This window comes from Syngnathus typhle, linkage group LG2 (assembly GCF_033458585.1).
Source record: "Syngnathus typhle isolate RoL2023-S1 ecotype Sweden linkage group LG2, RoL_Styp_1.0, whole genome shotgun sequence".
In the NCBI taxonomy this organism is placed as follows: domain Eukaryota; kingdom Metazoa; phylum Chordata; class Actinopteri; order Syngnathiformes; family Syngnathidae; genus Syngnathus; species Syngnathus typhle.
In genome coordinates, this window is record NC_083739.1 from 974,881 (window position 1) to 1,099,247 (window position 124,367).

At 42.6% G+C, this 124,367-nt stretch overlaps 9 protein-coding genes and 1 long non-coding RNA gene across 18 annotated transcripts; 5 read left to right on the forward strand and 5 right to left on the reverse strand.

The window, feature by feature from the left end:
• The first annotated feature begins 20,802 nt into the window (after positions 1 to 20,802).
• runx1 (RUNX family transcription factor 1) lies at positions 20,803 to 29,206 on the forward strand. Of its 2 annotated transcripts, none has more exons than XM_061272965.1 (8): positions 20,803 to 21,145; positions 21,942 to 22,081; positions 22,140 to 22,250; positions 24,389 to 24,545; positions 26,102 to 26,206; positions 26,891 to 27,145; positions 27,628 to 27,774; positions 27,844 to 29,206. In XM_061272965.1, exons 1-8 carry the CDS (start codon positions 21,118 to 21,120, stop codon positions 28,377 to 28,379), a joined length of 1,479 nt encoding a protein of 492 aa, XP_061128949.1. In that variant the 5' UTR covers positions 20,803 to 21,117; the 3' UTR covers positions 28,380 to 29,206. The 2 variants fall into 2 exon arrangements, with proteins under 2 accessions (XP_061128949.1, XP_061128951.1); XM_061272967.1 differs by having other exon boundaries at positions 21,942 to 22,048.
• A 415-nt stretch (positions 29,207 to 29,621) lies between these two features.
• On the forward strand, positions 29,622 to 35,096 carry LOC133169370 (protein downstream neighbor of son homolog). 2 transcript variants are annotated; one of them, XM_061301517.1, is made up of 12 exons: positions 29,622 to 30,142; positions 31,126 to 31,200; positions 31,366 to 31,566; positions 31,633 to 31,811; positions 32,240 to 32,315; positions 32,569 to 32,671; positions 32,731 to 32,818; positions 32,986 to 33,129; positions 33,333 to 33,531; positions 33,745 to 33,814; positions 33,890 to 34,020; positions 34,087 to 35,096. In XM_061301517.1, exons 1-12 carry the CDS (start codon positions 29,726 to 29,728, stop codon positions 34,225 to 34,227), a joined length of 1,824 nt encoding a protein of 607 aa, XP_061157501.1. In that variant the 5' UTR covers positions 29,622 to 29,725; the 3' UTR covers positions 34,228 to 35,096. The 2 variants fall into 2 exon arrangements, with proteins under 2 accessions (XP_061157501.1, XP_061157510.1); XM_061301526.1 differs by having other exon boundaries at positions 32,989 to 33,129.
• LOC133169383 (serine/threonine-protein kinase 24-like) lies at positions 34,649 to 38,992 on the reverse strand. Of its 2 annotated transcripts, none has more exons than XM_061301545.1 (11): positions 38,850 to 38,992; positions 38,411 to 38,641; positions 38,256 to 38,312; positions 38,008 to 38,116; positions 37,600 to 37,757; positions 37,260 to 37,445; positions 37,040 to 37,191; positions 36,802 to 36,925; positions 36,493 to 36,561; positions 36,283 to 36,419; positions 34,649 to 36,214 (listed from the first exon to the last, which is right to left on the reverse strand). In XM_061301545.1, the coding sequence occupies exons 1-11, from the start codon at positions 38,886 to 38,888 to the stop codon at positions 36,181 to 36,183; spliced, it is 1,296 nt and encodes a 431-aa protein (XP_061157529.1). In that variant the 5' UTR covers positions 38,889 to 38,992; the 3' UTR covers positions 34,649 to 36,180. The 2 variants fall into 2 exon arrangements, with proteins under 2 accessions (XP_061157529.1, XP_061157519.1); XM_061301535.1 differs by having other exon boundaries at positions 36,790 to 36,925.
• Positions 38,993 to 39,415: 423 nt separating this feature from the next.
• LOC133169347 (sodium-driven chloride bicarbonate exchanger-like) lies at positions 39,416 to 57,694 on the forward strand. Of its 5 annotated transcripts, XM_061301493.1 has the most exons (27): positions 39,544 to 41,342; positions 43,156 to 43,185; positions 48,057 to 48,138; positions 49,106 to 49,249; positions 49,326 to 49,467; positions 49,757 to 49,917; positions 50,071 to 50,259; positions 50,353 to 50,441; positions 51,057 to 51,214; positions 51,282 to 51,369; positions 51,554 to 51,700; positions 52,238 to 52,338; positions 52,459 to 52,633; positions 52,752 to 52,885; positions 52,955 to 53,200; positions 53,314 to 53,419; positions 53,575 to 53,736; positions 53,804 to 53,917; positions 54,048 to 54,209; positions 54,271 to 54,522; positions 54,596 to 54,664; positions 54,986 to 55,159; positions 55,253 to 55,375; positions 55,459 to 55,523; positions 55,607 to 55,711; positions 56,105 to 56,142; positions 56,536 to 57,694. In XM_061301493.1, exons 1-26 carry the CDS (start codon positions 41,295 to 41,297, stop codon positions 56,115 to 56,117), a joined length of 3,279 nt encoding a protein of 1,092 aa, XP_061157477.1. In that variant the 5' UTR covers positions 39,544 to 41,294; the 3' UTR covers positions 56,118 to 56,142; positions 56,536 to 57,694. The 5 variants fall into 5 exon arrangements, 4 of the variants coding, with proteins under 4 accessions (XP_061157485.1, XP_061157477.1, XP_061157458.1 ...); XM_061301501.1 differs by lacking the exons at positions 39,544 to 41,342; positions 56,105 to 56,142 and adding an exon at positions 39,416 to 39,527; XM_061301474.1 differs by lacking the exon at positions 56,105 to 56,142.
• Positions 57,695 to 57,900: 206 nt separating this feature from the next.
• Positions 57,901 to 60,145, reverse strand: LOC133149231 (pro-glucagon-like). Of its 2 annotated transcripts, none has more exons than XM_061271852.1 (6): positions 60,019 to 60,145; positions 59,850 to 59,947; positions 59,651 to 59,779; positions 59,070 to 59,183; positions 58,145 to 58,291; positions 57,901 to 58,076 (listed from the first exon to the last, which is right to left on the reverse strand). In XM_061271852.1, exons 2-6 carry the CDS (start codon positions 59,936 to 59,938, stop codon positions 58,052 to 58,054), a joined length of 504 nt encoding a protein of 167 aa, XP_061127836.1. In that variant the 5' UTR covers positions 59,939 to 59,947; positions 60,019 to 60,145; the 3' UTR covers positions 57,901 to 58,051. The 2 variants fall into 2 exon arrangements, with proteins under 2 accessions (XP_061127836.1, XP_061127835.1); XM_061271851.1 differs by having other exon boundaries at positions 59,070 to 59,186.
• LOC133149257 (uncharacterized) lies at positions 58,236 to 60,156 on the forward strand. The gene is made up of 4 exons (XR_009713218.1): positions 58,236 to 58,364; positions 58,599 to 58,689; positions 58,967 to 59,971; positions 60,038 to 60,156. It is a non-coding gene; the product is annotated as an uncharacterized LOC133149257 (long non-coding RNA).
• A 1,414-nt stretch (positions 60,157 to 61,570) lies between these two features.
• LOC133150528 (dipeptidyl peptidase 4-like) lies at positions 61,571 to 67,546 on the reverse strand. Its single transcript, XM_061273101.1, has 26 exons — positions 67,286 to 67,546; positions 67,123 to 67,210; positions 66,473 to 66,571; positions 66,291 to 66,382; positions 66,093 to 66,167; positions 65,866 to 65,918; positions 65,726 to 65,798; positions 65,479 to 65,599; positions 65,111 to 65,265; positions 64,939 to 65,036; positions 64,730 to 64,859; positions 64,601 to 64,639; positions 64,416 to 64,511; positions 64,269 to 64,339; positions 63,861 to 63,914; positions 63,693 to 63,805; positions 63,575 to 63,622; positions 63,415 to 63,513; positions 63,277 to 63,346; positions 62,997 to 63,191; positions 62,873 to 62,927; positions 62,698 to 62,797; positions 62,416 to 62,474; positions 62,236 to 62,308; positions 62,033 to 62,106; positions 61,571 to 61,959 (listed from the first exon to the last, which is right to left on the reverse strand). Exons 1-26 carry the CDS (start codon positions 67,286 to 67,288, stop codon positions 61,867 to 61,869), a joined length of 2,226 nt encoding a protein of 741 aa, XP_061129085.1. The 5' UTR covers positions 67,289 to 67,546; the 3' UTR covers positions 61,571 to 61,866.
• Positions 67,547 to 70,149: 2,603 nt separating this feature from the next.
• gca (grancalcin) lies at positions 70,150 to 73,614 on the forward strand. The gene is made up of 8 exons (XM_061272036.1): positions 70,150 to 70,309; positions 71,607 to 71,828; positions 71,910 to 71,979; positions 72,060 to 72,103; positions 72,187 to 72,334; positions 72,849 to 72,962; positions 73,024 to 73,082; positions 73,197 to 73,614. Exons 1-8 carry the CDS (start codon positions 70,286 to 70,288, stop codon positions 73,221 to 73,223), a joined length of 708 nt encoding a protein of 235 aa, XP_061128020.1. The 5' UTR covers positions 70,150 to 70,285; the 3' UTR covers positions 73,224 to 73,614.
• A 1,877-nt stretch (positions 73,615 to 75,491) lies between these two features.
• Positions 75,492 to 89,698, reverse strand: kcnh7 (potassium channel, voltage gated eag related subfamily H, member 7). The gene is made up of 16 exons (XM_061272035.1): positions 89,448 to 89,698; positions 88,160 to 88,390; positions 85,474 to 85,629; positions 84,693 to 85,145; positions 82,419 to 82,633; positions 81,924 to 82,349; positions 81,145 to 81,376; positions 80,915 to 81,082; positions 79,426 to 79,625; positions 77,745 to 77,997; positions 77,475 to 77,680; positions 77,158 to 77,230; positions 76,834 to 76,989; positions 76,614 to 76,764; positions 76,352 to 76,523; positions 75,492 to 76,279 (listed from the first exon to the last, which is right to left on the reverse strand). The coding sequence occupies exons 1-16, from the start codon at positions 89,521 to 89,523 to the stop codon at positions 76,193 to 76,195; spliced, it is 3,255 nt and encodes a 1,084-aa protein (XP_061128019.1). The 5' UTR covers positions 89,524 to 89,698; the 3' UTR covers positions 75,492 to 76,192.
• A 13,256-nt stretch (positions 89,699 to 102,954) lies between these two features.
• On the reverse strand, positions 102,955 to 120,987 carry LOC133150377 (fidgetin-like). The gene is made up of 3 exons (XM_061272861.1): positions 120,855 to 120,987; positions 120,346 to 120,388; positions 102,955 to 108,595 (listed from the first exon to the last, which is right to left on the reverse strand). The coding sequence occupies exons 2-3, from the start codon at positions 120,380 to 120,382 to the stop codon at positions 106,359 to 106,361; spliced, it is 2,274 nt and encodes a 757-aa protein (XP_061128845.1). The 5' UTR covers positions 120,383 to 120,388; positions 120,855 to 120,987; the 3' UTR covers positions 102,955 to 106,358.
• Between the last annotated feature and the right edge of the window lie 3,380 nt (positions 120,988 to 124,367).

The window sequence follows — 124,367 nt, forward strand, 5'->3', positions numbered from 1 at the left end:
ATCCAACTTCAAATCCAACTTCATTCTTTGAGTACAAACAAAATCTGTAAAAGCTTCAAGAAGATTGCTTGAACAAGAAACTGCTTTTCTTGTGTCATGACAAGGTCAAAGCTTGGAAACCACACATTTGGATTTGGAAAAAAGCCCATCTCACTCATTACATGTCTCCATGGCTTTGTCATGTCTGAAACGCGTAAGCGGACGTCTCTGTTTGACAGATGTGACATCAGACCATCTCGCACACGCACACACACACACACACACACGATGTCTATAACAATAATACATCTGATCCACCTTCATTGGAGCAGAGCTAAAATCAAAAAGCACCCAGGCAGCATCCAAAGGCCCGTCCAAATCCAATCCCTGCTCGATAGCTGATTGATTTGCTTCCACTCCAATTGCATGTCTCGGGGGTGGGGCGGGGCGGGGCGGGGCGGGGCGCTAGCCCAGACAAAAGAGAGATGGCAGCAGAAGAGAAGTAATTGAGAGCGATGGAGAATTTGCAGGGAGGACCAAAAATGGACATTGTTTGTGTACATGTGTGGGCGGCAACTTTCCATTGGTCGTTGAAATCGTATTTTCTCAGCTATCGTTCTGCAATTGAATATTTTCTGGTGATGGCGACATGTTTGACTAAGCTTACGTCAAAGTCGAACTCGTTTACGTCATTATTGACACAATTTGAATTCCTCTTGGAAAAGGCCTTTTTCTCTGCATGTTAATATTGTGAATAATTCATTGACGCCATTTAATTTTTATTGGTGGCATCTCAAGAGCACATAAATATGCGGATTGGTAACATGTAGCAAATGTTTGCTATGCTTGGATGCAAAGAAACAGTTTGCGTTTGTCAAACGGGACAAACACGTTAATCGCAATATCAAATGCTAATCACGCAAAGCACACTCGTTAAAAATCCGACATAAAAATATGTCCTGATTACTAGCCCAACCAGGTTTCTTATTTTAATATGAATTATGCAACCAACAATTGAAAAAAAAACCCCACTGGCAACATCTCTGATATCATTGTTACCAACCACAAATGTGAGTTTTGAATGATTTTTAAATAGTTCACCATTAAGATCTGATGACTACAGATAACGGATGATGTTATCATTGAGAGTAAAGTATCAAGTTTGGTCCATGAAACAGACACGGCTCGTCTTTTGGAGCTTGCCGGAGCTGTCATTGCAAGACTGGACATTAGCCATGTGGAAATGTGCTGTTGATTCCCACCCACAATTCCCTCTGACCACAACTGCCCGCCTGCCTGCCTGCCTGCCTGCCTGACAAACCAAGTGAGACACATAGACCTGAAAGGAGGAGAACCCCGCCGTCCCCGCAACACCCCACCTCAAAAAAAAAAAAAAAAAATAGAGGAGAGGAAAGAGAGAGCAACCCACAGACCACATTATGGTTGTGGCATTACGTGTATGGTTAATGCTTGAACAGTGAGTAGCTTCCAATCAAGCAAAGAAAAAAGCCAACCCAAATTTAAAAGCCTTCATTCAATTCAATTGCGTAGAACGACTAATATTAGTGTTGTACCGATGAGCTGAGAAAGGAATAGAGGTGTGAGTTGGAGGCAGGACACGCCCTGCTGCGATGTGATTGGCTGCTGCAGCCACATCTGCCAGCTTCCAAAAACATTTGCCAAACAATTAAACAAACAACTGTGGATATGACATATTATTATGATCATATCAATCTAGATCATCATTTTCATTGACTTCATGCCCTGTTTCATCCAAAAGCTGCCCTTGAGACAACAGCATGGGATAATAACAATAAAGTGTTCCAATCTATTATCATTAAATGTAGACAAATGAAAATAAATGTTATTTAAAAATCACATAAAAGACACTTGGAGGCATGTAAACCATAAATGGGGTTGAAATTGAAAAGGTCCAGGAATGAACATATTTAATGAGAATTGAAGTCGCATATTGAGCGTGCATGTTCAATCTAAAATAGTAAATGCTTCTTTATTGCTTTCAGGACTAGTAGTACATGTGCTCATTTGGGATATTGATATTGTCTTTTTTTTTCTGTGTTGTTATTTTTGTCACGTTTGAAATGAACTTCAAAATGTCAATGTGAACTCACTTTGAATAACCTCCTATCTCCTACTCCTATCCTTCATCTCTCAGGCTCGGTCCTCCTCCAGCCATAAAGATTAGATACGTACGTCCGCACGTTGGTCTGAAGTCCAAAGGTGGCAAGCGCCTTGTTAACAAGAGCCGCACGACATGCTAAGCCTCACTCCTGTGCAACCGCAGAAGGTGAGTGATCCACACTTTGCTTTTGGGGAGGGCGCTTTCTTAACCACTGCACATCGAAAACAATCTTATAGCATCTACTGCTGTTTTTTTTATTCACAACAGTGGACCTTTTGCAACCAGGTGGATTATCTGGCATTTATTTCTAATTATTTGACCCAGCCATTCCGAAATTATAGTAAAATGAGATCATGTAGGAAAAAAAAAATCTATAACAAAATAAATATGAAATGAACACACCCAGATTTCCTAATAAACACATTCCATTCATATTTGGCTAGATGGAGAGCCTGAATATCCCGGCGGGTGAAGCTCTCCTTTTCAAGAAGCAATCAAGCACTGATGGAATGTTTTGCTTGCACAAAGATGTTAGCAGATGTTAATGCAGTCAACATGATCTCAATCCAATAGTGCACTGCTACTGCTAAAAGGCCCGCCCGGTCGCTCGGTCGGTGGGTCGGTCGGCCGGCCGGCGTGCAATGACTGCAATCTCCGCCCAATTAACAAGATTGTGTCCGGGACACTCGATACACTGAAAATGTGATGCGAGAGAAACACTCCATAGCCTTCATCTAAAAAAAAAAAAAAAACCCCAAACAAATCTTTAGCATTGTCACAGATGATGTCATGGCACAGTTTATTGGAAAGCAAATGTTTTATCGGCGTGAGATTTCTCTCGTCGTTTCACAAGCTGCTCTCTATTTTCCAGGTGTTATCTGCGCCTCTTAAACAAATGACAATTAGGCCCTTGGCCTCATTAATAATTCATGACTCGGCTGGTGAATTATTCACTTCAATTGATGCTTCTCCTGCATCCCTGGATACAAACAACAACAAGGTGACAAAAAGGTTGATTTTTGTTTTTGTTTTTTGCCGTTTGATTTGAATATCTCTTTGGTTAGTTCTGTAAACCTTAGGCATTTGAGACAGTTCTCTGACGAAGGGCTAATAAATAAATGTAACTTGACTCTTTCATTTGCATTGTACCATCGAATCCTAATCGATCGATCCGAAATTCACTGATCTCTGATTTCGTTTGAATGCAGCAACTCGCATGTGTTAATTCCTCTAATGCGGTAAGCGAAAACAAATGAAAAGTAAAAGACCATGAGGTATTGTGACCGGACATTTTCAGTAACACGGATTCATCCTGTTTTACTACTCAGGCTGACAGGAAGTCACTGTTACTGGACATGAGCGTCACACAAGCCCACGCACACCTTTGCTCGATAAATAGGAAATCGATTTCATTCGATAAATTCATTCATGTCTTTGATTGTTGCTGAAAAGACGGTAGGGTGGCTGGTGTTCTGTTTTTATTCTTCAAAATAAAACTGGTTGCAATGCTTTGTGTGTGTGTGTGTACCTGTCCTATTTATTTGAGCAAGAAACACAGTTTCATCTGAACCCGGGACTCCATTTCCCATGACCACGGCAAAGTTACGTTCATCATTTCGAGAGCAGAACAGAAATTTTGCGTCTATTATTTGGAGCATTATTAGCTTGAGGTACTTTTTCCGCCATAATTAGTTGACTTGTCTGTTTTGGTTCCTCGACCACGAGTTGCCACGGCTTTGCTATTCTGACTAATGCCGTTTTATTTATTGGTGGCATACCACGACCGTTTAAAATGGCTGTCGTCAAAACAAACCACACTATAGTGTCTTGATTTCACTCATTATAAAAAAATGTACTCCGGCTAATGATAAAATAATATACCGTTTTTTTCCGTGTATAATACGCACCCTAAAAATGGCATGTTGATGCTGGAAAAAAGCCTGTACCCATGTATAATACGCACCCAAATTTTGACTCCTTCTTAAGTCCGTAAACGTAAAATGATTTCAGAAAAAAGATCATCTTTGGGAACAAGCGGATGTTATTCTGCCGGTCAGTATCACTGCGCATGCGCTAGCAAATTCGATAGCGAAGAAATGTTTCGGATTTGTGTAGGGTACATTGTGACAGCAAACAAGCAGATGATCGAGCAAGCGTCTGATACCAGAGCATTGTGTTCGTATGGAGTGTGTTTGACGTGAACAGCAGAGAAGAAAGCGCATCTGTAATGGCGGCCTCCGTATCATACCCGGATTTAAAATATATATATATATATATATATTTTGCGCACCCCAGATTTTAGGACAATAAATTAGTTAAATTTTGCGCATTATACATGGAAAAAAACGGTAATATAAAAAAAAAACCTCCTCTGACTGAGCTTTACAGAGTAACAAACATTGAAGAAAAGACAATCCCATTCAAAGATGATTTCTATTGCGCGTTCACAACACGGCCGACCAAAGAGCGCTTCATTTTCAACGCACACATCATAAAAGTACATCAAGATTACAGAAGATAAAAACAACAACGCATCATATAAACCCATAAAAAGCAGAGTTTAAAAAGTTACAGATTGATATTTGCGTAAATATACCCTGACTTAAAAATTTCGCTATCATATCTAATCTTATTTATTAGGAGGCCTTTGGGCAACAAAACACAGACACACCAACACGCTAACGCGCACACACACACACTCTCCTTTGCCCTCATCGTTTTGTTTTCACACTGGTAGTTTGTAGACAGGTCCTTGTGTGTATGTGTGTGCGTTTACCTGCCACGCAGTGTTTCCACACAACCAAACACTTCACTCCGACCCAGGGGAACCTGCGCTTACACATACGCCGAAACAAACACGCACACACGGAAAAACAGAAAGTCTCACACGCCGACCCTGCGAGGCCTCCCGTTACTGCCGGCTTCGACATCCCACAGTGACACTCGGGAGGAAAGGCAGCCCAGCGGAACCGAGCAGAAGCAAACACAAACAAAATAAGGCAAGCCAGATGCCAAAACAAGAGCAAAAGAGCAAAGCCATTACCAATGCTAACTCTTGCCGCTCGCTCTTAGCATCGGAAGATCAAAACCAAATGCGGGAGTTGACCATTTTCACCGTCAATTCAGTGATGGACGTCTGCAGCTTGAAGTCACACCGAAGCTTTACATTTCATTTTCCGACCCCGGGAGGTCCTTGAAGTAATTATGACGGCGTCGATTGTTTTTAAATTTGAAACAAGTGCTTACGAAGTCATACCGTACGTGAAACGAAAGCTCCGATACTACGACGCTAATACCTACACGTATACCTTCCACTTGTTTCACCTTTGTGGTTTTGGACAATTTTTGATGACGACGAAACACATTTTCATGACAATTGCAAGACATTTGCATTATCAAGCGTCTTACTGGGTTGGTGGTAAATCCAACCCGGCGGTCAAGTCATGGCCATGCGTCACAAAACTACTATTACTGTCACTCACAATCTTGCACGATGCAAAAAAAGAAATCAAGGGCAGACGCTTCCATGCCAATCCGCGGATCGTCCTGGCCAGAACTATTTTACAAGTGACCCTGGAGATCTATGTGGACCCTCTCTGTCTCTTAAAGATTTGCGCTCATGTTTCCCACCATAAGAAAGTGATATTATCACACAGCAGCCAGTGCACCATCGTGCTCCCCATAGAGCCTTTTCCCTTAAACAACCCCCAATAACAATCATCGAGTTACCGGGCGGGCAACAAGGTGTACCTGACAATTGGCCATTTTCATTTTGGGAGATTTTTTTGTTTGTTTTTTGTGTGTGTGTCCGTGTTCTACAGTGCCTGGAATTCAAACGTTCCAAACGAAACAAGAACCTTCGAGGAGCCAACACACGACGAAAGTTATTATTAACCTTTCGATGAAGCATTATGAGTAAGTCGTGGGAAAATGGAGCCATGAAAGATTTGTCTGTCATGCCGAAAAGGATGGTAACTTCTTAGGAAGCGTCTTCTGGTAATTGATTACTAAAAAGGATAGAAATGAGATTTCCAGTATGTCTTTCTGAAAAAGGCTTACTGTAAGACTTAATTGTATAAAAGAGGACGCTCGTCTCTGCCCTTCATCTTTTTTTTTTTTTTTTTCTTCCTTCCATTTGTCCAAAATGGACAAGCTCTACGTTTGTGCACGTGCGGTCTGGATTTATTCTAGCAGCTCCTTAAGGCAATGTTAGGAAATCATTTCATTGTGGAATTTGCATCCACAAAAATGAGCAAATTCAAAAGTCCCCATTGATTTCCACTTAAAAAGCCGGTAGGATTTGAAGATGATCAAGCGGCTCGGTTGGCAAAAATGTATCTCCGTGCAAACGATACTTCCTGGCTATCGTATCGCTGTGGCGACCTGCTATAATTAGACATATCGGAGGCCTTCGCTGGCTGCCGGCAGATCTATAATCACAATTGCACAGATTAGTCATTTTATAGGCACACTGCAACATGAGAGTGGAATCAACTTTACCTTGTAGATGATGTGATGTACAATTGTGAAGACGACAAGTCTAATTTGCTGTCCACATTTGAGACGTGACCTCAGAGTGCTGTCTGCAGGAATGTGCCCCCCACCCCCCCTCAAAAAAAAAAAAACTTTAAGGGGGCAACATGGTAAAAAGGAAAAAGCCATACAATGTCAGATGAAAGAATAATAAAAACGTTATTTTGGTTCATGAAAACAAATGATTCATTCCTCCCCAAATTGTGTGTGAATCGGGAGCATTGCTTTGGTAATCTAAATTTCATCATATGTTGACTCAAAAAATAGTCGCTCTGGCGGAGCTAGAAAGGGGGGCTACGAGGGCACTGCCCCCCCCCCCCTCCCCCTCTGAAATATGCTTGGATCCTCCTGGTGCCAGGCCAGATATTTTCTTTTTTAATTATTCTGGGATTTTTATCAACATTTCTACATGAAGGGAGCATATCATAAATCTTTCTCAGATTTTTTTGGGTTGTGAAAACGAAACAAACAACAACAACAAAACGGTCACTCTTAGATGTCCTTGGCCACCCCAAAAAAAAAAAAAAAATCCTAGCGTCACCAGTATCCAGTTGTGGAAATTCAGACATACCATAAATCAATGGTGGATTTACTAATGATATGCATATTTGCTCATTTTCCCGTTGCCTGGATTATCGGATGCACAGTCATGTGAGAGTTTTATTCTCATTTTGCTAAAGATGATAGGCATTGTAATGTCCCAATTTTTCTCCGTATATTTATTGTCCTACTTCTAAATCCATCCCTTTTTTTCCCCCATCTGGGTCTCACTTGCCCTCAGCCTCTCACCCTGTGTTTGCGTCCTTTGCCCACTGCGGTGGTCTCGGGTTTCCTTAATGGTTCCCAAGATGCATTGTGGCTTTGTGGGAACGTGAAGGCGTGAGCGACTGTGGGTGTGTGTGACCAGCGAGAGGTGATGCGGTCATTTCTGACACATGAGAGGCTTTTTTTTCCCTTTTCTTCATCGCCGGCCAGAAGCGGAGGGAACCAGCTCAAAGGCACTTTCCAATCAAAAAGACAAAAATTCATTCTCTTGTAAAAGTCTCATTGTTTGTATTTTAGTTCCTGAGATTTAAAGCAGGAAAACAATATTTGTGATGCCAAACTAAGCTAGCTAGTTTAAGAAGTGAATGAGCAAAGTTTACACTCTCAGCTTTTTTTTTTTTTTTTTTAAATATATATTACTCATGCAGATTCAGCAAAATCCCGTTTCGGTGCATCTGCTTGATGCGGTTCAATATATTTACTGGAACTAATCAAAGGCCGTTTGGCAGCGGTGACATCGACGGATGCCTTTTTAATGATATGAGTGGCAGGCCATATGCAAAACACCACCGGAACACCATATGCATTGTGAAAACTTGATTACCCAATTGATTTAAAAAAAAAAAAAAAAGAAGAAATCCAAAGTGGCATCAAATATGAATAAATATTCCAATATCAGCACGTGATCGGCCAAAGTTGTATGTGTTAATGGAAGGCTCACATTTACATAGTCCTCTCACCTTTTGACATGATAAGTGATTGCAGTTCCCTCCAAAATTGTTGACGTTACAAATCTGAAGAAGATGAATTATTCGAAGACTATAATGGCGATGAATGCATCACAACATATCATTGCGATCCTTGGATTCCATACAAATGAGCCCTGAGAGTATTTTAGGGGCAATACAAAAGCAATCTGATTGGGTGCTAAATTGCCTTTCACTGACCACTCCCACAGTGACGCAGCCCTCCCTCTTAGAGATACAGATTAGCTTTTTACAATTTTTTTTTTTTACCATCGTTACTAAAAATGACTTGGGCAATTGTGCCTTTGAACTAAGGATTTGTGTGAACATGAAATGTTTTTTTTTCTGATCGCAGTTGATCTATCACTTATCGTTAATGTTCCAGTGTTCTTGATAGAAAAAGAGATGATTCAAGGGGAAAAAGAGACAAGCCTTGAAAGGGTCTCATTTGTCCCTCGGGGAGGACAATGTGATGCCATCCTTCTCACTCCCAAAGACAGATAGCGATGCTGTTGAAACAAAAGTCCCAAATAGGGCAGACGTTTCGTCAGCAAAAAAAAAAAAGACTGATGACTGGTGATTTTGAATGACTTCAACTTCTTGAATTATGTCAGATTTAAAGCGTACATCATGAAAATGTAACTTAGCTATTTCGTGGCGTAGGAACATGAGAACACGATTAGTTCGAATAGTCTATTCTATATTATATACCAAAAGTCATGTCATAGTTTGATCATAAAAATTAATAAAGTAGAAATGACTTAAAAATCGTATTCATAATCCTAAAGGGTCGATTTTTAGTTGTTTTATATTGTGTACTTTTGTTGTACTGTTGAAAATAATGTTTGCAATGAATCAGGAAATACATATAATCATTTAGTTGAATCATTTGACTTGAGTAAAGTCTGGATACCGACTGATTCTTTTTTTCTTTTTCAGGATTTGAGGAACCGATCCCCCTTCAACCCACCCGAGGATGAATGGTCCGCAAAAAGCACATACTAACAGGTTGGAGACCACTTAGTATAATCAAATTGCATAAATATATACGTATACAATTAAATAAATAGTATTAATTCATATTAAATGTTATTTCATAATGATATGAATAGATGTAATAATTCAATATTATATAAATAATATTAAATGTTATTCTTTTAAATAATAAAATTGTGTCTATAGATGTATAAACATTGTGACCACTCAACAACATTGGCCTTGAATTATGTGCCTACTCTTTTTTCTCCCACAATTCTTTCGGACTGTACCATATACATAAACTCAGATTGCTTCGTATGAAACAGACAGGTCGATAATGTGACACAGACAAGAAACAAAACGCATCCATTTCTTATCAGTCATCAATTGAAACCTTGGTGGCACCAAACATGAGATCAATAGACCGAGACCAACCAGTTTAGTCCACTGAGGAGTCGCTATTGAAGGAAGCATATAATGTTGCATATTGGACCCGTTGTACAGAACCCCAGCCGATGCACTCGTGTGTGTGTGTGTCTGGTCAATATATTTGATGGTTTGTGAAGCTCATAATTTATTTGAGGGATGGGGGACAAAGAGACGTGACCCTCATAATCATAGAACAGATGCATGTTTAGAAAAAAAAGAAAGGTCAAAATGATTCAACTCCTTTACGTGAGTTACTCTTATGTTAATGTCCAAAATTTAAAACCATTTGTTTCCTGTCAACGATAGAACTGAAGTCATTTTACAGGTGATGTCAGCGCTAGCTAGCATTGGCTCACGCATTTAGACTTTCAAAACATGTTTCCAAACTTTTGCTGACATTAACGGAGTAAAAATATTTAGAGAGCAAATCAAATAGTTTTTGGTTCAAAGAACTCGCAAGCTAGCTCAACTTTAAAACTTTGCCTGCTGCAGTGAATCGACCAATAAAAAGCTTAGCAAGAAAAAAGGGGCTGCATTCGAAAAAAGGCAGTCTCCATAATTTTGCTGAATTTTCTTAGCTAACGAACAAAATTACCGTTTTTTTCCATGTATAATACGCAAAATTTAACTACCTAATTTATTGTCCTAAAATCTGGGGTGCGCATTATACATGGGTACAAAAAATATATATATATATTTTTTTTAATCCGGATATGATACGGAGGCCGCCATTACAGATGCGCTTTCTTCTCTGCTGTTCACTTCAAAAGAACACAATGCTCTTGTATCAGACGCTTGCTCGATCACCTGCTCGTTTGCTGTCACAATGTACCCTACACAAATCCGAAACATTTCTTCGCTATTGAGTTTGCTAGCGCATGCGCAGTGATACTGACCGGCAGAATAACATCCGGTGGTTCCCAAAGATGATCTTTTTTCTAAAATAATTGTACGTTAACCGACTTAAGGTAGAGTCCAAATTTGGGTGCGTATGGGTACAGGCTTTTTTCCAGCATCGACATGCCATTTTTAGGGTGCGCATTATACATGGGGGCGCATTATACATGGAAAAAAACGGTATACCGGATTAGCATCACTTTATCTGTTTGGCCATATTCATTTTTCCTTTTTTTTTTTCTTTCTTTTTTGACGGAAGCAGGTTGTTCTTAGAGAAAAGATTCTAAATAAGATCATTGCGAAAATTGTGATTTGGAGTAAAGAGCGCCAAATGTGTCCGTCTGTTGTGTGCGGTGAAAGCCATCTCAAAATAGGATATGGTGGCCATCTGCCGCTCTCTTCAGCTTCCCTTACCTTTAATTACATATGCACGTTGGCAATAATGATGCTGCTGGAGGAGGCGTAGCGATCTTGTGTCAGAAAACAGCCCACAATTTACACGCCAGGGTTGCACGTGTGTGTGTGTGTGCGTGCGCGAGCTTAATAATTAGTTGGAAGTGCGAGACGTGACAGATGCAAGGAGGCTTGTCCACGCCTAACTTGACGCATTAAGCTTACCGCGAACGTGCGCTGCATTGTTGTTTTGAAAACAGGTGTGCGCTCCTTTCATTCGGAAATTGGACATTTACAACCACAAGTCCATAACAATAGAAGATGATTTACAAGCTCAGAAGAATGAGTCAAAAAGAGACAAAACATTTATATAAAATACTTTTTAGCAGGATTCAAAATCATACCAAGGCTAAAGTCCTGTTGTACTGTCCTTTGTAATTCGCAGATGCTACGCTTGGATATTTTATTACTACCCTTTTTTTCCATGTATAATGCGCCCCCATGTATAATACGCACCCTAAAAATGGCATGTTAGTGCTGGAAAAAAGCCTGTACCCATGTATAATACGCACCCAAATTTTGACTCCTACTTAAGTCGATTAATGTAAAATTATTTCAGAAAAAAGATCATCTTTGGGAACAAGCAGATGTTATTCTGCCGGTCAGTATCACTGCGCATGCGCTAGCAAACTCGATAGCGAAGAAATGTTTCGGATTTGTGTAGGGCACATTGTGACGGCAAACAAGCAGATGATCGAGCAAGCCTTGTCTGATACGAGAGCATTGTGTTCGTATGGAGCGTGTTTGACGTGAACAGCGGAGAAGAAAGCGCATCTGTAATGGCGGCCTCCGTATCATATCCGGATTTAAATAAAAATAATAATAATATTTTTTTTTGTACCCATGTATAATGCGCACCCCAGATTTTAGGACAATAAATTCGTTAAATTTTGCGCATTATACATGGAAAAAAACGGTAATTTGTCTTTTCTTTTTCCCAACCAGAACTCTCGCCAATCACGTTTCCAAGAGTTGTAGAGACTTTACTTCCTATAGATTGACTAATGTCAAATTCAGAGTATTTTCTCCTTTTAAATGGTTTTGAGATATTATTATAATTTGCTTTGGCCATAAACATGGAAGAAAAATAGATTCATCCACAAAGGTACCTCACACAGTATCAAAATAGTCATGGCTGAATTGTCATCATTTTATTTCTATTTTCTTTCTTGCAAAGATGCCATCAAATGAATCCATCTGTCTGGATACTCCTCCGTAGCACTTTTTATTTGTTTTGCTCATAAAGTGCATTTGATATCACCTTTATTCTCTTTTAAATGTGCATTTCCCTCCATTATTTCTTCTTTTTGACTTGAGTTTTGCGTGTCTCTGTGTGCGTGCTTTACCCGAGGCGATTTGTGACATTAGCAACGTAGTCTACACCTCCATCAGATCGTAATAGCGTCAGTTCATTTAGCCCTGACGTGACCCTAAAGAAGGTTGGCTCCGAGTGGGCAATATAAAGTATTTCGTTCCCGCCCACTCATTGTCTAATTCTCCGTGAAATTTCCGGGGCCGTAAAACTGCCCGGAGAACAAAACGTAACGCTCATGAAGTTTCGGCGTTAGCTCATAAATACATCATCCGAAACGGGCGTTAAGTCGTCATTAGCTGCAAGAGGCGCTCGTAAAATCCGAGAGTTGGTCGGAAGTCACATACGTTAGTCTGGCGACAAACTGGCTATTGCAAGAGACGAACTGGACTTTCAATTCAAGCACTTTTTAAAAGAAGCCCGTAAGAAAAAGTCGAGAGGCCGAGCGAGGCCAATAAAGAGCAACTGCACACCGAATTCCGCACTCTTAAAAAATCTCGTGGGACCAATTATTTCATTTGCTGACACCCCAAACTAACTGACAGAGACGGCACTGAACAGATACAGTAAACACACCTCATTAGCCGGAGATGACATTCTTTTTTTTCTCTCTGTGTGTTGTCTTGTGAATGATGCAAATTTTTTAGTGCACACCATAACTACTCTTTAAGTTTTAAAAAGATGAGGATGTACTTGCATGGGTCGGAGGATCTTCCTTCAGTCATTGCTGACTTATTTTTTGTGTAATCAAGTGAGCTGAGTTTACTGTCAACCACCGTTTGAGTCAAAAGCATGCCAACGACGTTGACCATATTTGATTTCAATTGAATTCCGCTTCCAATCGAAATCAAGTTGACATCATTTTGGATTGACGTCACCCTGAGAACGTCTCATTTCTCCGTGGGAGCTCGAATAAAGAAATGAGATGTACCCGAGGAGACAATGGTCTTGATTTGACAGCAAAACTGCCCCTTCCCCACAGACTTGATGTTGCCTTTTGTTTGTTGATTCTTTCTGTTGTATTTTAGCAGCTGCTAAGAATACACACAGAGTGACTTGGCACAAAGATGTGAGGCGGATTCAGTCGGATTTATTTGGATGTCGTGGGAGCTCAGTGGGGGGTTGCGGGGGCCGGGCCGGACCAAAGGAACACGGGCTAGTGCGATTTGAATTCTCTTACCTTTGAAAGAAGTCAAGCGAGTATAACAAGAGAATTTCTGTATTCGTAATGATTCCATTATTCTTGATTTGTTGTTTGACCTCAGTGAGCGTGATGGCCACGTGATCTTCTGTCTTCAGCAGGCGCTCGTTCGGCCTTGTACGTACGTCTGATTCGATCCAGGAAGTCGCAGCTGGGGGTCATGTTTTGTCTGGGAGGGGTCAACACTCAGCCTTCTCCCACTGCGCGCTCCCAGAACACACGCAGTAGGATGTCTACTGGGCTGGCTAAGGAATGAACATTCGGAAATACTCATAGAAATGTACAATTTTCCTTTCGATTACAAATCCAAATGGGAAATGTGTATATATTATTTCACCACTGCAAATTCAACAGCTACTATGTCGCATGTTTTTCCCAATGTGGTGCAGCCATCCCATTTCTTCTATTTATTTGTCCTGTTTTTATTGAAATCCATCCTGTCGCTAATCATGGTTAGTTCCCATTCCATTCATCTCGGCTGCTCGGATGGGACTTAAAGCCTCAATGCGTCGTGTTCTCGTTTTGGATTTGTTTTGCTGGGTGCTGGCGGCTGGCTGCTCATATATCAAGGTGCATTGCTGGTTGTTTTGTTCCATTTCCGTCATGAATTTACACCTCTGGCCAGTGGCTACGGAGCGCTGCGCAATCTCGTTTCCACTTGCCGACATTCTTTGCCTTTCTCAGCCTGGTCGTATTGTGGTTATCTGGAGGCTACACTTGTGTTGTGCGCGTGCGCGTCAGGTAACGGCAGCAGAGGAAACTCAACAGGTCTGTTGGTGGCTGATTTGAAGACGAGGTGATGCAAACCGTACCCTTTCGTAGCCCATAATTCAACTTGAAGGCAGTTGTAAGTTGTTTTGCTCTTGGTTGTCAAGTGGTGCAGACTTCTCACCATTTTGCTATTTTGCCTCTGTCGCTCTTATATTTTGTGGATTGTCTGCAACGTGACACGTCTAAGTGACCTGTAAGCCATAAATTCCCAGTCTTGCCAAAGTTCCTTTTTAAAAATTCAACCGATGACGAAACGTAAGACGATTTAACTCGGTTAATATCTTTGACGTCTATACCCGTCAATGGCACTGAAGGTTGTTTTTTTTTTTTTTGGAAACGATAGCAAAATTGGAACATTCATGAACAGACTAAACATTTAGCTGCAGGGAGACAAGAATTGCCGTGTTATCTCCAAGTGTTTTATGCGCTGCTGCCTTGTTCCGTTGCACTTCCCTGCTGATTTGAACTGGCGTCCAAGTTTGGTCGCGCCGACAGTAGAAAACCGCCAACAGCGAAGAGCCATCTGACGATCGATGAAGTCTACCAACATCCGAAGCTCTACGGATGCTTCCAACGTCTCCTGACCGCACGGGGGGTGGTCCCTTCGACCCTTAATGGGCGAGATGGCGGCTTTGTGTTTGTCAAAGTCTGGTCGGGACGGATGTCCCGTGCAGGGCGAGGCCAGGCGAGGCGAGGCAGGGTCCCATCAGTCCTGCGGTTAACGAAGAAGTCATGCAAAGAGTCGCCTCACCCTTTTCACACTCTGGCTCACTCGCTCCGCCTGGCATGCACCCCATTTGTCCCCACTTTGTGGTTAAAAAAATGAAGGCAAAGTCTTGTCTCCATGTGTACGTGTACATACAGTATGGGGCTGGCAGCCATTAGCATCCTTCTATTCTTGTAAATTCCACACATTGACTGCACCTTCTGATTTATTCATTGGCTCGTTTGGGATTTGATGCGTATGCGTGCCGTGGCTCATCTGCTGATTGGCTCATTTGGTGAGCTCCTTCCACTTTAATGATTCTCTTCTGGGCGACTTACCATGCAAAAGCTCAATCGGCAAATGCTAACAAACGCTTGCGGATATTAATGGAGAATGTGTTGTTGAACATTTCAAAATTGTTACTTATTTTGACGTGAGGGACAAATGATGATAACTTTGGGGAACTGCATCATTGCATGCCCCTAAAAGCGGCAAGGTTGGCGGGCATGAGCTTGATGTTAAAAAACAAACAAACAAACAAAATAAGTCTCAATGTATAGTATATCACTTTTGAGCATTCAAAAATATGTTTTATCATGAACGCACGCACTCACACACTGTGCTAGCTCACGTATACCTAGCTAGCTAACCACTTTGATAGCTAGCTAGCTAACTATCTAGCTGTTGGTCGAACAAACAGTAAGTCAATAGAAAGGTGGCTGTTCTCGGAGTTTGTTAGCTGCTCAATCATTAGATATGATGAATTGAAGAAAAAAAATACAAAAGCACCAATACAAGTCTTTAAAATAGAAATCAAAGTAGGTCATAGTCACTGGATTAAAGTGCAAGTGATCAGTGTCAAAAAGTGTGGAAGCATAAAAAAAGATGAACGAATGAAAAACCAAAGACATCTGATGTGTCCGTTATCACGATGACGGCCTAAAATGTCGCCAGGTTTTGCTGTCAAATGTTGTTTGTGTGTGCAAGAAAGCCCAAATTGCCAATCAACTTCAGCACATCCAAATTCAGCCGACACGGAAAGAGTTCATGTTTGGACGCTGGAGAGTTTCTCGGACTAATGCACCTGCTCAGCTATTCAAACTGCACTAAACACTGCCGGAGGCTCTCGCTTCTTCCTGCCTCCCATCTCCTGGGCCCTCTCACTCCGTCCGCCCCGGTGTCACTCGACACGTGCGCTCTCACTTTTGACTCCCCCTGTCCCTCCCCATCTTCCTCCCACCTTCGACCCCTTCCCGAGCCAGCCACGTACAGCCGGCCGCTGTTCACCGTTCTCTGTCCTTCATTTCTTGTGTCAGAAAATCAATCGTTAGTTTAGCAAGAATTAGCCGCTCGTCTGGCTGAATAATTCAATATGCACACGCTCGCGGACGCGCGTGGGATGAATGATGCATTATTTTCAAAATCATTTTGACAAACTATGAAATAGCTGATAGGATGAAGTCAGAGAGGAGCGTGTGGTGCAGATCTAAAGTGAAGCTCTTGCTTTTATGCATTCCATTTTTCTTGTAAAAAGTCCAAAAAAAATAGGTAGGTACGTTTAGATAATGAGATGCTTGGCGCCGATTTGGTCTCGGGGGAGCGGGTAAGGAAATAAATATTGATTTTCATCATTTTACTTACTTTATAAAGACGTTTGCATTTTTTTCAGTAAAAGAATAATACACACATCACGAGCATGTTTCATTCAAAAGGAGTTTGAACTGAATTTGGTGAGAGAATATTCAAGAAAAAAAAGAATAAAAATGCAAAAAAAGTGACCACAACGCTGGAGGAGCTTTATCAGGGCTACACAGATTTCTGCATCGGCAATTCCTGCTCATGAAAAGTTTCAAACAAGTCCCAATTTACTGTGGAAATTTTCAATTATGTCAAGTTGCACATAATTAAACATGTTTTGGGTTTTTTTACCCCAAAAATACGGTAATACATTCCTCATTTATTTCTTGTATTTTTATGTGTTTGTGTGTCACTCGCCGGCCCCGCTAACGGCACTGTCAGAAAATCAATTAATTACTTTGAAGCGGCAGTTAACTGCATCCCCACAATACAGCCACTGAATTATAGAAAAGGTGTGCGACTTTGTCTACTGTATACTTTCTCATCTTTGATGAGAGCAGTTGAAAGCCGGCGTTTATCCGGCGCACAAATCAACAGCCAACCACCTTGCACTTTGCCAGGCCGGGCCGTTTCCCATTATTGGTCCTCGCCTCATGGCCACTTGCTACACCCAGCGCCGCCTCCCGATCAATCTCTTGTTCGGCTTGGCCAAGTTGTGTCGAGTAAAGCCGTTTTGGGACCGTCGCACACCAATATTGATTGGAGTCTTGCCATTGTCGCTGCCCTCGGGCTGGTGCAGCAGAAGGGGACACATAGCTGCTGGCATGCGTTCAAGAAAAATCCATCCATCCATTTTCTTTACAGCCTGTCTTCATGAAAGGTCAACTGGGGCTGGGTAGACCACACCCTGGATTGGTCGCCAGTCACTCAGAGGGCCGAACGCGCACACGGCCTGGAAGCCAAGCAAATGTTGTGACGTAGGTGCAAAATATCAAAGTACAAATACTTTGTTATTGTACTGTTTGCCCATATTCATAATAATCAAATCAGCGTAATGTAATTTAACATTGTTTGATGTTGTCGGTCACAAGAATGATTCGCATTGTTGCCATGTTCTGTTGAATCTAAAAAATAAAAAACCCTTGGCTAATTTAGCCTTTTTCTGACTAGCATAAAAGTTGCAGCAACATATAACCTCGTTCTATTTTCTTCTAATTAAGAGACAAACTATTTTGTGAGCGACCAAGTTTTTTTTGTCATTGCAGCAAGTTATCCAAACTGGGATTGCATATATTTTCTCGTCATATTTCTCAAATACATTTCGATCGCTACTTTTTTTTTTTACTCAACTTAAAGTTGAACCAATACTTCTACTTGTCTGCTGTGCTCGTAAAAGCACAATCAAATTCTTAAATCAAATTTTGACTCTTCCAACAAGAGCATCAATACTCGATACTAAAACTACGATACATTGTGGTATCGATGAAATGCCCAAGTCCAAGGCAACAGGGCAAACTGTTCATTCAGCACCATGGACAGCACCACGCGAACCCAAAGCTGACATTCAGGATTTGGTGCTGAGTTTAGGTGATCTCCTTGTGCTTGCACAGGCTCAAAACGTGGATGTTAACTTTCCATTGAGTCCAGATGACAAATTTCTGATCCAGAAATGTTGGTTCCCCTAAAAAAAAAAAGAAAACACATTCATTTGGAATCAGACTTTGACCTGGAGGAAGTTTCAAGTGATTAAAGTGTGAAGCCAGTAGTTTTAAATATTGAATTGTTTCACAATATTCAAATTTCTCAAAATATATATATATATTTTTATTTTGAAAGGAGCTTGCAGCGCTTCTCAAACTTTTTCCACCACCTTAAGGACTAACATGATTATAGTGAAGTGGACCTACATCAAAAATATGACGCAGGTTTTACTCCAATAGTACATTAAATATTATTGCAAACCTAAAAAAAAAAAGACTAAAAAATGGACTGGTACTTTCAAATAGGATGAAAATGGAAGGGAAGTGCTTGGAAATGACGGGAGTGACCCTAAAAAATGGAAAATACGGCACTGAGCGGCAAAGTGAAAAGGAAATTAGTAGCTGCGAAAGCGCCTGAGGGCAAAGTGGACTCATGTCCCCTGTGGCTACGAGCTTTAGAGGCCAAGATGAATTCAGCTTGACTGACTGCTCTTCCTTCACATTTTGATGTTTTTTTTTTTTTTTACATGCTCGAGGGGGAAGGATGAGTATAAAAACTGCCGGTGAAGGTGAGTGACTTCTTCTTCGGGGTTGATCATCACCCTAAGTTTCCATTCATCTGATTTCTTTTCAATATTTTGTTATCATTTCTCCTTTTCGTTCTACTTGGCTTGGAAATCGGACAAGCGGTCGTCACCCGTCGAGGATCCCAGCATGAACCCGGGAACTTTCTCCGGTTCCGGTCCACTGTCCTTGGCGATGTTCTTGATGAGGAAAGGCCGATCGGGCAGCGAACTTTTTGGTAAAGCCACAACGTCTTTCATTGATTAAATTCTCTCTTGCTAAAAATGTTCACGTTGACCTTTTTTTCAGACAAAGCCTTGAACTATTTTATCTGATCAATCTAGAATTGAAAAAAAGTTATGCAATTGATGTTTGTTGTTTTCGAAAACATAAAGACGCCATTATGACTTTATTTTGTTCTCTCTTTTTTTGAGAGTACACATGGCTGTTGACTATAAATATTTCCCAGGGCAAATCACATCCCGTCCGTCCGTCCGTCCGGCCGGCTCTGGGCCAGACAAGAAAAGAGGCGTTTACATTTTTTATCATTCCCCTTTGGCCATAGGGCCAGACTGGCGTTTTCTTAAAACTCTTCCGACAGCAGCTGTAAGGCAATAAAAGGTTGACTTGACTTAAATCATACGCACTCAATTCCGTGATAGAAAGTTTGGCATACCAAATATTTAGTGGACAAGTCGGGTCAACTATCTGTTCAACAAAAGTTGAAAGAAAAAAGAACCACATTTTGTAAATGCAATCAGCCTGTATTATATGTCTATATTTGTAATATTTAGATTATTTTCATGTTGTGTGTACAATGGGGGAACCTCGTGCCCTCCCAATTTTACATTCAAACTTATGCATGATAAAAATGATTTTCTGATCATTCTATTTGATGGCAAATGTGCTTTTTCCACCTCCCCAACATATGCGTGCATAAAATAGATAGGACTGGAAGTACTTTGAGTCCAATCTATTGGCGATGCCGTCGATCCCTCACTGTCCCCTATTGGCCGTAAAGCGGTACTGCTCTGCTTTAACTGCAGGATGGAGGCATTCAAAGCTGACCTGGACTATTTCTACAGGTGGACGCAAATTCCTTGAGGTTATGTCACATCATTGTGAGCACCCTTCAAAAATGGTATGACATCATTATAGGGAATGAGATTTTTTGAAAACGGAACTGAGAGAACCTATTATTAAATGTTGAACGTGATCAATTAATAATAGTAGGTGTATGATGAGAGTTCTTCAATTCAGGGAGATTGGTGAGGAATTTAACACATTTTCCAAAGTCAAGGAAGAATTTGAGGTTGTGAATATGTGAAATGTCTCTTCATTTGGACATTTTAAAGGGGAGTTGTTGCAAAGTCTCCACTAGTAGGCTAGTAGATCATTGCAAAGTTGGAATTTGGTTGGAATCAAATGAGAACTGTGAAAGGATTAGCTTCATTTGTAAAATGTCTCCATTCATTTGGATTTTTGTGTTTTTCTTGGGAAAATATCGAACACTGAAAATGGGGAAAGTTGGGAAATAGGATCTTTTGAAAAAGCTATTGTTTGGAATGTCTGGAACCGTTTGAAGGTGGAATTGTTTGGAAATATGGAAGGATCAGGTAAAAACATTTAAAACTGGTCTCCTAATTGTTTTAATTTTCTCGGAAAATGTTGAATATTGAAAATGTGGGAATTTCTGAATATCTCTTCAGATATCTTGATTAAGCCAAAAGGCTTGAAGTAGCTGAATTGTGAGGAAAGGAGGGATTTTAGGAATATAAAAAAAGCTTTCCTCAACGAGCTGTTTTTGAAGGACAAAAGTGGAGTTTTGTTGATGCTCTTCAATGTAGGAAACACACACACACACACACACATCCACACGCGCGCACACCCCTCCCCAACGTCCAAGCCACACCCACCTTCGCGGACGGACAAGAAGCTGATTGGCCCGTTCCACCTTCCATCATCGCTCTTGGCAGCTCAACAACCAATCAGCTGGCAGCATGAGCACCCGTCGCACTTTCCCGGATGAAAGCCAAACGTGGGCTATTCCGGTGAAAATGCAGTCGCTGCGAGCGTCTATGATCATTTACGCACGCACCAATGTGTCGGTGTGCTATTACGAGCACTTCTCCGCGTTCAAACAAGCTTGACATGTCTTTTTTTTCGTCTGCGGTTTTAAACGCTCAGCTGTTTTGAAGATTGTGACAACTATTTTTTTTTCTTTTTTTGTTTTTTTTAATCCTCGCGGAGTGCAGGGGGAACAAACTAAAGGAAGTAGTTATTCAAGACGGCAGTAACGGATTTACATCATCCAGAAAAGGGAGACTTGTCTGGGCGTTTATTGACTGAAAGAGTCGCACAAATGGTCTTCCTTTGGGACGCCAAATACGGTAGAGCCGTCATTATCTTTATTGATTATCATTTGTATTATTACATTATACAGGGTCGAAGAAAAATGCACTCACTCTACGACTCATATTGCGTTTCGTATTTTTAACATAGATACGAGTCTGATGAGATCAATTAATGAATGTCTTTTTTAATTGTAACGCATAGAAATCAACTGTAAAACAATATGGGTCGTCTATTTATTTAGCATACATTTCATGTATTACTTGGGGGGGGGGAGTAAAAAAATGTTGTTGACATCATACTTGAAAGTCATTCAATCTCTTAACACTAATGTCAAAATATTAGTAAATATTAGTCCAGGGAAAGCAATATAGGTTATAATGCAAAAGTGAATCAAAATTTACATACGACTCCTATCATTGACAACTAGATACTTTATTTGTCCTGTGAAATCAATGAAGTCTTTTATATTTATAATAATGACTTTGCCGGTCTCATGTCATTGTCACCATTGGCTACACTGACAATTCAAACCATATTGCAAATGTCATTGAAAAGTGAGCAATATTCTTTTTGTAAATGCAGGAGGTTTTGATGCCAACTTCTTGTATTAGTTTTGTGCATGCAATACTAAGGATGGGGTACAATGTGTGCCAAATCATTTTTGCTCGGCGGCATGAGCACATGTTGTTGTCAAATGACTTGAAACTCTTGGGAAAATGTCCCAAATGTTCATATGCCCGCCCGCTGTTTGTGTTTCCAACTATTTGTAATTATTTAGGAGCAAAAGCGTTTTTTTTTTCATTGTGACGTGTCAATCCATGGTTCTTCCAGACCCCTGCCCCGGCCGGCGCTACACTCCCCCGTCCACCACGCTCGCCTCGGGGGGAAAGATGGCCGAGGCTCTGGGTGCCCAGGAGGCCGGGGGCGGAGCATCCCTGGTGGGCAAGCTGCGCATGGCCGACCGCGACATGGTAGGTGGAATGCGAGTGGCTCTCATGTTTTTATTCTACTTGTTTGTTTCTTCGGCAGGTGCTTTCGGATCATCCGGGCGAGCTCGTGAAGACGGACAGTCCCAACTTCCTGTGTTCAGTGCTGCCCACGCACTGGAGGTGCAACAAAACCCTGCCTATTGCTTTTAAGGTCAGAAAGCCTTTGTTCTAGCATTTTTGTCTGTTGGAACAATTCCTTACATCAAGGTTTGATGACAGAGAAACGCTCAGTAGCATTAAAAGTGAAGATTATTTGCAATTCATTCCAGCAAGAAACATGAGGAAGCAGATGATTTGGTTTAGTGGGCCATGTGATGGGCCTGATCTGGTCCCGATCTGGCCCCGGAGCCCTCGGTTTGACACCGGTGCTTTAGATCCCTCGCATGCCACCCACCGTATGGGTGTGCTGGTAGAGCTGCTCACTTGTGAAATCATCCGATTGATCTCATTGATCTTTGTCCACCTGTCTTTGCCGGCGACGTATATTGACAGGCAGGACACAAGGTACATTTAACCTCTTGTCACATAATAGCTTAGTGTTGAACTAAACAATTTTCTTTTCCATGACCTTTTCAATGTCTCAAGCCAAGATTTCATTTCCGGATATCGAGACTGTTTTCTTTGCCATCAGATGTTCCTAATGTAAAATACCGTTGGTCGGAATATCAAAGTCAAAGTCTGCTTTATTGTCAACGTCTTCACATGCCGAGATCGAAATGACGTTTTCCCTATCCCACGGTGACAAGACGTATTACACGATAGACATACAAGTAAATATAAAATAAAAAACAAGAAGGCACAAACAATAAATAATAAGAGTAACAATAAATAAGAAATAAATAGATAACACAACGAATAAAAGCCAGACAGTAAAAGTACAGGACGCTACGCAGAACGGGGAAGCGACTTCAGGATCCTGACAGCCTGGAGTATGAAGCTGGCAACAATATGATGTTGGAATTGAATATTTATTCTTTTGGGGATTTTTTGTGGGATGCACCTCGTCCGCTGCGGCTTAGCAGTAAACTGCAAGCAATTATTCAACTGCTACATTATCCAACACACATTTGTAGAAGTCCTTTCCATGTATTCCAGAAGTTGGATATTTACATGGCTTAATGGTCTTGGTTACATCCTGTTGACGCTTGTGCATGCGCGTCTTTCCTGCACTTTGGGGCCAAAATGCATTTGTGGCAAAAGTGGCTTTTAGCCGCCCAGCCGACTCGTTTAGTGGCTTTGTTGCATTAGCTCGCTCGCGGGCCTCACACTCGCCGTCGTACGTGTGCACTCGCGGGCTGTGTTACGCATCCTAATGAAGTGCCACTTACCTCTTCCTGACAACAGATTATTGGTAGGATGCATCAATACCATGATGTCCATTTAACCAATCGCTATCAAACATACGGAAAAAGACAAAAGTCACTGGAATGTTTCACTCTTAATACAAGATAGATTGCTGTTCGATGTAATGAGGCAATTAGTTTAGGATTCTTCAGGATTTTGGCACGGCCCGCAGCCAATCAACCAGTGCAGAGTCACATTTCCATGTTTACAAGCAAAAAAAAATAAGCACTGACAGTGGAAAATAAATTCAACATGGTGAAAATTTGGTTTGATATTTGTAAACTATCACATAAAGTTGGCTTCGGCACTTGATAAATCCCAACACCAGTCAAAATGACAGTCAACTCAATTGACATCGAAAGAATATCTGAAAATAAATTCCTTGGAGTAGTATTTGACGCAAAATCATGTTGAAAAAAGAAAAATGGGAGGATTCATAGGGATCCTATATCGTTAATCATATATCATGTACCGTAATTTTCGGACTATAAATCGCACCGGAGTATAAGTCGCCCCCCCCACGCAAACTATGAAAAAAAACCGCGACTTATAGTCCGAAAATTACGGTACTAATATTTCAGTTACTTGTTTACATGGTCAATAAACAAACAAACAATAAGTAGGGCACATCCTTTCTTAAGTTAACCAGACCTTGACACAGAGCAGAAAGTGAAACAATCGTGAATGACACATTTAGTGTCAAATATTTTTGTCACTATTTTAGGTTCAGCTATTTCGTGGTTGTTGTAGACGTCACATTGATTGTGTTTTTTTTTTTAATTACAACAAGTCAAATGCTATATTTCGTATATTCCGTGGACCGGGAAAAAAAGATGCCTGGCCTCATATGGTCCCCAAGCCACAGTTTGAACCCCCTAATTTAAACCCATTGAACAGTACTGATTTATCATACTCGAACATTTTTTTTTTCCGGGTGCCGATCAGGTGGTTGCCCTCGGCGAGGTCCCTGACGGAACCATGGTGACGGTGATGGCAGGCAACGACGAGAACTACTCGGCGGAGCTCCGTAACGCCACGGCCGCCATTAAGAACCAAGTGGCTCGATTCAATGACCTGCGCTTCGTCGGTCGCAGCGGGAGGGGTATGCTCACTTGTGCAAAACTAGACGCACGTGCAAAAATATGCACCACTCCGACATGTACTGCACATATACAAGGGGGAAGTGCAAGTGAGTAGAATTCATTATTCAAAAAAAAAACTTCCTGGTAGAGCACCCCCCCCCTTCTTCCCCCTCTCTGTGGCGGCACACAGTTAAGCAAATAGTTCAACTTATCTATTTAAAACAGCAACGTTTTACATGACAGTGTCTGCTATGTGTTTTTTTTTTTTTTTAAAGGAAAAGAAAACAAAGATCTTTTATTTCCACACATGCAAATAAAAGGTCAACATTTACTGAAAAATGGTTTGCCAACTTGTGGTGCCTAAAATGACATTATTTCTTTGCTTTTTCCAAAGGATTGTCTTCTTTAGGCATTTGTTTGGAATTAATAGAATGTGCCGTGTTTCCATGGATTTGTAATTTTAAAAAAAAAATCGGTTGGTTACACTACTCAGCAAATTTCAATAAGACCTGGCTTTATGTGACATTTTCATTGTTTGCTTTTAAATTGGACTTTATTACAAGCCTGTGCAATAGCACCAGTTTAAATGCATAGCTATGATGTTTCAGACCCAGAAATCTTTTTTATGACTCTGAAGAGTATTTATTGACTGGTGTTAATGACTAAGACTAGCGGCATGCCTTCAAACTCCAAGGCTTCTCTTGAAGTTGCGAAATGTAGTCGACTTTTACATTTACTGCATATTTTGCAAATTCCAACCAGAATGTGAGTGTTGAGGATGAGTCACCAAAAGACTACGAGAGGAAGTCAACCGGCAATTTGTTTGAATAGCAACGGTCGTCACATTTGCTCATTTGCAAACAGCATTGGTGATGATGAAGAAAATATGAACTTATTAACTCGTTATGAGTCAGAGCTTCCTGTTTTGGAAAAGTTGTATTAGTGTCAGGTCCTGATTAAATGTACAGATAAAATAGTCAATATTATTCATGAATTGATTTTTTTAACATATTGCAGCTGCTCTCTTCGTCAGCTTCTAAACGTTGTCTCGTGTATTTTAATAAGATAATCCAAATATGAAACAAAACTGTCAATATAGTGTAAGCAAAATTAAAATGATATTTGACGTATTGTTTTTGTTTTATTAAATGATCTATTATTTTGCATTCATTTCACATACATTATGTAAAAGTATCATATTTATGCTTCTGACATTTTTAGCCGGTAAAGCAAAACAAAAAAACTTTCTACATAGACTCAAAATGTAATTTTCGTATTTCCATTTTGTGGACATTTTCGATTTACCTTCAGGTGTCTTTCTTTTGTCTGGTTGCTACCAAACCTGAATTGCGTATTCTAAACACACAAGTGACTCGGGGCGCTTTTTTTTTTCCTCGTCCTCCAGTTGGATTAAAAAATATATATATATATTGTTAACGTGTATATTAGCAAACACGACTAATTGTGTGCGTAATTATGTCCGCTTAAAGTAAGTTTGGGATCGAATAAGATATCGATTTTCCCAATGATAAGATTCATCCATTTTTGGTGTCTTTTCTTTGTTGACCTTTCATAGGCAAAAGTTTCAACCTGACCATCACAGTGTTCACCAATCCCTCCCAGGTGGCGACATACCAGAGAGCCATCAAAATCACAGTGGATGGGCCCAGAGAGCCGCGACGTGAGTAACTCTGACCTTCTGCTCTCATCAAGTCATGTTGGCTAAGCTGCAAACTTGAATCCAAGTGAGTCACCCATGCAAATGGCAACTTCCTCTAACAGCTCGCTTTGCGCACGACCGTCACTGCTCGGTCGCTCGGTCGGTCTCACGCACGCCGTCACTATGACTTTTTTCTTTCCCCCCCTGTAGAATGTTGTGACATCTGGGTGACACGTTGAATTGAGGAGACATGCTTTTTGCCTGGCTCCTTGAAAAAGAGTGTTTTGGCGCCACCTTCTGGCATAAGTAGGCAGTTTTAAACCAATGGGGAGAGTCCGGGTTAATTAGTCCCTTTATTTCACGATTGACGGCAGGGGGGTTTCTCGTTAAGGGAACAAAGTCTAGAAGGAAAAAGTAGTGATTTGGCACCATCGTGTGGCACTTGGAAAGCTTTGAATGGGGTTAGTGCTTTGAGCTCATCTCGTGCCATCTATTTGGGCAATTATAAACCATTTGGGGAGGGTGTCAATTACGCTCCGTTTTTCACGATTTGTGACGGCGGGGCTTTCTAATAGCTGGTGATTACACCCATTAAGAACTTGGAAGTGGAACCAACACCAGTGCATAAACATGTGTATAAACACACACACACACACTCCAGGCAGGCCACTGTACACTAAGCTCAGTAATGAAATCCTCTCTTAGGTCATCGCCAGAAGATGGATGACATCAAGCCCGGGTCGTTGGCCTTTTCCGAGAGACTCACAGAGCTGGAGCAACTGAGGCGGAGCTCCATGAGAGTGACTCCCCCACACCACCACCATCATCATCCTCATCATCATCCTCATCATCATCATCATCATCATCAGGGCTCCGGTTGTAACACGCGTCAGTCCACGGCAGCGGCCGCGTTGCACTCGGCCACGTTCTCCAGCCCCACCCACACCCAGATGGCGACTGGTATGTGACATAAAGTAGGCATCAGTAATGTCCATGTTTTTTCTCCGTCACAGCAGAACATGAATAGTACGTGTTCCTCGTTACTGTTTATTTTGGCGTCGGGAGGCACGAAACAACGGTATCGTTTCCTCTTATTTGCCTGCCAGTGACGCTGGAAGTAAACTAATACACGTGCGCACTAAACATGTCCAAAAAAATAGGGAACCCGAGCCCTTCGAAAATTGGCCGAGTTGAGCAATCTAATATTAAAGTTTGTGCTCCACTAATTATAATGTTTTGAGTGATTGACCAGTCCTGTCTAAAAATGGCCGCCGCCTTGTGGCCATGTCGCTTCAGATTGGCTCACAGCAATCTGGTGAGGATAGAACTAGTGGGGGAGCATAGAAGCTATTATCAGAAATATATTTTTTGAACTTGACCTTCTCTTTACGTGTTGAAAAACAAATTCAAATGAAAGTCTCCTCATTCTATCCTTCTCTTAGAAGGGCGACAGATGCCGTCATCTCCATCATGGTCCTACGACCAATCCTATCCCTATCTTGGACAGATAACCACACCTAGCATCCACTCGACCAATCCCCTTTCACCAAGTCGCTCATCGCTAGGCGAGCTGTCCTCACGTCTTACAGGTAACGCACGCACGTTTAACAATGACCCTCACGCCAAAAGCATAAGCCGTGAACTTTGCCCTCGTTCAGGTCCCGACCTGGCCGCGTTTAGTGACCCCAGGATGACCTTGGAACGATCGTTCACCTCTGTCCCCTCCTTGCCGGACGGCCGCTTCTCGGACCCGCGGGTCCATTACCCCCCCACGGCTGCCTTCACTTACACCCCCCCGCACAATCCCGTCTCCAACGCCGCCATCGGCATCACCATGGCGACAGCGATGGCCACCACACCCGGCGGGAGGTATCACACTTACCTGCCGCCTCCGTACCCGAGCAATACGCCACACCAGGGTCAGAACAGGCCCTTCCAGTCCACCTCTTCGCCGTATCACGTGTACTACTCCACGGCGGCGGGCTCGTACCAGTTCTCCATGATGGCCGGGGGAGGCGGCGGCGGCGAGGCTCGTTCCCCGCCCAGAATCTTACCGCCTTGCACTAACGCTTCGACGGGCTCCCCGCTCCTGCACCCGTCTTTGCCTAATCAGAATGAGGGCGTGGCTGTGGAGGTGGAGTCCAGTCATAGTAGTTCCCCGGCAAACGCCGAGGCTGTCTGGAGACCTTATTGACGGGGATCGACAAATATCAGTGTGAAGCTCTACTGATTTGCAGGACTGCCCCGACCGCAGAGGTTAAAGGTCATATTTGTACATTTATATTTTCAGAAGATCTTCTATTACAGTGGTGCAGTGACTCTCCATTAAAGCAGGCTCGTCACTTGAGTCTCAAATCAACTTTTGCCCATTCGAACAAATGGAAATGATATGAATCCGTTCCAAAGTACCAAAAAGTCCAAACCTTCCTGACGATATGTTGTGTGTGCCCCCAAAAGTCTAAACGCGGTATCCCGATTAATATTTTTGGAAGAAGAATTAAAAAAAGAATAATCCAGCCGTTTTCAGACAACCAAGTTTATGGCTGTGGTGTGGGAGGGCATGCAGTTTGCTGGCGCCATCTAGTGGTCACAAATTTGCTCATTCAAATAAAATGAACAACGTGACAGCAAGTGGCTTTAAAACGTGCAAGTCGGGGTTCTCGTAGGTCAAGGTACCACTGTTAGTATTTTTTGGGTTGGACGCTGGCTGGGCAGAGTGAATGTTTTGCTCGTTTGCCTTGTTCTGAGGTTGGAGTTCAATTCTCGGCTCAGGCTTTCTTATGTGGACTTTGCATGTTCTCGCCATGCTTGTGGGCTTTTTCGAGTCTGGATATCCCAGCTTCCTCACACATTCCAAAAACAAGCATGTTTGTTTATTTAAAACTCCAAATTGTGCATAGCTCACCTAAAATGCTGTTTTTTGTTTTGTTTTGTTTTTTAACAAACGAGGCTACTTTTAAATTCTTTATTGAATTCCGACATGTACATACCTGGAAATAAAAGAGGAAATGTCATATTCAACCACTGCCACCATTTTTATTTTTTGGGGTCGTTGCCTTAAACACCTAATAAGGATACCGGTCACCTAAAATAAAGTAAATCTAAAATCAGCTACATCCTTTTTTAATCAGGTCATTGAATCTACCACTAAAACGAAATGATTATAAATATGATGTAATTGGTTCCGTTTTTGTATTTGATTTAAAAAAAAAAAAGAAGATAAAATTGACTATTAGCAATGCTTGACCACCCCATCAAAATTGGCTAGAAACACCCACGCCATAACATATTTTCCTCCTCACACGTCAAGATTTAAAAATCCCCGATGGTCTTCTTCCATTCATACTCCAGGCCAATAGGTGGCGGTAATGATCACGATCACCCACCATTTCCCTAAACAAAGAAGACAACGGCGAAGAAGAACTAGATACGTCATTCCGTCCGGCGCTAGGTTTTGAAAGCACCAAATGTCCGTGGGTTGATTAAACATTACATTATTGTTCTATTTTAGATTTCCCGGCCGAATTTTCTGTCTCCACAATGTCCGAGGAGATGGGCTATTCTCCCAGCTTCAAACGACCTTCGGAAATTTTGCGAATGCGAAGGAAAAGAGCCCGCAGCGAAGCTTTCTCTTCTAGCCCGAGTAGTGACACCAGCGGCACCGAGCAAAGTGTCTCTTCCCCGTCGTCGTCATCGTCGTGTGTCCGTCCCTTCTCGCCAGGGCCACTTTACTTCAACAGCCTCGCAACCTCCGGCGCTGGGGTGAAGCGCAGAAACCCGTTCGCAAACGTTGAGAACAGACGCAGTCCGAGGAAGAAATGTCTCCATTTGAACGACGACGAAGCGGGCGAGCAAACGACAGAAAGGCCGCCGCCAACAAGGGAAGAAGGTGACCTGGCTTTCTCAGAATTGATGAGCAAAGTCGAAGCTATGGGACGACAAGAGAACTACAAACAGGTTCGTTCTATTTTTGAGACTGTAACATGAAATAAATACAATACTTTAGTGTCAAAAGTTAAACAAAACCCTTTGGCAGTAGATTATACGCATAAATGAACATGAAACGACAGTAGCAGTATATTTTTTTTTGCTGAGGATAAAGAATACATGCATGTGCGTATTGTTATAGTAATTGTCTTTATCTATTGTCGAATGGGTTTCAATGCTATAATTGATATTACCGTTTTTTTCCATGTATAATGCGCAAAATTTAACTACTTTATTGTCCTAAAATCTGGGGTGCGCATTATACATGGGTACAAAAAATATATATATATTTTTTTCTTCTTTTTCTTTTTTTAAATCCGGATATGATACGGAGGCCGCCATTACAGATGCGCTTTCTTCTCTGCTGTTCACTTCAAACACACAAGGCTCTCGTATCAGACGCTTGCTAGATCACCTGCTCGTTTGCTGTCACAATGTACCCTACACAAATCCGAAACCTTTCTTCGCTATTGAGTATGCCAGCGCATGCGCAGTGATACTGACCGGCAGAATAACATCCGGTTGTTCCCAAAGATGATCTTTTTTCTGAAATCATTTTACGTTCACGGACTTAAGTAGGAGTCAAAATCTGGGTGCGTATTATACATGGGTACAGGCTTTTTTCCAGCATCGACATGCCATTTTTAGGGTGCGTATTATACATGGGGGCGCATTATACATGGAAAAAAACGGTAGTTTTGTTAGCATTTCTATGTTGGTTTGCAAGTGGGTTGGCATTAAGTTCCTGGACTTTTGTGTTTGTTTAAATACGGAATAATAAATATAAACGAATAGTTTTTGAACCCGTCAGGGGCAATTCAATCATTTCTCACAGCACATCTAATGCTCTCTCATGACAAACTAATGTGACACGGACCAATGTTTGAGATTTGAAATGCGTCGTTGCACAGCTGTACATTTAAGGTCATCTTCATCTTTCTTGCCCATTCCAGAAGGGTTTGTCTCTCTCTGAAGATAGCTCTCTTTTTGAGGAAAGTGAGGATGACGTTAAAACACCACTACTGAAGGTAAATGGGGAAAAAATGCTATGTTCTTTGCAACATTCCAGGATAATTGTGACGTGACATTTTCGGAAAATGTCATCACTACAAATAGGGTTGCGCGTTATAATACACATCGTAATAAGGATGTTGAAATGTAACGGTGGAATATTCTCCTGTCTTTCAATCTAGAGCCCACGGGCCATTTCCCCTCTTTCCATAGCGGCCCCTCTGTGCACGGAGTATCCAGCCGACTGGAGCTTGAAGACCCGTCTACTTTTTACGTCCTCGCTGTCGCTGTCTTGGTCCGAGCAGCCCAAAGCTCAGGAGGAAGCCTCCGGGCTCAGCCAGCATTGCCGAGCACACTTTAGCACATGGCCACCTAATCTACAGGTACAGCGACATTGTCGTGGTGTCTTAAAAAAGGTGTGGTACTTAGTTCCATGGTTCCTCCTTTAGGATCCAAAGTCATGCACGGAGCTTCGCTGTGCCTTCCAGCAGAGTCTGATCTATTGGCAACATCCCAGCCTGTCTTGGGTGCCACTGTTCCCCAGGATCAATGCTGAGCGCAGGTTTACTGGGAAGAGCGCCCCCTGGGCACATGATGCAGAGCTGCAGCGAGGTCTCATGAGTGACTGGTGAGGATGCGAGCCCTTTCAAAAATGATTCGCAAAACAAAATCTTTACGTGAATGGTAAGTGTCTCGACATATAAATATTTTCACTTCTGATGCCGATTCTGATATTGGCCAGAATAAAATTGAGAGCACTCCGTTTTTGATCCCCTTACAACAAAAGATTTTAGGCAGAACATTTGGATGTCTTGCTGTCATTTGTCCTTCAGTGTTTGACTTTTGAAAGCGCTAATTAGGCCCTTTTATATCGTCTTCATTTTTGACTTACGTGATATTGGTCAAGTCCCCCCCCAGTATACCTACCTACCTGATGACCTCTCAGACAGAGCACAGTGGTTGGGAATCGCAGGTCAAGGTTTATGGTTCTTGAAGTGTTTGAAGACTGCACGTGGATCAAACCATTTCTGGATGTGTGTGTGTGTGTGTGTGCAGGTCAGCCAGTCTGTCATCACTCTACAGTCTACTAAAGGCCAAACTGTGTCCTTACTTCTATGTCTGCTCCTATCAGGTACTTCATCGTTTACAATGCATGGCATGTAAATCAACAATTAAGATAACAAATGTATTTTTCTCATTTTATGCCGAGGACATTATCTAGTCAAGTGAAGTTGATTTGTATCGCCCTAAATCACTAGCAGTCTCAAAGGGCTTCACATCCAGACAAAAATTGACAATTATTCTCAAAGCAGCCCCTGATCTTAAGCTCCCAAGGTCTGCTTCTTCTCAACATTCCCCTAAATAAGCATTTGTGTGCCGGTCAGTTCACAGTATTGTTCCGTGCCGCTGGACTCGGAGGCTCGGTCAGCATTAATGCCCTTGTTTCTCCCACGACCAGAGGGCTCCGTGAGGCCATGAAAGCTGAAGGTGAGTCATTTCCAAAGCCAAATGAGTGTGTTTTAATGCCCGTCATTATCCATGGTCAGGTATCGAGTTCACTCTGCCTCTAGTGGAGGAAAGGACGACGAGCAGAGAGCAACAGAACGTTTGCAATGAAGAACGGCAACAGAAAGAGTGAGTCTTGTCAAGTTGCAAGTATCAGTGCAAACCTTCAGTACTGTATCGTGGCCAGTAACACTTAAATGTCATTTCAAACCCATGCCCAAACAAAAATGACCGAGCGATCAGATCTATCGTATCTATTCAAAGACGTTTGTCCAAGCTGAATCTTTCGATCGCAGTAGTTGCGAGCACAAAGAGGACACGTGCTGCTCGGATGGCCCGGACGACGACGAGGACGGGGATGGAGGTGGCAGCCTCTCGTGGCTGAAGGAGATGGGAGTCCAGGACAAGATCAAGAAGCCAGACAGCATCGGCATTCAACTGTATCCTATAGGGGTGTAAAAATGAAAAAGAAAATCGGCAAACAATTAATAAATTAAATGCGGAATATGTAATATTGTATCCCATACATCGATGGAATAATCGATGGAATAAACGATGATCGAATGATTTGATAGTCTTTCAACTTCAGTGCGATGCCCCGTTTTCTTGTCTCTCGTCTCGCCCTTAACCTGTTTGCGTGCAGTCGCAAGGAAGACCGAGCGGTCAGGGTGGACCACAAGCCCGAGTCGGTGGTGTGCGTGGAGGGGGCGCACGCGTTCACGCTCGTCAACTTCCTCATCAACTGCAAGAGCGTGGTGGCGGCGGCCGGGTCTCAGGCGGGCCTTCCGCCGACGTTGCTGGCCCCGGTTGCTTTTCGAGGCGCTGCCATGCATTCGCTTAAGGTAACCGACGGCGGGTCGCAAAAGTACCGTCCACTTTAGTTCAGAAGTCAATTCTGACAGGGCCTTGTCAAATGAATTCAGATTTATTTACCGGAGTCAACCCGATATTTCTTTTTAAAAGAAGTCGTCTTTGCGGAAGAGCCGCATCTTCCACCGGTGAACGCAAAAGATCTCAAATGACCTCGGCAGCTGAGTGTGTTGTGACCCTTTCAGGCTCGCTGTGTGAATGTGAAGAGCCAAGTTGGTCCCGGCTACCAGAACATTAGCAGTATGGAGATCACAGGTAGGGAGCGGACACAGGAGCAGCCTTGGGACGGGACGGACGGCCTCTGGGAACTGATTATTTGTTGTCCTCAAGGGCCCATCCTGCCATCGTCTTTGCACGCCATCACAACCCTGCTCCGCCCCGCGCAGAAAGGAAACTTCTCAGCCACTCTTTACACACATGCGCCCACAGCCATCCTGAACATCCATGGAACCAAGCAACAGGTGAACTCAATCCCAATTCCATCAATAGGCACTTTTCTCACGGTTTTGCATTTTTATTTGGGATAGCGCACGAGTGGGGCAGAGGACCTCTCTGCGTTTGGCCTCCATCCGGCCTCCATCAAGCAGCTGCAGCAACCATCCAGCCTGGGTAAGACGGCGCTCACGCAGATCTCCATGAACGACTACGGCTACACCTGGAAGAAGTGATTCGGTCCTGCTTCTAGTCAAAGGGGTGCGTGTCATTATATTCTATTTTTTCAGCTCAAATGGAAGTGCACTTAAAAAATAAGGCTTCCCTCTTCAAACATTGACTTGAACTTTTTTTTTGTGTTTAAGCTCACATGCAAATAATTGGACAATTAGTGTGGGTGTTAAAATGATGGAATGCTCATGTGCTTAACTTACAGTTCAGTTATATTGAACTTTTTAGGCAGCGATTATTAGAGGGAGCCCGCGTGCCGCTCGTGTTATAGATGTACCACACTTGGAGAATAACTGCAAATGCTTGCTAGTGTCCCGCTGACAGGAAATAAATCCCAGCGTCAGCCGCCATTAGATTCCATCTCAACCAGCTGGCTCAGTATAATAAGTTTCGAAAATGCCTTGTGTATTAGATAAATGATCAAAGTTGCAATCAGCAGTAGCATCTTTATTTCTTATGCCACTTTGAACGCTTACATTTGATTTCTCCAATGCCTCGAGCAAATATTATATACACTACTATAAACTGCTTGCTATGATAAACAAATGTACACAATTTCCTTAACGTGATTTTTTTTTGTGTTGCTTTTTTTTTTTTTTTTTTTCAGCTAAGCATTCCATATTTCCATAACTGCAGTTATAAAAATACCATATATTTCTTAATTTGCTTCTTACCTGCGTTGACAAGTGATACTTATCAACATTATTGCTGCTTTAGCACAGTAGACTCTGGAGCTCTTAAGTAAACATAGCAACATGGCTATTAGCGACTGTAAAAATGTTTGCTTTCAATTCAGTTCGGACCAGTTTAAAAAAAAAAAATGAATTGGAGACCATAACAATTAATAATAATAAAAATAAAACAAAAATGACAAGCCGTGGCACTTCTCGTGTGAGGGCATGATGAGTGGCATTGTTTGGCCGTGTTGCATCCTTTTAAAACATCGTTGCACGAAGCAGGCCATTGAAACGAAAGGATTGTAAATTGACACAGAGAAAACTGTGACTCGCTACAGAGCCCCAGACAAGTGGGTAGAATAGAAAAAGAAACCTCCGAGGTTTGCATTTTTCTCCCCATGCCTGCGAGGCTTCTCTCTGGTAACTCCGGTTTCCTTCCACGTGCATGATAGGCCGATCGACCTCCAAAAAAAATCGGTGAATGTGAATAGTTGTTTGTCCAAGCGTGCCCTGTGATTGGCTGGCAACCGGTTCAGGACATACCCCGCCTACTGGGATAGGCATGAAGATAAGCAATTTGGAATTTGAATGAATGGGGGGGGGGGGGGGGGGGGGGATCTGGTTATTGCGTGCCCATTTGCTTATCCACCCACACAAGTTGTTCTTGGGAATACCCAATCGACAAATAAGTATTCTGAAGTTTCATGCGTATGTTAAATCTATTTCATTGTTTACAAATGAGCATTTCCTTTTTTGTCTCAATTATGTCTGGGGCTCTGCACTCAGACTGCTGGAACTAACTCAAATGAAATAAGATAAAAGCGAAACAATAACAAACAAAGAAAACCCAATTTCTGCTTATTCTCTTCTCTTTCAGTAGAAGCATCTGCAAAATGTGTGGGGGTACAGCGACGAATCAATCCCCTGCTGCAAAGTGACAACCCCAGCATAAAGCATTTTACCTGAGTTTTCCCACAGAGAATGCCATTTACCTTTTGGGCATGTTGGTGCCGACGTCGGGACGTTGGCGCCGTTACATGCGTGCTCCGTCAAAGGTGGGATACGCTGCAAGCTCCACTTAAAAGGGAGGGGCCGGATTGAAGTCTTGCCTCGGGGCGAAAAGAGCCTCGTCGCTCGGCCGAGCCAATTGCCGCGTAGCGGCAAAGCCGGCACGAGTCCCGTCGGAATATATGTCGATTGAGATCAGCTGCTACCGAGTGAACGGCAGAAGGGGGTGCTTGGAGGAGGGTTCCGTGGGTGGGGAGCGGAGAGCCACTCGCTTTACGAAGAAGAGGACGACCTGCTTGTGGAGAAACTGAAAAAGCAGAAAGAGAATTGCACATCAATGACTGCTAGTACAACGAGAGGTGTTGGTGGTGCTACCTCTGAAGCCTGTGGATCATGTGCGCCACCAGGGAATCCAAAATGCCCGGGTAGGCTTCCTCGGCCCGCAAGATGGCCTCCTTCAAACCGTCCAGGACGACGGGATTCCGGTTCGCTTGCTCATGTCTGGCCTTCAGCTGGGAACGTTAACAAGCTCGAGTTACCGACCCAAAGGGTTCTTGATGTTTTTTCTGGCGGCGGAATTGTTACCTCTGCGAACGCAGGAGTGATGACTGTGGACAGGCTCTGTGAATAAGGCCTCTTTGGAATGGCTTTTGTCTGTACACAATAAAAGATGGTGAGGCAACTTGGATGGAATGAAGAGCTTCATATTGGCTAACTATTGGACAGGAATGACGAATGGGGTCAAAGATAGTAGACAGCCTTCTGTGTGTGAGTTACAGATGTTGAGGACAGAAAGACATGGAAGAAGATTGACGGGACACCCCCAAATAGGGTTATGGTCAAAGGAAAAAACAAAAGTATTGCACACGAAAGCTTAAATACTTGTCGAGGCACCTGCTCGGTCGCGCCTGACTGTCCCTCGCCATTTTGTAGCTTCTTCGGGTCCTTCTCCCGGATGGTGAAGATCCAGTCGTCACTGCCAAAGTCATTCCCGCCTGACGCCTGCCCATCCTGCTCCCTAACGCGTATATCGAACAAGTAGACATTAGGCCGTATACAAAAATGCTGAGTTGGCAAAAAAAAAAAAAAGCTTCGTAAAACACAAACTCTGATCCTTTTATTGTACACTTACGAGTCAGAGTCATCGGAACTGGACTCGTTGGCGGTCCTGGTTTGCGCGGCCTTCCATCGTTTGTACTTGTCCACCAGCTCGGTCAGATAGGACGTCTTTTTAGCGTGGCGCACAATCAGTTTATGCTTCAGCAGCTCCTTGGCGGTCGGCCTCTGTCGAAAGGAAAACGTTTGAAATGCACGGCTGAAGGGAAACAAGATGGCCGGGTGGAAATACCTACAAAACTGGGCTCCTTGTTGAGGCAAGCTTCGATAAATTCTTTCAGCGGCTTGCTGTAGTTTCCCTCCAGCGTCGGAGGGTTGTTCTTTGGAATTAGAAATAAAACCTTCATGGGATGGAGCTCCGAGTGCGGCGGTTCGCCTTTTGCCAGTTCGATGGCTGTGATGCCCAGAGACCAAATATCGGCCTGAAATGCACGCGGAGATGTTGCCAGACTTGTCAAATGATATGGAATTGCAAAACCTTTTCAATATAAAGAAACGTAGGTTGAACACAGTCCTGGAAAACTTTTTTAGAAGGCTCCTCTGAGGCTCCTCTGCGTACGTTTGCGGGTCGCTCACCTTGGAGTCGTACGCAGACTGTTTGATGACCTCGGGAGCCATCCAAAAAGGCGTGCCCACAAAAGTGTTGCGCTTGATCTGGGTGTCGGTGAGCTGGCCGGCCACTCCGAAATCTGCTAGCTTCACCTCGCCGTGCTCGGAAAGTAGCACGTTGGCGGCTGAGGGGAGCAGGGTTGAAATGAACAGAACATTAGAATTTGCACAAAAAATCAAAAATGTTTTATTCTGATTAGGAAAAATCCAGAAATAGAAACAAAAATAAATTGTAAACGGAAACCAAACTTGAAGAATCATAAGACCCATTTCACAAAATTGCCGTCCCTGGCGTCATTTTTAAAAATGTATTTGTATTTATTTGCCTGCCAGTAATTGCGGTCTCATGCTGTAAACAGCTGGAGCAAACCGTACCTTTGATATCACGATGGATCTTCTTCTCGGAATGCAGATACTCCAGCCCCTTAAGGATCTCTCTCAGAATGGTGGCAATTTGGGTCTCATCCAGAGAACCTGGCTCCATCTTCCAAAGGCAAAAACATTTCAAAAGAAAAAGCTGAAACTTTATTTCAAATAGCAAAATATTATGGCCCTAAGTTCCTTCAGAATCAGGCCTCAATTATAGGTGGATATTATTAATCTGACAAGAGGGATTTACTCACCAAGTCCAAAGCTGAGCCTCCTCCTAAATACTCCATGATGATCCATAACTTGGCATCCTTGAGACGCATAACAGGATTCAATCACAAATCAGCAAAACGTGGGTGATGAAGATGTTCTGTCCATTCCCAATAGCAGGAAATGATAATTGCATTACCTTCAGGTAGGAGCCGTAGTACTTGGTGACAAAGGGGCTGTCACATTGGCTCAGCACAGTGATCTCCTGCTGAATGTCTTCGATCTCATCCTCGGCTTCCTCCAGGTCAATGGTCTTGATGGCCACCACTTTCTGAGTACGATTGTCGATGCCCTTGAAGACCTCGCCGAACGAACCCTTGCCGATACGCTCCAGCTTGGTGAAGAGCTCCTCTGGGTCCACTCTGACGTTCTGACCGGAGACGGATGGATGGATGGATGGATGGATGGGAGAGTGAGAGGTTTAGGGAGGCAAAACAAAGAAAATCGTCTTGACCCTAAAGTTGGGCCAGAATCTGGTGCAAGATTCTGGAATTTGTCACAGGTATTTGAGACTCTGTTGATCATCTGACATTTGAACCACAAAGTATTGGAGAGGAGAAAGGGAAGGCTGCTCTTACTTGCATCCCTGGCAGGTTCCCAGGGGGATGGGCCATCATCGTGGGACTGGCTCGGAGCTTCTTGGCTCAACTAATGTCCACTACTCGTTAAGCGATTGGCCCCACGGGACTACAAGGTCCGGGTACTGCGGCTATGGTGGACTTTCAAATAGTGTCAGAGTGTCCCTTCCAAAATAAAATGCATCCCTAAAGGTTGGGCAAGATAACGGACGTTGGCTAACAGTCGACAAATTCAACTCCTCCGTTTAATAACGACGCCCGGAAGACGTTTTGCAATTTCTCATGTTGTTCGGAAAGCCAATAAAAGTTGATGCAAAGCTCTTAGCCCGCTGTCACTTTATAAAAGTGAAGCCTTTCGGTAACAGTTTTAGCTCGGTGGACAGATAGCATTGTTAGCTCGCTCGCTACCTAGCTAGCCAATCATAGCAGACAAGCGAACGTTGTCTGCAAGTAGCGGCCTCCAACAACAACGAGCCCGGCATGGCAAGAATGGACCTTAAAATAGCCGAAGCAATCCTCTTCGCACTAAGTGTTCGTCATGTGCTCGAAGCAGCCCGTGTTTTGGTTTCCTTCCTCACTTTTGCCCCGAACTCCCGGCCATCTTGTCAGTTATGACGTCTGACTGTAGGGCGGTTCGGATCCGGACGACACCATGGAAGAAACCGACAGATTATTTGGGCAAGTGTATATTTCAATGTGTACACTACCTGTTTACGCTCATACGAAACTATTTCAGTTCAAACTTTGTTCGCGGATTTCCTGCTTTGTGTAAAGAAAACCATGTTTGGATGCTGTGCTCTAGTTAATTTATGGTCCCACAAGAAAAGTAGCTACAGTACAAATTTAAAATGCGTCATTTAGGCCATCTCGTCAATGCCTGCCCCTCCAATGTTCATTTGCCAAACAATTTTCCACTCCAATCCGTCAAGTCCCAAAAAATTTACGAAATTAAATTCTTGCATCAAGTTTGTATTCTGAGTTTTAGAGTAAGTGTTTTGGGAATTTATGGAAGATTTGTGATTTCAAAGTAAGGACATCTTCCAGGGTTCTGGTTTGCTTCCTTTCCTTCCATCCTTGACCCTTTCTCTCTCTCCTGTCTTTCCTTCCATCCTTTCATTCATACATTCTTGTCTCCTTTCATACTCATCTCAGTTCTTAATCTCTCTCTTTTATACTTTCCTTCCTTGCATGTCATACTGAATTCCATATCATCTTTCTTTTCTCCCATTCCATCACATTGCCTGCCATTCTGACTTCCTTCCTCCAATTTAATTCAAAATATATATATATATATATGTATAATGCTGTATAATTCCCTGCTTTTGCAGCAGGAATAAACCAGAGTACTCCAGCCAATGTTTGACCAATCAAATACTGCAGTACAGTATACAAAATTACAATACAACCAGGTAAATGGTTTGAATGATGATTGTAGCTTTCTTTACTAGCATAGTTTGATGTGTGACGTGTCAGTCTATTAAAAGATGCAACATAAGATAAGATAAGATAATCCTTTATTATTCCCTCAATGGGGAAACTCCTATGTTAGCAGCAGTACATATACACATATATTAACATATGCACACACACACACGCATGCGGGGCAGGGGGTAAAAGATTTTAAAGAAGTAGAAGGTATATATAATTAAAAAAATATGGACAGTGTATACAAAATACACAATACACAATTGTATTGTAACATGAAAAAAAAAAAAAGATTTTGAGAACCAAACAACTGTAAAGGCACGTGTGACAAACGATTTCGAGTACCAAACAAATATAAATTGAATATTACTAATCTGTGACTACTACAGAGGCCCTTTACAACTCGAGGTAAACAAAAAAGTCCCGGTTTTGTCCAGATGGGGGCGCTAGAGTACAAGCTTGAGGTACCGCAACATCCTTCGTCATGATGCGCGATGGCCGCACATGATCGCGTGCCGCATAGACTGAAATGTGGTCACGATCACATTATGCTGTGACTTTATTTCCGTTATGTTAACACAGCCAGGCTACGTAAAAAAATAAATAAAAAAAAAGCACCCACATCCCGCTGCCACTGTAACAAACCCTGTTGTGTTCGTGGGCGTCAATTCAAAACACAATGTCAATGCACCACTCACGCTTTCCGTTCTATTTATTACATTTGATATATTTATGCGCATACGCCGCCTGTTCGGACGAATTCGCACGGAGGCTCTCTGGCGCCGAGCCCCCTCCCCGCGTACGTTTGTTTCTGTGGGCTGGCGCAAGCTCCCTCCTCCATGCGTAAAATATGTAGGGCATGCTTTGCCACCTCCATTTGAGAAAAGCCCAACCGGTAAATAAACTGTATTTGGAGGGGACAAGGAGACATAGCAGCCACTCTCCTTAATCGGCATTTCAACTCAAGAAGCGCAACACATTTGCAAGGAGGAGGAGGAAGAGGAAGAGGAGGAGGAAAAGATGGACATTACCGACCAGGGTGCTCAAATGGAGCCCCTGTTGCCAGCGGTGAGTCAAATGACTTGTCTTCCTTCATTGCTGTGTGAAATGTTGGCTATTTCTCTTTAGAATGAAACACAAGACGCTCGCTCGCTCGGTCCAATGTCTTGCTTCTTCTCCCTTGGCTAGTACGACTAGAAGCATTTGAATCTGAAGCAACTGGGATTTACAATTCCAGTCCAATTCGTTTGTCACACATTGCAAATTCAATGTCAATTAAGGCCCAAACTGCAAAAACGATACCATCCGAATTCAATTTGAATGATGCTCGATGTGCATCGGTGCAGAAATGGATAGGATGCTGTCATGGTCCATCAAAACAGAGGTGTTTTTCCAAATCCAAATGGATTTGGACCCAATGCCCAGTGAGTGTACTTCACGCGCCCTCTACTACCTGCAGCCTCTTATGCAACCTGTGAGCTAGGATGAGGCATCTTTCAACTAATAAGAAGCCCCCCCCCCCCCCCCCTACCAAATTCTCTGAAATCCATCATCATTTTTGGAATTAATCATTTGGTGATTCAGAGGCAGAATGAGCACCTGCCCACTAAGATCAGAGGCCCATTTCGTGTAGCTAACGATAGCGTCATCCCATCATTATTCAGAAGGAAAAAAAAAAAGGGAAATGTTGACAAGATTTATTTTAGGATACACAGTGTGCTTGTTCTGTGTGTTGTCATAGCATCCATCAGTAGGATGTCATGTCGCTATGTGGAGCAATAGCGGAGCGATCATGTCCGAGAAGCGAGTATTGATGCCATTCAATATGATTTGGCGCATGCTTCTATTGAATATTCACATATTCACATATTCAACATTGGAAAAAGGTTGATGAGCTCAAATAAAACGCCATTTGATACTTTCCGCCTGCCACAATATGGCGTTATCGATGATACATTCAGACCAGTGAAGTGAAATCACTTCTTTATTGGTTAATAAGCTCCAGAATGAAACAATATTTACGTTTACAGAGATATCTGGCATCAATTCTGACGATATTCAGTGCTTGAAGGAATTATTAGACCACCACCCAGTTTACAGTTTGTGCCACAGCTGACCCAAAAAAAATGTCTTTTTTCCAAGAGACCACATAAAACACTTCATAATCTTTCATGTGGGCTTCTCCATTTTCCTCTAAGCATTTTCATCAAGCTCAATTCACCCTTTTAAAAATGTATGTACAGGAATACAAGCAAATAATTGCAACTTTACATTTTTATCAGGAAATAAAATAATACAGAGCTAGTAGAATATATTCGCCTCCATGTGATTGTGAGCCTATTCTGTCAATTAGGTTGGAAACCACAACTGATCTATCAATTACCACTGAATTGTATTACCAGAGATTTCTGCAGCAATGATTGGTTCTGGACTGGATTTAATGTTTTCTATTGAACGGGACTTAATGTTGAGTTTAGTGACGGCTCTTGATTGTAATGGACTTCACTTTTATCATTGTACAGAAGCAACATTAAAAATCTGGGACATGGCCTTGAGGTTTTTAAAGTTGCTTCTTTGGGGCGATGAATCCAAATTTGAATGGAGAAGGAATTGTGAAGCTTTGAACTTTTAAAATGGAATTTAAAAAGGAATTTGAGGTTATAGTTGAAGGACAATTTGGATGATCTTGAACAATTACCGTTTTTTCCCGTGTATAATGCGCCCCCATGTATAATACGCACCCTAAAAATGGCATGTTGATGCTGGAAAAAAGCCTGTACCCATGTATAATACGCACCCAATTTTTATGAATTAATTAGTAATCAGGATGACTGACGTTGTTTTTCATTTTGTCCTAATATCTGATGTCTTATGATTGCAGGAACAAAGTGTCCAAGAAACTAAAAATGTGGTAAGTACACTCCCTTTATTCCCTCAATTCATTTAGCTTTGTGCACACACTGGCTTGGATTCTTCCTGAATTCAATTAGCAAGAGCTAAAAGCAAATTCAGTTTTGTGACCATGACAAGGCAGGCATCAAAAATCTTTGTGTGCTTACTGTGAGCTAAATAATGCTAAAATTGACATTTGACTTCCATTTTAAAACGACTTCAGTATTCAGTAAGTTTGAGTCATTCAGTATTTAAAGGTCATACAAAAAAATAGTTTGTGAAGTGTCCTACTTTTTAAAGTTGTCTGTGGATGAAACATCTCTTAGCCGAAGCGGAAGCACATTCCACATTTGACCAATGGATCGCAACTTTGTAATCTTGCGTGAAGGACAGCAAGTAAAAAGCGGCTAGCACACTGCACCAACGTAACAGTTCAAGGTTGCACCACGTATGGATGAGCTTGACCTTTCAAGGCTGACTGCTACAATATTGTACTGAGTGTTCAAATGAAAAGGGGGAACAGGGAAGTTTTTGGGACGCCGACTTGAGATAACAAATGGACCGAGCTGGGAGAGAAACAAGCTTTGCTCCAATCATGTTGGCGTCGGTGATGTCACAAGCGCTATAATCCCTGTTGGTGGGTGATGGGCGGATTGGCGGATGGATGCGAGGCACAAACATTTGACCCTGGATGAGACGAGACACGATTGATTCTGAGCTGAGCTGAGCTGAGCTGAGCTGAGCTGAGCTCCGTTTCTTGGATGTGAGCTCGCCATGTTCCATTCCGAGCGGACATCGCCGTGAGCTACGTCATCTTTGCGAGTGGGACGCTTCTGACCCTCTCATCCTACCACAAACAAGGACGGGGGGTTAGTAACCATCCTGTCCCGTCCCAAGGGAGCCAAAATGCTCTCGGTGGACTGCAACAAGAGATTTAGTTACCAGGTAGGCTGCTGAGATTCATTTGATTTGGAAAGTTGTTGCCGACGGGATTTGGAGAGAGCCCGAGGAGCTTGCCTTGACAGATGGGACCGTCCTGTTCGGAGATTGGGGCTTAGATCGGCTGCAATGATTCCGGTTACTTCATCGGGTTCAGAACAAGAAAGAAAAAAAAGAAAGCATTTGTACTATTTCGACAGGGCCCTTTACACAGACGGAATATTTCCGTTTTTCTAAGCGCTGATGCTCTCAGCAGTTATCATCGCCACGGTAACCATCTGTAGGGATGAAAAACCATGACAACTAAAACCACCCGCCAGTCGCAGAGGCCCTTACAGCCACCGATAATCCATCTCCGTCTTTGTCAACGAAAAGCCGCCGTAATGTAGTGTTTACGCTTATGCAGCGTGAAATAAATCAAATGACATTTTTTCTCAAACTCGCATGCTGTTGCGTGTCAAATGCTGTGGTGTCTTTTTTATTTTATTTTTTTAGAGAAGTATACTGCAGCTCCCACAATAGTAATTTAACCTTCATTATGTTGCTCCCCAGGGAACACCCGTGAATAGCTTCTTGCTGAAATTAGGTCACACATTGTACCTGTTTTCCACAGAGTTCCATGATATTGGGAAAGGATTAGTCATAAGGAGCATGTGTGGAATATAGGAATTGAAGTAAGCTGCTGCTCAAAGCCTAGAGTGGGAAATGGGACTTTTCAATCGCTTGCATATAGATTTGAGTGCATGAATTGAAAAAACCAAGTGAATGTTTTGAAAGCATGTGCGCCGGCCGCCGTTCTTTACCGATTGTGATGTAACGGTGCGGGTAATGCACATAATTCCTTCCCCAGCTGTCCAGCGAGAGTTAAGATTGGCCATTTTCACATGACGCTACCTGTTGGAAAACATAGCAGCTTTATGATGTCAAAGTTAATTAGGGCGGCTGCATTAGCACCGTTTAGCAATAGCCAACTGGGTTGTTGTATTCATTAGCGGTGACGAATGAAGGAGAAACGGCTCGTCACATTACGGTATGGCCCCCTCAAAACGGGCTTTAAAAAAAAAAAGTTAATTCAATATTTGGTGTTGGTGGTTCACACTTCAGTCATTTGGATGCTTCGTGAACTTGTAATAGAATAAATATCATATTGTGGATCTCAGCAAACCCGGATCTTTTTTTCTAACTGACCAAAAGATCAACCAGATATTTTAAACACAGTTAGCACTTCCCAAACATGTTCAACATATATATTTTATCGCTTATTATTCAGAGAATACTCACAAAAGGCTTTGCGTAGTTCAAATACAGTCGTATTTGATACAGTTACACACAGTGTGTATTGACAATTTAAAAAAAAAAGAAGACAGGCAGGCTGTGTGGAATAAGAATTGTGTGAGCTCGTATTTGCGCAACATGTCGAAAACATCCTGACCTTCACTAGAGGAACGTGACATTGGACTGGAGTCAGAGCAAAACTGTTATTCTCATGTATTAGAATCTTTCAGTTCCTGTAGCGGATCACGCTGGTCAGAATGTTGTGGCTGGCACGTAATCATCATGGATTGTACATACAAAAGCACGTGAGCATGTCTCTATCACGCATGGTCGCATGTCCACCCCTCCTCCACCTCGTTCATCCCCCTGCAGTCTCGCTTCCGTGCTCCCGGTTCTCCTCCCCTGATCACACAACATCATTCATGAAATTCCTGATTCCATTTTCATCGTATTTCATATAAATGCTTTCAGGTTTAGCTCAGCTAGCTGCATCATTACGGCCTATAAATAGAAACAGAGGCCTGCTGGCTGGATATTTTAGCTCATCGTTACATAATAGGGTACATGTATTTGATTTTTTGGGAGGGTAGGAAACATTCTGTAAGGTACAGAGCCGTAGCGAGTCCCCACACGGAACATATTAGACAGCTAGCGTTAGCCGGCAGGCTATAACTATCATCGCAGAGTGGTAAAGTTGACGTGTTTACAAGTTGAAAAGTGGCCTTCGTATAAAATGGAGCTGTTATGGAGATACTTCTTGATGAACTACACAGATAAAAGACTTGCCTATATGCATTTACACTGTAATAAACACAAATATGCTCGCAGAAAAACAACAGCGTTGCCTAAGCTTCTGCTTAAATCTTTCCTAAAGACTTACTGTACTATTAAATAGATTTAAATTGGATATTTTTAGTTGTATATAGCAGACTAATTGTATTAGGCCTCCTATCCAAAAGACAATTTTGCTCCAAAAACATTCTGCTTTCTAATCAACACTCGATGAAGAACATTTACTTGGCAGCCGCCATTTTGTGCCAAACAAATTTGAACAATAGTCACATGAGATCAGCAAACAATTTTCATCACTGTAGTGTGTTGTCCTATTTGGAGTTGATCGACTTAAATTTCTAAGTGTGTATTTTATTTTATTTATTTAAGCTAGCTCTTTGGATGTTAATGTTAGTTACACACGCATTTGCTATGAACGTTAGCACCACTTAACACCGGGCGTGCATTGAATACCAACGCACCAGCACGAGCTTGCCGCGTCTGTCCACGAAACACTTTTGATCTTCCGTCTTATCATCCATGTGCGAGAGAGTGAGTGAGTGATGTGCCACCATTTCACTTGCCCGTTAATCTTTGCCGGATAAGCGTCAGATACTCAGCAAGTGCAGCCCCTAAGCCTGTCACAATGTACTCCATGTGTACCGTATTTTACGGACTATAAGGCGCACCCAAAAACCTAAAATCATCTCAAAAGCCAACAGTGCGCCTTATAGTCCAGTGCGCCTTATATATGGACTAAATTCCGCAATTCAAACTGGCCCGAAGCATTGTGTCATGGAATCAAGCATAAGTGGCCTGCTGAAGACTGTGAATCATGAATCAAAAAGACTATGGATCATTATTTTGTGATTAGAAAGTCATTTGTTGCATCTGAAGTTGAAATAAAAAAGATAAAATGGAGAATGATTAAAAATCTGACATGGTGCGCCTTATAGTCCGGTGCGCCTTATATAAGGATTAAGTTTTAAAATGGGCCATTCATTGAAGGTGCGCCTTATAGTCCGATGCGCCTTATAGTCCGGAAAATACGGTACTTCTTTTCTTTTCACAATGGTGATTGGTGTATGACCTTTGACCCTGACACTTGACATCAGATAAATAGCTTCAAATCACAATTCAAAACATGTCTTATGTTTTCATCAAAATATCCAAAGATACAAAAATTCGAGTCATTCTCACCGCATCTTTCATGGTGGAATTAGTTCGTATTAGGGCCAGAGCTGTCTCCTGCAGTGACACCCTCGTTTGGCCATTGGTGAGCCCGGGCGGCTTTGGTTAAATTGTCCGCCGGGAGGCTGAATCTCATCATTGTGCTCCTGCCGGCGTTCCGTTCTGCCTCTTCTTCCGCCTCACCCGACAGCGAGGGTTCATTGCTGTCCGCTGCTCGTCGTCTAAGTCGAGGCCAGAGTGCGGAAGACAAGTGAGCGAGCGCCCAAGAGAGTAAAAGCAATTTTGTGGTACATGGCCGCCGAAACACGATCACCGGTAATGTCTATGTTGTTGAGATTTGGGCTTCATTTGAATATAATCTGCCCAGGGTCATATGCATGGTTCTTGCTATTTCTTGAACCCATCCAATTCCCAAATTCAGGAAAGCCCAGACTAACGTTGGCCTATTTCTGTCCTCGGATTGGTTGGTCAGAGCTACTTCATTTGGACAGCAGATGTATCAGATGTATTTCTTTTTTATTTTTTTTAAAGCAGCTTTCAAATACTGTGTTGAAATTGGCTGACTTGTTATGTCGACAGTTAGTGGTGCAGAGTTTCACTTTGTGGGTGCAGCTTCGGACATACTTTGTAAGAAAAGCGTAAAGTTGAAGAAATGTTCGGGCTTAGATGATGTCCAGTCCCGAAGCAAGCCTTGTCTGTGTGTGTTTGTGTCAGAGGACTGATGAGGAAGCAGTGGTGGACCGTGGCGGAACCCGCTCCATGCTGAACACCAACTTTGAGAAGGAAGAACTAGAAGGTAACGACCCTCTCCGTGTTCTATATTATTCATGAAAGTTACATTTTGTGCGAGGCAAGATTTGTCCATGCGTTGATTTGGTACTGTATATTTGTAATAAATGTTCTGTCACCTATCACCATACAACTTCTCATTTCAAGTTTGCGCAAAATAAAAACGAAAATCTGCAGACCAACCACTCCTATGGCAAAATTCTGGAATGAATAGCCCATCCATCTATTTTCTGAGCCGAATCAGATGGACTGGATTTTACTCTGGCACCTCATATGGTGCAGGAGGCAAGAACAGGGCAGTCACAGTTCTCTGATCACTCAGCTGAGAGCCAGAGATGGGTGGAGGGTCGGGGCTGTGCATCACTGGCAGGCCGGCCGGCCAGTCAGCTCCACTGCCATAAAAAAGAGGAGACAGTCAGCTCAGATTATCTTCACTCCAACCTTGCGCATGCATGCTCGAATTCCGCACGCACAATCGTGGCAGCTGAAATGCGGGGGAAACCGTTGCTAGGTCTGCATTCAATGTAAACGAGCCCCGCCAAACCAGTTTTATTTGGAAGAGAAATAAATCAACACAATAAGGAATGGAGATTCAAACACAAATGGTGCAGCAACACAATCGTGACACTCACAGGTATGCATTCTTTATGCTGGGAAAAAAATGACGAATATTCCTCGTATTACAATACCGAGTTACATGCTGTAGTTGTGGCAGTATTATACTGCCCCCGGTGGCCAAGTTGCACACACAGCAGAAGACGCAATTAATTCATTACATTGCACAAATGTTTGCTGAATCATTTATTATGACCATGTTTTTATAAATGACAGTGTTTTACAGCTCTGTTTTTCTTGTTCTTCAAAAAAGAAAAAGTTTTTGTAATGGCATTTGCAGAGACATTTCCAGTGAAAGAGAGCTTCAAGTAAAAGCTCTCAGCCCAAATGTTTCTTTCCCCCTTTCTTGTTGACTCCAGGTCACCGCACTCTTTACATCGGGGTCCACGTTCCTCTGGGCCGCAGATCACATCGCCGCCACCGTCACCACGGCCACAGACACAGGAAGCGCTCCAAGGAGAGGGACTCCACGGCTGAGGACGGACGAGAATCTCCCTCACACAGTCGGTGTCCCGACGTCCCTCGCGTTTTCACGCGGCTGCGGTTTCAGCAGAAATGAAACGTCGTCCTTTGCTGCAGCAGACACACCGGCCCAGAGGGTGCAGTTCCTGTTGGGGACGGAGGATGGCGATGAGGAGCACATCCCGCACGCCTTGTTCACCGAGCTGGATGAAATTTGCCTCAGAGAGGGCGAGGATGCAGAATGGAAGGAGACTGCCAGGTGGGCTTGTTTTTCTCGCACCGCATCCTACCTTGTGGACATTTTCATGTTTGCAGACAAAATCAAAAGTGTTGTTCTTCACACCCACGTCTTCTTCTCAGGTCTCCTCTAACTCTCACTCCAAACTCATTTTCTAATTTGAGTCCAAGTAGTTTAGTATCAGTACCAATGAATGAATATCTGTGTAGCACCCTCAAATGAATCCGATTAAGACGAAAATAGCAAAGAATAAAAAGTCCCCATCCAGACGTTGATGGTTTGGCAACAGCTGCTGTATTTGTGCGTAAAGGTGGCTGAAGTTTGAGGAAGACGTCGAGGACGGCGGCGAGCGCTGGAGTAAGCCCTACGTGGCCACGCTGTCCCTCCACAGTCTTTTTGAGCTCCGCAGCTGCATCATGAACGGCACCGTTATGCTGGACATGAGAGCAAATTCGCTGGAGGAGATTGCAGGTACAACAATGCTTTTTCAAAAATACTCCAAATCATTTGTATCCAATCACAAGTCTTTCTTTTCCATGGAGACAATGAGGCCATACTTATGACAGTATGGAATCCATCTATCATTAAAAAAAAAAACTCGCAGTGGCTCGCTCTCCTTTTCAGACATGGTCCTGGATCAGCACGAAGTGTCTGGTCAACTGGGTCAGGATGCCAGGAGGAGGATTCGTGAGGCCCTGCTCAAGCAGCATCACCACCAGAACCACAAGAAGCTTGCCAACCGTATCCCCATTGTCCGCTCCTTTGCAGACATTGGCAAGAAGCAGTCAGAGCCTCACTCCATGGATAAGAATGGTGAGGACGCGTTAGCCATTCATTCGAAGAAGAATGAATGACGACATCCAGTTGCGTATTTTGGCTGAGCTGATATCCGTGTTTTCCTGACAGGACAAACCGTTCCATCTCAGTCTCAGTCAGCGATGACCGAGGGCAAACAGGACGTCAGTCGAGAAAACAGCGCTGTGGACTTCAGCAAGGTGACCGACCGCTGCTTTTGCTGTTTATCTGCGGAAAAGTGAGATTGTTGATTTAAGATTGGGTACCGTGTGGAATGGTCTGCTTTTGCAACTTATCCTGGGAAATTGGACATCGTGTAACTAGAGGACCAAGCTATTTACTTAACGAAAAAAACATGGGGAAAATACTTCGTCGCCATGCTTGCGTGGGTTTTCTCCAGGCGCACTCACTTTTCCCGCAGGTGTTGATATAAGTGTGAATAGTTTTGAGTGCAATCCTAATCTGACATGGCCTACAAGAAGAAGTAGTGTTCCTGGAGACAGAATTACTGTACCTACAAGGGGAGAAAATAATGAACGTACCAAGTACATATGCACCATTGTGGATGTAATGAAATAAAGATATTCAAGTCTTCCAATGAATGATTTTGGCAGGTTAAATTGGAGTTTCTATTCAACATTAAACAAAATAATATTGTGCCTAGTATTGACCCTTGTGGGACTCCATGACTTTCACAATTGCCTTTTTAGTGACTATCTCCCAAATCAAGGTCTTATATAAATTAGTCACAATAACTCGCTCTAGAATGATGAGGATAAAGAGTTGATCGGTTATGAACAAGTTTGGTTTCTTAGATTGACCTTCACTTCATGAAGAAGATCCCACCTGGCGCAGAGGCCTCCAACATCCTGGTCGGGGAGTTGGAATTTCTCGAACGCCCTGTGGTGGCCTTTGTCCGCCTGGCGCCCGCTGTGCTGCTCAGCGGCCTGGCTGAGGTTCCCATCACCACTAGGTTGACCTCTGTGTTTCTTTTTGGACAGATGATCCAGCACGCTCCCTGACTGTGTCCTCTCTCGCAGGTTTCTTTTCATCCTGCTCGGGCCTCTGGGCAAAGGTCCGCAGTACCATGAAATCGGACGGTCTATCGCAACCTTGATGACGGACGAGGTGAGCTTTTGCTCCGGGTACTATAAAAGCGGCAATGATGACAGATTCTGTTGATCTCAAGCTGCCCCTTGAAAAAAAAAAAAAAAGGAAGCTCCAGAGGGATGAATGCACGGCACGCTACGATTATCACGAGTATCAGGATTTTCGGGCGTTGGGATGACAAGCAAACTTTTTGCCTCAACAGATTTTCCACGATGTGGCGTACAAAGCCAAAGACAGAAATGACCTGGTGGCCGGTATTGATGAGTTCCTGGACCAAGTGACAGTGTTACCCCCTGGAGAATGGGATCCCTCCATCCGAATAGAACCTCCCAAAAATGTGCCCTCTCAGGTAAACTCCAAACACCAAAAGAAGGCCAGAGGTATTGTTGGGAGTTTGCTTTCTTTTATTTAGAGCGGGATTATACACAAACCACACCAGAATCTTTATTGAGCCAAGGCACTTATATATGACATGGTAAAAAAAAAAAAAAAACTCACCACACACAAAGTGTCACCAAAAAATCCATACACGGGACAATTGCCATTTATGGAAAGTGCATTTCCTTGTTCTGCCCGTCACTATATGCTGTTGACCTAGATACCCATGGATGCCAAATAAATACATTATATGAATAATAATTTGGGGATAAATGATGAAATAAAGAATATTGCATGGGCACTTGTTGGGAAACACTGAACTACACCATTTATTTTACTTTTTTCTCATCATGACCAAATTCCAATCTGTACCAGGTGTAGTAGGAGGATTGAGATATTCTACATTCAAGTTGCCTATTGATGCATTTTCCTTCTCAAAATCAAACACTTCGAAGCACACAACACAGTGCGGCGGTTGGAGTGAATATTTTCTGTTATTCTTCGACAGGAAAAGCGGAAGATTCCTCCTCTTCCGAATGGAGTCACGGATCTCGTGGACTCGGAGGAACACGGAGGCCACGGTGGCCCTGAGCTTCAACGTACTGGAAAGTAGGTCGAAGAGAGACAGCCATGGCATGCATTCGCCTCGTCTGTCACCTCAACCACTTGGAGCAACGAGATAACACCACTTACACACTGACGGCTTTTTTCCTCTGATGCTCCTCCAAGGCTGTTTGGGGGTTTCATCCTGGACATCAAGCGAAAGGCCCCTCACTACCTTTCGGACTACACGGACGCCCTTAGTCTGCAGTGTCTGGCCTCCTTCCTTTTCCTTTACTGCGCTTGCATGTCACCTGTCATCACCTTCGGAGGTCTTCTTGGCGAAGCCACCGAAGGACGTGTGGTAGGTGGATTCAAAGAAAGGAAATCATTTCTTGCAGTTTGCTCCAAAACCTCCGTTACAGTCGCTCCCATTTGAGATTTCCCGCAAAAGTGTTTTTCCGCTGTTCCCGTGTTTTCAGAGCGCTATCGAGTCCTTGTTCGGGGCTTCCATGACCGGAATCGCCTATTCGATTTTTGCCGGGCAGCCGCTCACAATCCTTGGCAGCACCGGTCCGGTCCTTGTGTTTGAGAAGATCCTCTTCAAGTTCTGCAAGTGTGTCTTTTTTTTTTTTTGAATCATTTTGCAAATTGATGTCGATTCTGAGGACTTGTTCTCTCGCAGGGACTACGGCCTCTCCTACCTCTCCCTGAGGGCCTGTATCGGCCTTTGGACGTCCTTTTTCTGTCTCCTGCTTGTGGCCACAGATGCCAGCTCGCTTGTTTGTTACATCACAAGGTTTACAGAGGAAGCCTTTGCTTCCCTGATCTGCATCATCTTCATCTATGAGGCCCTGGAGAAACTGATCCACCTGGGCGTGCACTACCCCATCAATAAAAACAACAACCTTCAGAAGCTTACGCTGTATTCGTAAGTGCCCAAAAAAAGAAGAACCCTGTTTGCTATAATTGTTGCGTGAGCTAAAACTAAAGATCAACTTACCAACTTGGAATGATCTAGACGTGACTAGATGGTCTACGCAGGTGCACTTGTGCCGAGCCCCAAGATCCCAGCAATGAGACTCGGCTGTTGTGGCAGGAGAGAAACATCACGGCCTCTGAGGTCAACTGGACCATGTTGGAAGTTAACGTAAGGCGTTTTTGAAACTCGCCCGTCGGGTTTACAATCCACTCATACCCAGGTGGTCCATTTCAGCCAAATGAAGTCTAAATTATAAATCGAAATACGATCCCCGTTGTCGTTTATCCCGCGATCGTCCTCATGGTGTCCTCTGGTGCCAGTAGGAGTGCGAAAAACTGCACGGGGAATTCAGGGGCAGCGCCTGCGGTCCCCACGGCCCTTACATTCCAGACGTCCTCTTCTGGTGCGTGGTCCTCTTCTTCTCTACCGTCTTCATGTCCGCCTTTCTGAAGGAGTTCAAGACAAGGCGCTACTTTCCTACCAAGGTCAGTAGCAACTGAGCCACCTCGTGCCACTGACCTCAATGACCTTTTTGTCCATGTTTGCCTTCAGGTTCGGGCTATCATCAGTGACTTTGCAGTCTTCATCACCATCCTCACCATGGTTCTGGTTGACTACGCTCTGGGCATTCCCTCACCAAAATTGCAAGTTCCCAACAAGTTTAAAGTGAGTCTTAGCCAGGCCATTTGTTAAAAGGTTGGCTTTTTTTTTTACTGCAAAAGAAGAACCACAGCCATAGCTCATGTCTTGAAGAAAAAAAGAAATGTATTTAAGAGCCTCTCGGTACTGTTCCTAGCCAACCAGAGATGATCGCACCTGGATTATCAACCCCGTGGGCCCCAACCCATGGTGGACCACCATCATCACCTTCATCCCTGCTCTATTGTGCACCATCCTCATCTTCATGGACCAACAGATCACAGCCGTGATTATCAACAGGAAGGAACACAAACTGAAGGTATCTACACCTGGAAATGACTTGCGGAGAAGACGCTCTGAAAACGCCTGGGCTTTTTCAGAAAGGCTGCGGCTACCACCTTGACTTGTTTGTGGTCGGCGTGATGCTGGGCGTGTGCTCTGTGATGGGCCTGCCGTGGTTCGTGGCCGCCACCGTGCTTTCCATCTCGCACGTGAACAGCTTGAAGCTGGAGTCCGAGTGCTCCGCACCCGGAGAGCAGCCTAAGTTCCTGGGCATCCGTGAGCAGCGCTTTACCGGCCTCATGATCTTCACCCTCATGGGCTGCTCTGTTTTTATGACCTCAGTGTTGAAGGTCAGCCAAATAAATGGATTCAATTGATAAATATGGAGACATGACAAATGACTTTTCTGCGTTGGAATTGTAGTTCATCCCGATGCCTGTGCTGTATGGAGTGTTTCTCTACATGGGGGCGTCTTCACTTCGAGGGATCCAGGTGAGTCTTTTTTTTTTTTGTCCAATCAATTGATTGATTTGGCTCTAGTTGGTCACAACTTTTATGTTATCATTCTGAACCACCAACATCTCAAAATGTCTTGGATCGTCTCCATCAGTGGTGCTGGGCTCCCTCTAGTGGCATGCGAGCAAATCACGGCCTATGTACAATTCAGTTCTATTTAACTTAAGTTCAGTATGTTTGCATTTGACATTTCATTTTTAATTTTTTAATTTTAAGAAATAGGTACGGACAGGCAGATAACAATGGCTACATAATGTTTTTGAGTCCTGTAGCTTGATCTGACCTCTCTGTTGACAGTTCTTTGACCGTCTCAGATTGTATGGGATGCCGGCCAAACATCAGCCTGACTTCATTTACCTTCGCCACGTTCCCTTGAGGAAAGTGCACCTCTTCACCGTCATCCAGCTCAGCTGTTTGGTGCTGCTGTGGGTCATCAAGACCTCCAGGGCTGCCATCGTTTTCCCCATGATGGTAAAAGGAAAAAACAAGACCAGAGAGCAACGCTTTGAAAATGATCTCATCGAGCGTGAACAAAAAGTGGTTATTGAATTGATTCTACTCAAGGTCTTGGCACTCGTCTTCATCCGTAAACTCCTGGACTTCATCTTCACCAAGAGAGAGCTCAGCTGGTTGGATGACTTAATGCCAGAATGGAAGAAGAAGAAACTTGAAGATGCTGCACAAGAGGTGTAGTCATATGTAAAGGTGTGGAGACGACGACGACGTCTCCTTTGCCTTGCTGACGGTCGCTCGCTTGCGTTTCTCCTCAGGAGGAACACAGTATTATTGTAGAAGAAGAAGGCATTGTGCAAGTTCCACTTGAAGGACACTACAAGTAAGTTTAGAATCCATTTTGGAACCACCACATGGATTGAACTTTGTGTTTTCAAATATGATTTATTTTTTCTCTATTTGAAGGGGCGACCCAGCGACTGTGAACATCACTGACGAGATGTCTAAGGGTTCCTTCGGGAACGTTTGGAAGGGCGTGAACCCCGTGGAAAAGGAACCGGCTGCTAAAAGGTAAACCGACAGCAAAAATCTTTTAGGTTCTTTATTATTTGGAATCTAATTTTCCCAGAATAGTGTTTAGGTTCAAGTAGTTCATGCCCATAGATATTAGCTCTTTGTCAACACACAAATTGTTTATTAGGTCACTTTCCTTTTGTTACCATTACATCCAGCCACTGGAGCTACAAGGGATTAGAACTTGTTCTACTCAATTCCATTTTGCTAAATCAACTCCAAGAACCTCCTTATCCTGAAGGCCTGTTTTTTGTTGTTGTTTAAACAAATGTTTGCGTGAACATGAATTCTGAGCAGCCCAGTCCCCGTGGTTGTCCAGCCGGTAGACTAACATAGAATCTCCTGCATTGCTTCTTCCCTCTGCTTCATTCCACCCACCCATCTATCAAGCTCCCCTTCCTAACTTCCTAGAAGCTGAGAAGCCAAAGGTGAGTCTTTTCCTGTTGCTTCTTGAGGGTTTGGTAGGGCTGCAACGTTGAATGCCTTTGTTTTGAATGCAGACATGCGCCATGTTTGCCCCTTTGCATGTTAGGAAGAATTGACTCAATTTACCACTGACCCGACTGTCACTATTTGGAGTTTATCTGCCCACTCTATATTGACTTATCTATCCAATCAGATTGTGTTATTGACATACATGTGCTGCTTCCAGCCACTAGGGGGCATGTCTGATAGCTGTGCTGTGCACTAGTCAATTCATTTGTTCCTTTGGTATTTTGCCCTCAGCCTTCCTCTGCATTTACAAAAAAAAGAAAGTAATTTGCTGGTATTTCAATACATTGTGTTTTTTTTTTTTTTCTTTTCTCCCCTTACCTGCCCAGTTTACCCCAAAAAGTTGAGAAGCGCCACAAACGTCGGAGACACGACAAGAGCTTGGATCGGGAGACAAGCTTGTGATGACACACATGGGCAGCCGTTGTTTTGTCTCTTTTGTTCATCAGAAAAAAAAAACGGTGCCACACTCCACCACCTTTGTACTGTGATTTTTTTTTTTTTTAAATTATTAGTATTATGTGTGTCGTGTGCAGCTTCTGTATGAAACATGACACTAGAAGCAACATTGGCGACCATATTAAAGAATCAATGCACATTTGCGTGAAACCAGCAACAAAACGGGCCAAGCGAAGGAGACTTTTTCAAAAATATTTAATTGTATTTATATGTTTCGCAAAAACTTACATTTCTAAAATCCTGCCTCAGCAGAATAGTTCAATTGCTTACATATGTGATTATTGTAGAATTTAGAATTTCTGTGAAAAGTGTGTCGAAAGTAAAACATTTTTGGGGGGGGGGGGAATATATTAAATCTCATATATATTCTGTATATTTATTATTTTTGGTGATGTTCCAGCTGTTTTGTTTTCCCTTCATCTTTTGCAAAGTAGCACGTGATCTTCGCCTCCTTTGGCAAATTGCTATTTGGTCTTTTTCCTCTGACCTTTCCAGTGGCTTGTACAAAACTCTTTACCGCTGTCAGTACGTGTCATCCACGGACCTAATGTGTCTTCAGTGTTGTGTTCAAAATGATTATTATTTTAAACGGCACCATTAGTACTTCTAGAGATGCAATAAAAAAAAAACTTTTTTTCTGCAAAGGGCAACCTGTAATATGTGCTGATCAGTCTTAACAATATATAATACACTCTAGTTTATTTTATTCCGTGTTGCTAATATAGAACTGAAAATGATGTCCAAGGCTTTTTTTTCTGACGTAGATGTTTCCTTGATGCTTCTCTTGATGCTTATACTAATAAGAGGTCAAAATTATATCACTATCACATCTTTTGACTGCATCTATGTGTATTTTTGTTTGCCTTAAACTTCGATAGACGATTGCCACGTGCATTCGATTGACAATTTGACTGGCGATTGTGAAGTAATCCGTTCCGATTTGTTCTTCAATTGTGCTTTTGTTCAGCAGAATGAAAAAGGATTTGATTCGCGTGTCTATAAAAAATGAAATAAACATACACAAAGATATGCTTTTTTTCCTCTCCTATCTTTGTTTTCAGAAAATTTGAACTCACTTCACAACAGGCAGTGGTTTAGCACTTAAGTTAGCACGATGCTAATAGTGAAGACAATGCAAAACGCCAATATATTTCCTCCATGTGCAACAGAAATAATGCAAAGTCTCGATGAAAAAACATTTATTTTGCCCAGCAGAATTGTTTATAGCTATGCTTTACATTTTTTTGTAACTTTTATAAATAGAAAATAATTTAAACGCGTAGAAAAAAAAAAGAATTATGGCGGTGCTTTCAAAACAATGGAAGAATCTGCTTTTTTTTTTTTGTATGGCTTCCTGTTCCTCATATTTGTTTTCTTGTGTCGTCCTCAGTGCTCAGCTTGTCCTCTCTTACTGGAATACACAGAACCTCACGGTAGGAACGTGCTACTTGGTCAAGGTAACGACTGAGTGGTCTTTACCTCTCCTCTGAAGGCTTGGAGTTCATGACCCAGAGTAAGTACTCCTTGGCCGCCATGGAATCCAGCACTTTGTTCACGTCGCTGGTGAAGCTTCCGTCCACGTGCCTCCTCCGGTTTGACTCCCAATCCTGCGTCGTGACGTTCCATCTGCACATGCACACCATGGAAACCGTTACTAGGGCATATGGTGTCTGCATTTGTGCCCTTGAGCAAATCACAGGTGGGTTTTTTTTTAATGTCAATTGCATGGTTATTACTTAAAAGCACATTCATTTGAGTTCCTGTTGTGATCTGATCGTATGCATTGAAATAGTATAGTAAAGTTCATGGTTACCCATGGTTATCTATTTTGCCCGAGATGTTGGGCAAAAACTAATTTCATGTTCATTTGGCTGTCCTTATTTACAAAGCATCCATCCATTTTCTGTTCCGCTTGTCTTCTTCATGCTCACAGGATGCCGGAGCTTATCCCAGCTGACTTGGGACAAAAGGCAGAATACAACCTGGACTGGTTACCGGCCGGTCAGTCACAGCACACAAATGGAGTGAGTACCGAATCCAGGCAAATGAACTGGTAACCACTTACAAACCTGTGCACCAAAGTTATCGTTAAGATGTGTCAACGTTTATCCGATGCGCTAATCTCATTCCATTTTGATAGCTGAATGATTTTGAGGCTGTAAATCAGCACACTATTTATTCAACCGGCCTATAAGCTAGTTGATGCTAAAGAAGCGAATTGGTTGGCTAACGTTGTTCATGTTGTAAAACGTCACTCCACTCCACCAACGCATTCATGTGATTTATTATTACACGGAAAAGGGACATCAAGGTCAAACGGGAAGGGGACGGCTAGGACAAAGCAGCCGACCCAGGTGGTGGATCAGCCACTGGAGGAATGCAAAGAAGCAGGAAGTTCCCCTACTCTCTTCTGGTTTGGCCAGACATGAGCCCGGCGACAAAATCTTTCACGGCCTGGTCCTGAAGGTACGAGCTGACGTCGCTGGTGTATGTGCCCTCGGCGTGACGCTTTTCCATGCTGCTGGGAACAAGAGCCAGCGTCATCTTGTGTCAGTCACCGAACAGGCGAACTTCATCGATGTACCGTAATTTTCGGACTATAAGTCGCACCAGCCATAAAATGCCTAAAAAAGTGAAAAAAATACATATATATGTATATAAGTCGCTCCTGAGTATAAGTCGCCCCCCCCCCACCCAAACTATGAAAAAAAACATGACTTATAGTCCGAAAATTACGGTATGTTGCCGCTATTCATACAGCGAACCTTTCTTTTCATAATTAATGGAGCGATTAATCGATGATCAAAATACATTTTAGCGTACAGTATATGCACGAGGTTTTTTTAAACCACAAAATAAACGTAACCCGCACAACACTACAACTATTGGATTCTTGGTAGATTGAACAACACCAATTCCATTCAGCAAATAGAATACAAAGCGATATCAGAACAAACCATCAAGAGGTATAAATGGACCACTAACCCGCTCCGCTTGTTGTTCATGAGCCACTGAACAAAGTCCTGAGCTTTCCGGTCTTCAAGATATTTGCTGTAGTCGTTGGAAAAAGTTCCCTCCGAATGTCTCCTCATTAAAGCGTCGTCTGTCTCTGAACTTGGGGAGGAAGAACAAGTGGCGGCAAATGTAACCTCACCTACTACTGTATTTCCAATCGGGGCTGTACCTTGAGATGTCTTGAAGAGGAACCTGCCAGCTACATTGGACAAAGCTGAGGACGACAAGGAGGCCAGCCAAGGAGCGAACGTTTGTCATTGCTACAACCTGTCTCGTAGAACCACAAGCACAGTAAGCGGGAGAAATTCTGCAAAGACCTTGACTCGAATGAATCTCACCTATATTTCCTTTTTTCAGAAGAACGGCAACTTTCCGTCTTTGCCTGCGGCTCGTGAATACCTGAAGGTGGATCTGCTTAGGTGGGTAGGCTTCCGCCTTATGTACGGCCCATCGATTATTTCAGTCCATTTGTTTAATGTGTTTCAACCCTTTTCGGGAAACCCGTTGGGGCGTGATGCCAGGTAAAGGTGCAATGTTCAAACAAATAAAGTCAACACGGCCGGCAAGAAGCAGGATGTCATCCTTAAATGGGCTACTGTCATTTCCTGCATAGCGTGTCTGTGTTTTAACGGACCTTGAGCTTCTCAACGAGCTTTGAACTGAAATGGGAGGAAGATTGTGGAGGTGAACGTGAGGTGGTTTGAATTGGACGATACCTTTAATCGAGTGGTTCACTTCATCAATTCAAATATTCCTCGGTTGTTCGCTGAAAATCTTTTTGGTTTAGTGCGCTTTCCGCAATGCCCTTTAATGCCACTAGTCGGCGCCAAAAGCCCTGCTTAGGAGCAAAGTACCGTTTTTTTCCATGTATAATGCGCAAAATTTAACTAATGTATTGTCCTAAAATCTGGGGTGCGCATTATACATGGTTACAATTTTTTAAAAAAATTTTTAAATCCGGATATGATACGGAGGCCGGCATTACAGATGCGCTTTCTTCTCTGCTGTTCACTTCGAACACAATGCTCTGGTATCAGACGCTTGCTCGATCACCTGCTCGTTTGCCGTCACAATGTACCCTACACAAATCCGAAACATTTCTTCGCTATTGAGTATGCTAGCGCATGCGCAGTGATACTGACCGGCAGAATAACATCCGGTTGTTCCCAAAAATGATCTTTTTTCCGAAATCATTTTACGTTCACGGACTTAAGTAGGAGTCAAATTTTGGGTGCGTATTATACATGGGTACAGGCTTTTTTCCAGCATCAACATGCCATTTTTAGGGTGCGTATTATACATGGGGGCGCATTATACATGGAAAAAAACGGTAGTCAAAGAAGAGACCAATGATGCGTTTTGGACTGATGGATGGAAAGGATCAGAAAAGGTCAATGCCGAGGAGCTGTGTGAACATCTGTGCTTTGGGATTGTTTTGTCATTGCTTCTTGCTTTATCTGGGCTTGTTGTTGTTTTTTGTGCCTTACTTCATTTTGCATCTGCTGCTCTTGTCACTGCTGCAGTCAAAGCATTCATTTGATCCATTGATTTCAATTCAATTCTGCTTAGGACCCAATAAAGTCATGGGCCGGCACTAGTGACAACGCGAGATCCCTGACACGCTTAGATCATGAAAAGTCAAAAGAAGCAGACATCACGTGTAGTCATGAACTCAAGTGAGGGGGCGGGGCGAGGCGAGGAGAGGGCGTGGCTTGCTTACCGTGCAGTCCAGACAATCAAAAGTTAACCTTCAAGTTTGAAGTAAGTACATCGCTAGCTAGATAAGACACGTACAGGAAAGAAAGTGTTGATCGTGCTTCGATTTGGCCACATTTGATTCGACAGCCTGACTCAAGAGGCCATAATGGAAGAAAATGAAGTGGGTTTTAAAATCTTGGCAAATTTATCAAAAGTGAAAAAAGAAAAGTCACCTGTAGGTTCATAGCTTTTCACAGACAAAGCTCAAAATTGTGCGCGTACCAGCGTCTCCAGCTCACATTTAACATTTCAATTTACAACCACACTCGCTCACGTTCTTGGCAAGAATATTCTCTCTCTCTCGCGCGTTCATCATCTTGAAAAACGCCATCAATGCGGCAATGTTGGCCTCTGTTTAAAGGAAAATAATCAACTGTCGACCATCTGCTTTGGAGTGCTGCGTGGAGTGCCGACCGACCCGGTCGACTTCATGCGAAGCATCTCTCTAAGAAGTGGCTCATGTGGGTATAGACGTGCTGGTAGGCAGAACCAGGAAGTCCGTGGTTCTTGTCCGTATACCACTAAAGGACAACGTCAACACGTTTAGAATTATCATTTGGACATGCTGCGTATCAATATGGTTCCTTTGCTCACCATGGCTTCAAAGTCCACCTGCTCGTTCACCAGAGCTTCAGAGATCTCAGCTGCCTGCTGGAAATGCACGTTGTCTAGAAATCGAGGCAGGGCAGCGGGTTACTTGCTCATCCACCCATCCATTTTTTTCTTACCGTTTACCTTTTTTTCTCTTCCATCATGCTCGGTCCTTGTTCGAAATAACCTTGACTAAAAGAACTCACCATCAGCTGTTCCGTGAATTAGAAGATACTGCACTGAATGGAAGTTCTTGGCCCGTCCAGTAACTGTTGAGTTCTGTGCAGAGCGGGATTGGATTTGAAGACGTAGTCTACAACCGAAGGATGTGTGTGTGTGTGTGTGTGTGTGTGTGTGTGTGTGTGTGTGTGTGTGTGCAAACGTACAGCGTAGGCGACTGGATTGTCATTTGGCGTTGTCATGTAGCGCTCAGTGTAGATGGAATCTGGAAAGAACCCAAAGTGGACCTTTGCTTTTTGATCTCTTGTCTCGTAATATTTCAGTCTGGGTTCTTGCTATTTCACATTTTGTTTGGTTCGTACAATCAATATTTTGATGTAGCGTTCATCTATTTTGGGTGCGATTCAACTGTTGACCACTAGATGGAGGAACACTAGTTTGAAAGAAGAAGAACCAAAAATGTAGTGTGAATTTTGCAAATAAAGTACCATAATATTCCCATTTGGAGACTGGAGCAACTGCCATTCCACATTTAAAGACTCCACTTCCAGATCCCAAAACCATGGAAGCCACATAGCCACCATAAGACTAAACCAAAAAAAAAATAATAATAATAATTAGAGGCGCAAAGTCACTTCAACTTGAGCTACTTGGACTACTCACCCATCCCCATATAGCAATTCTGTCTTTGTCAATAAACCCCATTTTGATAAATTCCCTAAAACAGAAATGTCTTTTAGACCTTCTCGTAGAAGGAGAAATGATTGTTGACCCTTCACCTCCTTACCTCGCCGCTGTTATCTGATCTTCCACCTCGTAGGTTCCGAGACGTTTATAGAGTTGGTGCATTATCTTGTCGCCTTGGTAACCGCTGCCTCTCCCATCAAAACTGGCGACGATGATCTTCTCTGTGCTGGCCAAGTATGTGGACCAGCTTACTTTGTAGGTAAAGTCTACTTTCTGGCTGCAGGGCCCTGCATACCTGAAATTTTCATGAGTGTTTTGATCATTGAGGCAGTTTCTTTTTTAATTCCGGCCGGTTCGCGGAGCTAGCGATGTGCTCTTACACGTCTATCAATAAGGGGTACTTCTTGGACTCGTCGAAGCCCGGTGGCAAATACATCTTGTACCAGAGCTCTGTCACCAAGGAGAAAAAGGTCAAAGACGCTGACAATCACGCTGATTTTGCAATCCAGCCAACTCACTGTATCCAGCAACGGTGATGGTTTCTCGACGCACGGTGGGCATTTGGATGTCAGAAATGAGTTGGGCAAATTGCTTGTTATCCTCCAAACGCATCAACTCTACAGAGGTGAAAGACCTACTCAATCAAAGTCCTTGCTAGCCGAAGCTAACGGCGCTCACCTTTGCCTTCTTTCCCATCCATAAGAGAAGTGTAAGGTATCCCCGGACCTTGAATCAAACATAAACAACTCGTCACGGGATATTTGAACATAGTTGACACGGGAAGATAAGAACTGACCACGGCAGGTCATGAGGTAGAATCTTGCATTGTGGCTGAAATAAGCAGAATTATACTGGCAGTTTTCCCCGGCCAAGTTGCAAGTCAGACACTTGACCTCTCCATTGGTCCATCTGCAACAAGCGATCGCATTAAAAGGACGCAAGCGCAATGGCGCAAAGGCCTTACCGATAAACATTCCTTCCTCCAGGTTTGCCTCCTTCTTGGTTACTTGAGTAGTATCTGTGGAATATGAAGTGTGTTAAAGATTTTGCATCACTCCATCCATGTCATCATTCAAACTCGTTCATTTGCGTCTTCGCCGCCACCATTTTCTTGACCGTTTGCGTCCCCGGGTGAGCAGAGGCCAATCCCGGCAGACTTTGGGCAGGACTGGTCGCCAGCCAACTGATAGACAAACGGCCATTCACACTCGCATTCACACCTACGGCCAATTTCGGGACTTCAATTGACCTCACGTGTGTGTTTTAGGGAAGGCAGACGCTCAAACTCATTGACGTCAATCGCCTTTCACCAAGATGAACAAACCCGCCGCCCCCTTGAGGGATATCCGCCAACCAAACAAAATCAACTTACACACTATCAGCAGTTACTTTCTGAACGGCAATGACTTCCCATTCTCCTGTAGTGATTGCCGTCACCTTGCCCTGCAAAGGAGACGTTAGCATAACGTCGACCCCAGAATAAATAGATAAGGGTCCTGCGTTTGTCCACTTAACCAACCTCCACATGATGCAGGTGCTTGTAGCCTTTGAGGTCAGTCATCAATAAGTAATAACTCTTCTTATCGTTGGAAAAAACTGGAGCGGATGGGGAAAACTAGCCAGAAACAACAACAACAAAAACGTTAGCATAGCTCATAACATAGCTAGTTTTAGAGCTACGCTAGGTCATTCTTTTCTTTTTACCCGTCCAATCCAACCAGTGAGGCTTTTCACTTCATGACTCTACAAAACAAAACAAAAACGACATTTGATATATTTGTTCATTCTACATATTGTATAGTGAGACTGGCAAGCACACTACTCGTTTTGTACCGCAACAGGGACCCAAGTGAAGTCTTTGAGGTCATAAATCTGAAGGATAAGGTGGTTTTGGAGCCTTTTTAGCCATTGGACAGCAAGACGCTGGTCAGTCCCCCAAGTCACTGTGGCCAAGTAGTGCTCCCTTATTTAGCCAGAGACGACAACGTTCAATCTTCGACCGACACATTCCGTAACTTTAATAGCTATGAGGCTTCTCTTACTGTGAGCTGAAGGTTTCCGGAACGAGGACCTGGGAGATCATTGTTGTATTGTCTGTGTCCACAACAAACAGTTTCACCTCTGGGTTTGAGGAACCTGCCTGAAGATGAGGATACAAAACACTTGACGTCGGGTAGCCATCTTTGGATATGTGATGAGGGGCTGAGGACCCACCTTGGGATATGGGATAGAAATAGTAGTGGGATACTGCTGATCCCCGTACCAGGTGAACTCCACAATGGGGACCAATGTATCATTGAACTCGGCGTAGGCCACATATTTCCCTCCTGGGGACCACCAAAGGCCCTGATTGGATGAGAACATCTCCTCTGGTAGGAGGAAAAAATATGATTGTCAGGAGACTCCGGTAAAAAATAACTGCACATTGATATCAAGTATCCCTAAAGTGGCAAACGTAAAGATTAGGAGTGCGCCTTTCTCCAGTATGAGATCGTTTTGCATTTATGTTGATTTTGGTTTTTAACTCTCCTCTAATTGGAGGCTACCAAAAGTGATGTCATTTTCTCGTACTTCTTACTTACCCTCATACACCCAATCTGGAATTCCATTTAAAATCTGATTCTCCTTGCCATTGTATGTCACTTGTTGGGCCAATGAATCCGGGCTGGTCTTTAGATACACATTATTTTTCCACACAAAGGCCTAGAAATGTACGAGAGAACAAGTGTATGACGGCTCAGTAATCCATCTCTCTAGTCCAGAGTTGACATCAAGTGTTTGGAAAAGGCAGCTCAAAGTTGACATTGAACTCCATTCAGTCACACTCACCAGTTTATTCCCTGCAGGTGCCCAAGCCAAATATTGGATTTCTTCAGGAAGTTTAGAAGGTTCTACAAACTTGCTGAGATGAAATAAGTCATAAAAGTAAAAAAAAAAAAATCCAGCACATAATCTTTATGCTTACTTACTTCAAAGTCCGATCATAAAGTGAGTAGGAAGCTGTGAATGAATGCCTCCACAGCTATCGGGAAAGGAAATGTTCAGTTGGCATTATTTTGTGGACTACACACAATAATAGGAGTTGAAAGAACCACAAGGTGCCTTTGAGACATCTCTCCATTTTGAAAATGAATTGAATATTGATTGTAAGAAACATGCGGTGATTTTGACCCGGATATCAAAAGTTGAATCTCACCATTGTGTAGTTACTCATAAATGCCACATATCTACGATCAGCAGACAGTTGATAGTCGGAAGCCTCTTTTGCTCCCTGTTTTAAGAAGAAGAGAAGGTTTTGTAAGTAAATGTTCTGATCCGATAAGAACTGCTAGTCAAATGGGTTACGTTTTTTTCAATTCAAGCTCCAGAGATCAAAACAAGATGGATGACTTACAAATATGTCTGCGCTCAAGAAGATGGAGGACCTTCCTGTGGTCACGTTATGAAGATAGACTGAGCCTTGTCGCCGTTGCAAATACTCATCATCTACAAAGGGAATCGGTGTAGGATGACAAACTACGCAAAAATGCTGATATTTGATTGGCACTGAAATTCAAAATGGCCAGTGATACCTACCAGAAATCCACCGGATGCTGGCAGATCTGGGTTTGAGGGAACTGTTGAACACGTCCGCCAGTGTGAAAAACTTCTCTTCTATGTTTTCATTCTGCTCCTCTGATAAAGACAAGAAACTTGGATGTTTCTAATACACAGTTGAGTTTTTTCTCCGATTTATTCAATGTAAATTTCAAACCTTTTGACTTGTTTACAAGGGAGATTAAATAATTGACAAGTTTAAAAGTTCTTGAAGTGTCCCGTCAAGATCATTTAACTGTAGCTTGTTGTAATCTCTTCTCTAGCAGGCGCTAAAGAGTCTTTTGGAACTCTTAAAGTTATGGTCTGCTAGCTGTATGAAATCGAGTATGATTTTTTTGATTTTTTTTAACTCGGCTTTCATATTATTAGTCGCCTTTTGACAGTAAATCTTATTTGATCTCATGCTTTGCTGATGGTGAGTAAAGCTCTTCCGGTGGACATTCATAATGACTCTCGATATCGACCATAAAAGAAGAGAGGGACAGGTTGGAAACAACTTACGACTGTTGATGGTACTTAAGTGTTAACTATTAACTTTAATTTTGGTTCTGGGTTTAGCCTTGAAAGATAAATTCAATCATCTGAAAATTTGGGGGAAAACATTTGAATAAAACGGGAAAATGACTTACCTTTTAAGTAAATCACAGTTGGTACCGTGATCAGAACAACTACAACAACCAGTCCAAGAACTCCGAGGACCACCTTGGCAATGGAGACCTGATTTGATGGAGCGAAAATGTCATGTAAAAGACCAACTTTAGTTACATGAACATGTGCTGTCAATTAACTCACCATAATTTAAAAAAATAAAAAAGACTCAACAATACGGGTCCAAAAAAATTCACAACAGCACCCATGCAGCGTCAGAATATTGTGCTCGCAGGTAGTTGTACGTCTATCCAACTTAGCTGTTAAATATTACCTTTGGTTTCAAGGGTAAGCCAATAAATGCGTAAACAGCAGAGCAAAGTTTGACAAGTTGAATCAACTTTGAAGAAACCGAAGGTTTTCTTTCAACCAAGTCATTTAAAAGGAGATTTAATCACATCCCCTTCGTTTGTCGTCAAAGTGTTTTCATAGTATTCTTGTGGTGTTTCTATATTAATACTATCCAAACCTAAGGGAAACTAGAATTATGCAATTTCTGGAGAAATTGCGTGTGAAGGCGAAATGTATGAATAACTTCTTCGGGGAATGCTGACGAATGATGTTGAAACGTGTTGAATTCTCGAGAAATGTAGAAAGTTTGGAGGATTTGTGGTGAATTTCAAAGTAAAAGATGTGAAGTTTTTGGTAAGTTGTGGAATAGGTCGAAAAATGATGAACAGTTGAAAGTTGGAATGGGTTGAATCGGTTGAAAAATGTAGAAATGAGAAGGGAAAAAGGAAATATTGGTGAATTGGGTGTGAATTTCAAAATAAAAGATGTGAAGTTTTTGGTAAGTTGTGGAATAGGTCGAGAAATGATGAACAGTTGAAAGTTGGAATGGGTTGAATCGGTTGAAAAATGTAGAAATGAGAAGGGAAAAAGGAAATATTGGTGAATTGGGTGTGAATTTCAAAATAAAAGATGAAAACGTGAAAATGTTGAATTTGGCAAGTTTGGAAATGTCCCCAATGTGATTTGAATGTGTTGAATGATGTGAATTTCAAACTGGAACAACGTAAATGTGAAATGTTGAATCTGCCATTCAGAATGAATGGGGCAAAATTCGCCGTACATTTGTGAATTTTGCGAAAACGGAAAATTTTTGGAACGAAAAAAATGTAGTAAGCACCCATGCCATGAATATTTGGAATAAGTGAAAAATGGAACGGAGTGAATCGGTTGAAGTATGTGGAACTAGTTAAGCGCCAAAGAAAGTTAGCGGAAAGCTAGCGCAAAATGTTGTCGAATAACAATAGTGTGAAGGTCTTCACCTTCACACTAATAATAAAGGACAGGAATAACAATAGTGTGAAGGTCTTCACCTTCACACTAATAAAGTCAATGGAGTAGAATAACATATGTGTGAAGGCCTTCGCCTTCACACAATGATGTTTGTCTTTATCAGTCAACAAATTTGTCAATGCGATTATTTGTTTTATTTCTGTCATCATAATATTAATTTCCAAAAATGAAAATTCCATTCTTTATTAATAATCGATTGAAGTTTGTTTTAGTTATTATTTGGTTGGATAAGAAGTTTGTAGAGGTCACTTCCTCTCACAGGTAAAACAGCGACATCTAGTGGTGATATGGCAAACACCCTCTCTCTGTCCTGTTTCGCGTCTCTCGGAGCAGGCGAGGGAGGGGCGGGGCGAGAGGAAAGAACCCCGACCCGACCCGACCCGACCTGACCCAACACGACTCTCAGCAGCAAATTGCCATTACGTGACCGACCATAAGGGTGCCCCGGTGCCCACTGAACACATTTGGGATGGAACTTTTTTTTTCCTGAGAGCGCTCGTGCGCCCCCACGTGGATTGCGCCCTAGGCGCTCGCCCATATTGCCCATAGCAAAAACCGGCCCTGATCATTGGTATTGTATTTACTTTCCAAAACGTACAATAAAACCCAGGCACTTTTTAATGACATGAAAGAAAAATGAAAAACACATCATTCCACGGAGCAGCGAGAAAGCACGCAAGTCTATTTCCGTCCTGCCGGACGGAAGGTGTGAGGCGATGATTAGGCTGCGTCCACAGTAAAAGCCTGTTGAAAGCTTCACAAATAGACAAGCTCTGCATTTATGGGGAATAAAGACCATTTTCAACACTTGTTCCACTCAGAGCGGACATCCTCTGCAAACAAATGTTCCCTAATGCAGCATGCCTTGTTTGATGAGTACAACCTTTCCATTTAAATGCCACGAAACCAAATTCTTTATAGGGGACATTTTGAACACATTTGCCCTCAGCCTGCTTTTATTCTATTTCTTTTCTTGAAACTCGTTACTCTTTTTTTTTTCTTTTCTCCACAATCACTGAGTTGTCTGCCATTATCTGTGCAGTTGGGGGCGCGTTCTTTTTTTTCTTTTTTTTTTTAGCAGTATTGTCTTTTTGCCTTTTCACTTGTCTTTATACACTTGTTGGCAATTTGTGACGTGTGCTTCTGTTACATAACCAATGTCATTACTGCAAACTTAATAAGCGCATTAATAACAAGATGCATTGAACAAAAACACGGCTGGCATAGCCATCAATCCATTCAGCCAGCCATCAATTTTAACATAATGGTAGGAGCGCACATTTTCAAAACAAAAAAGGCGCATCCAACTTGAATCATTTTTAATAACAAGACGGTGAACGGGCGACACCGCGTGGCAGCCTTGCGTTACTACCATAAATATGTATGATTTCTTTCTTTCATTTTGCTCTACATCTACGATGTGTTTTCTGAAATGGTGTGCTTCTCATTTAGTTTGTGTTATCCCCCAGCGGGGAGAAGAAAATATTTAAAATAAAATATTTCACTCTGTTTCTCAGTGACTTTTGATACTATCGTTTGACTATAATTTTTCTTTTAAATAAATATATCTCGACATAAAATTATATCGTATTTAACATGTACCGTGGGTTTTAAATGAGCCAGTTCGTCTGATTTGCAAATGTGTAATTTCTTGCACCTAAATGTCGAATAGTCGAGGAGGGTTGTAAATATATGTATACCCAACGCGCGGGGCGGGGCGGGCCTGAGTACGTCACGTTTCGACTTGAGTTTCCGTTCGCGTCTGACTGGAACTTACCGGAAGTCTAAAGGGTGTCACTTGTGTTTCACATTTCGCAATTTTCTAGCTTAAATCAACGTCAAATGGCTTATCCCGGATACGGTGGGGTGAGTACATTGGACGTACTCACGTTTTAGTTTTTTATGATCGACCTACAGTCCGTGGTTGACACTGTCGTGCTTCCCCGAGTGTTTCAAACTTTTGAAGCCCAAACAAGTTCCTTTCTCGTCTATTATGTGTCCCATTTGCAACCAAACTAACGTTTGTGTCGGTTCCAAACGACTTCCGGGGTTGTAAAATGTCCATTTTCGCTGTGTCATTTGCAAGCAAATCTTTGAGTAGAATGTGCAACCGAGCTGATCGAACCGAAATTGTCAACCCTACAGACATTGTCGTTTGCTCGACGCGCACCGAGGAGAGCTGTGCAAAATGGGAACGCAAACATGACGGCGGTAGCGCCCAACATGGGCAGATTTGCCCCTGGTTGCTAAGCGACCGAACAGAGGGTAGCCTGGTGTCTTTTTTAAAAAAGAACTATAGCAGTGGCGTAGCTAGGATTTTTTCCAGTAGGGGCGCGCGCCCGCAGGAAAAAAAAAAATCGACCACCCACGCCGTTCGCTGATCGCTAAAACAACATCCGGGTCCGGGAGGCAAACGATGAATGGATAACATTGCGCACATAGAATAGCTGAAAGAAAAAAAGAAAAAAGAAAAAAACGGCATGAAAATGAAGAATCGAAAAAGCTCGATTTTTTTTTCAACCGGGGCGCAGGGAGTCCGAACCGGGGCGCCGCCCCGGGTTGGCTACGCCACTGAACTATAGTGACTCAACGGGGGGGAATGAAGTCATAGTATTTTCGCACTAGTCGTTGATGTGTTTTTGTTGACATACGTCATCAACCTTCACCCTTGCTGCTTTGTTGCTTCTTCTGCCAGTCAACCCGCTTGCAGCTGTCACTAACTCATGCCCACAAACATTCCTCAGGGTGGAGCAACTGCTGAAACCTGCTTGAACACTTTGCTTGCCTTCACTTCATAGACGCTCTCGACTCTTTTTCTCATTTATGTTTGAGCTTTTCTACTATTTTGTTGCTTGTTTATGTCTCCGGTTCTGCCAACGTTCATTACACCCACCAGACTCAGTTTTTGACAGAGAGACAGTTTCATGGGTCAGACCCAGAATTTTGACCTCATTAGGCTGCACTTGCTGATATGCAACATCTCCACTTATTAACGCCACAGGTCGGTTTCATCCACATAGTGTTTGAAGCCATTTAGAGTCACTGCGAATGATGCTTTTAAAATATTTGATTTCAAAATGTTTGAGAAGCACTGGACTCTGGTGTTGTTGTCCGTATGTACTTTTCTAAATAACTGGTTGAGCTCGAGTGTTTCCTTTCTCAGTACGGCAGCCCCATGGCACCCCAAGGAATGCCCGGCGGACCGATGGGACGGCCCATGCCCAATCACATGAGCGGACCGATGCTTGGCCCAATGGGAGGCGCACAGCCCCACGGTGGGGGATACGCCCACTACGGAGCAGGCTATCCGGCGGGCCCGTACGGCGCTGCGTCCCCGGCTGCCAATGACCCAATGTGGGGTTATTTCACAGCCCTCGCTGGCCAGGTATTGGAAAGTCTCTCAGCTTAGGCAAAAAAGTTAGCTCACAGTGCCATTTAGCCAGCCGTCTGATTTCTCGTCTTACAGGACGGCGAGGTGGATGCGGTGGAGTTGCAAAGTTGCTTAACTCAATCCGGCTTCACTGGAACCTACAGCCGTGAGTGACCGACCGACCGACCGTCTTGATCATCAAAGTTTTTGCTTGGTCGTATCATTGGTGTTTTGTGCGTGTTGCAGCGTTTAGCTTGGAGACGTGCAGAATCATGATCGCCATGCTGGACGTATCCTTTTGTGGAACCGCAGCGCTTTTTGCGCGACCGCCTTTCCGTCACGGACGATTGTACCTTCACCGCGCCATCACCAGAGAGACTTTACGGGCAAGATGGGCTTCACCGAGTTCAAGGAGCTTTTTGTGGCGCTCAACGGCTGGAAGCAGAACTTCACAATGTTTGACCGAGACCGGAGCGGTACTATTGAGCAACATGAGATGAACCAGGCAATCAGCGCCATGGGTGAGAAAGTAACTATGCAAATCAAACAAGACGGAGTGGGAATGAGTTGAATCCGAAAATCAACTTTGATGTATCAAATCAAACGGAGTCAAATCATTCCACTTTGAAAGATATCGAGACACATATTTATTCATCTTTTATCGCTTTGCCATCATTTGGTGCCAAGAAGCAATGTTGAACTGAAGGGCGGAGCTTCATTTAATCCAGTGGTTCCTAACCGGGGGTGCGAGAATGCTTCTGGAAATCAAGAAGTCATTGTGTTAATTGGCATTAGGGATAATGCTAATTAAGCCTGTAAAGTAAACCAATTATTATTATAAAAAGTATTTAGGGTTAGGGGTGCGAGAACTGCTTGGTGAATTGAATGGGGTGCGAACAAGGAAAAAAACACTGATTTCATCTGACCAGTCGAGCAGGCAAAAAAAAGAAAAAGTGTTTTGCTGCCATCTTGTGGCTTCCATAGGAAATAACATGCAAGTCAACATTTAACCCCCCCCCCCCCCCTGAAAACCAGGACACCGCATCAGTCCTCAGGCCCTGAACGCCATCATCAAGCGCTACAACAAAGGCGGTCGCATCTACTTTGACGACTACGTGGCCTGCTGCGTCAAGCTCCGGACGCTCACAGGTAACCCCGTTGACAATTTCAGAAAGCGAAACTTCCACATTCACATCCCTTCTCATTGCAGATCATTTTAAGAGGCGGGATACCATGCAGCAAGGTTCTGTGCACTTTGGCTACGATGACGTAAGTCACCCGAAATTCCGAATTTTACGCTCATCAACTTCTGCAACTTTGATGATGCGTTTGAACCAACTTGAAAAGTTGCCTCCTAAAACGTTTGTGTTCTTTCTGGGCCAGTTCATCCTGTGCACAATGGCCATTTAATTGCTGCTCGTGGGCGGAGCTTTGAGTCCAATCCCTTGAGGAGCCAATCGGGGGAAGGGGGGATTGCCCTTTGACCAATCACTGTACAACATTGCCAATCATGGCCAGTCGGGTTGACGAGGTGAAAAAGCTTGCTATAACATTCAAAACATTCGAAATGAATGTTCACATGCTCATGTAACTTGAAAAATGTATCAAACCAAAGGTATAGTCATAGTTTGAATCGATTTTGTGACACCTGTGCCATTTAATACCAGCATATATGAAGTCACGGATAACTTCATATTTATATAATGTGTCTATACATTTTTGCATGTTTTTTTTTTCTAGACCCAAAAACACATTACTGATGAGATCATATTTTGTTACTAATAAACTTTTCTAAATGTTGTGTTCTTTGTGTTTATTGACTTTGTACAATTGTGATTTTTTTTTCTTTACCCCCCAAGTGTTCTTACACTTTTGTTCCATTTCATTTAAAAACAAAACAGCTGTGAAAAGTGTTGCATTATATCACAGTCACAAAAACATTTCAAATGCGTCGTTTATACTATCTTGTACAACATTTTTTTTTTTTTTGTAGAACGTGCATAGAGTTGCAAATTGTAGATGATTGTTGACGAGATCTGGCAAATCTTGTTCACAAGTGTACCAGAAAGGTTCAGCTTGCATTTCAACATTTTGTCTTTTTAAAGCCGCCATGGAAAGAAAACACACCAACCTGACAAATGGAAATGTTTTCCAGCAAAATGAGCTTCTCATGTCCCATGTGAGGAAAACAAATAGCAAAGCAAATTGCACTTTTCTAGCGACAGCTGCAGTCAGAACCTTTGTGAGAATAAAGAACATGCACCAGAAAATAAAAATTCTCTCTGGAAAAAAACATGCACATTGTACTTGAAATACATTTAGGTTGATTATCTTCAGTATATAAATGGACTTAAGAAATCCAAATTCCAACTAGGAAAGGATATTCTGTCAAGCAGTGTTTCCCAACCTTTTTTTCATTCAAGGCTCACCTTTTCATTGGAGAAAATCTCCAGGCACACTCATAGTCGTCTGCACTCTTTTGTACTAGTGATGTGCGTTCCAGTGAAGTGAACTGAATCTTTAGAATCGGTTCACTCAAAATATTTGTTCAAAAGAATCGTTCACTGAATTGTTCACTACACTTTATTTATTTATACTTTTTTCTTTTTTTTTAACCTCGTGTAGTGTACCTATTGTAGTGTCCATAAGGTGTACCTAATCGCAGGAAAAAGCTTAAGTGAAAAGTGCCACACCCGCCCTCACCCCCACCTCCTGATTGGCTGTTTGATCTGTGATGTCACTTGGACACTCCATTAGGTACACCACCATTTTCAAGTGTACCTAATAACAGGCCACTTTATTAGGGAAATATCATGGTCAAAGGTCACAGGTGTCGAGCTCTAGTCCTCGGGGGCCGCGTTCCAACATGTTTTCCAAGTGACCCTCGTTAAGCGCACCTGCGTGAAAACTTTTAGCTCCTTTCACGTTCCGCAGGAGCTAAAACTTTTCACGCAGGTGCACTTAACGAGGGACTCACACGAGGGACACTCCATTAGGTACACCGCCATTTTCAAGTGCACCTAATAACAGGCCACTTTATTAGGGAAATATCACGGTCAAAGGTCACTGGTGTCAAGCTCTAGTCCTCGGGGCCGCGTTCCGACATGATTTCTCAAGATTCCCTTGGGTCTCACTCAGAAAAAACTTCGAGCCCAGGTGTGAGCATATACCTGAATGTGCTTTTAGAATTGGACCCTCGCTGCGTACGCATATGCCATCAAATGCAAGTATTTATGTGTAAATACATAAGGTGGCCCGCCCCTAACCGTAGCTTTAAACCGTACTTTGGAACCCTAACTGTCTTCACCCCGCCCCTTACACTACTAGATTCCACGCCGCCCCCTAGTGTGTAGTGGGTGTGATCCATTGGTTCGCTCCGCCAACTTGGGGCCGGGCCACCTTATGTATTTACACATAAATACTTGCATATGTTTGTATATGCAGCGAGGTTCCACTTCTAAAAGGACATTGAGGTATATGCTGACTCTTGGGTTCGAACCAAGTTCCTTCCAAGTGAGAGCCCACGTCACTAACCAGTCAGCTATTTCAACCTGGCAAACCTTGGCCATGTGCATTCTTTTGTACTAGTGCTTTCCAGTTCTTTTAAGAACTGAATCCTTAGAATCGGTTTACTCAAAATATTTGTTCAAAAGAATTGTTCAAAAGAATCGTTCACTGACTCGTTCGCTACACTTTCTTATTTATTTATTTATTTATTTATTTATTTATCTCGTGTAGTGTACCTGTTGAAGTGTCCATGAGGTGTACCTAATCACAGGCCACTTCATTAGGGAAAAAGCTTAAGTGAACGTGCTTCTTTTTTCATTTTGATTTGCGGCAAGGTGGCACCAGCTTCAATACGCATTACCGGCACCTACTTGTTGAAGTCATATGAACTGAAAAAAGAGTCACTTTAGGAAGTGATTCGTTGACTCTCGTTCACTGAAACCAAATCGTTCTTTTGAGCGAATCGTTCACTCACGAGCCAACACTAACAGCAACACACACAGGAACTGTGAACTGTGCCGATGGCGCAACATGAAATGTCAAGATTCTCCGATTTGCCACGCATGGACGATTAGCAAGTGGCTGAGCAGGCCTTGCGCTAACTGACCTGTGGTTTGGCCATCCTGTTTACAATGCGCTGGGTATTTAATGTTGGACAATTTCTCACGGCGGCACACTGCACACTGGTTGGGAAACACTGCTGGAAAGGAATGGAAGTCGTGTTTTGTTCCTTTGCATATTCTTCTACCCTGAGTCCAACTAAAAAAGTCCTTGGTCATCTTGGGGAGTGCCGCAGGTCAGACACGGCTTGGTCCACGGAGTCCCGCTGGTACTGAGCTGCTGGTGACGTTGCTGGAAAGCTGGTACGGGCATCACTCAACAGAGGACATGTTCCCCACTGGAAGTCTCTGCTCCACTCCAGCTATCTTCACACCTGGATGAGTCTCTGTGCCAGGACCCTGAAAACGATCCAGAATGAAAAAGTCAGGGAAGTTTTGTTTCAAAATCAAAAAATGCTTGTGTCGTCTAACAGAAGTGGATGTGGAGTAGGACTTGTCCGTATGTCCGACGCTTGCCGCACCCTGATGGTCAATCTCGGTTCCTCCGGGCTGGACGGCGCTGTAGGCAGGCGGGAAGGAAGAAGTTGGCCTCTGGAGGAGCTGGAGGACGGCTTGTATGTCGGCCGTCATCTGGGACTCCAGCCTGTAGTCAAAACAGCACAAGGCGGCACACAACTGGAGATGATGGTCATATCCCACCGGGCTCTCCTCGTCCTTTGTGCCCCTCCCGCACCTGTTGAGGTCCCGTTGCAGCCTGTCCAGCCGCTGGTCCACTTCCACGTAGCTGAGGTCGGTATCGGTGTCGTCCTCTTCGACTGGCGTCGCCTGACCCCGGAGTGACTCCTTTTCTCGGTTTGTAAGTGTCCACTGGTCTTCGAGGTGCTCTGTTGGGAAGAATCACGGTCACCATGGTAACATTGAGTGTTGTACGTGAACGTGTTGAATGAACCAACCGGAAGTGTCGAGCCCAGCGGCAGAGCTGTGCTGGTCCGGGACCGGTGGCTTGCCCAGTGCGCTGGAACGCCAAGGTTTGGGTTTCTCTTCCTCCTCCTCCTCCTCCTCCTCCTCATGCTCTCCAGCAGCCATGGCAGAATGTCGCCGCTCCTTGGCTGTGGAGGTATTAATGATTTGTAAAATGTTCGAAACGACAATCTAAAGAGAGGTCGCGAGAGTTGATTCATCGAGATCCGACGTATTGAGAGTTTTTCGGTCAATTTGTTTAAATGGACGTGTTGATTCGAGCGTTGACAAAAGCGAATCAACAAAAATGAACATACCAATCGAAGACGACATTCTCCTCCAATTCATTTGAGGGTCCACGGAGGAATCGCTGTCTTGCGTGTTGGGTCTCTGGAGAGACAGATGGACTACTCAGAAGTATGAATCTACAAAGCTTTACAGATGATTTGGATGTCCCAGTTTCATGTAGAATAATACAGGTAGGGTTTCAAATGAGGGTTAGTGTTTGAAACTAGAATTAGGGTTTCAAATTAGGCTTGAGTTCAATGACCTTTGCACAGGTCAAAGTTTAAAAACAAACAGTCCTTCAGGATTTCATGCAAATACTTGAACTGAACTGAACTTGAATCCATACCTTGGCATTGTCATTACAGAGGTCAAAGGTCAGCTCCAGGTTTGTCATAAAATGGTCAGCAAATTCTGGATACATGTCCAGAACCTCCAAGAGCTCCCCCCGCTGGATGGTGTGCAGGTCGCAATAGCTCAGCACCCGCACATCAGCGCATGATTTTCCCGGCTTTGCTGACGGGTAGATCATTTCTCCAAATATATCGTTCTTGCCTGCAGGCCGCACGTTCATGTCAACTTTGTCACACGTTGCTAACCTTAAAGTCGGAAGACTCACCCAAGATGGCCACCACGACATCTTCTTTGAGGATCTCGATGGAGCCGCGCGTGACAAAATATAGCACGCTGAGCACGTCTCCGCAATGAACCAGTGTGTCTCCGGGGGGCGCGTGCGTGGTTTTGAACCTCATGGCCAGCGCCCGCAGGCAACCTTTAGTGGCACCGCCAAACGCCTTGCAGCCTTGCAGGAGGTTCTTGTTGAGGTGAAGGCAGATATCTGCCTGGAGGCACTCCGGGAAACCCTTCAGGACCTACAAGCAGATGCATTTGTGGTGAGAGTGAGTGAGGAATTGAAGAAAAATAAAAGTTGCAGTTTGGACAAATATCACAATGGCCACTTGTGGTTTTACGTGACGCAGTGTACAAGTTGTTAGCTGATCAGCCTCGCAGTTCTGAATTTGTCAGTTCAAATCCGGGCTTCAGCTTTTGTCGAATTAATGTCATGTGGGTTTCCTCTGTTTTATAGTTAACACAAAAAAAGCAATAACAATATATTTTTTTATCAACTCATCACATTTGTTTTACATATTTACAAGGAGTTGGCTTGACAAAATTGTACCTTGCTTCATGAAAGAATTCTCATTAGCTGGGAAGTCTTTCCATCATTTGAGCACTTTCACACTGAATCCATCATTGCTCCTGCCATTACCGTATTTTCCGGACTATGAGGCGCACCTAAAAACCTAAAATCTTCTCAAAAGCCGACAGTGCGCCTTATAGTCCAGTGCGCCTTATATATGGACTAAATTCCTAAATTCAAACTGGCCCGAAGCATTGTGTCATGAAATCAAGCACAAATGGCCTGCTGAAGACTATGAATCATGAATCAAAAAGACTATGGATCATTATTTTGTGATTAGAAAGTCATTTGTTGCATCTGAAGTTGAAATAAAAAAGATAAAATGGAGAATGATTAAAAATCTGACATGGTGCGCCTTATAGTCCGGTGCGCCTTATATAAGGATTAAGTTTTAAAATGGGCCATTCATTGAAGGTGCGCCTTATAGTCCGGTGCGCCTTATAGTCCGGAAAATACGGTACTTTAATTTTCCATATTTACTCGAGTATCTATGAATATTTTTACATATCGGCTGAAGCATTCTGTGAGCATCAAAAAGTGTCAAACTTTGTGCTAGCGCCGGACACGGCTACTGAAGCTTTTTCGAAAACCTAATCCAAGTCCAATGATGCCTAAATAATTGACTCGTAGTACAACTTTGCATTTTCGAACAAGACTGATACTATTATGCTTTTTTTTTTACAGTAAAGCTAACACCTACACTGTGATTATCAAATGGACTCTCACTTGCGTGATGTTTTTGAAAACACCTCCTCATTTTACCTATTGATGATGCAGCATCAGGAGCAACATAGTCACAAGGGTCGAGGGGATCGAACCCACAACCTTCTGGATGGGGAGACGACCACCCTACCACCTGAGCCACACCACCCCCAAGTAACAATCAACAAATGGTACCCATGTACCTCCTTCTCTTACCAGAGTGGTCCAATCATTCCATTTGGCATGAAGCAGACATGGAGAAAGACAAACTTCAATAAGTACCATCAATAATACGGTGATGAATAGAAACAAATCTTGTAACGCATGTCATCACGTTATATGATCAAATCGCCATTGTCGGCGTCTTTCCAACGAGCGGACGGCACGGCTCTCCTACCATATTCATGTCAATGCCGTTGGTGTACGTCCACGCGTGTTCAAAATACTCCTCGAGCCGCTGCCTAAGCGGGTTCGGGATCTGGTGAAAGCGGATGAATTCTTTGACTCGCAGCATCTGGAGGTGGTAACGGGCCGTACTGGAATACACCCTTTGGATGATGGCCGAGACGTTCCCAAAGATGCTGGCGTACATTAGTGCTGAAAAAGTCACATGGAGCTTTGAATGGCCAACATTCATTGGTGGGTGTCAAACTCAAGGCCCGGGGGCCAAATGCGGCCCGCCATATCATTTTATGTGGCCCACGAAGACCGACGTTGTGTCATTACTAAGATTCAAATTGTCTTCACTTAAAAAAAAAAAATAGAGATATTGCTTGCAATTTGTATGACCATTCATCTTTTTAAAATATTTCAACAGTTTTTACTAGTCTCAAATTTTAAAACAATCACAATGGCCCTCCGAGGGAAACTATGACTATGATGCGGCCCGTGGCAAAAACGAGTTGGTGTAATCGGTATTTGATCCATTATTGGACTGGTTTACTTAGAATGATGTTTTCTCTATCATGGATTAAACAGGAAGCTTAGAACAGAAAAATTAAGGCCTTCTTTTTTTGTTCAAATGCGAATTACCGTATTTTTCGGACTATAAGGCGCACCTAAAAACCTAAAATTTTCTCAAAAGCCGACAGTGCGCCTTATAGTCCGGTGCGCCTTATATATGGACCAAATTCCTAAATTGAAACTGGCCCGAAGCATTGTGTCATGAAATCAATCATAAGTGGCCCGCTGAAGACTATGAATCATGAATCAAAAAGACTATGGATCATTATTTTGTGATTATAAAGTACCGTATTTTCCGGCCTATAAGGCGCACCGGACTATAAGGCGCACCTTCAATGAATGGCCCATTTTAAAACTTTATCCTTATATAAGGCGCACCGGACTATAAGGCGCACCATTAATGCATCATGTCAGATTTTTAATCCAAATCAAATCATTCTCCATTTTATCCTTTTTATTTCAATTTCAGACGGAAACAAATTACTTTATAATCATAGAATAATGATCCATAGTCTTTTTGATTCATGATTCATAGTCTTCAGCGGGCCACTTATGATTGATTTCATGACACAATGCTTTGGGCCAGTTTAAATTTAGGAATTTAGTCCATATATAAGGCGCCGGGCTATAAGGCGCACTGTTGGTTTTTGAGAAAAATTTAGGTTTTTAGGTGCGCCTTATAGGGCGGAAAATACGGTAATTTGTTCTGTCTGAAGTTGAAATAAAAAAGATAAAATGGAGAACGATTTGATTTGGATTAAGAATCTGACATGATGCATTAATAGTGCGCCTTATAGTCCGGTGCGCCTTATATAAGGACAAAGTTTTAAAATGGGCCATTCATTGAAGGTGCGCCTTATAGTCCGGTGCGCCTTATAGTCCGGAAAATACGGTAATGAGAGGATTTCTAGGTTGTCACTCACATCCAATGAGCATGACGCAAATAGAAAAGATCTTCTCTGAGTTGGTGTTGGGGGAGACGTTGCCAAAGCCCACGCTGGTCAAACTGCTGAAGGTGAAGTAAAGGGCAGTGACGTACTTATCTTTGATGGACGGTCCGGAACCTGGGTCACTGTAGTTATATTTTTTGCCTGGGATGAAAAAAAGTGGGATGAAGTGTCAAAGGTCACCAGCTTGATGAAGTATAACTCACCTATAGATAAGCCCAGGTTATCCAGCCAGCCAATTTTGTGCTCCAAATACGGCTTCTCCACATTGCCGATGGCGTACCAGATGCAGGCTAGCCAATGAGCGATGAGGGCAAAGATACACATGAGCAGCATGAGCACGGCAGCGCCGTACTCGGAGTAGCGGTCCAGTTTGCGTGCGACGCGTACCAAACGCAGGAGGCGGGCCGTCTTCAGCAGACCGATCAGGGTGGTGGTCTGCGAAGCAAGGCCAACACGGCGTCAACTACTCGGAGCAATTTCAAACTACCGTTTTTTTCCATGTATAATGCGCCCCCATGTATAATACGCACCCTAAAAATGTCATGTTGATGCTGGAGAATGTAAAGAATGTTTGGTTGGATTGTCTTTCTTTGATTAGCAAAACTTAATGCTTAGCCTGTTAGCTAACACCGGCTCTCGTTTAGACAGTGCTAATGTTAGCTAGCTTTTGCCCAGCCATAAAGTACAATTATGGTCCAGGCCTTGCCGAACAAATAGTGTTTTTATTTGAAAGATTAGCACACTGTTTTCATCCCCACGAGTTTTGTTTGAATGAACGTTTAGCGGAGTAGTCTAAAGAACGTTATCCATTTGACCATCCAAATAATTCGGAGTGTCATTAAAGTCCAGTCTCTCTCTCTCAATCATCGCAGAAACGATTTCTATTTTCCCCATGTCAACTGACCTGTTAAAACCTCCAAACTATGATGGTAAAGGAGAAGATCATCATTTAAGCCAAAGCCGCACATGACTAGCGTCTCACCTCATCGGATCCCGATCCAAAGATGAGTAGGTCAAAGGGAATGGCGGCCACCATATCTATGAGGAACCAGCCTTTAAAGTAGTGGACGGCGATCTTGCCTGGGTGGCTGACCACCTCCTCGTTGCTGTTGACATAGGTGGTGCGGAAATTGATGAGGATGTCCACGATGAACATGATGTCCACGATCAAGTCCACCACATTGAGCGGCGAGCAGGAGTAGCCGCACTCCCGTCTACTCTGCTCCTCCACGTCGTTGAGGAGGAAGGCGGCCGAGTAAGGCGTGAAAATGGCCGTGTAGATGACTAAGAGGAGGATGAGCCAGTCCCACACTGCCTTGAAGGGGCTGTAGTGAAGGATGGTGCACTTATCCATGCGCTGGCTCTGGAGTTTGTACTCGGGCAGTACGTCGGCACCCAGCGATAGAACCTGGAGACAGTGACACGAGGTTGAGGATGATTTCTTCTGCTCTTCTCATTCTTAACCATATGACCTTACCTGTGTGACCTTATCCGTGACATTGTGCGTTCGGTCTTTGACCTTGGCCGCAATCACGGTTTTCTCCGAACACGGTGGCGATGGGCATTTCTTCTCAACGTTGGTCTCTGAGAAGTTAAGCGTGATGAGGGGAATCTTGTTGATCGTGCTGTACTTGTTGAGATTGGAATCGGAGGTGGAGCAGAGCAGACTTGATTTGATCTGGATGAGAGGCCCTGAAGATGGAAAGCCAACGGTGCACATCAGAGGACAGTTTGTCATTACAACGAAAGCGGGAGGGACGAACGAAGCACATCTCAGCCGAGACCATCCGATATTTGCGTGGAGAAACATCCATCAGCCATCGTGTTAGCTTCTTTAAAATGGCTGCAACAATGCATAATGAGAAATCAAGCAATGTCTGGGATGAAGTAGAATGGGAACGAGTACCGTTTTTTTCCGTGTATAATGCGCCCCCATGTATAATACGCACCCTAAAAATGGCATGTTGATGCTGGAAAAAAGCCTGTACCCATGTATAATACGCACCCAGATAGAGATGCACCGATCCGATATCTGGATCGGATATCGGCCCCGATATCAACAAAATAGATGGATCGGGTATCGGAAAATACAGCCGATCTGTGAGCCGATACTTTCCTTAATCTATTGGGACGCGGGCTACGTCATACGTCAGCAGCACGTGTGCCGCATGCCACGAGAGTTTTCTAAACAAACGCAAACATGGAGCGAACGTTCGCTTCTCTTCCCCGGGTTACTAAACGGACATCAAACCATGCGCGTTCGCTTCTCTTCGGGTTGCTAATGGGACGTCAAAGGCTGCGCGTTCGCTTCTCTCCCGAATGGGGGGGGGGGGGCGGAGGCTAATCGGATGTCAAACGCTGCGTGTTCGCTTCTCTTCCGGGGGGGTGTTAATGGGACGTCAAACGCTTTGTGTGGCGGGCTCCATCTAGTGTGGAAACTGAGAAGCTGATCTCAAGCTTCTTGTGCGGGCCATATTCAATTATGTTTTCAGAATTTGCTGCGGGCCAATAAAAACTGGACCGTTAGTTTGGACACCCCTAATTTAGAGCAAAGAACTGTGTAGTCTGCCTGATGCCATTGCCTTTGGTCTTTTCTGTTCCACATGTAGAGTTATGTAGCTTGTTAAGTCAACCATAATATCGGATCGGTATCGGGTATCGACCGATACGCAAAGCCAGGGCATCGGTATCGGTATCGGAACTGAAAAAGTCGGATCGGTGCATCTCTACACCCAGATTTTGACTCCTACTTAAGTCCGTGAACGTAAAATGATTTCAGAAAAAAGATCATCTTTGGGAACAACCGGATGTTCTGCCGGTCAGTATCACTGCGCATGCGCTAGCATACTCAATAGCGAAGAAATGTTTCGGATTTGTGTAGGGTACATTGTGACAAACAGCAAACGAGCAGGTGATCTAGCAAGCGTCTGATACCAGAGCATTGTGTTCGTATGGAGTGTGTTTGAAGTGAACAGCAGAGAAGAAAGCACACCTGTAATGGCGGCCTCCGTATCATATCCGGATTTAAAAAAAAAAAAATTTGAGAAAAAAAAAAAATATATTTATTTTTTTGTACCCATGTATAATGCGCACCCCAGATTTTAGGACAATAAATTAGCTAAATTTTGCGCATTATGCATGAAAAAAAACGGTACTTTAAAAAAAAAAATGTTTTACTTGTGCTGTAAGTCAAGGTTCCTCTGTAATGTTGTCTCCACAATATTCAGCACTTCATTTCTATTTCACAGTGACAAGAGTGACAAAGGTGAACTCTGGCTGACACAGAACCGACCCACTCCCCGCTTCTGCCGCTGCCATGGCCGTACAATATCGTGATTGATGGTAGAGGACAGCGCAAGAGACACTTTGAGGATGGACTATGCTTGCGCAGCTTGTGGAGGAAAAATGGCTCAAACCGTAGCACCAGTCATCCAGCTGCAGGGTACTCAAGGTGAAGGGTGGGGGTAGGGGGGGAAACCCGGGACTGACCCATTGGGGTCCGATGAAGTACGATCCATTTCTGATTCATTTTTAAATCATTTGTCATTCAGCACCACTCATGCGCTAAACCTGCATTTGAGCTAATGAAGATACAGGAAGCTTGTTAGCTTTCATATGGTGTCCTTTGCGGCCATTTTGTAATACTTGGAATATTGGACATGAGCTTTGGGGCTTTATTTTCTCTGACAGGCACGAAATGAGTTAAGTGTGAGCCTCAAAACATTCATCCATCCTTTTTTTATTGGCCTACCTTCACTGTCGTGGCGATCCCTGGAGGCCTCCTTGGAGTTGGATCGAAAACCGTCCACGTCATAGAGGGATGAGGCTTTCCGAACGCTACATACGCTCTCCTTGGATGCGGTGGGAGTGAGGCCCGGGATGGATGGCGTGGCGATAATTGTGTCCTCCTGACACTTGGCATCTGGATATAATCTGTCCCAAGGACCTTTGGGCGAGGAGTGATCCAGCGGGCCGGAAACGGGTGTGGAAGAAAAACTGGGGACGATGAGAGTGTCGTTGGGGTTGGAACGACTCCAGCTCTCCTGGATGTTGGCCAGTTGGTCGTTACACATTGTTATGGAGTCGTCACTGTGGCAAGGGGATTCCACCATCACATCATCGGGGTCTTCCTGAGGCAGGGACTGCTTGCTGATGCCCAGAAGTGGTAAAACTGGCAAACGGAAAGGGAAGAATCTTCTTTTTCCTGAACGAGGAGGAGAGCACAATTACAGATGGTTACATTTGAGGGTGGGCTTTGCCATCAGTAACTGCGGGCCCCACCCCCAATGTTTAGAAATGGCTACATTTATATTGTTTAGTTCTAAGATCAGTGGTGGAGATAGAGGTGGGACCATGAGGGCACTGCCCCCCCTAACCAAATGCTAGGCCAAATAAAGAACTTTGGCGTATTTTCCAATTTTGATAGGATTTCTCACGATGAATCTTCATCAGCATTTTTCAAGTTTGTATGAAATTTAAAAAAAATAACATGCTTGATTAGCTTCCATTGTTTCCATTGCATTTTCACTTACGTTGGTCAGCTTTGGAAGGGGAAGCGCGGTTTAGCTTCTCCACCGAGTCGCTGCTGCCCTCGTCCAGAATGTAATCGAAATTAAGAATGAACATCATGACCACGCCGTCTTCATTCTTCACCGGAATGATATGTGTGGCACAGAGGAACTTTGAACCTGACCAAAAAGAGATTGAGTCATGGTTAGTCAATCTCGAGATCCATCAATTACATTTATGTCATGGTTAGTCAATCTCGAGATCCATCAATTACATTTATATCATGTGACAACACTGAAATGAAGAAGTGAAACTTTTATGATTGGACCATCAAATTTTATGACCTTAGTGAATGTGACTTATGGAGTATCTTAACAACGGGCTCTGGAATAGATGTGTGCTGTGTATTCAGGTTTCAAAGGATTTGAGTAATTTGGCCCAATGTGACCTCTATAAAAATGCATCATAGCCAAATGCGGGTTCCGAGCGAGAACACCTGCTCTATCTAAAAATAGGATTTTGTTTTATTTATTACTTCTTAAACCTGCTTCAGAAGGAGGCTCGATTCTAATGCCAATATTTGCGTGGAATCTTTCCATGTACGACTCGTGAATTGTCAGGAAGTTCTGCAATGAATATTCAGTTGTAAAATGGACATTTATAGAAGATCCCTGCAGTCGAATCAGGCTGCAAGTCTGCAGGCGAGTTATTTATAGCGCACGCTGCCTCAACTCATACAGCGGCTTTTTTTTTTTCGACAGGAACTTAACATTCTGTCCACATATTCATTTTTATGCAGAACTGAAATGACCTATCTATCATGTCATCCATCCATCCATCCATCCATCCATCCATCCATCCATCCATCTCTTTTTTTACTTTTTTAACCCTAATTCTAGAAAGCATGTTCTCCAAACAAAATGTATTTTGTGCAGCAAGATAATAAATGAAATACTCCAGCTAACTTTAGGCAGCAACGGGTCGTTTTTTTATGTATTGGTGAGCCTCGATTCTGCTGGGCTAAGCTGTATTATGCCCATTATCGTACATCACTGTCACCACAAATGGAAAAAGACATTAATAAGTCATGATAAATCTGCTGATATGAGGAGGAGGAGGAGGAGGCAAGATGATCAATCTCATGAGGGAAAGTCACTGAATTTCCTATTAGTTTGCCCGATGACACACAAGTATAAAACGAAAGGTGTCTTCCGAGTATTATTTTTATTTTTATTGGTAGCTCTATCGACAACTCTGTTGATAGTAATATTATTACTGACATTGGAAACTCAAATGAGCCTGAGTGAGTCCTACAACAATTGAATGGACTAATAATGAGATTAGAGAGATGCCCAAATGAATGAGTGCTTCCTGTTTGGCGATCAAACAGACAAAAACACAGCAATCCAGCTTGTGAGGAAGGTACTTGTACTCATAAATATGCAGGTGCAATTAAATGTCTGTAAAACTGCCCAGACAAGACAAAAACATTGTTACTCATTACATTTTGAATGTACTACAATGACTATAATACATTTCAAATGATTGAGGAAATGAGGACTCATTCGGTTTCATTTCATTTCATTTCCACTTTCAATAATTAAGACACTGTAGCTCAGCGTTCATTTGTTAGCTAGCTAGCAATGCATAAACCCTGAAAAGTATCGTGAGCAAGCTAGGTGGGTACGAGCTAACGCTGAGCTAAACTGAGCCGGCTAGCCTCACGATGACTCGAGGGACGTATTAACACCGCCAGAGACGTATTTCCGTGTCTCAAACATCGAAGCCATTACAGCAGGGCAGATCTTGAAGCGCTCTGATTGATGGGGAAAACATTGTAATGCTCCATTAACTTAGGCCAAGAAATCAATCACTTTGACCTGAAAGTAAGACAGCCAAAGGTCAGGATTCTGTACGCTCTTTTTCAGATTGAATAACCTGCGTTCATGTTCACGCGCTTGTCAACTTGAAAGTGTATACATGTGTTTTGTTCATGTCGCATTGCAACCGCATGTGTACAGTGATAATACAGCAAAGAGCTAATCCATCCTGATACAAGGACTTATATGTAGCACATGCTTGACATTCCTTAGATACGTATACAGCAGCTAGCTAGGAAGTGTTCCGGTGGGCAAAAACGTGTCTTCTGATAGCCCGTGACACAAGTGTAGGGCTATTAAATATTTATAATTCTGACCATAGACAAACTGCATTTTTTTTATCTGATGATAGCAATACTCTATTTCGGAGTAAACGATTTGACTGTGAAGAAATCTTTTGACCTCAGCTTCGCCCGCCTCGTTAAAAATATCACTTTGACAACAGTAGCAACAACATAAAGCGACAACATGGCTGTTTTATGCTTGCCATGTAAATGTAGTCCAAAATTTGCCCACAACGTCAGTTCCTTTATTTCTAAGTACACCTAGAAGGTCTGTTGTCATCCCATATTGGGAAAATTTTACAGGAACTCCGTCTAAATGTCCCCAGGAATAGAAACAACGAGCAAAAGAGGCTGATGGGAGGCAATAAATGAAATGAATTGAATTTGCGCTCAAAGATTCTATTAGGAGCCATCAAGTCAAAAAGGACCGCGAGGGAGATCTCTTAACTGTAATAATGAATCATCATCGAATGTTCTCTGAATAGATTATGCTAGAAAGAAAAGTAGATGAACTCTTTCACACAAAGTCAGTGAAGGTCACTCACCGTCTTTACGTTGGTACATGATCTCCACCTTGCGTTCCTCCGATCCCAGGAGGGCCTGAGCGACTTGAGTGATGGCATAGCGGCTTGTGGACTGACCGTGCAGGAAGTCGCATATGCACGACTTCTGCATGACATCCGGCCTGGAGAAACCGGTCAGCTCGCAGAATCCATCGTTGCAGTAGATGATGGCGCAGTTTTGCACACAAGCATTGGCGATGATGAATTTCTTGTCTGTCAACAATAACAACAAAAGTCAATATGCCAAAATATCACTTAAGGGTTTCTTTCATTCGCCCCACTAACTTTCATAAAACTTTCAGACCCCACATACTTAGAGCTTGATTCTTTTTTGAATTTTTGTTCATATTCGACCAATGACCTAGACGAAAATTTCTTCTAGTGCTATAAGATACAAAACAATGAAACTCATTTATAGACACATTAAATGAAGTGCAGTACTCCAAGATTTAATTTCTAATAACTTTGGTGATAATATTTGCTTATAGTTTATGACCCAAAAAAGATTTGCATGCCGTCAACGCCTGATTGGAACTCATTTGGAAAATGCATGTTCGAGGAAATGGTGGAATAATGATCATGATGATGACATTAACCCAGTGCTTCTCAAATAGTGGGGCGCGCCCCCCTTGGGGGGCGCGGTGCTATTCCTGGGGGGGCGCGTGTGACCCTGGGGAACAGGCTTTTTTTTTGGCAGTACTAGATTAAAGTGTAATTGCGCGTTTACTACAGCAGGGGGCAGTGGCGCTCTCATTGTTACTTCTGTCACGTTTGCGACAGTGCAACATTTTACGACTTACAAGACAAGTTAGGATAGTCACGGTGGGGAGGGGGGGCGCGAATAGTTTTCTTCTTGCTAGGGGGGGGCGTAACAGAAAATAATTGAGAAGCACTGCATTAACCCAAATTATGATTAATATTTCCTAATAAATACCACCAAATTACAGCAGAAATTGTCCCAATAAAATTGAGCAATAAATAAATAAATAAATAAATAAAATTACATAAAAATAAATAAATAAATAAATAAATAAATAAATAAATAAATAAATACATGTCCAAGCTTATTAATAACGAATGAATGTTGTTCACGTGGATAAAACTGAACTGAAATTCAAAGATAAAATTCTTGCAGCTGTACTTAAAAGGACAATAAATGACATTTAGGGCGAAAATAAAATCATTTAAAGAGGAATGAGACTCGTGCTTTTTACGGGCGCAGCATGCACCGCAGCGCAGTCAGGACACACACTTCATGCACTGTACTCACTTTGTCCTTCGAATTTACGAATTATTACTCCGAGAAATGTATTATGTGGCGCTACGTGGCCCCTGCGGACCGGCATTATTTCCTTCTTCTTCCAAAAAAAAATCCGTCCCTTATGTCACCAGTCAGTCATGATGGTCAGAAAATTTCCCCCATGACGCACGCTTGACGGGCTTGGCTAATCGCGTACATGCGGCAGCCAAACATCAGACAAAAGCAATCGCTTCTCATTTCCGAGATGCTCGTGTGCTCACGGGCGCGGTGCATTGTTTGTGGAAAGAAACGTGTGACAGAGACGGGGGGGGTGTCGAGGGGGGTCGGTCGGAGGCAGTGCCATCGCTGCTGACCGACCAAGGGAGGCGTGTCTTCTGCCAAGCTATGTCATGGAGATATAGGCATTTTTTTCCAGAGTTGAAAATAATTCCCAAACACTGACCATAATTAACTACGTATGCTCACAAGATGGGCGCCTGACGCTCATAAACAGATGAACAGTCTTTAATCCATATTTTAGAAAGAAATGAAAGTGTTATTTGATTAAAGCCTTCCCTTTTTACGCCCGTTTTGCTACAGGAATCCCTCGTTGATCGCGGATAATTGGTTCCAAAAACCACCCGCGATGAGTGAGATCCGCGAAGTACTAAGGAGTTAGCGGAAAGATGCTAATTCGCGATCGTGCTAACACGCAACTTCTAATGGAATGTAAACGAACATTTCGAGCAATGCTAGATTGTCCTAAAGGTTAGACACAGGTTTCCTCAATTTACAAGTTCTATTTTGACTTTTAAATGTTTTCTTAATTTGGAAAAAAAAAATCCGCGATGTAGTAAAGGTGCGATAAACGAAACGCAAAGTAGCGAGGGATCACTGTATATCGAAAGTACGTCCATTGGTGGCTTGACTTTAGGGGCGGAGCTACGGTGTCACGTCAGAAAGTCCGGAAAACACAACGTGAGGGTCCTTGGCTATCTTTTGAGAGCTACACAGTTCAGTTCTGGTTGCATCAAGTAGCTGCTTTGTCTTGTCTGTCACGTTGGCAGCTCAACCATCTGGCAAGTGCAGCCCACAGATCCTTGTTCCTGGCTTCAAGGACTTTTGGAGTAAGATTAGATTAGTATTGGAGTCTGTTCCCACATTTTCCTTTCATCAAATAACACTTCCCTCGGGCCAACGGGTCAAACCAACTCACATGAACAGTCGATTAAAAAGTCTACACACCCCTGTTGGAATGACACAGCTTTTGATGATTTAAATAAAATGAGAACAAGCTTTGACATTTATTAAAAAAAATAAAAATATCTACCATTATTGTGATCCATGACCTGTACAAAAATAGGAAAATGATCATGTTTTTAAAAATAAATGAATTGTAATTGTGTAAGTGTGCACCCCTTCATAACTGGGATGGTCAGTTTGAGATCATTTATCCAAAAGTTTACTTTAGGATCTAATTCTAGTTCTAATCAAACAGAACTTATGGTCTTCACCTGATTGAAGAAACCCCCTCGTGTGCTTCTTGTTAATCCTTTTGTTTCCTTTCCATGCAAGATCCACAGGAGTGCGGGAGCCACAGTTGCCATGGAAACCGACCATGAAAACTCAAAAGAAATATGTACTAATTCCTTTTGACATCAATTTCTATGGCCATATTATGTCTAATGACACTTGAAATTAATTTGGTTCTTGATTTGTACCAGGTCAGTTCCGCTCTGGAGCAAATATTTCATCTCATGTTGTCAAAAATCTGTTCATGCATGGAGAAAACAGAGGAAATTTTACAATGATAACCTTCACACTTAGCAGGACAGGTTTCAAAATATTCCCAGTGCTTGAGGACAAGCTAAATCTGGAGCCTTACATGCAGACTCCATATTTCCAATACCTTGACAGAACAATCAATTTAGCTGTTGTCTTACAAGGTTAATAAGCCCACAAATCAATAGTCTGTATTGATTTATCGCTAATGACGTTGCAAAATGCTGCAAGTAAGATTCGTGCGAGATTTGTAGCTGGCCGACACTCGTTCGAATATTCGTGTTGTCGTAAAGCAATCGCACTCCTCTCCAAAAGTAGTTGAACTGTTTGTTAACCGTTTGTTCTTGTACTCTTTCACGTACCTTACACATGACCTTTCCCCTCTTAAAAACATGGAGCCTACATTGTAGGACTTGGCTCAGATGGCTCTAATTTAGAAAAACAAATGTAAAGCTACGCTGCCCTCTGCTGGCGATATTATGAACAACAAGCGTGTGACTGAAGGAAAAATCAATTATCTGTACACAGTTTTAGCATTAAAATTAAACCAAAGCGGTACAGAAAATGGATGGATGGATCTTATAGATGATTTGATTTCGGTTTTGAAAAGCAACTCAAGAGAAATATATATATATTTTGTACGTGTGGTGAACTCAAACAACTCAGGCTACAGGATTTAAATATACTTTGATATCAATTACTACTTTCTGATTGATCACAATTTTGGCAAAGCATCTAAGCCTTAGATTCTAAGGGTATTCCAGAAGGTTCACAAAAAACGTGAATCGGAAGGAGCCTATTTCAAGTGACTCTTGGCAAGAAAAAGCAATGACGTGAAATGAGCTTTTTTTTAACATGCTGTTCCCGCGTTCACCAAAGGAGAGCAGTATTTTTGCATAAATGTCAAAAATCCACTCGCTAGTATCAGTGGCTAGTAAAGACTTTAAATATTTATTTATTTATTTATTTATTTATTTATTTATTTATTTATTTATTTATTTATTTATTTATTTTCATGTTTCTTTTCCATTACTTGAAATTTTACAAACTAATTAGATTTGAACACGAATTGGAAAAAAGAAAACCTATTAGAAAGCGTGTTAAAAAATAATTCTGTGGAGTTCCTCTTAAATTTCTATTGTAAAACGTGTTCATTGTCATTGTTGCACAAAATACAAAAGAATCCAAATGCTCAGCATGTCCACTGGATTAACCTTTACATGAACGTTTCCTTTCCTGATGTGTGGGAGTTTTTACGAGGATCGATAATACCTTCCTATTAACATTTCCTACTAATTACGTGATGAAGATATTAATAATTGAGGGGGAAAAAAATCACCTGTTTTCCTCCCCTCCTTCCTGTCTCGAGTCCTTGTTTTCAATTGGAGGGCCACTTGAACCCATGACACAATAAATCTGTTCTGTGCGGTCCAAGGTTCCTCCTCTTCATTTCATTTCACATTTCAAGTCCAAAAACAAATCACCGCAATTAGGAACAACTCCATTATTACAATAGATTTCTACAACAACGTTCGACCAGAAATCCCTCGACACCCACACTCCTCATAAGTGTTGACTTTTTTCCACAACGTGAGTCCAAAAGACTTTCCATTTCACATTTGACAACTAACGCAGGCAGCCCGGCCCGGCCCGGCCTCACCGTTTCAGAATAAGGGCCTCACGTCCGCCCACACTTGTCCGCAATGCTGTAAAATTGCATTTGAGGTTTTTGCATGGTGAAGTTCCTGCCACACTCACAGCTCACTCCAAGAAGCAAATGCCGCAGGATCTTTTTGTAAACATGCTGTTTTTTTAGACACCAGGTTGCTTTCACATGCTTAGAAAACATTTAAAGGCAAAAGACAACATTTGAAGGTAAGATGATTTTACATTTTCAGCAGTGAAAACGTATTATTTTCTCTACAATTATTTTCTGCATATGCATTTAATACCTTTGACTTAGAATGACATCACATGTGCTAAGGGGTCAACTAACAACCAATCACAGCTCACCTGTTTCCTAGGTGTGCTCATGTGACTGCCGTAATCTGAGCCATGATTGGTTGCAATCCACACAAAAAATAGCCAATTTGACTTTTGGAGCCAGGCCACAAATGACAAAGAAATGTTTCATCTGTATGACATCATGTATGGCGTGGTAGCATTTTGAGCTGACCTGGTAGAATCTTGGTGTTCTGATGCTCTTTATCAACTCAGCTGAGAGGACTGCCGGTCTTTGGATGTTCCTGACCTGACATTCAGTGAGCACATTGGTGGCTTGCTACATGTGCCCGTGCGTGCCAATAGGTGAAACGTCACTAATAGTACAACAGAGGCAAAGATCGGCTCTTTGCAAATAATTGCCTTCCTTATTTCATGAGAAAATAGCCCTGAAAAAAAATGGGCAAAATAAAAAAGACATAGCGATGTTAAATGGAGCCCCAGAGATGGTTAAACCTGATTTTCAAGAAGAAGTGAGGGTGGGGGTTGGAATTGTGGTGTGATGTGAGCCTACCTTACAGTTTTGATTTTTATTTTATTTTTTCTCCGTTTGCCTCCGAGCCAGGCTATGAACTTTAAAAAAGGCAGCAGGGTAAAGCTGCCATGAAAACATTGGCGGAGTTGGGCAATGGATTTTAGCCTGTGGCTCTGGAAAGAAAAAAAAAAAAAAAAAGAATGCAGGTTTGGGGAATGAGCGAAAGAGGCCATTTTATCAGGGACATTTCCAAAAGCCAAATTAAATGTGGGTCATAACGGGGACTGACAAGGCCGCCTACCGAGACGGAAAGGGAAAGGTGACAGATGAATGCCACTTGCAACTCAAATCTCCCTGCATGAAGCCATTATGCCCATTCTTCAACAATAAAGGCATTGCTTGGCATCGGTCTAACCTCCACAAATAGCAACATGAAATATCAAACTAAAAAAAAAAAAATCCGAAAACACTGTACCGTACATTTAGCTGCTACATTACAAAAATCTTTCTTTCGAAAAATCTTCAGGAATTATTTTTACAAATACCATACGTTAGCTGCTCCATTTGAACATGCTCCAGAAAAATCCTTGTTTTCAAATTTTCTCCATCTAATCTAAAACACATCCAAAGAAGATACACCCCTTCTCAGTAAATATTGTTTGTATATTTTATATTTCTTTGCTTTCAGTTTAGTAAAGCTATGCCAAAAGTCAAGCCTAGCTAATTCTCAAACATCAACATGCGATGTGAGTTTTATTGACTTCTTCTAAGTAAAACAACAATTCATAAGTGGAGAATTGAGCTACTTTTTATGATCTACCGTAATTTTCGGACTATAAGTCGCACCGGAGTATAAGTCGCACCAGCCATAAAATGCCCAAAAAAGTGAAAAAAAGAACATATATATGTATATAAATCGCTCCTGAGTATAAGTCTCCCCCCCCACCACCCAAACTATGAAAAAAACCGCGACTTATAGTCCAAAAATTACGGAATTTAATTTATTGCATTCAACTTCCAATAAGAATCCTTCTACTATTGCTCTTGGGTACACCATTTGTTTTCTTGATTTGTTTTTCCATCTGGACAAAAATGCTGTGGCGACCTCCTTCAGGGAAAAAAAACTGAAAGGAGCCAAACTTGAACATTGAGGTTGAATCACGACTTCTACTTTGATTTTTATTCAACAAGTGTCTGTGTTTCAACATCATTTAAGTACAGCGAGAAAGAAAGCACACTCGTGTGTGTGTGTGTGTGTTGGGTCCATCAAGGTTACACTCTTGTTAAATTTACAGGCCAGCCTTGCACGTGTGTAAGGACACAATGCATCGCTGTGTATTCATCAAAAAAAAAAAAAGGAAATCTGTTATACCTCAAGCACTTAAGATCCACATAGCGAATGTGCAAATTAAACTAGCTTTGTTAGTATTAAAAAAAAAAAAAAACTCATCTTCAAGAATGTTGCTTTTAGAGCTTGAGGTGAGCGTCAAACAAGCAATTACCTCTCGTCTTGTTAGAAACATTTGCTTGGCCGCTCTTTTCTTTGTGTTAAAAAGCCTTGCCATGATTAAAAGGATGTCCCTGAACTTTTAATGCATGCCTACTTCCAAAATGCATCAAATATGGATTGAGCCTGTGCATTTTCTGTTTTTCTTTTTTCCTCGCTGACTATGGACAAAAATACATTTTCTAAGAAACCCATTCAATTCTCCAAGACGCAAACTCTTAAATGAATTGACGAACAAATGATCTCAGGGTTGAATCCCAGCAACTTGATTTTATGCTTAGTGAGCAATTAGAAACAAGAAAAACATGCATATACAGTATAAATATATTTTTTTTAAATGAGGAATGTCTGACAATTGCCTAAGAAAAGGAAATGATGTTCTGTCAGAGAAAAACTAACAGGCCTTCATAATCAAGCAATTATGACATTATAGGTCACTCCAAGTATAATGAGTGTGCATTAGCAATTTATTAAGATTTTTTTTAATTGAGGAGTTGGTGGCATAACATTGATTGGAAGTCATTTAAACCATGCACCGATCGATTGTGGATGCACACACACATACACACACACACACAAACCCTTAAATGTCACGAATGTGGCTTTTAATAGACGCGTCAATTAAATTTATAATGCCAAGAAATTTGGTTATGTGACGGCTAATTGCAAGGAAATATAAACATGATTTAAGTCAAGCGTTCATTTTATGATTACATTTAATAGCTTGCTTTCTCATTCCAGGGTAAACTGGATTGAAATGATCCCAGGTAGAGAGAGGAGGTCATTTTTAATTGGCATACATGCATGCACACATTTCTTCTTTATCTCCAAATGCTCCACCCAAGAATACAATCCAGACACGCTTGCTTTTTTTTATGGGCTCCTCGTTACGAGTTGATTTTGCATTCCAGACAGACGGCCGTCAGCCTGCCTGCTCGGAGACAATTAGACAACACAGAGGTGGCGCTACATCACAATGAGGCCCCCTCAAATCATTAAAGCATCAGCAGCTCTCTAAATAACGACAAAGTGCAAATTGGACCAGAGAGGGACAGAGAGAAAAAGCTCTCTCTCTGTCTCTCTCTGTCTCTCTCTCCCCCATCCATCCGTCCGTCCGTCCGTCCGTCAGCGCTGCCTTGGGGGTCTGGTAGGATTTTCTTGCAGCATATGGATCCATTTTTGTTCTGCTTTTTCCATTGGTTGTCTGTCAGTGATGTGACCTGTTCTTCAAAAGGTTAAAAGGTGACCCCCAACAGCTATTTTTCCACTGGCAAGCCAGTTTTGTATTTTAAGCTTCTTTTATGAATTTTCTTTGCTCCCCCCCGTCACTTGTGCGTCTCTCCTTTTTAAGTTGAAAGAACACAGGGCGTTGGAGATGTCGCTATTTGAGGACGTCGATCGCTGCCAAGTTCTGCTAATTTCAACAAAGCGCACCGTGCAGCCATCAGCCATCTGAAGGACGGTGCCGCACTCGGGCTTCTTTTCTTTTTTTTTTCCCTCCCCCACTCGATCTCATCATCTGTCGAGCTATTAGCATTGAAAAGTTTTCATGGACATCACACAAGTCGATTCGGATGATCTCAAAGCAGCAGAGTTAATCCTTTAATAAAAGCCTTTCACAGTTTGTTTACCTAAGCAGAGGTTACTTGATTCCTTTTTCTTTTATTCTTCTTTTATTTCTAAGAGCACAATGTGAATAACCGTCAGTGTCATTGGAGCGCGGGTGATGTCTTATTGAACATATTTACCGTTTTTTTCCATGTATAATGCGCCCCCATGTATAATACGCACCCTAAAAATGGCATGTTGATGCTGGAAAAAAGCCTGTACCCATGTATAATACGCACCCAAATTTGGACTCCTACTTAAGTCCGTGAACGTAAAATTATTTCAGAAAAAAGATCTTTGGGAACAAGCGGATGTTATTCTGCCGGTCAGTATCATGCGCTAGCAAACTCGATAGCGAAGAAATGTTTCGGATTTGTGTAGGGTACATTGGGACAGCAAACGAGCAGATGATCGAGCAAGCGTCTGATACGAGAGCATTGTGTTCGTATGGAGTGTGTTTGACGTGAACAGCAGAGAAGAAGAAAGCGCATCTGTAATGGCGGCCTCCGTATCATATCTGGATTTTAAAAAAAAACAAAAACGCATGTATAATGCGCACCCCAGATTTTAGGACAATAAATTAGTTAAATTTTGCGCATTATACATGGAAAAAAACGGTAAATGCTCTTGGCGTATTTGTTAGACCACCAAAATGGCCTATCAATTCCTATATTTTCAAATGTATATTTCAACTTTTTAGTATGAACTTAAGGTGGTCAAAGTGTTCTTCTAATGTCTAAATTGTCTTTGTTTGTCTCGTTTTTATTCCTCCCTTATCTGGCTGTCCCTGGCTCTTGTCTCGCTCTATCAAATTCCACGTCACTCCCCTTCTTCTTCCATTCTCTCTCCATCTGCCTCAACATTTCAAAAGAATGAATTACTCAGAGCTGTCACTTGGCCCTGGCAAAGAATTCATTTTCGTGGGTCAAGTGTTTCAAACTGTCATCCTTGACAGGGACCATCTCATACAATAACTACATGGATGGACCTTGACTTTGGAGTGCTTTCGTTTTAATCCCCCCCCCCCCCCAACCTTCCTTCCTTCCTCCTCTTCCTTGTGTGTATACTCAAAGAATCTCGGCCATTGTGGAATACAAGACAGGAGCAAGCGGGTGCCGGTGGGCGGGAGAAATTCCGTATGAATAGCTTCAACTCAACCACAAGGCGATAAATGAAGGGCTGAAAATGAAATTTCAATCCTAACCCTGTCGCCACCGTTTGTATTCGGCAAGCACAATTACGGAGAGATCACGTGATCCGGTGGGCTGTCAAAGTTACAAATTATTTCCAAGAGCAGGATTGAAGTGACAAACAAGCAAATGAATTTCCACCTTAACCTTTGAAAGAGAGGCGGCCTTTTAGTTCATGGAATCCATGTCGAATGGATTCCCATGCATCAATTGACATTCACAAGGAATCCAACGAGCGGCTTTTTTTTTCTCCCCCACAGGCTTCATGATTGCATCGAATTATTATAGCCATAGAATCATTTGGGTCAAATCATCCCTTCAACTCCATTGTGACGTTGATTTCGATGAGCAACCTTCACTCCAAATGAAGTTTAAAGGCACACATGAGCGTGTGCTAAATGGGATCAATTAATTATCCGTGACTAATTCACGGCGCTGGAAACAATGGCAGCGATAGATTAGTCCCTGGCGGATATAGAACAGCCCTCCAGGAGCGGCAAAGGAAAACACAGCCGCTAATTGAAATGATCTCATGAAGCCTAATTGAGTCCAATTACGTGGCATGAATTATTCCTTTATCGCCCCGCGTATCTCTGGCAAGTCAAATTTCAACCGAAGGGAAATGAGTCACAGATGTGGCGCCACGATGATTGAGAGTCAAAATGAGGATTTAGGGAGATTGAGATGAGGACAAAGATGAGAAAGAACAGCTGTCTGATGTTGCCGTTAAATGTTTAGCATGGGGAACTTCCTTGTTTGACCTGAGCTCAATTGGATGGATCATATTTAAATGAGAATATAGAATTCTTTCTGGCTTCTTAGTCTCACAGCAGTTGTAGGAATGTTGAAGTTCAGTCGAGTGTTTCAGTGTCAGCCGCCACCTCCATCCATCCATCCATCCATCCATCCATCCATCCATCCATCGGTGGATAAAAACAACAACCTGTCTTGTCGCAGGAGGCTACCTTCGGGAACTTGTTTGTGTGTGTGTGTCAGGGTGGCAACGCTTGCCACAATGTTCGCAGTCACTCTGGGAGTCGGACGGGTTAGCAGAACGACTGACATGACAGCTGGCTTGCTTGTCTTCTGGAGGCTTCTGACTGAGTGGGTGTCACCGAGTAGACTAGCCGTACATTTCTTGTGGGTCGTTTTTCCGTTCCTTATTTTTGTATCAACTGTGTCTTCTTTTTTGTCAATGATTTGGTGCTTGATCAATTGGATTCATCAAATATTTTAATGTTTTCATTTCCAGACACACAGCAAAGCTTTAGAGTTGCTTGGAATAATGAAGTGCTTTTATTCGCTTATATTTATACCATTTTTTTCCATGTATAATGCGCCCCCATGTATAATACGCACCCTAAAAATGGCATGTCGATGCTGGAAAAAAGCCTGTACCCATGTATAATACGCGCCTAAATTTTGACTCCTACTTAAGTCCATAAACAAAATGATTTCAGAAAAAAGATCATCTTTGGGAACAAGCGGATGTTATTCTGCCGGTCAGTATCGCTGCGCATGCGCTAGCAAACTCGATAGCGAAGAAATGTTTCGGATTTGTGTAGGGTACATTGTGACAGCAAACGAGCAGGTGATCGAGCAAGCGTCTGATACGAGAGCATTGTGTTCGTATGGAGCCTGTTTGAAGTGAACAGCAGAGAAGAAAGCGCATCTGTAATGGCGGCCTCCGTATCATATCCGGATTAAAGAAAAAAAAAAGAAAAAAAAGATTTTTTATTTTTTTGTACCCATGTATAATGCGCACCCCAGATTTTAGGACAGTAAATTAGTTAAATCTTGCGCATTATACATGGAAAAAAACGGTATTTATATTTATATTTAATTTATATTTATATATGTTTAATTTTGTTATTTATTTATGATTTTTATTATGTCATTATCACATAAACATTGCTATGGTCATTTGTAGCCATGACTGAAACGCAAACCAATTCTTTGGTTGGCTAAAGAAGTCAATATTGCATGGGGGTTGGGCTCTTTGGTGGGGACTGAAAATCGTACGCAATCATGCGTGCTTGGAGAAGGAAGTCCAGTAGCAGACAAGCAGGTTTGGGGTCAAAGAATGGAGGAGGATTGGGAGTGACGGAATCCTTCTTTATCTGTCTGGCATGTGCTGGAGGGATGTAAATCAACAGCTGTCACTTGGATGGACCCCAGGGCAAAAGCCATGTGCCATGTTTAGGACTTGCAGGATTGGGGTGGGTTAGGGTTAGGGCCATTCCAGGGGCCTGACTGACGAGTACAAAGTCTCCTCCGCAGTTTGTCGCCTCATCTTTGTGCATCTCTATCTTGAATTCATTCAAGCACAACCTAAGTGCACTGCTGCCTTTTGTTTTGAGTTCACACTGGTACGTAATGAGGAAAATAGAATCGCCGGTGTTGCCATGGCAACAGCTTCACGTCTTAATGGACTACGGAAAGTTTGAAGTACACAGTACTGATGGAATGACCGCCTTTGTTCATTTCAACTTTGGCCATGTCAAAGAAGCAAGATGGCTCTTTTCACTCCCACGACGGCGCAAATGCCCCTTTCTAATGGCGGCCATCTTGGAAAATACCAAAACAAAGAGAAAAGACGATTTTGAAATGATTGGGAAAGTCTGTGGATTATTCAACAGGATGATCTCACTGATCCAAGCAGTTTTTCGAGGAAACTTTTGGAAGACGTGTTTCTATTCTGAGCATTACATTTAAGTCAAAGAAGAGTTTTTTCGGAACTTTTTGTGACATCTGGCCACTTTGCTCTTATTTCCTCCAATCCTTCTGCACATTCAATTTCATGAAAAGAAAAAAAAAAAATGCCACAAAAGACAGCAAATCCTTTTAGTTTACAACATACATGAAAATGACACGGATTGCATGAACACTCCAATTTTCTGATGGTATATTCGATGTATTGTGCCGCTGATACAACAAAGCCAAAACACTTAGCGTGTGTTCTTCCTTCTCGTTAAGCTTCCCTCTCAGCAGTTAGACACCGTTTGCTGCAAAACAAGGGGAAGGTCACGAGCATCAAGAATAGACGTTGATTCCAATTATGTGTAACGCGTTGGACAAGATGCGCTAATGATGCTGTCGTCAATAGAGGGGGGAGAAAAAAGAAAAGACGATAAAGGTGTGCACGCTCAACGAAGGCAGATGCAAAACAATTTCCATAAAGGCTTCAGACTTCAAATGACAATTGGGAAAAAAACAAGATTTTTACTTTTGTGTATTTACCTTGACTAGCGTTCCATCAAGATAGAAAAGAGCAGATGAAAAGTCATAATGAGGATGCAGCTCTGCTACAATGACAACTGGCATATTTAAAGGGGGGGGGGGGGTGTTTTCAATTAATTTCAAGGTGACGGAGGATTGGTGTCCTGTGGGATGTGGATTAACCACTCTTGATGATTCCAAAGCTGCAATTCACCCCTCTGACCGCACCTGATACCTCAATTTCATTCCATTCTCTTCCCGATCTGAAGCTGGTTGCAGATTGGCAAACTGAGCCGAGTGGTGGGAAGATGCTCCGGCCAATTAGTGCATCCTCAACTGGTTGATCACAAGCAAAGCAAAAAGGGGGGTGGGGGGGTAAGGAACGATTGAATAAAATAGAGAAAGCACAAGCAGGTAGTAAAGAAGGGATGGCACGAAGGAAGAAAGGAAAGAACGGACTGGAGAACACAAGTCAGAAACGTCACTTTAGTGAGCGATTCGTAAAAAAAATTCATTCGAAATAAACAAAAGATTTAGAAAATTAAACAAGTTTAGTTCAACTCAACAAAATCCCGAGGATTACAAAGTCCACTTAACTTAATGCTAACAAACAACATACAAACGTCACGTGCTAACTGCATCTATAGTTATTGTTTTAGAGGCAACCCGTGTTTGTAAACGGTGAGGCAACACATGTAGACATGAAAAATATAAAGATAGTCAAACATTATTTTTTTGGGCTTCTAGACAAGCCGACAGATGCTAGCTAACCTCACCCATTAGCCAACACAGATCTTTACGAGCAAAATCATTTTTCAAATAAATAAAACTAATAGAAATAGTGAACACAAAATCCTTTTGATACTTTAGTACAGCAAATGTCAGACACTTTAAAACCTTGACTCAAGTAATACTGTAAAATGTATTTTCCATCAAGATACCATGCACAATAGACGGGGGTCACAAAGAAAAATAGAAAGTGGTTTGGATTGGTATGCTTACCAATGCGATGAAGATGAAGTGGCACAGTGACTAAATACAAAAAGAGAATGCAATCAGGGTCAGGTGGCGCCATGGTTACCAACTTAGAAGAAGAAAAGAAAATCAGCCTTTAGCGACTTCTGCGATGTTTCTCTCTTAAATATTAAATCTTGAAAGGTAGCATCAAATGATATGATTATTATTAGGCGGTTACTATTTGACATGATGTGTTATTTGTTGTACTCACCAGCGTCTTGGATGGATCCGTCGGTTGTGCCTCGTTGTCCTGTAAGTCTCAGCCTTAGTTTGGAATCCATGGATCTTTATTGACATTTTATTCATTACGGATTGATTATGTTTTAGAGTGAAATCGCAAGGCGGAATATTATCGAAGGTCACATGCGCATTCACTGGTATCGAGATGCTGTCTCTTTTTTTTTTCTTTTTTTAACATTTCTGATTTACTTTTGTGCAATACGCATTTAATTTATTATTATTTTTTTGCTTTTGACAAATTTGACAATTTAAGTGAGGACTAAAAAAAACAAATGCTTGAACACTAAATTGGGATAAAGTGTCTGTCAGTACCCATTGTGCTTTTTTTTTTTTCTCTCTCACTTTTAAAGACCAAATACGTGCAAATATTTTTTTTCTTTTCCCCAGTAATGCTTGTAGACTTCAGGGACCACTGGTGGAATTGTTTCTTGGATCAAGCAAACTTTCGTACACGCTTGTTGGGAAATGTGTTTTATTACAAGTGATAGGGATCACACACTGTACACACTTGAAGCATTGTTTACACTTGAAAGCTTTGGTTGTGTCAAACTGCAGTACGTAACTCTGTTTAAAAATCAAGCTGCCGATCCTTTTTGTTCCCAACGAAATATCACCACTTCTATTTGTCACCCATTGGACACCTTTCATTTCTTCATTGTCCCCGAAATTCTTTATCTTTTTTTTTTTTCCCTTGAAAAGACTTTTGATTTGCTGCCGTCTCTGCTGCTACTACTAATCTATTTTCACCCCCCCCCCCAAAAAAAAGTCACAACTTCATCAAAAAGACGTTGAAATTTCGTGTACTGATACAAACAGCCGTTCAACAAAATTTTCGTTTCACATTCTGAATATCCGAATGATGTATATTAAAATAGTATAATTTACTGGCAACAAGAAGGGCAGTAAATGAAAACTCATAAGTGCACATTTGGATTTTCATGTATTTACAACAAACACGACACAGCGGTTAAATGTTGAGCAGGTGTGTTTTACTGGTCAGATTTAACAGCCAAACAAAATAAAAAATGTAAATAAGTGTCAAAAAGGTGCTCAGGTATATACACAATGACTGCTCGCAAAAGATTAGACGTAAAAACGAATGTGTGTTTCTGTGAAAGCATCAGTGGAATGCAAAATGGATGAGATGGGGAAAAGTTCCGACTGCACCAAATGTTCCATTTTGTTGTTACTATTTTTTTTTTTAACGCATTTGATCCTAAATCTGCGATATTTTGAAAGAATTACAGTAAACTAGCCTTGAGGTAGGGGGAAAAAAAAAAAAAGGTTTTCTTTTCGGCATTTCACTTTGTGTTCTGCTCTGATGGATCACAGCACTACTCCTCGTCTTTTGTCTTTCCTACCCATCAACTGTAGCTGCAACACAATGCGGCGCACTTTTTTCCAATTTTATTTAAATTTTTTTACATCAGAGGTTAAAATAAAACACGAGACTTACTGATATAATGTTGGAAGGCATTGACGGAGCAGAATTCCTCCCAAAATACATTTCAGTGCAACACAATGGACATGAAGAAAAAAAGAAATATTCTCCATTTTCTCCACAAATTTCACGATTTAGCAAATATGTGTAACTATTTTGTCAATGGTTCAAATTGACAACATTGATTTAAAAACATGTCATTATTGGTACAATTTCATCAATGGGGAACATTTTAAGTGCTGTACATTCATTGTCACCGGTGTAGTTTGCCAGTTTTGCAACCACCTTGGACTGGTCGACACAAACACATATTTAAACAAAAACAGACATTTTAAAACTGTACCTTGTACATGCAAAACGCTCAGTGAGGTCAGTGAGTTGGCTAACTTTTGGGAGGTGTAAACAAATTTGCCTTGTAGACAGAGAAAAAAATAATAATAAAGCTTTTTCTTCATTGGCCATTGTTGTCATTTCTGCCTTAGGGCACCTACGGATGGACAAAAGCTAGAGGGGTTAATCAACCCAATAGTTATGAAATTTCATTTTAAGTACCGTATTTTCCGGACTATAAGGCGCACCTAAAAACCTAAAATGTTCTCAAAAACCAACAGTGCGCCTTATAGTCCGGTGCGCCTTATATATGGACCAAATTCCCAAATTTAAACTGGCCCAAAGCATTCTGTCATGAAATAAATCATAAGTGGCCCGCTGAAGACTATGAATCATGACTCAAAAAGACTATGGATCATTATTTTATGATTATAAAGTCATTTGTTCTGTCTGAAGTTGAAATAAAAAAGATAAAATGGAGAATGATTAAAAATCTGACATGGTGCGCCTTATAGTCCGGTGCGCCTTATATAAGGACAAAGTTTTAAAATGGGCCATTCATTGAAGGTGCGCCTTATAGACCGGTGCGCCTTATAGTCCGGAAAATACGGTACATCGTATGTCCGATCTATCCGCATTTCTATTTTGAGATGACAGTAGGTTTCACAAATTTTTGCTTGGTTGGAGGGAATCAGGGCCAAGAATATTGTTGCGCCGATAAAAGCGTAAACAATTTGACTGTCAATTGTTAAACACGCTGATTTAAAGCTCAAAATTTGACATCAATTCCATCTAGGAATGTCAACTATGGTATAAATGGAATCAGAAAGCATCACTTCAGGCACTTGGATCAGCAACTTCATCTCTTATGTAGCCATCTCCTGGAGGATTGATCTGATTTCTTTATTTTTGCTGTCAATGAAAACATTTGGGTTTGACAGCAAGCTTAAAACATCATCCACACTCCGTTTGGGATTTGGCTTCTATATTCCAAGACTACATTGATACTAGTTAGCGATGACAACTCTACATAACATGATGGCAGAAGCAAAATGAAAATACCATATTTACTTTTTAATGTCAAACTCAAATGTTTTCCACTTTACAGTTAGTTAAATAAACAATATTGTATAAATAAATACTTGCATGAACAGTATATATATGCAATATATATATAGACAGTGCTATACAAATTTATCAGCCCACCACAAGTTGTGAGGTTTATGGTCAATTGCCACCAAATTTCCAAAATGTTGTTTTTGCGCTTCCTTCGTTTGTAATCTTTTTGAATCAAATGTTTGTCATGCAGAATTATCCAGGAATTTTCCAATCTATAACGGAGCAAATTTGCTGGCAAAAAGAACACTAATATGTTTGTCCTTGATTCCGATGTCAAATTCTAATTATTTTTCGAACATTCGTCTCCAAAAAAGTCTTTTAGCGACTGAATGAAATGCTTCATTAATTAGCGCTGTTTGATAACTCACTCAAATGGAAAAATCAGCATTCAAGCACTTCATAATGCCAGATGGTCTAATAGATTTGTTAAAACTCAGATAGACGAGGGGTGTAACGCTAAGTCCATTTTCAAGAATGTACTGTTTAAACATATTGATTCATTTCCATTTGTGTGTTTACTGCATTGCTCTCTTTTCTCTCTTAATCACTATCATTTCTCATTTACAGTTTGTAGGTTGATATGTTCCGCTGTAAAATGATTTGCAGTTCAAATACTCCTTTCCTTGTTGATTTGCAACATTACATCGACGTTAGCTTTGGCAGTTAGCGTGTCTTGTGTGCCGCTCTCATTGGCTCTGTGTTACATGTCACTCCTCAAACCTTTGTAGCGTTAATAGTACTTGTAAAGACTTCAAGCTAACACGCTAGGCTGTCAATAGCAAGTTAGCTTACCACTTAGCGTTTGACTAGCATGAAACCAGGGAAGCTGGGTGACTCTTTGGATAGTCTTCTGTAGCGAAGAATACACAATCAGATACATGTAGCTTAGCGTTACACCCCTAGGACAGTGTATATACAAATCCTGTGGTGTGAATGATTTTCCGTGAGGCCCTTACTGTTGTTGTTGGTTTTCCCACTCCAGTACAATGTTTACATCAAAGACGTCTGCATTTCATTGTCTGCATCCAAACATTTTGTTCCACTCAGTGTGCACATCTATCTCTTTTTGCGAGACACTGGCGCAGAATTTACAAAAGACCCTTTCAAAGTCCTGGTAGGTCAGTGGCCGAATCATATTGGCCATCTCCATGCCCTGTTGCGTGGAGATGTGTAACAGACCCACGTGGGCTTCCTGGCAAAGTCTGGACAGGTCAAGTCCCGAGAAACCCTCGGTGCGCTGGACAAGCAGTGCTAGCTCCTCGTCACTCATGCAGTATTTGTGCTGGTATTGGGCGAGGAACTGGCTGACCATCTGGTGGCGAGCTGCACTGTCAGGCAGGGATACCAAAACCCGCCGAGCAAAGTACCTATGCAACCCCTCGTCTATGTCCTGGGGTCTACTTGTGGAGCAAACCACTAATACTTGGTGTCTTCCGTCCACACCGGAGCCCATTAAAAGTGAGTCCAGCTGGGAAAGTAGCTCCCCCTTTAGTCTGTTGACGGGACTTTCTTCAGTGAGGTGTGCCGCTAGAAGCACGTCCACCTCACTAATGAACAGGACAGAGGGTTGACGGCAGCGAGCTACCAGGAAGGACGCTCTGATAATGTCCTTGCCATCCGTCAGCCACTTGGTGACTAAAGTCGACGCGCTGAGTCGAAGTAACGATGCCCCAAGCTGGATGGCCAGGCAACGTCCTAGCAACGTCCTGCCACTGCCTCGCGGGCCAAACAGCAGCACACAACGTGGACTGGCGCCTAAGGATCTGAACATGTCAGGGCGTAAAATGGGCCAGAGAACCTCCTCTTTCAGGGTGGCTTTGGCCGATTCCAAGCCTGCAATGTCACTCCAGTCCATGGGAGGGCCCTGTTGAACAATTTCAGAGGTGACCATGTCCAAAAGGTGCGGGTCACAGGTTTTCAGTTGCTCTTCAGCAGAGCGTGAGGAGCACACGGTTGAAGAGGAGGGAGCACCTGAGTGGGAGTGATGGATATGATGATCTTCCGCACTTTGCTCTCTGAGGGGCGGGGATATAAAGTTGACGAGAGAGTCGGCCATGCGGGAACCCCCGAGTGACGAAGTGACGTAGGCGGATGGAGACAGTGGGTTGGGGGTTGCCCGGCTGCTGTACTTCCTATGCTGCTGCTCCTCCGAAGGCAGCGTGGACTGCTTCTGTGGATTAAATGGCTTCTCAGAATTATGATTAAAACCACTACCGACGGGACTGCGACAGTTTCTGTTTGTGCTGCTGCTGTCTGCCACTCTGTACATTGGGCTTTCGGTCGCGCTTCGAGTCTGGTCGTAGCCAAAGTTTGCATAAGAGGATTCCATATCTCCTTGGCCTGTCACGTAGAAGGCTTTCCTCTTCAGCAAGTTGGAGGGGCAACTGTTGAGAGGGCTTGGGGCGATTGGGGTCAAGTTATGGTTGTGGTATGGATAAGGGGGAAGGGGTGTCGGTGCAGCAATGCCTGAGGGGAGGTATGAAGACGGTCGGGCCACTCCTCCACTGTTGTATCCAGGTCCGACTGAGCTCTGGGCAGGGTATGCCGCAGGGGTGTAATTATAACCAGACAGGTTTGGGGAGCCTCCGTTGTACGCTGGCACTAATGTCGAGTGAGATGGCGGTGGAGGTGGTTGCAGGAGGCCAGAGCTGTGCAATGGGGCAGGATGTGCAGGGGCAGGGACAGCTTGGGAATTGTAACTAGTGTGCAAGTAGGAACCGCTGTAAGTGACATCAAATTCCTGAGAAGGCAATGAGGACGAGTGGAGTGTGGTGGTAGGGTGGCTCCCGCAACTGCTACTGGAGAAGATGGGCTCACTCAGAGTGCTGGAGGCAAGACCGGGAGAGCTACACAAACCAGTTAGCACCTCAGAAGCTGCTGTAACACCTCCCTTGCGGACGGGAACCCCCTCAGGTATGCAGCTCATAGGATAGACGCCGTCCTGCCAGGATTCCGATTCACCTTTCCGTCCGTTCATCCCTCCTGGGACACTGGGGGCTTCGGGGTATGAGACGGGCAATTCCAGGATGCCGGAATATTTCTCCGCGTATTTCTTCAGCATGTTCGAGGCGGTGAGGGCTGAGATGTCATCGTTCGCCCAGGCGTACTGGTAAGCGACGGAGCACTGGAGGTGGCCGGGTAGCACGCGGTACGGCTCCGCCTTGTGGGCCGGCGAGCATGTGGTCGAGGAGATGTCAAAATGCTGTTCGGCCCACTGGCTTTGCTCGGGATGCCACTGCATCTTCAACCCTGGTGACAGATAAAGAGCACAAGGGGAGATGGAGTAACTGCAATAAGGACTGTTCCACACCATGTCTTTGGAAAATGGTCATTTCTATATTTAGCTAAATATACATACATTAAGACAAGTTATAAAGAGTTCCAAATACTGCGGTAACTCGACTAACAAATTCGATTTGTCCTACGGCTGATTTGTGTCTCGGTTTTCTTGTAAGTCAAATAAATGTTTCCCTATCGAAAAGAGCTAGAGAGAGAAAAAAAGTGTGTAATTGTAAAATATAAATATTAAATGGGACAAACCTAGAAGATGTTAATAAACAGGTCACAGGGACCTTCAAGGGGCGTGGCCTAGTGAGTGACATCACGATAGAGTGATTCATTTATGTTTCCTGCAAGTTTTTCATTTTCTATTGGAGAACTGAAACTAAAGATTTGAACGCAAAGCCCAAAAAAATTACATCCCTAACAATAAAAGTGATGACAACATAAGTTAAAGCAAGGTACAAGCTAGCAGCTATATGATCACGTAAGAGAGGCTGGGTTATGCTCCCCCGTGCAACCTTGGCTGGACTATTAAGACCCTGGATCGTGGAGGCTCACGCTTTAATCGCCTGCTCATCGAAGGTGTCTAGGGATGGGCTTTCAAAAAAAATGTCTGGACCAGCAGCCGCTTCACACAAAATCACCCTCTGATTTCTCCAAACACATAATCAGACACACGCGAGCGAGCCGGCCGGCCGGCCAGCCAGCTCTCGTTCAGTGACCCAGATGAACAAACACGGGCATGCGATTGCCGCAGGCTATGAATCACAATGCACTTGCTTCCTTCCTGCACACTTCCACCTTGACCTCTTGTCAATCTGTAGTACCTCTCCCAATCTGCTAGCTCCATTCTTTGATCTCCCCTAATCACCACCTTTTATTTTCACAACATTTGTAATTCCCATTCCTCGTTCGCTAGCCGCCGCCCCCGTGTCTCTCTTATTTACTGCGCTCGCTCTCGCTTCTTCCCCCAGCTCCCTTTGCTCTCTCGCTCTCTCTCGCTTTCACCTGCCCTCTGCCGGCCCTTTTTTCTTCTTCTTTTTATTGCCTCGGGAGGCTGTTGAGGGACTGTTTCCTTTAATCCGAGCCAGCGCCATCTGTAAACATGGACAGTCTGCCATTGACTCACGGACGACCAAAGGCGGTGGGAATTCATCACAGCAGATTTCAACCCTTAGTCCTACAAAATATAATAAAGGTGTCTTGCCTCGGTTATTGATTGTTAGCGAGAAATCCACACTTGGGCACAATTCATTTATGGTAGAGCGACCGCTAATGCAAATTAAAAAGAGACGGACACATCTTGTGCTTTGTTTGGTAACAAAACAGCTCAGGTGAGGGATCACAAGTCCCCAGACTATTTCCTCCTCTGCGAATCTCCTCTCCAAACATCTCTCAGCGGTCGCAAGTGGCTAATTAGCACAACGGTAATCTGATAATTGCATTCATTTTAGCCGAGAGGTGTCTGGCAGAGGCCCGCGAGCCTGTCAGACACTCCATGCCTGACAAGTCTGCCAAGTCCCAAAAGACAAACCTGTAAACAAGCCACTTTTGCGGTTGATCTTTTGACGCTATTCTCATGATCATATCGTGCTAAACGCAGAGTCTGTAGCAAAACATTTACAACTTTCTGCAGTTGTGTTGAAGATAAAAATCCAAAGCTTGCATTTATAATCATTGGGAATGGAGCACCCTGGCCTGGGCCATGTCAGTGGACGACAATAATAGACTTGCATCTCTCCTCTCATCCTGGATTTCGGAGTACTGCAGGGATTAGTCCTCAGTCCCCTTCTTTTTGCATTGCATCATTGTAAAACATCTGATGATGGACCCCCTCATTATTGGACTGATCAAGGACAGTAAGGCAACAAGTTGAGACCTCACTGCCCCACCTCACACTACAATCCTGTGCAATAGCGCATACTTAGCACGGGTCAAAATGAAATAAAAACAAAATTATTTTACCCACCGTTTGACATTTTGCATTCAATTAAACCTCTTCCCTTCCTTTTTAATTATTCCCGTCACTCCCAAAATTCACATGTAAAGCTAGTTGCCCATTAGTGTGTGTGTGTGTGTACAGTAGTAAACAGATCTTTAGCAGAGGTGCTAATGAGCTCTTTTAAGTCCAGCACGACAGCAACGTTTTGCCAGAACGGCTGGTACTGGAGCTTAACTGCTCGTTTTGGGTCGGTTGCACTAATGTGTGTGTGTGTGTGTGTGTGTGTGACAAAGTGGTACATGGTGTTATATACAATGGGGAAGTAAGTGGGCGTCAGGACATAAATTAGGATTATCGCTCACTCGCTCACTCGCTCACTCGCTCACTCACTCACTCACTCACTCACTCACTCACTCACTCACTCACTCACTCACTCACTCACTCACTCACTCACTCACTCACTCACTCACTCACTCACTCACTCACTCACTCACTCACTCGCACACAATACTGAAAATAAAAAGTACGCTCGTCTTTGAGTGTTGAAAAACAACAACACTGTATGCATTTAAAAAAAAAAAATGGAAAACACTAAATATAAAGAAGAGAAATTGTAAAATTCAGAAACTCATCTTTGTCTTAAAGCCCCGCGTTTCAGAAGTGCTCCAAAAAACACAACGCCTCTCGCTTTTTCCTCGGAACAAAACAAAACCAAATGCACTTTGAAGTGGAATTTGAGCTCCTCCTCAGCTCACTATGATGACAAGCAGTCTGTCAAAGGCAAAAACAACAACAGATGAGGGAAGTAAACAGAGTGAGTTCAAAGTCTCCCATGCTTGAGCGCTGACCCGGAGAAATGAGCTGTCACTAATTCAAAGAGACGAAGGGCGGGCTGCTGGTGCTTGGCTGCTGCAAAGATGACAGCTTGCGCTGGCAATAGAAAGATACTTGACACATGTCAGCATCTTTTAAGAAAGAAAGAAAAAAAAAATCATCTAATATTCATGGTAATCAATGCTCTTTGACATCACGGTGTGACCATCAAACTCTAATCAGTGGAATCATCAGAAGATCAGCTTTGACAAGTTTACTGGCGCTAGATAAATCCAAAATATCATGAAACAATCGGCAAAGCTTTTAACAGTGTCGCTAAATTTAGTCAGACAAACTCGACACGCTTACAAAGCAATCTTTTTTTTTTTTCTTCCTGGCTGACAGGTGAAAATGTCATTGACATTGATGCTCACGCATTTCCCAGGAAAAAAAAAAATGGTGTCAATGCTAACAGTAGAAATATCAAGACTTTTTCTATGCAGATACAAAATGAAAAAACTTGCAGCTAGCTGCCGGAGGAGGAGGCTCCTGACACCCCTCACTGGGCAATATGCCAACACACAAATACTACAGTGCATGCGTGCATGTTTGACATTTGCCATGATTTAAAAATACACTTCATATATTTGAATTGTGTTTTCATATTTATATTTTACAATTTTGGGGGTGCTGGCTTTGTTTAAATTGATTGTTATGCAGTGGAGTAGCCCAGCGCATAATTAACATAAGAATACATTTATTAGTGTTGAAAAAATATTTACATAAATATGCACAAATAGGTGAATCCGTGGGTGCCAAACTGAGATTGTACAAAAGCAATTTATATGCTGCACATCTTTTTTTTTTGCACCAATTTTTTGTTCTATTATTAATGGGCAGAATTTTTATGCTACTGCAAACTATTCCGATGTCAAAATCTCAGTTCATTCGGGGCATGTTGGGAAATATTTGCATTTCTAAACGATCTAAGTATAATAAAGATTTTTTGTGTCTTTCTAAAATCCTATTTTATTTTCTGCTTTGGCTTGAATTTGCCTTGCGGTTGGCAGATCAACTCACTCTCGACAGCCCAGAAATTTGGGAAAACTTATGTAAAACTAAGCTACCGTAATTTTCGGACTATAAGTCGCGTTTTTTTTTTTTTTCATAGTTTGGGTGGGGGGGCGACTTATACTCAGGAGCGACTTATATGCATATATATGTTTTTTTTTCACTTTTTTGGGCATTTTATGGCTGGTGCGACTTCTACTCCGGTGCGACTTAGTCAGAAAATTACGGTATGTACGGAATACCCCAAGGCGTGCTTTTTTGTCTGTTTGACAAAGTGTATTTAGCTCATTGGAAACTTTTTCTCCCCCAGACAAATTGGTGTCACTTTCAATAATCCTCCCATCTGCTACTTGACATCTTTGACTATTTTTAGCCGGAAACGTGATTAAAACACTCCACAGCGTCAATCGTCGCCAGCCGTAAAATCGCAACAAAAGATTGAAGACACCATCTGGGTAAATTTGCTTGGACACGTGAGCGGGCTGGGTTAAATGGCTAGGGCGCCGTTAAACAAACGCTCGGCATCAAGGAAATTGCGCATGGCTCGGTTTCAGATGAAATTGACGGGAATTGGATCTTGTGCGTGTGTAGTAGAGTGACGTCACTACAAAATTTCAACACATTCACCTCTACACAAAAGATTCTCAAATAGTCTTCAATGAGGTAAATAAGGCGTCTAGAAGAAATAACGTATCTAACGCCATTTTTTAAAAACTGAGCTTAAACAGTTTTTTAGGGGATGAACAATGCAGACAGGTAGTTTAAGTCAAAATGACGACACGATAAAAACACTCAGGACATTTGTTATCATTTTGGCTTGAGGTTGTGTTGTTTTTTTTCTTCAGTGCACCCATCTTCACGTTTGACGTACAAATTTGTCTGTCGTATAACGATAACAAGAAAGCACAGTACAAGATGTAGGAAGCGCTGATCCAGCCCCATTCCAACAAGCTTCCGCTAATGGTGGCAAATCTCATTCCGGAAAGTCACCTCACGGCAAACATCATAACGGGGGATCGACAGATTGAATCAAAGTTTCTCTCGGTGTAACCCGGAGGTTAACTTTGGAGGCCCAGATCTGGGAGCCGCTTTGTTTACCTGCGTGTCAGCCAAGTCAAATCGATTTGATTAGGGAGGCTTAAGAAACGAGACGGAGCCTGAAACTAATGGGGGCCAAAAAAGGCGGATAATAGAGAGGGCGCCGGCGTAAGCTCATCTAACGGCGTCCATCCCCGTAAATAAAATGAGCTAATCGTTTTCAAGCCCACCTTTCATGCCACCGTCACCTTCCTGTCGCCCGTCTTGTAAATCTCCGCAAATGTGGCGCTTTTGGACATTAAGTGCTCGCTCGGCGTCATATTTCAAGTGTGTGCGTTGTAATAGTTCTCCATTAGCATACTGTACACGGCGACGGCGGCCCCATGATCGTTTTCAAGTGACTCATTTCGAGAAGTACCAATCCACCGGCCACTTGGAGGGAAGCGCTGGACGGGACTAATCCCAAAACAACCATTCAGGAGGTCACTGGGCGACCCCCCCACCTCCTCTCTTGTTATTTGTCTCAGCACAAAGTACTGTTTGGTAGCTCAAGAGAAACATTTGGGAAGACGTCCATCTGTTCATTTTCTGTTCCTCTGTCTTACGAATATATTTCTAACAATTTTCCCTCAAGGGTGGCAAAAGATAAAGAAATACATTTCCTTTTAGGGCATGGCGGTCATTTTCATGCAAATGCCGACCGACTGGGTCTTTCGTTACTATGACGACCAAGGGCACGAGATGGAGCGAGCGGCCTCTCCCTGTTGCCAACTCACGTGGCTACATTTATCAAATATTCCAACTGCTTTTTTGGTGACGCTTGATGATTCTGACACTCCCTTCGACTCCAAATGAAAAGGTGCTTGCTTTGGATTTGGAGTTGGAATTTTTTCCCAAACAATGAAAAAGTAACAACTTTCTTCTCTTTTGCTCCACAAGAGATGAAATCAAGGACTCGTAGAAACAAACAACATGAGAACACGGCGAAAAATACTACCGTTTTTTCCCATGTATAATGCGCAAAATTTAACTAATTTATTGTCCTAAAATCTGGGGTGCGCATTATACATGGGTACAAAACAATATATATTATTTATTTATTTCTTTTTTAAATCCGGATATGATACGGAGGCCGCCATTACAGATGCGCTTTCTTCTCTGCTGTTCACTTCAAACACAATGCTCTGGTATCAGACAAGGCTTGCTCGATCACCTGCTCGTTTGCTGTCTGTCACAATGTACCCTACACAAATCCGAAACATTTCTTTGCTATCGAGTTTGCTAGCGCATGCGCAGTGATACTGACCGGCAGAATAACATCCGGTTGTTCCCAAAGATGATCTTTTTCTGAAATAATTTTACATTTACGGACTTAAGTAGGAGTCAAAATTTGGGTGCGTATTATACAGGCTTTTTTCCGGCATCAACATGCCATTTTTATACATGGGGGCGCACTATACATGGAAAAAAACGGTACTTGTGCTTTTGTATGCCGCTTACTATGTGTTACGATTGATTAAGAAAAACAAATGGTAATAATAATAAGAGTCGAAACGACGCCTTCCTTGTCAGCTCCTCTTTGTTCGTCATGGAGTCAACAAAACACAGATCACAAAGCTAACAAACATCACTTTGGGCAAATCAAAATCAAACACTTTGTAATTTGTTCACTGCTCACTGATTGAAGTTTACTGAAGTTCACCGCTCACTGATTTGCATACCAGAGGCGGAAGAAAAAAAACACATCAATTACCATGCGTGCTTTAAAAGAAACGGTTATTTTGGAGTAACTCACAAAGGGGGAATAAAAAAAAAAAAAGAATGTCGGGCTGCTTGATATCAGATCTCGGAGGAGAAACTTGATGTGAGCTGATGAGCAGAAGGTATCTCAGGAGGGGGTCCCATGGTGGTGGTGGGGGGCTTAATGTGATCATAGGGGACGCTCGACTTTCAGGGAACGGGCCCGTAATGAGCAATCAATAACATCCTTAACGGAGTTAGAGCGAGTGGCTGACAGCAGATGCCGGGCTACGACTAACAGGCTACGTCTGATCTCGCATTACCGCACACACACACACTCACACACACACACACGGTCTCCTCGGGTGTTAGCCATCCATCCACATGGTGTCATTGTCTTCCCATCGATCGTTGTAATCACATCCACAGCTGATGCCCCGCTACCTTTCACGCTTTCGTCCCACCAACTGTTGGAGATCATTTCTAATCATGTTAGCTCGTCGCGAGACGAGGTAAACAACTGTTGCGGAGCTCAGCGTGTGGCCTGGCAGGAATGTTGATGACATTGCTATCATCTAAGTACCTGCAGCATATCGCAAGAGAAGTTGGGCGACCAAAGTTTGAAGATCATAGGATGAGTTGGCGCCAATATGGCTAGCAGGAAAGTAGTACCGTATTTTCCGGACTATAAGGCGCACCGGACTATAAGGCGCACCTTCAATGAATGGCCCATTTTAAAACTTTGTCCTTATATAAGGCGCACCGGACTATAAGGCGCACCATTAATGCATCATGTCAGATTTTTAATCCAAATCAAATCATTCTCCATTTTATCTTTTTTATGTCAACTTCAGACGCAACCAATTACTTTATAATCACAAAATAATGATCCATAGTCTTTTTGATTCATGATACATAGTCTTCAGCGGCCCACTTATGATTGATTTCATGACACAATGCTTCGGGCCAGTTTAAATTTAGGAATTTGGTCCGTATATAAGGCGCACCGGACTATAAGGCGCACTGTCCGCTTTTGAGAAAATTTTAGGTTTTTAGGTGCGCCTTATAGTCCGGAAAATACGGTAATTGGTGTCGAGGAATTGTGTTGAAGTGAAACATCTTAACTGAGACACGAAGATCTTTTGGATGTGGGTTCGATGGATGCTTGAAAGTGTCTGCATGAATTCTCGACCGGTGCTTGTGTGAACAAAATGTGAACATTTGTGAATCTTAATGATGTAAGGAACCTGACTTTACCCACCTTCCTGGGCCAACGAATTTTCTTTACAATCTATAATTCAATTGATATGACTTTGAAGAAGCAAAGCTAAAAATGATATTCTAATTATATTTAAATTTAATTAGAATTAATTATATTTGAACCTGCGAGCAGTGAATCATTGTTTATACTATATTAAATTTTAAAATGTATATATATAGAAAGTAAAAATGTGAAGACAGCACCCTCAGAAGAGCGCCCAAACTTCATGTGAGCAGACCATAATTCCACATTCTCCACAGTTATTCATTCTTGATGAGCATGAAAATCCATTTATCGAGGAAAAAAGAACTGTATACGCTGGCCTCTGGACAATGTCGCTTTTATTGTCCCGTTACAAGGCCCAATTCTGGTCCACAAAGCCACCCAAGTGACTTGAGCCTGTGCAGAAAAGCCGTCTTTCATTTGATGTACACGTCAAGAGAGACGGCATCACAAAGAACCAGAACTGAAAAATGTTAAGAACACAAAGCGGACCTGCTTTTCAAATAAATTAGGCTGACCATAAAAAATGGTGAGGGTCAGACAGCTGCTTTAAAGAAGCCTAATATCTTAATTAGGCTGATTTGGAATAATATTTGAATACGTGTCGGTTACATCTGAGGCTACTGCCGCCGCTAACAAGTGACGAATGCACTATCAAGGTCCGAGCGCTCTGATTGTCCTTCTCAAGAGATCACGTTGCGGCGCGGAGACGGATCAATACCATTTGCTCAGCGCACGGGAGGCCCAGAAATCTATTAAAAGGTGGCTTTTATTGAGTAATTAAACGGCCATTAGTGTCCCGTGCAGCCAAAGGATAAATGCGATCAGCCTCTCTCTCGTCAAGGGCGATCATCCAAATGGGTTGAATGCACAGTGTGTGTGCTGTGCGGCTTGACTCAACTGAAAGTTGGGATTAAAAACCGGAGACTTATTTCAACGGCGACAACGCGGGACGGGGAGAAGGCGGGGGAAGAAAAAATAAAGAAATCAAACCACTACAATCCTTTTTGGGGAGAAGCACGGAAACCGCCTTTTGACGTGCACGCCTGGACCAAGTGGCCATATTCATTCCAGTCATGTTTCCATCATGTGTCCCCTGCCTGCACCCGGTTTTCCCCACCGGCGCAATTCAAGAAGCTGTGACAATCCCACCTTTGTTGCATTTCATTGTTGTTGAACCAACAATACGGCATCTGTGCAATTGTCGGGGGAAAAAAAATATATATATGAATGAGCCATTCATTGAGTTGCCGCCTCAACGGAGTTGCTTGACAGCGGCCACCTAGTTTCTCTTCATTCCCAATGCCTCGGCACTTGACGCTTCCCCTGGAAGCCAGTACTAAGCCTCTCTCGGGTTCAAGGACTCGGCGCAAGCGTAGCCACAAAAGGGACAAATCGGAAGGTGCTTTGTGAGACCCGGAGGACAAAGCCCGCATTAGCGAGCATGTCATCTGGGCTCCCGAGAGTGGCCTTGAGGAATGCGGTGTGAAGAGGATAAATATATGTTAGTGAGCACCAAGATGGAGAATGTGGCCCTTCATCAAGCAACAATAAGAGGGAGGGAGAGGGGGGGGGGGTCTTTTATTTGACTTTTTTGTTTCATTTATCTTGGGGCATCATGACAGATGATTTTTGCATAATAGACTTCTTTTCCAAAATGCTCTAAATCAATTTGAACTAGCATTGTTAAATGATTCATTTTTTACCACGCTAGTGTGCGGCAAGGCTTGCAAAAGTGCAATCCAGGATTGGAATGGACATGTATTATTATTATTTCCTTTATTTTTATCATTATCAATCATAGGGGGGGAAATGTTTGCCGTCTCATCTACTTTTTTGATTTCATGCATTACACCGGACAAAGAACCAGCGCAGGCGCAGAAAGACCTTCTACCACCAAACATATCACGTCAGCAACATTGTCTGGTCAAAAACCGGAATATAAATAATGGCACTCCCACCATATCATCATATGGACATTCTGCCAAATGTAAATATGAGTTGTTGTTTTTTTTTTTTAATTGTGTGCTTTTTTTTTTTACCTAAATACTGCAATTTGCGAGACACCTGATTTTCATTGTTCCTGTGTAAGTGGAAAGAACTAAAAATTGAACAAGAGTATAGAAAGCGCTATCCAATAAGCCTTTATTAATAACGTTAAGAATGAAATGTTAGAGCTCCAGCTCTGTCAGCTATTGTGACCTCTGCAATAACACAGAGGCAAGCGCGGAGCAGCGGACACCTACTCAAAAGTCAATAGCATGCGTGAATCCTCATTCTACTGCATGATTAATGCATCACATAGGGGGAGAAGGTTGCAGGAGGACACACTCGTGCATGCGGCCGTGCTGCCGTTAGAATTCCGCCCTCCTCCTTGCCTCCGGGGGACAAACGTGTACGACAGCAACGATATGTACACTGATAGCGAAAAACGGACAAAGAATGTCTGCGCCTCTTCTCAATTCAATTGAAAAGGAATGAAGGGGAGCTGCTTCCAAGTCATCTGTGTTCACTCCCACAAGAGCGCAAACACCCCTTTCTACCCAGCTATGACAATATTGTGCATGTCGGGGGGGGTTAGGGTCCTAACCCTAACCCTAACCCTACACACACACCTACGCAAAAAGACAATGCAGCTCGTATGCGTTGCAAGGGTGCTCGCTTCCCGAACAAAATAACAGACACTTAACAAATTTGCCCCCCAAAAAAAGCCTTTCCTGGCCTTGAAGGCATCACATGTGGGAGAAATGCACTCCCGCTGACATAAAGAAGCGCACATCAACTGCTTTACATCTGTCAGGGGTCCCGCGGGGCAGGCGCAACCCGGGATGGTAAAACAGCTTTTAATGGTAAACATTACAGACTGATAGAAAGTGTCAGGATAATTTATGGATATGGCCCCACTGGGAGCCGCTTAACCACCTTTAGCAGGCAAGGGAGGGAAAGACTCGGCAGAGCACTTGCTCTCCTTCCCTGGGATTTACTCAGCTAAGCTGAGATGCGAGACCATACGCTACAAATATAATCAGGCCAATTGTTCTTCAGAGGAAAGACATTGTACACTCGACATGTGGTTTCGGCTTGAGCATATTCGGACACGTCAGCCAATCCGTTCACATGCTACCGTATAAAATATGTGCAGCACTTCGGCAGCATCTTTCCATTTAAAGCTACAGAAGTAATGCAACTTTTCATACAGAGATAACCGTTTTTCATCCATTTGACATGGTCCAGACAAACCAAGTATATGCCGTTCCTATCGGGACTTGATTGGGCTAGTTGTGGTCATTATGATGGAACCAATAGATGAAAAATGTACTGCTGGATGCTGCTGTGCCTGCTCATCACCTTCAATTTGATTTACTTTTGAGTTTGATACATTGTATCATCAATGTCTGGTAGAAATTTGAATGAGAAGAGCATTAAATAGTGATAGAGACTCAGACTGTATTTTTAGATAAACACAGTGATGTCAGTGATTAAATGCAAATGCATGTTAATTGCTTGTAAAAGGAATTAGTGTAAAAATGTTTAAACCTCAAGTACTAGATGTGAAATATATATCATGACATTTGAATAATACATCAATTTGATAATAATAAGGTTGTAATGACCAATTTGCATATACTTTAGTTTTAAACAAAGGGGGAGGAGGTGCTAATTCAGGCATGACATTGCATGCAACAGAATAATATTTATTATAATTCCATCCAATTATGCTAGATCTCCGAGACTTTTTGTCCTATTGAATAAAAAGTGTACTTTTTTTGTTGAACTTGTTAACACAAGATGATACTAAATGCACAATTAGGAAGAAAGTGAGAGGGAAAGGAATGAAAATATCCTTACCATAGACGCTACTGCTGTTACTGCTGCTGCTGATCATTTCGTGCTGCATGGAGGAAAACAATTATTTAGTGGAGGAGAATTTGATATAAAAAATAAAACAACAACTTCGACACAAATTTCCTGTGCTGACTGGGCGAGATGAATATACCATGATTTTTTTTTTTTTTTTCCATCAACTCATGTCAAGTTGAGAACGCAGTTAAGGACCCAAATCAATTTGGATCGCATTCACGCCAACTTGTTGCAAAAGCAGATGCGGCTTATGTTTAAAAAAAAAAGAAAAATGGCGCAAATTGCCTTAATTGAAGAGAAAAAACACGGGAAATCCTGATAGGAGCGTATGAATATCAAAATAATCGTCATTATTTTTACAATCAAAAGAAAACAATGACGTGCCGATTAAAAACTTGTTGAAATAATTCCCCGTTCGTTTAAAACGTGGCCCTCATGTAAAAAAAAAAAAAAAAAAAAAAAAAAAAAAGAAAGATCCAGTGGTTAATCCACCTTACCTGTTATTTTAGCCACAGGTTGAGGTGGGATGGATTGGTTGTCGTTCTAGGACAGCATGGCAACCCGGAGAGCTTCGCTTGTTCGGGCCCTGAAGCATGCCTCCCTCCTGGGTGTCTCAGCAGACGCTGTCCACAGCCGCCACTGCCATGTTGAATCACAGCGGCGGCGGCGGCGGCGGTGGCGGCTGCAGCGGCGGCGGCGGCGGCTGCAGCGGCGGCAGCACTTCTTCTCAACCAACGGATGCTCCTCACCCTCATCGACGCCACGCCACAGCGCGCATGCGCAATGCTTGCAATCATTCGTGGTAGAGTCACCAAGTACAAATACTGGATTTTTCACATACTTGTGTATTCATTGTGCGTGTCTATATTATGGCGGGGGAAACATTATTTTATAGTTAATTGGGTTGAAATGAACCTTTAAAGTGTTTCACAAACTAGTTCTTCCAGGTTTTGTTATGGTCAGAATGAAATGCAATATGATTTAAATTGAAATTGCCAATACGACAGCCAGTGAACCAAGCCTTTTCTTTTTTTCTATAGCCTGACCACACTGGGATTAGCTCATCATTAAGTAGTGCCATGACATTATTGTCGAATCAATGAGAAACATTTGATGTCTTCACATTGGTACAAATCAATTGGATCTTGTCCTTTACTACTGGTTTTAAAGTCGTTATTTTACGTCAGCTCAAATAATCGTCGTCACTTAACCTCTTTGATATCTGCAGACTTCAAACAACGTGTCAAAATAAAATGAAGCAAATTTATAGCAGAAAAGCGCTGCGGTACACTGACAATAAAATCGATCTCGTTCCCATGGCAATTAGGAGAAGGAGTCTTTTATCCTCACAATTAAAAACATTTTACAGGTGCACGACGTTCTTTGGTCAAATTACACCAAGGGTTGAACTTTGTTGATTTTCTAGCAAAAGTACGTTTTGTTGGCGCATCTCTGATAACAATCATTATTACATTAAGGTTAAGTTAGTATCATTCGTGTTTCTAATTCATTGAGTAACAGGAAGTGGACCCCTGGAGCACATCCTGACCTCTGACCTTTATTATGCCGTGGCCTGCTTGTATAAGCAGGGCACCAGCTTTTCCTATTCTCATTTTGAGCAGAAAAAAAACATGCCCTGAGGAAGTAACAGTAAACAACACAATTGGGACGGCTGAATTCTCGGACACTCATGCAAAATTCAGCATTTGGTGCAGAATGCGAGACGGGGCGCATTTGAACAGGCAAAGCCGTCCGTCTTCATTCGTTTGAATCCTGCAGCAAATGTTTGGAAGCTCCTAAAGCAATGAATTTGATCGGATGCACCAACGGGTTTACCTCTCAGCAGTCTCCATCTTTGTCTCGGGTGCTAAATGGTATGATCACCATTAAGTATGCTATAAATCTATCAGGGAGAGCCTTATGGTTCAAATTAACCCCCCCACTCAAAGTGTTTGAAATTCATGAATTGTGGTAATACTTACATCACAAGATACATGAAGTCATGTCTCTGTCTCCACAGTTCAAATATTGAAAGTACAAAGTGGTCCCTTGGTAGGCTTGTGATGTATTCTTACAGACTCTAGTGGCCATGCAACCCCCACTTGCTCATCGTTAGGATTAATATTTGACAAGTGAAGAACATTCAAATGGGACATAAGTAGTCTTCACCGCCATGCTTTAAGATAAGGACTCGGTGTTGTGGGCCATTAGACAGCGAGGACCGAAGCAACCGCTGACTTGCTAGCTAAAGAGCGCTACAGCTAATAGAGCATTTTCTCATCTTATTCCTGTGTATTACTCTTTCTTCTTTGCATTTATAGGTCATCTTGAGGCCTTTAGACATTGTGCGTCATGCATCAACTTCTTTTTTTTTTAACCCTTACCAGATATTCATTATGCTCACAGTAGCGGATGTGAATTAGCATCAAGCTAGCAGACCTCGCTTTAATCACTTGTTTGGCGCTTTTAATTTTGTCCGAATATGGAGCGAGCCAGCATAAATAAATAAATAAATAAATAAATAAATAAATAAATAAATAAATAAATAAATAAATAAATAAATAAATAAAAATAAATAAATAAAATTAAAATGAAATAAAATAAAATAAATGAATGAACCAGTCATTTCTGGGCCTATACTTAGGACGGCCATCGTCAAAGTCCTTGTGAATCCTTCTGATGAAATCGTTAACACCCAAAGACACACACACACGTCTTTGCTTCAGCGGTCTCAACGAAACAGAAGACTAGAGAACCATCAGAAGATGCCGGTAGGTGCCCTTCCCTGCTCTTTTCCTCGTATGCCTCGAGGAGCCTGAAGGCAGCGCCATCACGTGAACACACACATACCTGCCCAGATCAATAAACACACAAAATTTCACCTTCCTGCTGGTTTTCCCACAAACACCCTCAACCCATATCTTTTTGTATGGCGTACACAAATACACTCCCCCACCTGTCAGGTAGGAAAGTTCTCTGGCTTAACCTTTTTTTCCAAGCACTCGTTTTCTAGCTAACAGCCAATCACCAACAGTTGACGCCATTTTTGATTTTTCATTCAAATCGTACCGAAGAAGCGCAATGAAGGAACGAACTGTAAATGTTACTTTTTACTTCGATTTGTTGCCAGGTGCAAATATAGCCACAAAGTGAAGGAAAATGTGCGGAGCAAGAAGCAATCCAGAAGACTTGGAAAATGGAAGCATACCCACAAGACATTAAGCAAGAGTGGGCTGAGGTGTCTTCCTGCAACTAATTACTTAAGCAGTTGTCAAAGGTTCCAAGCAAGCTCTTGAATTCCAATGAACAGGGCTGTGGGTTTTGCATATTTTATCACGAGCTCAACTTCTCTTGTGTAACCTTGGTGTTGTCGAGGCTGGCAGAGAGCCATTGGAAATCCACGCGTGTTGCCAATGGCGGGAGGCAATACTTGAAGGCAGATCTGCGCTTGGCAAAAGGACATTTGTGTTGGAAATTGCAAATATCAATCATGAATTGGTTTATTCTATCAGAATTGACGAGTACATTTAGTTCACGGCTGAGATACTTTGCGCTATGTTTACTGTCTGCTGTTTGCACACTGGCTCAGTTTTCCTCCTCTTATTTATTGTGTTATTTATTCCTCACTCATATTATTTATTTATTATTCGTGCTGTCTTGTTTTTATTTTGTGTCGTCTACTTGCATGTTTATCGTGTACTGTGTCTCGCCACCGTGGGATAGAGAAAACGGAATTTCGGTTTCTTTGTGCGTCTTGACATATGAAGGGATTGACAATAAAGCAGACTTTGACTTTGAGATGCTGCAACTTGACTTGAACGTGCCATTATTGCAATTAGAGTATTTTTAATTTGATGAGTTTTAAGGAGTTGGACAAGCTGGTTGCTTTCTAAAAATGCTTCCTTTTTATTTAGCTTTAAGTAGACATTTATTTTTTAGCGGCAGCCAAGCCCATGAAGTTTGAGAGCGAGATTTCTTTTTTTTCTCTTGCCGGTGTTGATAAGACATTT

Excerpts from the sequence above, each read along its gene's own strand:
- LOC133169370 (XM_061301517.1), top strand. The coding sequence starts at position 29,726 with ATGTCCGAGGAGATGGGCTATTCTCCCAGCTTCAAACGACCTTCGGAA. Across the intron at positions 31,567-31,632 it reads CATGGCCACCTAATCTACAG|GATCCAAAGTCATGCACGGA; the intron begins GTACAGCGACAT and ends TTCCTCCTTTAG. Across the intron at positions 32,819-32,985 it reads GAAGAACGGCAACAGAAAGA|TAGTTGCGAGCACAAAGAGG; the intron begins GTGAGTCTTGTC and ends TTTCGATCGCAG.
- LOC133149231 (XM_061271851.1), bottom strand. The coding sequence starts at position 59,938 with ATGACAAACGTTCGCTCCTTGGCTGGCCTCCTTGTCGTCCTCAGCTTT. Across the intron at positions 59,780-59,849 it reads CCTCTTCAAGACATCTCAAG|TTCAGAGACAGACGACGCTT; the intron begins GTACAGCCCCGA and ends TTCCTCCCCAAG. Across the intron at positions 58,292-59,069 it reads TCTGGCCAAACCAGAAGAGA|ATGGAACGTCACGACGCAGG; the intron begins GTAGGGGAACTT and ends GTGCATGTGCAG.
- LOC133150377 (XM_061272861.1), bottom strand. The coding sequence starts at position 120,382 with ATGATCAGCAGCAGCAGTAACAGCAGTAGCGTCTATG. Across the intron at positions 108,596-120,345 it reads TAACAGCAGTAGCGTCTATG|GGTTGAAGATGCAGTGGCAT; the intron begins GTAAGGATATTT and ends ATCTGTCACCAG.
- LOC133169347 (XM_061301474.1), top strand. The coding sequence starts at position 41,295 with ATGGACATTACCGACCAGGGTGCTCAAATGGAGCCCCTGTTGCCAGCG. Across the intron at positions 52,339-52,458 it reads GAGCTTCAACGTACTGGAAA|GCTGTTTGGGGGTTTCATCC; the intron begins GTAGGTCGAAGA and ends TGCTCCTCCAAG. Across the intron at positions 53,201-53,313 it reads CAGAAGCTTACGCTGTATTC|GTGCACTTGTGCCGAGCCCC; the intron begins GTAAGTGCCCAA and ends TGGTCTACGCAG.
- kcnh7 (XM_061272035.1), bottom strand. The coding sequence starts at position 89,523 with ATGCCGGTCCGCAGGGGCCACGTAGCGCCACATAATACATTTCTCGGA. Across the intron at positions 77,998-79,425 it reads ACGGCATTGACATGAATATG|GTCCTGAAGGGTTTCCCGGA; the intron begins GTAGGAGAGCCG and ends ATCTGCTTGTAG. Across the intron at positions 77,231-77,474 it reads TCTGTAATGACAATGCCAAG|AGACCCAACACGCAAGACAG; the intron begins GTATGGATTCAA and ends CTGTCTCTCCAG.
- gca (XM_061272036.1), top strand. The coding sequence starts at position 70,286 with ATGGCTTATCCCGGATACGGTGGG. Across the intron at positions 72,104-72,186 it reads TCATGATCGCCATGCTGGAC|AGAGACTTTACGGGCAAGAT; the intron begins GTATCCTTTTGT and ends CGCCATCACCAG. Across the intron at positions 72,335-72,848 it reads CCAGGCAATCAGCGCCATGG|GACACCGCATCAGTCCTCAG; the intron begins GTGAGAAAGTAA and ends CCTGAAAACCAG.
- runx1 (XM_061272965.1), top strand. The coding sequence starts at position 21,118 with ATGGTCTTCCTTTGGGACGCCAAATACG. Across the intron at positions 22,082-22,139 it reads GCATGGCCGACCGCGACATG|GTGCTTTCGGATCATCCGGG; the intron begins GTAGGTGGAATG and ends TTTCTTCGGCAG. Across the intron at positions 26,207-26,890 it reads TGGGCCCAGAGAGCCGCGAC|GTCATCGCCAGAAGATGGAT; the intron begins GTGAGTAACTCT and ends ATCCTCTCTTAG.
- LOC133169383 (XM_061301535.1), bottom strand. The coding sequence starts at position 38,888 with ATGATGGCCCATCCCCCTGGGAACCTGCCAGGGATGCAA. Across the intron at positions 38,117-38,255 it reads GAGGCTCAGCTTTGGACTTG|ATGGAGCCAGGTTCTCTGGA; the intron begins GTGAGTAAATCC and ends TGCCTTTGGAAG. Across the intron at positions 36,562-36,789 it reads CCGAGCAGGTGCCTCGACAA|ACAAAAGCCATTCCAAAGAG; the intron begins GTATTTAAGCTT and ends TATTGTGTACAG.
- LOC133150528 (XM_061273101.1), bottom strand. Across the intron at positions 64,640-64,729 it reads TCACTTGGGTCCCTGTTGCG|AGTCATGAAGTGAAAAGCCT; the intron begins GTACAAAACGAG and ends TTTGTTTTGTAG. Across the intron at positions 64,340-64,415 it reads AGCACCTGCATCATGTGGAG|GGCAAGGTGACGGCAATCAC; the intron begins GTTGGTTAAGTG and ends TCTCCTTTGCAG.